General features: G+C 33.7%; 8 protein-coding genes and 2 long non-coding RNA genes across 15 annotated transcripts; 3 read left to right on the forward strand and 7 right to left on the reverse strand.

The window, feature by feature from the left end:
- Nucleotides 1-9,871: 9,871 nt before the first annotated feature.
- LOC108197526 (dof zinc finger protein DOF1.4) lies at nucleotides 9,872-10,672 on the reverse strand. Its single transcript, XM_017365173.2, has one exon. The coding sequence runs from the start codon at nucleotides 10,670-10,672 to the stop codon at nucleotides 9,872-9,874; it is 801 nt and encodes a 266-aa protein (XP_017220662.2).
- Nucleotides 10,673-15,724: 5,052 nt separating this feature from the next.
- On the forward strand, nucleotides 15,725-17,640 carry LOC135148280 (uncharacterized). Its single transcript, XR_010286265.1, has 2 exons — nucleotides 15,725-15,966; nucleotides 17,417-17,640. It is a non-coding gene; the product is annotated as an uncharacterized LOC135148280 (long non-coding RNA).
- Nucleotides 17,641-18,922: 1,282 nt separating this feature from the next.
- Nucleotides 18,923-36,038, reverse strand: LOC108197157 (mitochondrial arginine transporter BAC1). 3 transcript variants are annotated; one of them, XM_017364680.2, is made up of 8 exons: nucleotides 35,866-36,037; nucleotides 30,520-30,609; nucleotides 20,774-20,875; nucleotides 20,521-20,625; nucleotides 20,351-20,449; nucleotides 20,099-20,287; nucleotides 19,853-19,951; nucleotides 18,923-19,746 (listed from the first exon to the last, which is right to left on the reverse strand). In XM_017364680.2, the coding sequence occupies exons 1-8, from the start codon at nucleotides 35,956-35,958 to the stop codon at nucleotides 19,612-19,614; spliced, it is 912 nt and encodes a 303-aa protein (XP_017220169.1). In that variant the 5' UTR covers nucleotides 35,959-36,037; the 3' UTR covers nucleotides 18,923-19,611. The 3 variants fall into 3 exon arrangements, with proteins under 3 accessions (XP_017220169.1, XP_063939561.1, XP_063939560.1); XM_064083490.1 differs by having other exon boundaries at nucleotides 19,635-19,771; nucleotides 35,866-36,038; XM_064083491.1 differs by lacking the exons at nucleotides 30,520-30,609; nucleotides 35,866-36,037 and adding an exon at nucleotides 29,495-30,511.
- An 8,080-nt stretch (nucleotides 36,039-44,118) lies between these two features.
- On the forward strand, nucleotides 44,119-50,186 carry LOC108199792 (MACPF domain-containing protein NSL1). Its single transcript, XM_017367770.2, has 7 exons — nucleotides 44,119-44,589; nucleotides 45,293-45,531; nucleotides 46,188-46,392; nucleotides 47,154-47,237; nucleotides 47,332-47,515; nucleotides 48,728-48,894; nucleotides 49,331-50,186. The coding sequence occupies exons 1-7, from the start codon at nucleotides 44,329-44,331 to the stop codon at nucleotides 50,018-50,020; spliced, it is 1,830 nt and encodes a 609-aa protein (XP_017223259.1). The 5' UTR covers nucleotides 44,119-44,328; the 3' UTR covers nucleotides 50,021-50,186.
- A 1,172-nt stretch (nucleotides 50,187-51,358) lies between these two features.
- Nucleotides 51,359-55,296, reverse strand: LOC108197806 (protein DEHYDRATION-INDUCED 19 homolog 4). Its single transcript, XM_064082841.1, has 4 exons — nucleotides 54,943-55,296; nucleotides 54,648-54,796; nucleotides 52,836-53,295; nucleotides 51,359-51,773 (listed from the first exon to the last, which is right to left on the reverse strand). Exons 1-3 carry the CDS (start codon nucleotides 55,028-55,030, stop codon nucleotides 53,209-53,211), a joined length of 324 nt encoding a protein of 107 aa, XP_063938911.1. The 5' UTR covers nucleotides 55,031-55,296; the 3' UTR covers nucleotides 51,359-51,773; nucleotides 52,836-53,208.
- Nucleotides 55,297-55,955: 659 nt separating this feature from the next.
- Nucleotides 55,956-75,375, forward strand: LOC108199532 (uncharacterized). The gene is made up of 3 exons (XR_010286292.1): nucleotides 55,956-56,509; nucleotides 73,495-74,635; nucleotides 74,773-75,375. It is a non-coding gene; the product is annotated as an uncharacterized LOC108199532 (long non-coding RNA).
- Nucleotides 75,376-75,482: 107 nt separating this feature from the next.
- Nucleotides 75,483-78,638, reverse strand: LOC108198804 (protein NUCLEAR FUSION DEFECTIVE 6, mitochondrial). Of its 3 annotated transcripts, XM_017366582.2 has the most exons (4): nucleotides 78,346-78,635; nucleotides 78,053-78,174; nucleotides 76,667-76,713; nucleotides 75,483-75,691 (listed from the first exon to the last, which is right to left on the reverse strand). In XM_017366582.2, the coding sequence occupies exons 1-3, from the start codon at nucleotides 78,477-78,479 to the stop codon at nucleotides 76,694-76,696; spliced, it is 276 nt and encodes a 91-aa protein (XP_017222071.1). In that variant the 5' UTR covers nucleotides 78,480-78,635; the 3' UTR covers nucleotides 75,483-75,691; nucleotides 76,667-76,693. The 3 variants fall into 3 exon arrangements, with proteins under 3 accessions (XP_017222071.1, XP_017222072.1, XP_017222070.1); XM_017366583.2 differs by lacking the exon at nucleotides 76,667-76,713 and having other exon boundaries at nucleotides 78,346-78,638; XM_017366581.2 differs by lacking the exon at nucleotides 75,483-75,691 and having other exon boundaries at nucleotides 76,434-76,713; nucleotides 78,346-78,630.
- Nucleotides 78,639-81,591: 2,953 nt separating this feature from the next.
- On the reverse strand, nucleotides 81,592-82,462 carry LOC108198683 (uncharacterized). Its single transcript, XM_017366460.2, has one exon. It carries the CDS (start codon nucleotides 82,374-82,376, stop codon nucleotides 81,924-81,926), a length of 453 nt encoding a protein of 150 aa, XP_017221949.1. The 5' UTR covers nucleotides 82,377-82,462; the 3' UTR covers nucleotides 81,592-81,923.
- A 3,877-nt stretch (nucleotides 82,463-86,339) lies between these two features.
- LOC108199309 (homeobox-DDT domain protein RLT1) lies at nucleotides 86,340-104,073 on the reverse strand. 2 transcript variants are annotated; one of them, XM_017367076.2, is made up of 18 exons: nucleotides 103,762-104,073; nucleotides 102,554-102,994; nucleotides 98,767-98,846; nucleotides 97,987-98,274; nucleotides 97,822-97,905; nucleotides 97,547-97,711; nucleotides 97,197-97,419; nucleotides 95,239-95,339; nucleotides 94,343-94,429; nucleotides 92,791-92,943; nucleotides 92,524-92,679; nucleotides 91,400-92,021; nucleotides 91,083-91,303; nucleotides 90,434-90,967; nucleotides 88,991-89,593; nucleotides 88,741-88,842; nucleotides 87,723-87,977; nucleotides 86,340-87,389 (listed from the first exon to the last, which is right to left on the reverse strand). In XM_017367076.2, the coding sequence occupies exons 1-18, from the start codon at nucleotides 103,868-103,870 to the stop codon at nucleotides 86,643-86,645; spliced, it is 4,971 nt and encodes a 1,656-aa protein (XP_017222565.1). In that variant the 5' UTR covers nucleotides 103,871-104,073; the 3' UTR covers nucleotides 86,340-86,642. The 2 variants fall into 2 exon arrangements, with proteins under 2 accessions (XP_017222565.1, XP_017222566.1); XM_017367077.2 differs by having other exon boundaries at nucleotides 91,083-91,267; nucleotides 103,762-104,012.
- Nucleotides 104,074-108,272: 4,199 nt separating this feature from the next.
- Nucleotides 108,273-112,925, reverse strand: LOC108199757 (triose phosphate/phosphate translocator, chloroplastic). The gene is made up of 12 exons (XM_017367719.2): nucleotides 112,437-112,925; nucleotides 112,245-112,316; nucleotides 111,843-111,908; nucleotides 111,479-111,557; nucleotides 110,662-110,782; nucleotides 110,450-110,545; nucleotides 109,661-109,773; nucleotides 109,498-109,575; nucleotides 109,291-109,407; nucleotides 109,062-109,161; nucleotides 108,863-108,963; nucleotides 108,273-108,548 (listed from the first exon to the last, which is right to left on the reverse strand). Exons 1-12 carry the CDS (start codon nucleotides 112,676-112,678, stop codon nucleotides 108,531-108,533), a joined length of 1,203 nt encoding a protein of 400 aa, XP_017223208.1. The 5' UTR covers nucleotides 112,679-112,925; the 3' UTR covers nucleotides 108,273-108,530.
- Nucleotides 112,926-142,969: the final 30,044 nt, after the last annotated feature.

The following is a 142,969-nucleotide window of genomic DNA, read 5'->3' on the forward strand; positions in this document are numbered from 1 at the left end:
AGGAACAGTCATATTGTTGAACAAGCTAATGATCGCATATGGCCAGTTCAAGTAAATGCACCAGGAGACTTTGGAAACTTCTATAGTCATGATGCTTCCAGGTTTGATTTTTTCGACAGGTGGGGCAATCCTTTGCCTTCTAGTCCGATGGTCTATTTGGATAACCCGCAATTTAACACAAATTTGCCTCTTAACGGAATAGAGGAACAGAGAAGGGAGAAGTTGTTTCATGGTTACCAAAGACCGATCTCTTATGGATGTGTTACCGGGACAGACTTGGGAGCATAGAAGCCACCACTTCTATAGTATCTACAAGAAAGAGAATGGCAACTACAACGAGAGAATAAACTGCGAGGTCCTCCCTGCATGGGGAACTAAGTTAAGGTACATGAACACTTTAACACGACTTCAATTCTAAGTCTAAATGTTTGATTGTACTTGGGTAAGTGACATTGTGGTTGAATTTATATTGTATCAGGATTTTCGCAACTTAACGAGGTTGAAGAAGTGTGTATTTCTTGTTTTTGTCCAAAAGCTACAATGTTCTTGTGCCGATCAGATGGTTATCAAATAGACGAGAAAAAAATGTAATATTTCTTTCAGAACTTAGTGATGTAGATTGAGGGATAGTAGTAAAGGTTTAACGATGTTCATGCAGATTGTGACTTGCCTGAATTTGTAAATATTTTATTTTTTTATGATCAAATTTAACCGTTTGTGAGTGTCAAAACATTTACCATATAAAGACTAATAGGCTGGAATATTTTGTTGTTTTTATGGCTATAACTTGGATTTTTCTGAAGTCGTGTGAACACTTTCAGATTGAAGTTATTTGTGGTTCACCAAATAATTCAATCGGATAAAGTCGGAAATTCTGCAAGAAGAGAGAATGTATATCGTTGTGTATTTCAAATGAACCATCACTTTGAAATGATCAATGCAACATCTATATATATGATGTCAACAGATGTGTCTTTTGATAATAGACACGTCTTAATCCAAATAGATTTGTCTAATGGCAATAGACACATCTTATCCCAATAGATGTGTTTAATGTAAATGGACAAATCTAATGCCAATAGACACTTCACGATCATATGAGAAAAAATAACATGCATGAGGCTGCTAAGATATTTGCTGAAGAGGCAAATCTTGAGCTTAACCCAGGTCAGTAATTTATTTTTTCAATAATTCAACATTTCATGTAATTTCTTAACTGTTTTTTAGTCCTCCTAAGGCATGCAGTACTGAAATTCATTAACTTATGATTTTTTGAAATATTTATATGATTTTTTCAAAGTGATCGATGCTCCTCAAGGCTTTCTAGCTGAATGGTGGGAAGTGTTTTGGAACAAATACTTCTCCATCTATTCCAGCATCCCAGGATGCAAGGTAAAATCCTCAACTTATCCGGATAAATTGATCAAGTTACTTGTATTATTCCTAGTTTTCTGATTAATGTATCTACTGTATTAACTCAAGAAAAATCCTAGGAAATTTCGAAGGATGCCTCGACAATGGATATGTCCTTTGTACTGCCAACTCCTGGATTCTCTGAAGGAATGACTGCAGGGACCATGCTACAAAACATCTCCCCCAGGTTTACATCTGTCAGCACCATGAGCCAGCAGCTAGTTGGCAACACTTCTCATTCCAAGGGAAAGGATTCCGTAATGGAACCTAGTCCTTCAGTATTAGTGCCAACTCCTGGAATAGACAGACCATGGTTCGAAAACTCAATGCCTAATGTATCCGGTACCAGGTATATAATTAACTTACCAATAAATAATCGGAAATATGAATTTTTCAGTTTTTTTCTTAACTATTCTTTGAATGGCTTTTGTAATAATCCTGCTTATTGTGCCACAGCCACCAACAGCATCAAGCTTTTGCGCAGTCCTCATTGCTGGTTTCAGGGGTATGAATACAGTCTTACAAAATGTGAAAAATGCTACATATGGATGAAGGCTAATTAATATTATTGTGTTGCAGGTTGCTAGCAATCAAAATTCTCAGGGAAGATCTAGCAGCCAGATGGAGCCAACTCTGCAAGTTCCAGGTCTAAATTCTCCGTCAACAGGGTCAAGAAATCCCAGTGCTGGTGCATTTGATTTTTTCAAATACTATTTTCGCGATTAAGTTGGATAAATGTTACCTAGCTGGTAATAGTTTACCTTAATATGTCAATCTTCCGGATGATGATTTTTTTATTATTTAAGTTTGTAATTCAATTTATTGGATTTAATTTTTAGACTATAGGCTTTGCTAAACTTTTTTGCCGGCTTCTAATTTATAAGTAAAAACTAACTTATTTGTATCCAATGGGCTCCTCCAACAAGCTCTTAGAGCAAGCCCAAGATAAGGCTTATATCATGTCCGAAGTTAAAATTTAGGGCATTTGATAAAAAAGTTGCTCCAACAATGTTCTACTGATGCCTTATATCATTAGGACATACCCTTCAAGTCCTATTTTTGAGGCTCTCTCTCCTTGCCCTATCTCATATTTTATAATAAATTCCTACCAACACTCTCTTTCTCTCTCTACTTTATATTATGTTCCAATGATGAAAGTGAACCTTTAATAATAAAATATTAAACATATAGTGAAAATAAGGCACATTGTTGGAGTTGAAGTTAGTAGAATATGTCCTAAACTAGTAGGACATAATTTTTTATATTATATTTAGGGTTTCACCTAGGACAATGTTGGACTTGCTCTTAACTCTAACATTTAGGAGGATATGAAAAATTAGAGCTCCAATGGGCTCCTAATAGCTCATTAAAAATTTAAGAGCTTCCTATCTCTCCTTTCTGTTTAAAGAGCATTGAGGTACTTCTAACTTATTTTTATTGAATAAAATAATCACTTCCTTCTATTTCCATGCACTTCTCTCTAATTCTGTCTCAAACTTTTCTCTCAAATAATAATAATGAAATATGAGTAAAGAGCAAGTATTAAGAGTATGGTTGGAGTAGAGGTGGCAATATGGTTGCAAAACCATTAAAACAATCCAAACCAAACCAATATTGTAAATTTGGATCCATTTAAAATCATATTTAGAAAAGTGGATTTGGTTTGGTTTCTAGTCTCACATTTCTCACAAAATATGGATCTAACCACATTTGGTCTCACTTTACACTATTATGTTTTTTTTTCCATTTCTTTCTTTCTTTTTGTTAGTTACCACACATTCACATCCCATGATTCGAACTCATGACCTTACTTGGAGAAGCCAATTAAGAACTTGAACCACTACATCAACCCACACACTCACACACACTTTTGTTATATTTAGTATTCATTATTATTGTCACTTGAGTGTATTAATTTTTGTTCATTATATAATACTTATTTTTACTTACTAAACTAGTTACCCATAATTCAAACTAAAACCATAACCACATTTATTAATATATGGTTTGGAAATAGTTTTGGTTCATTTCTCCAAACTAAATCCATTTTATAAGAACCAAAACCACATTTTGCCACCTCTAGGTTGGAGTTATCACGATATTCAATGTATTAACTTACTAGGAATCACATATTATATTATTTTTAAGGAAGGATTTAAGTGCACCGTTAAAGATGCTCTAAAGAAGTTATATATAAGTGATCAGAATTCAAGAATTTGAAAAATAATCTTTTTTTAGTGATTTCTTTTTTGAATTTTGATTCATAAAAATATATTGAAACACTTTAAACGGTAGCTTATAATATTTAACTATTATTTTAATAATTCTTATATCTAATAAGTTGTAGATATCAACAAAACTTACCTAAACACGTAAATTAAAATTATTTTTCACTTGAAGTCTTATAAACTTAATAAACCAATCATTGACAACAAAACATTTTATTATGGCCTAATTTGGCTAGGCCCTATCGAGCTAGTTACATGCATGGGTGGGCCGGATAGATAGTTCTGGGCTAACTCTTTCAATGATCGTGACGAGGAGGCACGTCTTTCCTTGTTATCAAAGAAGGGACGTGACCCTTATAATATTGAACCAGCTGGCCAATAAGGTGTTTGTGTGGTGGTAAAACTCTTGTACCCCTTGCGGGAGGTGTAATCAATTAGCAAAAAAAAATATTGAACCCGCTGTTGGCAGGATAGAGCTGGACACGAGACTTCGTTTTTAAGTGCATCTCCAACTGATTTTATAAACGAATTCTTAATTTCAAATTTAAAGAGCAGGACAAAATTAGAGCTTCTATGGACTCCTACAAATTCTTTAAAAATTTAAGAATTTATCATTTCTCCTCTCTTTTAAAAAGCATCTAGTAACTCTTAATTTTATGAATATAATATTACTTTCCCACCAACTTTACCTCCAACATTTCTCTCCTTTCACTTTTCTTTCTCATTTAAATGAATAAAATATGAATAAGGAGTAAGTATAAAGAGGAGTAAGGAGTATTGGAGTTGTCATCTTTTTCAATATCTTAACTCACCAGGAGCCACAGATTATATTATATTTTGAAAAATTATTTAAGAGCCCCATTAGAGATGCTTAAGATACAAGGCGCACCAATCCCTCCGGGGATACGAGGATAACCTTTTCGGATATAAAGATCATCCATCTCCGAATATATTTACCTAGGCATCTGGTGTCTATCCGTGATCTAAAGTCTTCGATCCGATATTATGTCCGTTGTCCTTGTACATTGATTTGAGGTCATTACGATTATTATTGAAGGCCCTCCAAGATGGTATGAAGAATTGTCACGTGTCTGGATCCTGGATTCGGGTGAGTTACCCTCATCAGGGATTGAGACGATCGTATGTGTGGATTCTTTAGAGAAAAATTTTACCCTTGATAAAATATATTTATATATATATATATATATATATATATATATATATATTCTATATGATTTTATTCCCATATTTAATCATATTTTGCATTGACTTGGATTTTTATTTAATATATCTTCACTTTTTATTGTAAGAAATAAAGAATTGCAAGTTGAGAAAGATTTGAATATAAATAGTTGTTTCTGAGTTAAATTATATGGAAATTCGGATTTATTGGGCTATACCCGATTTTTACACTATTTGAGCCGTATCTTGAGTTCTAAATTAATGTCAGATTTGGACGTTCTTATAACCCATACGAAACTTATTAAATTTTCTTTAATTCGGAAGTGGTCCAAGATGAAAAAATCCAACTGAAAAAACTCGTAAACCAAGGTCCAAATTCAGCCACTAATTTTTCACACAGAATCATACTTTGTTTTGGAGTTTTTTTGTATGTTAGTAAAAACATTAAAATACTATTATTATGAGATATAGGTAGAGATATTATTGCGGTATAGTATTCGATTAGAATTAGAGTTAGAGAGAAACCTATAGAGATAGACCAAAGCTTTTCTTGGAAGACAAAAATAAGGTTAAAAAATTTGTTCTCTACTTTCTTGATAGTTTAATTATGTCTCTTTATTATCTTAGTTGTTTTAGTTAATATTTAATTCGTATTGAGTAGTGTGTTCCAGGGTTTAAGGGGAAGTCATGTTTGTAGTATGATATTGACATAATTTCACAGTAATTTGATTGTATGGTTAATTCTTATACCATTGATTTGTGTAATCCGATAGCATGAATTGATTCTATGGGAATATGATCGAGAGATATACTACTAGAGACACACATACAATTAGCATAATTGAATTTGAGTGTGAGAGCATCATTAGATTTCTGATTAATGCTCGAGAGAGATTAGCATTGGTTTAATTATTTGATTAATCGAATTACCTGAAAGTGATTATACGTGTAGTCATGTTCCGAGAGTGTTGATGAGATTAAAATATTCTTGTTACTTGTCATTGTAATTGCTTTAGCTTAGAGACAATCATTGCGTAAGCATGGTGGACTTGATTACCCTTAGACTTTTATTATATTATTTTAGTGTCTTTTCAATTAGTGTTAATTTAGTTGTATCAGTTAGTTCAAATATCTTTATAATTGGTTTGATCCAGAAACAATCGACTATAATTGATCAGTAGAAATTGATAGCATCAGTCTTGTTGAGGATACGACCCGCATTTGTCAGTCTACACTATAATAGACACCGTGCGCTCACAGTATGTATAATTCAAACACATCAAGTTTTTGGCTCCACTGCTGGGGAGACGGCTAATTCTATTGATTTTTTTTTAGTTATTTAAATTGTTACCATTGCCTTTTTGGGACTCTTGTTCCAAATGAGGCATATTTTACTGTGTTTTCTTGGTTTTGTTGTGTTGTTACAGGTTTATAATGGAGAGATCGAGTTGAAAATTTTGCACTTCTATCTTCCCTAGTTGAAGTGTATGCTCGTGAAAATTTCTCATTGAATGCTACAAATCCTACTATATGTCCACTGAGTATCAACGAGATGTCACAAGTTGCCCCTAAGACTAATTACAACTTTTGTCAAGTTTGTGGTGTTCAGGGTCATTATGCTTATGAATGCTCGTACAATATCTTTAATTCTCAGAATGTTTAATTGGGACGAATGAATTATTATCAAGAAGAATATGAGTATAATCATTATTCCAATTCTTATAATCAAGGATGGATGGGTCACTCAGATTTCTCTGACATGGACAATGACTTTCAAAATCTCTTATATACTTTCCTTGAGAACACTTATGGTGTGGTGAAAGTTTATAATTTTGTAATTTTTTTAAAAAAATATTTGACCTCATTCGTATAGACATGTGTGTGTAATACATTTAATCAATTATATATTATTTATTTCGTCAATACTTAGAATAATTCAATTTTACCAAATTTGAAAAATTAGTATTTGGTCAAATCAAGTAGCCCTTTAACTAATTTTAATATCAAAACAATTAGGATAACGTCATTCATAATAAATCATGATTTGTATAGTTTTGAACTACATTTCAAGTATATTTTTTTTCTAAAAAAATGAGGAATTTGAGAGACCGAGACAAAACTATATTAAGAGATGATAAAAGTAGCCACTATTATTTGTTAAGCCATATATTTGTATATTAATATAATAAATATTCCCTTTGATGGAAAATAATTTTTGAAATGAAAGATTTATTTTTGATAAAAGAGTGATAAGTCAAGTTCACATATCACTTATAATCTCTTTCTTTACGTTAAATTATAAGTCATTTATTTTAAGCTAAGTTAAATGTTCCCTAAATTTGTTCCACGTTTTAAAAGGTTGTTTTTATATTAATTTAACTTTTTTCAAATAAAATGGTCCATTTTTAATATATATATTTTTGTCTCTTTCCAAATTTTTAATGATATGTTAAATATTATATATTTTATATATTATGCACAGATTATAATATTATAATCCTACAACATTTTATATTTTATGATACAATCAAATACAAACGAGTAGCTATACACCGAAAATCATATATTGCATGCAGATAACCAGCAACCAGCACCATTACCATAAACTACAAAACTGAACAGTGAACAACGTAGTGTTACTCATTAAGTATATTATTTTAAGTTTGATGCATGAAAGTCATGTGTCAGAATTCAGAATGATTCCTGACATCTCTCTCTCAAAATATATTTTATAATCGACCATATCTACGTAATCGGGTCGGGTAGACAAGGGAATGAACCGAGTAGAATGCATCCACAACACTAAAAAACAAAGTGTAATAAAAACTTCTGGACCATATAAATGTCTATTTTTGCGTAGACGTGATTTACTGCACTGCTGTTAGGTGTCTGAGACTCAGAGGTAAAGAGAATAGTAGCTCTGAACCTTAGCCGCCATTTGTGGAAAATATGGCACAATCATGTACTGCTTGCTTTAAAGCTTCAATTTTGCTTCAGAAATATTTATATCTGAAAGCTACATTACATATATCACGCTTATGAACAAGCAGTAAAATTTAATAAAAACTCAGAAATGATATTATCTCGTTTAGTTACACCAAAAAGATCACATAATGTAATAAATAAAAAGATTGGCCAAGTAAATATGACAGAGCGAGTGCATATCTGGAGTAATTATTAGACCCATCACATGTTAACATATAAGCATAAGATTCATCCTCTAACATCTTAAGGTTTTAGGTGGAATGATTCTCTACATGGTATGGTATCAGAGCTCTGGTATGCGGGACTCTCGGGATCGAGCCCCTGCCACCCCCGATATTCTCACAATTTAAAATGGACACAAAAAGCAATTTATACCCCAAAAATGAGCGCACGTGATAGGTTTTATATGAAATGGCTACATTACGATCATTTAGGACCCAGTCTATTGTATGAAATGTAGTCAAAATTTGGTCATTTTTAACTTGTAGAAATTTTAAAATGGTGTGTTGTAGATACTGATAATATCAATCTTCAGAGAGCAATGGGAGACTGACATTGATCGGTTCATTGTCGGCCTCTACTACTTCAGTTTCGGCCGATTTGATGGCCCGTCCTTGTTAACCGGCCCCACCTGTTCTTAACCAAAATTAAAATGAATCAGATTTTTTATTTTAAATTTTCAATTCTTTTGCCCAAGTAGCAATCTTTGATTTTGTGATTTTCGTATTGTGTAGTGTTTTGGGGCAGTTATGATTTTATGCTAACCGTCTTTATGCATTATGAACTAATTTGTTTATACTAGTTCATCCTGACTGTTTTACCGGTTCTTCTAAAATCACGAGAGAATAAATTGAAATCGAAAAATTTCACCGTAAGCGGAGAGAGAGTTTTATCGAGCTCAGTGAGATGCCGAAGCTCTCTTGCTTCCGCCAAGCTGAAGAGCAAGAAGCTCTTCCACTTGACAGATCCAGCTCATCAAAGTAACTGACAGTTTGGATACAGCTCACCAAATGTTAGTTAAGTTTGTTAGTTAGAACAATAGATACACTCCGTCTGTGTGATTCAGTGAGGATAAGTAGAGCAATCCAGCAATGCATTTCATTCATTCACTTGTAATACAGTCGGTACACACAAGAAAATCGAAATTAACTGGTGTTAAGTGGATTAAGATGATGAATACGGTCAGGATATGCAAGAAATCGAAATTAATTAGTATTTATTAAAATGAATAATATGAAGTTATTATCGAAAAATTATTGAGCCTGTCGAAAATATGGTACACTAGACTAGAAAGACTAGGCGAGAAATTTTCGGGACCGCTTTGGCGGTGTGGAGAACAGGAGTCGAAAATATGGCATACCAATTTGTACCTGTATTGTTTCTTCTTCAAATTTGTTTCCGAATCTCTGCTTCACCACAAACTTAATACATCCAAAACAAGAAACTAAAGTATCTCTGTCATTTGAGTTCCAAGCAGACTAATTATAATTTTACCAGAACCAAAATAAGAATCAAAACAAGAATTTCGCATTCTGCATTTGTAAGTACTCTCTCGTCTTGAATTATGATCAGTTGTCCCAGTTAATATCCCCGAATTAATAATACAAATATGCTTGATAAGGTTACAACTGAAAGACTAAATAAAACTCAGTCTCATGCAAATGTATATACATAAATCATAATATAAAGATTATAGAACTCAATAGACCTAGAAGTTGACAATGAGATGGAGTGGATCCAAGGTTCCTCTCAGAGCAATTGAAATCGCGTACACAAACCTGGAATGATCAATAAAAACATCCAGGCTCAACATCTATCCTTGGACTTTTGCAGCTGACATGATCACTCAGATCTCGACGACTCCTCTCATTTTCTCCAAATTCATAATAATAAACTGTAACTTGATCTCTCGACCTCTGGTAGTTAAGTAGAGACCGACGAGTGGAGTGGTACTAGTGGAACTAAAAGTCACCACTAACCATGACTTAGATGACTTAATTACTAACTAAAAGATAACAAACCGACACAAATTATCATTTTGGGATTGTACAAACAAGCCGGGGCTAGATCAGGGACGGGACCGAAGAGCCAAAATTTGCAGGATCGAACCAGCTGGCGCCAACTGAAAAGAGGGAATTCGGATCAGTTGAGCCTTCTATTCCGTACTTGTTATTATTCGCTTGCATTTGCATGTCTGGGTAGTTAGGGATGATGCCGAAAAAGTTGTTCTGAGCGCCGATAGACTTTTCGGGCTCAGGGTTAAAACAAGAGGTTGTGATAAGAGAAGGAGAAACAGTACTTGAAGTAGAAGACGCATATAGAGGAGACGGAACGTAGTTCGAGAGAAATGATTTCGAACTAGAAATATGATTAGCCATCAGACCGGCTGACGAAAACCCTAGTAGATTCTGCTGAAGATTGTAGTCATAAACCGGAGCTGAATCCGTCACTGAATTAAACCTCTGAAACGACAGGTTCAGATCCGAAGACGAGGCATTATTCGAGTGCACGCCGTAAACGAGAGGACTGACGCGATCAATTCGCGCAAGACTAGGGTTAGTATTAGTACCCGCAGTCGTCACTGGAGCCGATAACGAAGGCGAATTGGACGACTCAGTTGCTGGTGTCATCATCGTCTTCTTAACTCTTTTGTTCTTCCTACACCCTCCACCAACCGGAACCTTCCTTAGGGTTCCTCCGCGAGTCCAGTACCTCTTGCACGCCTTGCAGAAGTGCCTCGGCTGCGACAGACTATAATTGTTGTAATAACAAAACTTCGTGTTCGAAGAATCGCAACGAGGGCACTTGAGAGGAGGCTGTTGTTGTTGTTGCTGAATGATTTGTTCTTGTGTGAGCCTCTCCATGAAAGATGATGAGGTGAAAAGCAAGACAAAAGAAAGTGGAAAAGAAGGAAAGAGAGGAGAATTTAGGGTAAGAAGGATAGAAATAAAGAAACAAGATATTCTAATACAAAAGCTAGAGAACAAGAAGAGAGGGGTCATGTTTGTGTTGTCATAAATAATTGAGTGAAAATATAACAAACAGTTGTGGCCATTCGTTTGTATATGGTTGATGATGAGATGAGTATCAGTTTCTTCATTTTCATCTTCAAAGGAATCGAAGCAAAACAAACAGTAAAAGGACAAAGAGCAGGTGCTGTCTTTCACTCCTTGTGATGCTTCAATAAATAACTCCACAATTTTAGTTTTCTGTAATCTAAATTCGATCTTCAGTGCATTTCATTTCGGGAATGATTAATTATATATGCATTATCTATTTAAAATACATACAGTATCATCTTTTATTGACACACGAATCTCGAATCTCGACGAACTCCTGTTAATCTGGTGTTGCGTAATTATTTAATTATTATTTAGTTATTTAGTCAATATCGCATTGCTTCTCGAAACTGTGTTAATTTGTTGCATATTATGAGAATTAATTAAGGGAAATATTTAATATATGCTTTTGATTTTTAAATCAAATCTATTGAATTTTTAGTTTTTTCTCACATTACTAGTACCACTGTCCGTGATACATGTTTTTCATTATCGTACTTTCTATGGCCAAACGATTTCATTATTGTACTTTCCATGAACAAAAAACAAAAATAATAGTAGTACCTTTTTGACATTTAACTTATATTTGTGAGATTCAATATTATAAATAAAAATATAAATCTGTATATATAATTACATGCACTTAGAGAAAAGGAACAGGAAAAGAAAATTTATACTAGGGTTTTAGCCGAATCACAATTTCCTGTTTATCAATCCTGTTGTAATGTTATCATAAAACGGTATTTATCACTCATTGTCATAAAGACGGATTTTGGTATGAAAAATGCATATTTTTTTCATATTCCGCTAGACACAATTTTATATTACTGCACAGCAAAACCTATGTAGATCAGTGGAAGGCATTCTTTTTCAAAAATTTGCATCTACAAATATAATTAGTACTATTCACATAAGTTAATATTAATACTATTAATGTATTAAAACTCTATTACGACATTTTGACAAAACTCAATTTTGGTGGTCGGTTTTGATCCGTTTTTCTGTAGTGATTAATTTTTCGTTTGTAAAATTACATTTTCGGTTTCTCAACGCTTCAACCGAGTTCAAATCTCTGTCATACGAACGACATTATCAATAGCTTCCCTGGATATGACATAGCATGGAAAAATCACATTTTTTTCATTACACCGAAGATATACATTCTTTTACAAATAATTTCACAGTAATTAATTTGCACGTCAAGCTCTAATTATGATCGAGATGAAACCGGGAGCATGTTTTTGTTTGTTAAATTTGGCTGTAAATACAATGCTGACCATTTTCCATAAAAAAATAAAAAGTAAAAGAATCTAAGAATAATAGTTAAATAGTGGTCCAAGAACAAGACAGAGTAGTAAAGGCGTGAAGCAATGGAACTAAAGACGAATTGGGAGGGGTTCAAGAAAGAAGCAAAAGTTTGCAGAAACCCCAACAAAAAACAATGTTATCGATGGTGAGCTACATTCTTTTGGTACATGTACAAATTACTACTACGATTCATGAACAAAATCATTTTAGATAAAGGAAATCCACATAGCACACTAGCCGAGGTCCAGCCCTACAGCATAATATCCCACTCCCCTTGCTTTTTTCCTCACATTATCATCATTATTCAGTTCGAAGCAATAATGATTTCTTTATTTATATGCTTCGTACCCAGATTTATTTACATACCCGTACACACTCAAACACGTAGCATCATTATTTTACACCCCACCTCTTATATTGCATGCAAATCCTCCCCAGTCCCTTGCTGTATCTGCAGTGTTCCATCGTGACTTTTAACACAATGTTAGATTACAACACTATTCTATAAATATTTTTTCGTGACAACTCCAGATTTTAGAAAAACAGATCGTTTGATATATTATAATGAGGATTAGCAAATCAAATGTGAAACAATTTGTCAAAATTTAGACTATTTTTGTATTCGATACAAGCAAACTTAAGTGTTCACTATATTTTGTTTTTATTAAAAAGTAAGTAGAAACATCGATATGTGTCGAAAATCCATATTTCGTAAATGAGATGAGCAATTGTCAAACCCAATATATGATTTTACTTAACTTATATAATTATCACGGCTAACATATGATTTTACCTCCTAACAATTCGAGATTTTAGATATCAGGTCATTTAACACATTAAAATGAGAATTGACGAATCAAGTATGAAACACGTTACATCAAAAGACAAATTTAAATATTCACTATATTTCAATTTTTATCAGAAAAGTAAGCAGGAACATCGATTTTTGTCGAAAATTCGATATTTCACAAATGAGATGAGCAATTGTCCCGGTCCAATTATAAGTTTACCTAATATTTATATAACATTGACGTGTTGGAATGTGTAATATAATGGACGATAATGCGCATGAATGATCTACGGAATACTTGAGGATTAAGACTTGTGTTGTTTTACATGAAAGTTGGATTCCCAGTAAGCATCGCTTTTCTATATTAGGTCTCATAATGTGTTGTTTAGTTTTGAGGTCGGTGAGAAAGTTTTACACAAATTGGTGTTGGAAGCAATAACTCAATTACTTGTGACACCCACGAAACTCAGACATCATAGCTTCGACTTTTTGCAATTACATATGCACCATCTAACCTTACCATATAGGGGTAATCACGGTCTGGTTTAAACCGCAAAATCCGCATAAACCAATCCGATATTAATCCGATCCAAACCGAAACCGAAATGAGGTTTACGGTTTCGGTTCGACTATTTAAAAAACCGTGGTTTGTGGGTGGGTTTCGGTTTTATATTAAACCAACCCGTTATAAAACCGAACCGCATATTTATATATATACAATATAAATATTTAATATTATAGATATTCAAAATATTAATTTTTTAGCTTATATTTGCTGGGTGGTTGTTTTTTTTACAAGTGCTGGGTTGTTGTTTAGTTACATACCGTATCAATACCGATTACAAGTGATATTAATACAGTATTCCACGACTTTGAATCAAGTTTATGCATTTTATTAGACTAAAGTTTGTATTTTAATTTAACTATATGAAATTGTGTAAATGGAGACAAAATGATACTTTATTTTCTAGTATTATTCATGAATTCTCATCTCTAATTATAAGCCTTAGTTATAAACCGATCAATCCGCTTAACCGAACCATCAAAAACCGCACCGCTTGGTCCGGGTTAATTGGTTTGCGGGTCACGGGTTGGTTTGAGATTTTAAAAAACCGCTAATGTATGGTTTGGTTCCGGTTTTAGCTCCAACCCGAACCAAACCGGACCGCGATCACCCCTATTACCATATATAGCAATGTTTTTTTATTTGTTTGTGCACATTTTTTCTTGTTTCTCATTATGACTATTGGTTTTTTGCGTTTGCGTTTGCACTATCCCATCGAGATCGAGTGAGCAGACAAGCTTTGTCTATTCTTCTTGTTTGTGTGCTGTTATTTGCTTGTGTTTCGCTTCTGCGCAATCAAGTGCATTCTAGAAAATTTTCTCATAAAAACTGAGGTCTAGAAGTAGATGTCGAATCTTGTACCTGCGGTTCTGATTCTGATATGTTATTTTATAACTAACCGCAAGCGCACGATGTCTGTTGTAGTGCAGACTGACAAATGCGGGTTGTATCCTCAAGGAGACAAATGCTATCAATTTTATTCAGTTACAGTAGATTGTTTCAAGAGCAAACGATTATAAAAGATATTTCACTAATACAACTAAATTATCACTAAACTAAAAAGTTACTAAATTAGTATATAAAAAGTCCAGGGCAATCAGGTCCACCAAGCTTACACAATGATTGGCTCTAAGCTAAAGCAATTAAAGTGGTCATGCAACTAGAGTTTGTTAATCTCTCTCAAGTATCAACACTCTCGAAACATGCTTACACAAATAACCACTTTTAGTAATTCGATTAATTGGGCAATTAAAGCAAGGCTAATCTCTCTCGAGTATTAACGCTCTCAGAAATCCAATGATGCTCTCGCACTCAAATTCAATTCTGCTAATTGTATGTGTGCCTCTAGTAATATATCTCTCGATCATACTCCTATTTGCATAGAATCAATTCATGATATCGGCCGATTACACAAATCAATATTAAAACATATCAATTAGAATAACCAATCAATCAAATCACTGTAAAATCATGCCAACATCATAGTGCAAACATGGTTTCCCCTTAAGCCCTAGAACACACTACTCTATACTAGTTAAACAAGAAAAACAACTAAGGCAATCAAAAGACATAATAAAACTAAAAAGAAAATAGAAGAAAACTATAGAAGAAAACTTTTATTAACCCAATTGTTGTCATCCAAGAAAGTCATAACCTCTCCTGTAAGTATTCTCTAACCCTAATTCTAATCTAATATTGTACAATGATAAAACTAATCCTCCCTCTCCAATAATAAAAAGTCTTTTCAATATTTAAAACTAATATACAAATAGAAATCCAAAACAAGATAGGATTTTCTCTCAAAATTCGTAACTGACTTTGCTGCTCTGTTTTCGGGCCTTTTCAGTTGGACTTTGCTTCTTGGACCACTTCTGAATTAAAGGAAATTTCAAGAGCTTCGTGTGGGCTGTAAGATCGTCCAATTCTGACATCCGGAACTCAAGATATGGCCCGAACAGTGCAGAATTCGGGTAGAACCCAATAAATCCGAATTTTAATAGAATTTAGCTACAAAATAGCTATTTTAGCTTCAAATCCTTCTCAACTTGGAATTCTTTATTCCCTACAATAAAACATGAAAATATATTAAATAAATATTCAAATCAGTGCAAAATATAATTAAATATAAGAATAAAATCATATAAAATATATATAAAAATATATTCTATCAGGTTCTGTTCCGGCAAACCTTTGAGTGGTCGACTTAACTTTGGTGCCTCGAGATTAATGTTATTATGTTTAAATAAATGGAGGGAATGAATTTGAAAGCCGGAATAAAAATTTTAAATACAGTAACAATTCAAAAGTTTCATTAATCATTTAGAATAACAATAATTCTGGGCAAGAGTCGCTTATCTCCGAGCCTCCAATCGAGTAAACCATTTTCCGATCTCTTCACCGGCGATTTTATCTTTCCGACGCAACTTTCAGATATCGGTAAGCCTCTCGCCGAATCATTCTCTAATTATCTCGCATCCGCTCATTCACAATTCATCCATTACACAAATCTCTCGTTGTTATTTTGTTGAAACATAAAGTATTATAATTTTCAATTGAATCTAACCAAAATGATCATCGGGAAGTTATATTAAACAGACGTCTCTGTATATGTAGTTGGCCTTGTAGCAAAGACTTGTGTTATTTGTTAAGTGATTGTATGAGGATAGTTTGTTGAATTAGAAGATGCTAAAGTTCGTGTCTTATCGTTTTTGGATCTCTCTTTCTCGTGGGTTATTGGCAGTGTGTTTTATGTATGTAAATCGTGCTTTAGGTTATTTCTTTGGAGTTGGTACTTGATTGCTTTTTTGTGGTTTTTCTTAAATTTGTGATGTTTTATACTTTATATGAAACTAGCTTGTTCTTTTTTTGTCTAAGACATTCACAACTTGTATCTTTTTCTTCTTCATCATCTATTAAGTTTTAGTTTAAGTGTAGGTATTCTTGAATTAATCTAATCCATCGAATTGAGTATGATTGTATGTGTGATAGCATTTTTTTACTTCTATTTTTCTACTTTCTGCTTTGGACTGATAAAATGTATCTGTTAGACTATTTTGTGCAACCAGTCCACCTCTATTAGATTCCATGATTATAATAGTAATGCCCCGTTACTACTAATCTACATATGCTAAGCAGTACTTGAAAATAAGAACGGTAATGTTAAGTAGTTTTAGCTTCCTGATTAATTTTCCTTTTCATTAAACAAATAAGAATGGACGATCTTCAAACATGATTTTAATTGATTCCAATAATTAAGCTTGATTAGTTTGTATTAATATGTGAAAATTGTAACCGAACATGGGCTGTTAATTTTACGTTCAAATTTGGTAATTTCATTTTCAAATTTTGTAACTCTCTTTTTATGACAATAATGTGAGTCTTAATGACCTTTTATTGTGAACGTTATTTATGTTAATCATTAATGTAATTAAATTGACAATTCGTTTTTTTAGTCTATATTAGATTATATAATATTCGGTACCATTTATGGGGGGTCATTATTGATGACTTTATTGTGCCGTTAATGGCTTTCAGTGCCATTTTTATGGCTTGTATTACCATTTTGATGGTCATAGTATATAATATACTTAATTGTTTTTTAAACTCTATTTTATACCTCAGTTAAATTATTAAATTTTTATGTGTCTAACCAAAGGATTTTCCTTTGGTTAGAGATTAATTAATATTTCTACTTTATTTTATTTCTCTCTATTTTGATATATATATATATATATATATATATTCTTTCGTTTTTTTCTTTTTTTCTTTTTATTAGATTTACTATCTTTTTTTCATTAATTAAATATATATATATATATATATATATATATATATAATTTTTCTTGTATATTGATATATGTTTTGTTTGGTTTGTTTCCTTTTTCAGTATACTTTGGAGCTAGGTGTTTGTGACTTCTTTCATCCTTCATGGGTATTCTTTTCTAATTCATTTAAGCTTTATTGTCTAAGCGTCCGGAGTTGTGCTTGCATGACTTTCGGTTAGATGATAAACTTTTTTGAAAGAAAGATATCCCAGATGCGGTTTATTGTATTTCGATACAATTCATCTACTTGTATGTAGACCTTAAAAAAAAAAAGTTTCATTAATCATTTCCTCAATCCATTACTTTTACGCCTGTCTGGAAAAATCTTTTTCTTGCCTAATTGTTTAAACATATCTTAATCATATTAAGTTGCACTCACTAATTTATTCAAATCTTCTCTTCTGTTTTCAATATATTATTTTCATATAGATTCAATTTATATACACCAGTATTCTAAAATTCGGATTACTCGGCCGGGTACTCGGGGGAGTACTCGGACTCCGCACTAGTTCCTATCCGATTTTGGTATACTCGGTCATAAATCGGTTTTTTACTTGACTCGGGTCAAACTCGATCAAAACTCGGATTACTCAGAAAAAACTCGGTTTTAGAACAAAAAAATTGAAAAAATGAGTAATGATTCCAAAAATAAAATCCTTCTAACAAATAAAAACAACTTTTAAATATTTTTAGTGTTAAAATATTGATAATAGGCTAGCCAAAATTAAAATAAATAATAATTAGTTGTGTTCCTTGTTATTTTTTAAAATTTTACAAGTAAAATACATATTAAAATTAAAAGTCAATAACTTAAAATTTTCGAATTTTATTTTGAGTACTCTTTTGAGATGTTTGGAAACATAATTATTTATGTTGTATATTATATATAAAATATTTTAAGTTAAGTAATTATCAAAATTAAAAATTAATATTTTATCTTATCCGAGTTTGGAACCGAGTACTATTTCCGAGTACTCTCCGGGTACTCCCCGAGTACTCCGAGTACTCATTACTCCATGTCTTCATCAAGTCAACTGAGTACCGATTTTTAGAACATTGATATACACACACAAAAAACAACACACACAAAAAACAACACGTTCACTGTATTAATCTTTATCCTATAATTTATTGCGCGGATAATTATTTAATTTATTAGAATACTATCTCCTATATTTTTTGCACATATACTATATAAATACAAGTACTATTCAATAGCTCTCTTAATATTATATCACTATATAAATTATTGAATTAAAATTTTTATATCTCATCATCATATGTAATCAATCTTTATGTAAAGATCTTTTATATGGTCATCGCCGACATCTTAATTAATGTGAAAAATAAAAAAAATGTAATATTAATAATTAATAAATGAAAAGATTACCTAAAGGTCAATTTGCAAAAATCCCTCTTAAACATAACTTGCAATCAATTTTACGATCCGATATTATGAATATGCAAATTTTGCCGATATATCAATAGATCATGGTATAATATTATTATAAATAATTAAAACCTTGATTGAAATTGCAACAATAACAAAAAAGTTTTGCTGAAAAATATGTAAAAAAACTGTTTGATAAATATAAACACAGTTATTGGTTTAAATGATACTTTTAGAAAAAACAGGCACAGGCTTAATTTTCACTATTATCCACGGCAGTATCGCCTGTTTTGATCACCCTACTATGTTGTGATATGATACATGTTGTGTTGAAGCTTCAAAGAATTAGAGAATGAATTTCCAGGCCTTGGAGAAAACATAAATCTCAAAACCACTTATTCCAATAAAGAGCAACAGCATATCTAAGACAATGATGCTATCACAGGAGAATCAGCCAATCAAGGGCATACGAAAACGCAACTTATAAAGGCCCGCCAATGTTTCATCTTGCTAAGGGCTGATACCACCGCTGAAAGGGATAGCGAAATACTATACAACAGAAATACTCCTACTTTTAAGATCTACTTCGTTCACAGTATAGCAAGATACTTCATCAATCGCCTTGCCAAATTAGCAATTCTTCATTCCTTCTGAAACAAACCGTCTAATGAGAGAAAAAGTCATGCTCACTTGAAAAAAGTCATTTTCACTTCGGTAATTGGCACAGTGCTCTCCCGAAATTAGTGAAGAATTTTGGTAGGAATAGTAATCTGAAATTTTTGGATGAGTGTACAGCAGCAACAAAAGCATGTTGCCATAGCAATGATAATATATGATTAGTGGCTGAGATGAAACTCTGAAACATTCCTAATCTCGCTTGATCCCTAAAAGTTTCACGGCCAACTCCCATGAGACAATTGCAGCAGCATTAGCAGGAAAGGCCCTAACAACTGTAGGACCAAAACCTGCATAGCAACCTTTTAATCCAGCTCTCGCGTGTATCTATGAAAAAGGAGAACAATTAAGTCTAGGTTAGGTAATTTAAATTGCATTCCGTTTAAAATTAGTTCACAAATTCAGAAATTATCGTTTTAACAGATTCTCTTACTGATTTCAAAACGCTGAAAGGATTTCTTGTTGAGCTTTTGCACTGGGTAGTTTGTATAACAGTTTTGGCAACATCCAGCGGTAGAACAACAGACCAGAACTGAGGAAGGTAAATTAGAGAAATAGGTGAATTAAAGTCTACATAATGATAAAACAAAGGAGCTTTCCACAACATATCAATAACTGAGGTCATAAAACTAAAAGAATACAGAAACTCGAGACAATGCTGAGTAATCAATGTCCTTACAGCTATACCACTCAGACCACCAGTCACTACTCCAACTCCTATATCAATTAAATTGCTTGGATCATGTGAAGAATCTTTTAATTTTGCATGAATGTAATAACGTAAGTGCTCATAAGTGCAGAAAAATACTGCATTTCCAATAGATTCCCTTAATAATGTTGTGAATCCTCCCCGGAAAATGCCTGTAACCTGAAAGGTAATACATCAGTTTGGAACTACATCAGATACTTAATAGACGTGAGCAGATCATACCCCATCACTTTTAAAGGTTTTAGCAACACAATCAAGAGGGCCATTGTATTTACTGCTATTTGGAACCAACGAGTCAGTGCCTTGAACTTGCATCCTACACTGAAAAAATCTTAGTGTCAAAATCATGGCAGTGCTAGGACTATGCCAGTGCTTAAGAATTTATTACTTACTTTTACAAGCTCAGATGGGCATAATACAAAGCTGATAATTGTTCCACCAAAGGCTGCTGCAGGGATTATCACACTGGGCTGTGGCTTATCACTCTGGTTTCCTCCCTACAAGTATTATATTGAAATAAACAGATTTTAGGCAAGCAGATTGCTTCTATATTGAGCAACATTTGTAATTTGTCAAACTAATAGTGACTTGATATCAAAAAGCAGTTTGTGCAAGTAAAAGTATATAAGTTTTAGTGCACCATACCTGAAGTGCCTTTTTGCTTTGCGAATATATACCAAAAATAAGTGAACTTTCGAAGGCCATTCCAAAGAATGAAGACGTTGCCCCTCGATATAGTCCTTTAACCTGGTAGACAAAAATTATTGCTCAGTATTAAACTAAATATATAGAACTGACAGTGTAAACATACCAATAGTCCCATGTTAAATTGCTTAATTCTTGACCTTCCTTTCCAAATGTGTGACAGAAAGACAAGGTATCAATATTTGAACATGTGAAGCCTTAAACGAATAATGAAATAATCAACAAAGCCAGCGAAAATACATGGCCCATGGCCATGGTATCCTTGTGTGCATTAATCTACTTTCATGTAGTCAATCAAATCAAGACATATATAGCTAGGAAAATAACAACTGAAACTCAAGTTACAGTAACTTCTTTCTGTCTGGAAATCTATAACGTTTGTAGTAAGTATTGTTGTGAGCTTACCAAAATGTTACATAAACAGGCGTTGCATCTTAATCTACACTAGACCTATTTAACTAAAAGAGTGTGCACTACTATAATGTCACTAGCATTTTAACCATGCTGCGCACGAGCAGTTACTTTCTAATAAAAAAAATGTTTTTATTAATATATAAATTCAAGTATAAATTATTTAGACATCATTTATTCAATTTTTTTACATAAATCTAAATACAAATTTAGATATAAATATTTTTAAGACAATAATAATATTCCGTGAGTCTTCTAAACAGGGCCGGTGATCAACTTGTGCAGTCAGCCCAACTGCACCGGGCCCAAATTTTTGGGACCCCAAATTAATCCAGCAGGCCTAATTATATGTATCAGATAAGACATAAATTAGTTTAGGAGAAAAGAAAACACACGCACACAAAATAGAAAAACAGAATAGACACACAGACTTCGTCTCCCTCGTGAGTCGTGAACATGGTTGGAGTTTTAATCATTTTCCTCCTGCTTCAATTCACAAGGAACGGTAAAAAATTCTCTCCTGTATATACAATTTATAACCCATATTATTTCCATTATTTACATCTCATCATAATTTCTTTTTTTTATTTCTCTTCTTCTGATAGAGCATATATTTATATATGTTTTTATATGATTTTATTCCCATAATTTTAGTATTTTGTAAATAATCGGGATGTTACTAATTGATTTTAAGTGTTTAATTTCAGGAAAATAAATATTCCTAAAGTTGGATTAAATCAAGCTTATTTGGGCTTAATTAGATGGAAATTCGGACTTTATGGATAGCCAGCGAAGCAAGTCTTGTTTGGGCCGCAACTTGAGTTCTGGATGTCAGAATTGGGCGATTTAACAGCCCACGCGAAGATATTGAAATTCTCTACAAGTTTAAGGTGGTCCAGATATCAAAAGGCAACTGGATCAGTCCAGAATCAGGCCTGAACAGCAGCCTACGAATTTCAGCATCAGAATCCAACCCGTTTTAGGATATTATTTTATTTTCTTGTAAATTAAGAAAACTCTTATATATATTAGGGTTTGATAGAGATTAGAGACAACTAACTTGTATCATATAGAATAATATAGAGATAGCCTTGGTAGAGAGGAAAGGGAGAGAAACACTTGTGAGAGATTTTGGAAGGAGTGAAGGGATTCATCCGGACTTCAAGCACTTTCATCAAGTTGTATTCTTTGTACTTAAATTCTTACTCTCATGGTTTGTGGTATAAATATATATTTGTTTCACCTATTCATGAGTAGCTAATCCTTTGATCCAAGAGTTAGGTAGTATTCTTTGGCTTAATATGTTTGTTTAGTTGGATTGTGTTTTCTCTTGATTTGTTAATCTGTCATTGAGCTCTTTATACAATTACAGGAGTAGCTAACTTGTGATTGAATCTCTAGGAGTTATAACGAATCGGGAGAGGAGTTATAATTCTAGTACATGATATGATGGACACAATTTAAGTATTAGATCGGGAGATTGATATGAGAATTGTGAGACATAAAATCCTTGGTTCTTAATAGTTTACAAGTGTTCTTTGATTGACCATGGGAGTGGCTTTTAATGGATAATTGTAGGCATTATAATCTACCTTGGGAGAGGATTTTATAAATATTAGAAGGATTGTTTTTAGCAAACAAGAGACACAAATTAGATATTCATGATAGCCATTGAAGAAATCTAATTCTTGGGTTGTTTTCTCTCATATTTATTATATTTATTTAATATTATATTAATTAGTGATATATAAAAACCCACCAAATTCTTCTCCACACTTCTAAATCATAAAAGATAAAAGACTTGAAATTATTGTTGATATCAGTCCTTCCCTGCGAACGATACTCTTGAAAATACTCGACAACAAATTGGCGCCGCTGCCGGGGAAGGCAGCAATACTGATTTTAGGTTAATTGTTTCTTGTGGTTTAGATTTTATTGTTGTATATTATTATTTTTTTTCCGTCTTTTGTTGTTTTTGGTGTGTCTACAGGTTCTTAGAGGTTGACACCAAAAAAGTTGTGAGCTAAAGAGACGACATGGATTACAATTTTGGTTGGAATAATGCTCAGAATTTCTACAATGATCAAGAACGATATCTAGATTATAATTCTTTTCAGGATTTTAATGCGTATCAGGTGAACTCGTTTGATTGTTGCAACTCATATTACCCTCCATACCCACCTAACATTGATTGTTTTTATGCATCTGAAAATCAATGTTATGATCCTTACCCATGTTATGATGTTGATAAAAACTTAGTTCAGTATAATTCTTCTTTAATGTCTATGGGACTTTTTGCACATATTGATCAACCAAAATTTGAGGTTGTTAATAAGACTGATATAATATGTCAAGATTCGATAAGTTGGTACGAGGAGAATGCTAAAAGAAATACGTTTATTATGGATGTTCAACTTGTGATGCATGATGGTTGTTTTAGGATTCCTCCTTGTGTCGATTTCCCACTTTGTCATGATACTTATTTAGCAACTGATGAAAATTTAGTGTCTGATAAATCTACTTGTCTAGATGACAATTGTCCCTTGCTTGAAAGTGATATATTGGATGTAGCTGAAGTTCTACCAAATTTAGAAGATAATGTTGTGCTCAACGAATTGGTAGATGAGATAAAAATTGATGAGTTTCCAATTATACTTGAGAAGAATGTGATACTTGATAATTTTGCTTTGGAGTATAAGGATCCAGTTTGGGAAGAGTTTATGAGTCGTACTTATGATGATTATTCTGACGACTTTTCTAGCTACTTTGATTTTACGAGGTCTCTTGAGCAAGTGTGGTCCATTTTAATTTTCTTATATGTTTTTGGACCATATATATATTTGCACATCATTATTATATTATTGATTCGTAGATATGTGCACTTATTTGCTTTTTCACCACATTAGTTTTGCTACTTGTTTGTGAATAAGTCGAGCTAATGACAATAAACAAGCGCTTCTTGGGAGGCAACCCATGATTATAATATTAGGTAGATTTTGATTTGTTTTTACTCCCACAAGTTACCTTGATGTGTTTGTTTGAAGTGGTTGTTACAGGTGCAAAAATAAAAAAATTCGCAGCAATTTTTCTGGTTGCATCAGCTGCATTGTTTTTGCGTTTCCCGGAGTTCCAACGGTCGGATTGTCCTGAATTTTGGACAGCATCTTCCTTACACTAATATCTAAATTCTGAACGGTGGAGATCGGATTTTAAGGTCCAGAAGGTCAGTTTATGAAGTCCGGGCAGAATGATTTGCACCATGGGCATGGTTAAGGTGCCTGCGGTGCATCGACTTAGAGGCAACACACTTCGCTTATTTTTCAAACGGCACTTCATGTGTTTGCATAGGGGAGTATTCTTACTTTCCTTTTATTTATAGGAGGAGTATTAGTGTGTCATTGAGGACATAGACTCATTTAAGTGTGGGGATGTGCTCTCAATAGTATGTTATAATATAAAAAAAATTTATAAAATTTAAAAATCAAAAATAATTCTAGCCTTGTAAAATAGTTAGATGATCATATCATGCTATGATAAACACTCATACATTGCATACATTAGTTCATATAATTGCATTACATGTTAGTTTCATTGCATGACATAACATAGCATGATCCCATGTAATAGTCCAAGTTAGTAACCTATGATGATACTATGTGCAGCTTGTTTTTGATTAATTCTTGCTATGATCACATATTAGCGATGTTACATGCGTAGTGTCAATAGTGCAGAGCTTATTTATTGACACAAGCTTATTATGCCCTTGAATATTGAATTGCGACTTAGATATACTTGCTTCTTGAGGGGTAGCCACTTGTTGATGATTAGAATTTTGACTATTCCCTTTTGAGCTTAGTACGTAAATGCTTGAGTTTGGGGTGATTGTGGGGTATAAATGTTTTCTTAAAAAAAAAGAAAAAGAAAAAAAAATGCAAATAAAGTATCAAGTACTCCTTTGAGATCAATGGGTGTCGAAAATGAAAGGGACGACCCATGTACTTGTGCTGGTATTAAGTGCAATTGTACTAGAAATATAAATTTCTTGGTGACTTTTCATTATCCATGATTACTGGAGAATTGCTTGACTTTAAAAAAAAAAAAGGGAGAAAGTTGAGCTTGTGAAGTCTTTTGGTGGTCGTAACTCACTTACCCTGAGGAGCGTCCCAATCTTAGACCGATCATGTGGAAAAAAAAAAGAATTATATATAGTAGTATTATAGAAATAAAAAGAAGACGTGGAAATCCCTTGTAAACTTGAATGATAGCTAGTTCTAAGTAACAAAGTGTTTAAGATTTATTCTAGTACTCAACTTGGGAGCTATTAACTCGCATGACTAGTCATGTTGAAACTTGTGTGTCTCTGTTCTTGATTCAAAGAAGAGCATGTTGTTAAGCTAAGCACACACGCACAATCTGTACTTGTGTTCACTAAGTGGTTTTATTGCGGTGTGAGCCTGATGTGTCTAAACTTGTTGCATATTCTGATGGTTATCACTGACTTGGAATATACTATTATTATTGGGATCCATACATATTCATTTATTAGTTGCATTCATGTAGTTGCACTCCATGCTTGTGTTCTTGTGGTCATCTATATTATTATTACATAAGCTAGATGAATTTTGTGGGTACATTCGCTATAAACCCTCACGAGACCTTACTCGTCCACTAGGGTTGCCTAGGGGTTTAAAGGGCTTGTTGCATATGCCAAATGCAACCGTGATCACCTACGGAAGTGGTATATCTATTAGGTGTTAGTGTTATTTATTTTATTTGCCCGACGACGTGCAAAAGACTAAGTGAGGGGATATTTGATAGAGCATATATTTATATATGTTTTTATATGATTTTATTCCCATAATTTTAGTATTTTGTAAATAATCGGGATGTTACTAATTGATTTTAAGTGTTTAATTTCAGGAAAATAAATATTCCTAAAGTTGGATTAAATCAAGCTTATTTGGGCTTAATTAGATGGAAATTCGGACTTTATGGATAGCCAGCGAAGCAAATCTTGTTTGGGCCGCAACTTGAGTTCTGGATGTCAGAATTGGGCGATTTAACAGCCCACGCGAAGATATTGAAATTCTCTACAAGTTTAAGGTGGTCCAGATATCAAAAGGCAACTGGATCAGACCTGAACAGCAGCCTACGAATTTCAGCATCAGAATCCAACCCGTTTTAGGATATTATTTTATTTTCTTGTAAATTAAGAAAACTCTTATATATATTAGGGTTTGATAGAGATTAGAGACAACTAACTTGTATCATATAGAATAATATAGAGATAGCCTTGGTAGAGAGGAAAGGGAGAGAAACACTTGTGAGAGATTTTGGAAGGAGTGAAGGGATTCATCCGGACTTCAAGCACTTTCATCAAGTTGTATTCTTTGTACTTAAATTCTTACTCTCATGGTTTGTGGTATAAATATATATTTGTTTCACCTATTCATGAGTAGCTAATCCTTTGATCCAAGAGTTAGGTAGTATTCTTTGGCTTAATATGTTTGTTTAGTTGGATTGTGTTTTCTCTTGATTTGTTAATCTGTCATTGAGCTCTTTATACAATTACAGGAGTAGCTAACTTGTGATTGAATCTCTAGGAGTTATAACGAATCGGGAGAGGAGTTATAATTCTAGTACATGATATGATGGACACAATTTGAGTATTAGATCGGGAGATTGATATAAGAATTGTGAGACATAAAATCCTTGGTTTCTTTGATTGACCATGGGAGTGGCTTTTAATGGATAATTGTAGGCATTATAATCTACCTTGGGAGAGGATTTTATAAATATTAGAAGGATTGTTTTTAGCAAACAAGAGACACAAATTAGATATTCATGATAGCCATTGAAGAAATCTAATTCTTGGGTTGTTTTCTCTCATATTTATTATATTTATTTATTATTATATTAATTAGTGATATATAAAAACCCACCAAATTCTTCTCCACACTTCTAAATCATAAGAGATAAAAGACTTGAAATTATTGTTGATATCAGTCCTTCCCTGCGAACGATACTCTTGAAAATACTCGACAACATCTTCTCAATTGCTTACAGTGAAAATCTCTACAAGAATAAACTACTGGTTTTGGGGATTCACTCACAGTACATATATTCGGGCTCCAATCAATCAATTTTGTCAACAAAAGGGCCCCAAATTTAAATTTAGCACAGGGCTCTTCTTCGATTGAGCTGGGCCTGCTTCTAAATCACCTATAAGTCTACCTACTAGTATATCAGAAAAATACATAGTAAATCATATTTTCTTTTCGATCGAGTATTATATACAAGGAAGCACCGACTCGGATACGGCGACACGGAACACAGGGATTCGCCGATTCTCAAAGAATACTAGATACACAACAAATAAAATTGTAATAAAAAAATATAATATTCATATATGTCAAATATTGAATAACTTCATTCATAATAATGATACAGTTTCTTTCATAATGAGACACAGATTAGTTCTGCATTTTCATTCGAATGAGCATCTTGTGTAAAAAGAATCACATAGCAATCTAGTGATATAAAGATGTACATATATATATATAATGAAAGTATGAGATATAGTGATATATATATATATATATAGATGTATGTATATATGGGCGGATGGATATCAAATGAAGATGAAAAGAGAGAGATGTTATAAAAAAGATGATGACTGTGATATTAGAGTAAATAACATTTGGTATGGGTTTGGGCCTGACATAAAAACATATGGGTTTGGGCTTTTTTTGATGGACCCAGTTGGTCACGTGTTGCTCCTGTGTTGGTGACGAGTCGACCCCCGTGTCGCATGTCGACATGCCACATGGCGAGTCAGACACGTACTCGGCTGAGTCACCGTGTCGGACACGGATTCGGCAGCCTTTTTAGAGTGTCGGTGCTTCCAATATTATATATCATAAGGGGATCGCAATCGGGTCACTTCAGGATCAGGGAGTACTATCCCTGCTTCGTCCTTCCAATTTTGGAATCCAAAATCCGGCCTGAATTCGCCCCGATCCCCGATCTGAGTTTAGTTTTCCCCCAATTCTTAAATATGCCCTGATCCCCATTTGGGATTAGTTTGTCTTCGATACTAGTTTGAACAGGGAATAAGGATTCCCGCGAGAATTTATGTAAAATCCTAAATATTTTAGAATTAATTAATATATATTATAATTATATTCTAAAAGTAATTAATTAACTACTCGAATTTGAATTAACATTCAATTATAGTATAACTAAAAATTAAATATAAAATTATTATTATAACAAAACATATTTAAATGTAACATAATAAATAAAAAAGAATAAAAAAGCACATATAAATGTATATTTATTTTTTAATAATTAGTATGATATTTTTGCATAAAATATATTATTTACATATATTTACATATATATATATATATATATAGGTCATGTTACTATTAAAACCCCTAACGTAAGAACACTTAGAACCCTTGGCCTTATTTCTAGTATTAATTAGGGTTCTGCAGCAGAATTGTACATGTAAAAAATGTCGTGCTTATGTATTATATGTTAAAATTATTTTTGAACACACACAACAATACAAAAAACATGTACTTAGATTTAGATCCTAAAAATCTATTTAAAATTTAGAGTTCTGCAGTGGTTCTAAGGTTCTATTTTAAGGATTGGTTCTCTCTTGAGCGCAACCACACACACACACACACACACACACACACACACACACACAGATATATATATATATGTATATATGTATGTATATATATATATGAGGACCGGGGAGCAGGATGGGGTGTTTCAGGGAGCGAGGCGGGGAATTTCAGGATGGGGAGAGACCAATTCTCGTCTCCGCTTGCCCCCCCTAAATTTCGAAAAAACAAGTCTTTTACTTTTCTTCCCCATCTTAAAAAAATTCCCCAATTTTTTGTCCTGAATGGAGTGGGGATCATTTTAAGGTCGTATCGGATCAGGTGATGCATCTCGTATTAGTAAATATTGCTCTATTACAATTATATAATTTAGTTAATTTGTACTTGTAACTTTATATGTATCTATATGATCAGTCTTTTTGTAGTCATCTTTTAAAATATGTGTACGTTGTAGACTTATTTGTAATATTTTCATAAAAATAATTGATTTTATCAATTATTTTTTGGCAAAACTAGCTATTTTTTGTCCTTTTCTTGGACATAACTATTTTAGGCTTTTTATGTTTCTTGCGAGTCTCGGTTCTTAGATTCAACAACTAAGAACTTATACCTGATAGCATGGTCTTCATTCCCATTGTCCATTCTATGTTTTACTTCAGATTTAGTTCTTGATTCTTGGTTTTTGGACTAAAACTAAAAACTTGGTCCCACGAGCTTCATTTTTGCTCCTGTTGTTCGTTCTTGTCTTCTGACACTTGTTCCTCCAACCTAAGATCATTTTTGAAGTCTAGTTCTTGGTTCTTGGACTCGAGAACTAGGAACTTGGTATGTGGAAGCTCTTGCTCTGTTTCTGGCACCCGTTTTAGGATCTCAGTGCCTGTTTTAGGCTTCTAGCACCCACTCTAGACTCCCGAGAGCCCGTAATGGGCTCTCGAGCCCGTTCTAGATTTTACTTTGAGCTTATCACTTGGTTTTAGATTCGTGGACCGAAGAACTAAGACATTCTTCTGGAGCCATGCATGGAAATGAGGAAACAACATAAAAGAATCGGATGAATTATGTACAACTGATTGTAAGAGTTTTCTAATTTAAACTATCAAATTACAAATATAAGTTATAAATGTAGAAAGGTATTACCTTCACATGATGCATTCATACTTATCTACCCATATTAAAAATTGTCAGATTTTTATAGGGTATACGGTATAGGAAATTCATGGGTGAAGAGCCTCTATGCTGCTTTTAAAACAATTCATTCAATCATTTCCCAGTGGCCAGTACTACAATAATTGAAAATAATAATCGATATAGTTAGTACTACAGCAATTATTATCGATGTAGGCAGTACTACGTTGATTTACAGTTATGATCGAGAAAGGTAAATGGGGCATAGAGCCCAAACTACGCAAGCATGGTAATTATTGCATCTATATGGATTGACAGAAAATGTATAAAAAGGGCTTGATAAAATAAAGCCTTGCGGCAGCTAAAAAATATAAGTTTTTTTTATCTAGGAGCAGTCTTCATATAGCCTTAGTTCATCATTTGATAAGTTATAATTACTTTGAAGTTTGAATTTCATACAAAGTAAAAGACCACTTAGCAAAAAGAAAAAAAAAAAGTAAAAAACCATACACCTTCTGTCTTCAGTATCCTTGTAGCACAATGCAAGCCACTCTTGTACTTGATTCCATTAGCTTCAGTATTGTGTTTTTGAAGCTTCACCTGATGAGTAAGTATTGTTATTGTTAGAAGTAAGAACCACAGATATAGCTTTTGTATAGTCTGCTGAGCTTATGAACAGCAATTTTATTTAAGAGAATAGAAATATTTATCAATATATTAATCGACTTTATTTTCAAATGACAAAAAGGACATCTAACCAACTGATGTAAGATAAAAGAGATCAACTAGACCACTTTGTCTCAACTTGAAAATGATCAAGATACCTTTTATCTGGCACTTGAACAGAAAAAAAAACAAAACTCTAGTATACTAGACTTCATCGGCTACATAGCATATGTTAATATATTACAACATAATCAGTATAGTTGGTCATCTATATAGTTTATATACTAATTCGTGTAAACCTGTCACTTTATCGTCTCTGTAAGAAAAGTATTGAAATCCATTCACTGGAATGAAATGTTATGAATAAGTTATAATATTCATCACTCAATTTACAATATGCCAAGCACTCATACATTAAATTTCCACTACACATTTGATTTAAAATATCAATAGTCTTAAATACATAAGGGAAGAGATAGGTTCCATAAGTACCAGAGGAAGTAAAGCTACTGTAAATCACAGGCCTTGCACATCATATATAGAACAATAATATTAAATAGTACTAAAATAATAGTTTCAGAAAATTAGGCCAGTGGTCAACCATGGCAATCGAATAGCCATTTAAGATGTTACTTCTACAAGTTGTCTATGATAATTACAAGCACACATAGAGCTTGTGCCTTCCTGTGCAAGGGACTGGATTGTGTTTATATAAACTTAAAACTGTTTTAAATAAAAGATATATATCGTGTTAATAATAAAGTACATATTTCTGTTTCTGTTGTCTAACAAAACGAAAGAAGGCTGGAAAATCAAGTCCAGATCACATTTTAATTGATTAAAAGTTCGATAAAAATATATATATAAGTTTGTTATGCTGATAGGAGTTCTATCATTTTTTGAGCTTTAATTCCATAAGAGAAGTTGATATGTATAGCATATATCTGGTATATCATATATCTAACTCTTTAATAACTCAACTATATGTATAAAATTTTATAATAGAAGTCAAAATGATTTTATTTTTGTATATACAACTCTTTTATAACGCAACTATAAATTAAAAAATATATATACTATCAAAAGCCTATATTTTTTATTCTGTAAATTGACTTTTAATAGTGTTCTATCGTAATCTGTACTATTTAAGGCATTACTATTTTATGCCCGTCAGGAACAAAGTACAGAGAGACGCATGATCCCTACTTCAGTTTTTCCAAAACAATTGTATAAATCTGCACCAAAATCACTGGATGTATGTGTGTTGATATTGTGTTGTTCATTGCACAAAAAGCATATTTCACTAGCAATAATATAATATAACACTAAATTCTTAAATTTGTAAAGTTGACCGCTGTCCCAGTTTACCATTATATACGTATACACATAATAACAGACTTTAACTTCTGCATGAATCTTGATTGCGTATATAAATCCAGATGTCTGATATTCAGTAGTTCTACAATATATTACGATGTTACTAACAAATGCCACCCACAGAGTGTACAAAATTTGGATTCCAAAACCACATAACTAACAGATCTCCATATCCTCTTGGGCCAGATACTGTAACTCTAGACCAAAGTAATTTTCTATTGTGAAAACAAGATACACAGGCTTGGTTGGTTCAAATGAATAATTTCTTGAAGCAAATATTGCTAAACTCAGTCCGAAATTGATCGGAAGTCAAGGGAGCAACATACCTTAAGTTAAATGCATATGTAATTGAGGTATTATAGATGTTAACTTTTTACATGGAATACACCATTTGCCTCTCAAACGATGTCATGTGCCAAGTTATGGACTTCCCAATTATATCGTAGACCCCTGATTTAAACAAGTTTGACAAGAGCTTAAGTTAAAATATTTAGTCCCTCCAACCAAAGCCCCCGTCCTTGTAAAAGATACCAAGTACAACTGCATGTTTTACCAGTGCTTCTTATTCGTAAAAAAGCTTAGGTTACATAGAATGCCCATCGGATATATCCAATCTCATCCCTAGCTCCTCTACTGAGGCTTACTTAACTCAGTTATCTTCTTCTCTGCAATTTTACCCTTTTTTATTATTTTACTCTGTTTTTTATTAGCTCAATCTTATGTATTTAAGGTTAGAGGTAATACCAGTAAAGTGAAATCTACATACTCTTAAGTAAAAAATCAATACTCTTTCAAATATTATCAAAAATCTATGTTCGAACTTTCAATATAACATTATATCAGCTTATCATAATTTCTAATTGCTGCATATATGTTCCTACTCTAATACTTTAAATATTATATGTTTGTAGTGCAATTCACTTTGATGAGGTGCACTTTGTCTAGCAATTTGTGTAAGTTCCAAAACACAGAGTGAAAGAGGACCATTGAAATTTAGAAAAAATAATAATAATAACATAAATAAACAATTTTATTACTAAAATTAAGTTAAAAATTAATTTCTTGGTCTGATGTGTAGAAAAAATAAAAGTCTTGCAAGTTGATTTCCGAAAAGTAGGGAATTAATTCTGATTTCAATTACTTAAATAATATGGACTGGACAGAAATCAGTATAACCCTTTCGTGATATACTTTTAGTATTGTTAGTATTATTTTTGTCATATTTTACACCTAATAGTTTCTGTATTTGAAATAATTATCCGAACTGATAAGTCAGGAAAACTACTTTGAAGTTGTAAGTAGGAAAAATCTTCTGCTTATAAGTTATAATATTTAACTTTAAGTAACAAGTATATTTTTTAGGTTAAGCCAATCTGATAGTTTGACCAGGTTACAACCCAGAACACCCTCTTGGTCTAACAGAAAACACACTTCTTAATTTCATGCATTAATCCTAAGTTCTGAAAGAGTGTTAATCCTTGACACTTATACTTTACAAGCTTCATGCTTTAATCCGGTACATTCATCCTAAGTTCTGATATTGTGTTACTCTTTGACACTTGCACGAGCTTCATCAGCACACCAACTCTAACAAAACACCGAGAATGTGTAGTAGAGCAAGTCCGACATACTCTTAAAGCAACCCTGATGAGCTAGTTATCTTTCATTTTGACTAGAATTGCGAGCATAATAGCTAGGATCCACCTCCAATTGTTCCTCAACAATTCAAGAAGTTGCAAGAATTCAAAAGATAATGTAACCATATAGATTGTATAAATCAAATTGGATAATTGAACAAGACAAGGTAATTATATAAGTTTCTGTTTTTTGGCATGTCTACTAACTTTTATTTATTTTATTTATCAAAATGAACAAGACAGGTCAAGCGTCGGACATTAACTGAAGTCTCCAGCCTATGCATATCTCCATTACTGACCTGAGTTGCAGAATGTTCCCAAATTTGCATGAAGCTTATTAGAAAAAAACTATCTCAAAATGATAGTCCATCATCTTCACCATCACTACAGCTTTTGTGAGTTTAAATGATGTGTTGGAAAGTGAACACTGAGTGGACTGACCAAGCGAAATAAAAGTAGCAAAAGAGTTTATGCATGCCAAAAGAAAGTATTTGGGAAGAAAAAAAGTAAAATATCGCAAATGATAGTCCATCATCTTCTCCATCACTCTAACTTCTGTGAGTTTAATGATGTGTTAGAAAGTGAACATCGGGTGGACTGACCAAGGTGAATAAAAGTGGCAAAAGAGTTGTAATGCATGCCACAAGAAAGGAACAGGAAGGAATAGATAGGAGGATGAAAAAATTAAAAAAATATCGCAACATGATAGTCCATCATCTTCACCTCCACTACAACTTGTGTGAGTTTGAATGATGTGTCAAAAAAAAAAGAACATTGGGTGGACTGACCAAGCAGAATAAAAGTGGCAAAGAGTTGTTAGTGCATGCCAAACGAAAGAAACGGGAAGGAAAAAAAAGAGTAAAACTCTCTCAAAATGATAGTCCATCAGTCCAACATCTGTGAGTTTAAATGATGTGTTAGAAAGTGACCATTCGGTAGACTGACAAAGCGGAATAAAAGTGGCTAAAAAGTTGTTATATCATGCCAAACGGAAGGAACAGGAAGGAAATAATAGCAGAAAGAAAAAACACATTTACTTGAACACTTGAACAAGGGGAGGTGGCAAGTAGAAAGGAAAGAACCGAACAAATTGATAAACTCTTAGAATTATATATGAAAAGAAAAGAAAGGAGAAAATAAAAGAAAAGCGAGAAGAAATTTCGTATGAGGATCATTGGGCATTGATACTAGTAAGATAGATGAAATTCAAGCGGAAAATATAAAAGCTACCATCATGAACAAAAAGCACAATGTAGGACATGATTTAGAGGTGATAATGGTATGCATGAGAGTTTTTCTTCAAAACTTGTTTTTGCTCGCATCAGTCGCATAAAAAGTCATGTTAATCTTTTATAAAAAAATTGTTGTGTTTAAGTGGCGCAAGACGCAGCTACATCACTTGTATATGCAATGAGTACAATGTGATTGTTGAATAAAGTTATAAAGTAGTCAAGTTAATTTTTAAATTTATCAAAAAAAAAAATCAAATAAAAAGTTCTTGGCTAAGCAATATTTGACTATTTAAACGTTAGCTAGTCTATATGTTGTGATTATCTAAGCTAGCCACTTGGATAGTAACATTGGAGATGCTCTTAGTCCCCTCCTTAAATACAATATTAACAACCGAGTCTTCGTAAATTAGGGCATTGATAGGTATTTTTATCTCCAACGATACTCCTTACACTCACTCCTTGTTTATATTTTATCATTAAAAGTACTTTCTATCGCTAGACTACACTATTAACTAGAGAACATGCTTTTAATGGTATATTATATATTACAAGCTAGGAGCTTCTAGCAATATTTGACTATTTTTAATGCTGCTTAAAAATGAGCAAATAGAGGCTCCTAAGGGAGTCGCTAAGAAAAGCCTTCAGCAGCATTATTTAGAATTTCACTCACATTATAATTTATGAGTAGCGAAACTAATGACATTCTAAATTTTGCTAACTTGTATCCACACCAAAACCTCTACAAAAATCGGAGAACTGGATTAAATAATAGCTAATACATTGCAATCGAAACCGTAATCAAGGCAATTAAGCACTCGAGTATTAGTTTATCAGTATATGTTATACAACACGATCTAATTGCCATACTTGAAAATATTTGAATGAACAAGCAGAAAATATTATTTATAATCATGTAGTTGAAATACAAGAGAGATAAAAGTGACCTTGACGGTGTCAAATGGATGGCCGACGACGACGGTGGAGACGCCGGCGAGTAAACCGGCGACATAGTCTTTGTAGCCGGAGCTGTTTTCCATATATATTGTATAAATGATGCTCGTCTTGACAGGGTTTAAGATTCAGAGGTCGGTAGCGGGTAGCCCCATTATCACCGTATAAACCCAGTTTAATTGTCTTATTTGACTTTTTATTGTAAAATTCACCGAAATTTGACCAGGAATTAGTAGGAATTAGTCTCTGTTTTGAAATATAGGCCCCTTGATTTTTTTGCACGTATTTCTAAATTTTTTGACCGCATGTTAAAAATTATTATTTTTGAAATATTTTTTTCTGAATAAAAATATATATCACATATTTTTATCAAAAAAAGAAAATTTCAAATATAATGATTTTTAGTATACGGTCAAAACACTTAGAATTACGTGCAAAAAAGTCAAACGACCTATATTTCAAAACGGAGAGAGTATTATTACATGATCTTGAAAATTGAAAATATACATTTTAAAATAGAATAGATATAAATTTTAGTAATATTTTTTTCATAATTTTTTCTAATTATATTATATATGTAATTTCAGTTAAAATTTGGTCAATTTGACCATAGAAAATCAAGACAAATAAATTGGGAGGAAGTGAGTATTATTAACAGAAAGAATATTGTGTTTCCAAACAATACTTTGAATATCATTTGTTAACTCTGTATCATGTAGTAGTAGCATCTTAGATACTCTCTTCGTCTCCTTTTACATGTCCATTTTCAAAATAATTTTTGTTCTTATTTACATGTCCATTTATACGTTCAAAACAAATTTAATGATAGTTTTACAAATCTATCCCCATAATCATAATTTCTATTTTCAAGGCTTGACTTATTTAAAACTTGGTTGAATTCACGTTTTCAAGACATTAATTAGGGGTAGTCCACATTAATTAGAGGTATTCATGAAAAAAGTTTATAGAATCAGTTATTCCTTGGTACGTGTGTTTTTTCCAAAATGAACATGTAAAAGTGGACGGAGGGAGTATTGATTAATAATACTATATTTAAAAAAAAATAAAATGCTATACAATTTAGCATTTTGTTGGGGTTAAAAAATCATCTAGCGTGTCTAAATTGAAAATACCAATGTTGATAAATGATATTTAGGATATTTTTTTCAACTTAGTTATTGGACATTACATATACGTTTTATGACATATGGGCCCTTTTCTCATATTTTGAAGGGCGTAAATTCATAATACCAATATTAAATATGGAACTTTTTTTTTATTTTGGGATAGATTTTTAAAAATGTGTAATGGAACTAAATATAATTTGAATGTCTCAAATATTACGTACATGAAATCCAGTCCCACTGCACATCATCTAGTATTTTGGAAATTTATCCAAAACATCACATCATTTTTCGTTATTAGAACAATACAACATTCTTTTTCTTGACTAATCTGTTCTTAGACAATCTTGAGGTGAGCCAGAGTCGAACTCAGGACCTGGGCCAACAGAGTGTAAACCCTTAACCACTTCTTTAAACTTAAAACGCAACATAGTGTTTCGTTTAAGTCTAAAACGCTACATCATGTTTTGTTTTAACTTAAACCGCAACATGATGTATCATTGGAAATGGTAAATGTAAAATCCATGTAAATGTTCTTAACGAAGAATGATTTAACGTTTTGTACGGAGAATGTTACAGAAAATTACGTTCTGCACTGAAAACATCATATAAAATTGCATTTTTCATGTTAAACGCGATTTAAAGATTTGTTTTGTGCTAAACGTAACACGAAGTCGCGTTTTGTATGATTTCACACATCCAGGCAGTAGCTACGAGTAGCCATCCACAAGCAAAAAAAAATAAAAGTGCCCGATACCAACAACAAAAATTGAATTATCAACGACTAAACAATCAAAAAATTATAGAAACCTAGTTAACAAACAAATAACAAAATAAAAATTGTCTCATATTACAATCGTCAAAATATCTTAAATTCATACGACAACTATAACAATACAATAATCTCCAAATAATAAAAATCATAACATTTATCCTAAATAATAATACAGCAATAATGACCAAAACATTATGTACTAATGACCACTTCATCAAAGACTTATCCTCAAACCATTCAGCTGTCATAGGATCTAGTGCCAACAACCCCTCATTTTATATACTCCCCCTGTCCTAGTCAATTCTTAATGTTTGGTTTGGGCACGGAGGTTAAGAAATATGTACTCCCTCCGTCCCAATTTATGTGAGCTGGTTTGACTTTAACGGAGATTAAGAAAAAGGTAGTAAATGTAGTTGAAAAGTGGATAAAGTGGTGGGACCCATCAATATTTAATAATAGATTTGAGATAGTGGAGGAAAGTAGTGGGTGTGATAGTGTTTATTTAATAAACAGAGAGTATAAAATATAGAGGTAGTGGGTGTAATAGTGAAAAGTAGTGTTCAAAAATAGTAAGTATTGTAGGTTCATTTTTTTTGGTACGGCCCAAAAAGGAAATGAGGTCACATAAAATGGGACGGAGGGAGTATAAAGTAGTGGAAAAGAGAATGAAAAGTGGGTGAAGTGGTGGGACCCATTAATTTTTAATGTATAAAAGAGAGATAGTGTAGTAAAATAATGTGAAAAGGGGGAAGTGGTGGGACAATTGACTAGTTTTGTTAAGTTTTGAAATGTGAAGAATTGGATGGGACATCCCAAAAAGAAAACTGTAAAGAAATGGTTGGGACAGAGGGAGTATCGAACTTCTTAGGCTGCACCTGAGAAGACAACTCAACAAATTTGTCCCTCAATCCAGTATTTTTGTGTTTTTTTAAAAGAAAAATTTGTAGTAAGATGTCTCACACCGAAACAGTGATGGTAATGTGGTTCACTCCGTCCCAGCTTCTGCATAACTGTCATAATCTCAGTATGTTTTTCAAAAATGACACATATACCATGTCTCATACCAACCATAAGCCTCCTCAATCTTTCCATGAACGAATCCCAACTCGATATGTTCTCTGTTAGAAATATTGTAAAAGCCAATGGTAAACTATGACTAAGGTCATCTACTGATGTATCATTGAGAAGAATACCCGGATAAGATTCATACAAATGTGGGGCATCTATCTGTATGACAGGTCTAAAATGCTGAAATCCATCAATACATGGCTTAAAAGTCCACAATATCTTGAATGTCACATCATATTACAAACAAATAACACACAATACATAAGAAAATTAATTTTAAAATCCAAAATGGAATCCCTTGAATTAACTTTCAAATTAGAAAATACCTCCGATTCTTAAATTCCTCGTTAAATAACCAATTGACCTTTGTACCAAATTAAATGATTATAGAGTTTCCATCGAATTAGGGAAACTCATACAAGTGTGTTGTCCCGAAGTCTCCATTATCTAAAATTTCTCATATGCACTCCTATTCCTAACCATCAATTTCTAAAGGCAACCATCACATTTACACTTTCAAGCCACATACCAATTTAATGAATCTGATTGAGTGATTATAATCTCTTGATGATTGTTGATATGAAAGTGTTTTACCACATGTGTCAAATCCTCTTTCATTTTAAAAAGCCTCTCCTTCATCAACCCCAAAGGTAACTCATTAGTTGCCAACTCTACACTATCAAAATGAAGACATACATTTGGATATATCAACCACCATCGAACTCTCAAAAACTTCATAATCATTCCTAAACTGACTACTACCCAGATCTTGCCTACTATTCGTTTGCCCATAACTACTCCTTTCCGCAACACTAGAACTAGTTATGATGTTTTCACAATTTGAAACTTTTTGAAATAAATTTCAACAAATAACGACAATCCCTTTGAGACTACTAACTCCAAACATCAATTCAACATCATCATATATTCCATCAGCATAATGCCAAATTTCATGTCATCGTGATTTTTACATCTATACAATGGCTTTAAACTATACTTACTTTTATCAATCTTTAATTTTAAGAATAACACATTACACAAATTATCATAATTCATGCTAGAGCTAAGCCCAACATGCTCCGAAACTGATTTATTATAAATAAAGCCATCTAATTGGTATTGTAGATTATTACCACCAACATATATCCATCCCAGTATGTAGTATCCAATTTTGGACCCGAGCCTGAACCCATGAGCAGTAGGGCAGTGGGTATTGCAAGGTTAGGCAGTAGTGGGTATTGCAATGTTAGGGCAGTAACTTGTATTGTATCAGCTAAATTTCGTATAACCCTCGTCTAGATGATAGAGCTTTTTCAGTCAAAACGCTACTTCGTGTGAAAAACGATAACAAAGTTGTTTTCCCTCTTTTTTTCTTGAGTTGCCATTTTATTACCCAAAAAAAAGATTGAAAGAGATTAAATAAGATTGAAAATTATAAAATCTAAATAGAAGATAAATTCTAAATTAAGAAGAAGATTAATTGATTTGTTAGTTGTTATCTCTAGCCCCCAAACTAATGATTAACCGAGTAGTTATGCTTTTGTTATGCTTGTTTGTGATGAGTCTTTTTATTTTTATTTTTCTGAAATATGTTGCGTCTATGTAATCCGTATAGTATGCTAAAGGTTTTTTAATGGAAAAAATTAGGCTCAATATAAATTTCACCTCGGCTAGCTACAAAATTTTTGGGCTAGGCTAAAGAAATTTTTTGATATTTTTTTCCATTCCCCTGAGCTACGACCCACCTCTGTTAAGGCACATCGTTATAACGATTCTCGATTTCGACACGCCTTTCTTGAGTTGGCTCGGTGGTAAATTTTTCATGATTTACGGCTTCATCCTCATTAACATAGTGATAATGAAAATGAATATAGTGATGAACCTGTTGTATTTCTTGAGTATCAATAATTATATTTTCTTGGTTGGGCAACTGATTGCATCGACCCATGATAGGTGATTGTCTCCGTGGCTCACATCATTCCGGTGAATTATGAAATGAAAGGGGGGACAGTTGTTGTTAAAGCAAGGAGTGAGACTGATTTTGGGGCAGTTACAATTTTGAATGTTAATTATGGTTTCGATATTTGCTTTCTATTAATTGATAATGAGTTGGAGGAGGGCAAAATATTTATCTTTGGTCATGTCAACCTAAATGATATCTCTGTTAGGAGGATAAAGATGTGTTCAGATGGATACACCACAATATTGTTTTTCTTTGGTTACTAAAAAAGTCGCCTACTAGTATGAATATGTCATGTTTCCACTGTGGAACTACAACAAGACAATTGGTGCTAATCTTAGGGAGTTAGATCAGAAAAGGAGTGCTGCATTTACGAGGACTCTTCCCTTCCGAACCACCGGAGAGATCACTAGGGAAACGGACGTAACCTTTTAAAGTTGTCAAATGGTAAAAAAATGTTGTGAAATGGTAAAAAAAATATTGTAAAACTGTAAAAAAAATGTTATGATACAGTAAAGAATGACATAGTTTGAATATTAATTTTTTTTTTTCTGTGTTATCATTTTGGTATTGAACATTCTAATCAAGGTGGACAAAAGTGATAAACTGGACATAAAATTTTATGAAATCAGTCATACTATCGTATATAAAAAAATCTTATAAATGAATATTAAACTTTGAAAAATGGACTAATTTAAGTGAAAAAATATGAAAAAAGTTTATATATAAAAAACGATTTTATAGTTGATTTTAATATAATCAATTCAACGAGTTAACATAAACCGAATGATCACCATTACAAAATTATGTACGATTTAGGTTCATGTTTTTTTTGGCCCACTTGAATCGTCCGGAGCCTGATATTCAAGTCTGTATATGGTACCTTTATTGCATTGATAATGTTGAATCACAACGTAATGAATTATTTACTTCCAACTGATTTCTTCATTAGTTACGTTCGTAACACTAAAATTGATGTTGATGGCTTAGCAACTAGTCATAAGAGAAAGGATGTCGAGAGTTCTAGAAGTTCATTTAAGGAAAATCTGCAAATGAAGATATGGCTTCTCAATTTCCAAAACAAGTAAAACATCAAAGAAAATATGAGATGGTTAAGCATTTGCGAGTTTAACATCATTAAATCGCCAAAAAAAAAATGACGTATGTCATGGCATAGCAATGAGTATTGCTCGTGACATTTTTCCTATTTTGAAAAGTTGTTTTACCTAATCCAACTCAGTTGAAAATACTATTCACGCCAAAAAATAATATTCATCAGATTCCATATCTTATATAGTTTTGGATCCGGAATGATTCCGATGAGTCTTATAACTCTGTATCTCTTATCATATACATATAGATCTTCAAAACAACACAACAAACCATATATAATCGTCATAACAGTTTATACATAGATATCTCAAAACCCAGATAATTCGTAAAATTATAAACATCAAATACAGTAAACATGTAACCAAATCATCTCTTTATACATGTAGCTCTAATACCATTGTTAGGTTTCAAGGTATCATACACAGCGGAAATGTAATAAAAATAATAAAATTGAAACCCAAACTTTAGATCCATGTATAAATAAGAAAGATTATTATGGACAATTGAATCTCTAACTCAGTGAAGATTTTCGAATGGTTAAAAAGAGGTCCTTGAAACCACCATGTAGTCTATTCACGTCCTACTTTCTATTGGTAATCCACCCGAAAGCTTGAGCAAGGATAGATGATGTACTAGCACCGAGACAAGATTTATTTCTCTCTCTCCCGCCTTCTCCAGATTAATCCAACACATACTTGAATTTGAAAGACACTGATAAGTTTTAGTGAAACACACGACTTTCTTTATGTAAAAGTTTATAGTGAGGGAATGTGATTATCTTAGGCATGGAAAAACCAAATATCTATGAATCACATTATCATTGTTCTCTAATAATATACTCTCTCATCCTAAATTACATGTCCTTTTTGAAAAATTACGCATTTTAAGTTTTTATATATAATCAAATAAAAACTTGTTAAGTTACAAACTCACACACTTTTTTTTTTGATTTTTTTTATTTCTCCCAACATGTTAATCTTTAGTTATAAAAAATATTTATGATGAAAATTATTTAAAAAATATCACAATTTTTAAAATAACACATAAATAAAATCATGCATTCAACATCGGGTGTAGAATACTATCATTGTGTTGAATATATTTATAAAGATACTTAAACTATACTTCTCGGATTTGGTTAGGGTCTAGAAACATAAATATTAATTATATAATACGTTTAACTTAGTTCTTACATTGTAAAAGTAGTTTTTGTACTAATCTAACACAATTTTAACCGATGTTCAACAAAGTATGTTAAAAAATGTTGAACTCAAATTATATATGTGTTGAACGTATAATTTATTTATATATTTTCTAATAAATAGTGATGTATTATCAATTATTTTCAACATTGATAACTTTTATAACTAATAATTAACACATACGAAAAATAAAAAGAATAAAAAAATTTATAAGTTTGTACCAGAACCCTCTTATATAATTTCAACCATCTATGCTTACCAATAATTTTGATTATTAATTTTTTAATTATTATTGATAACAAATGTTAAAAAAAAACCTCAGCACAAAACAATACTCCCTCTTGTTCTTTAAACTTTTCTCGTTTGGTATGTCGGAACTATTCATTACATGAGATAAATTATTAATTTACGCGTAATTTATAAGATCAAATATAATCCCTCCGTTTCATAACACATGTCCACTTTTAAACAAATTACACATATTAACAAATACTAACTTTTGGAGAAAATTTTCATTTAATATCATACTTATTACATTGACCAAGTATAATATGTGGCATATTTTTTATCTAGAAAATATAATTTAGTAAGATGTGGTATAAACCTCATTTTGGAAATATATATATTGACTACACTCTTTTGAAAGTTGAAATGCACAAATAATTTGAAATACTTTTTGGTAAAGAGTAAAAGTTTTTTTTTTTTTTTTGACAAATATGGCTTATAACTCTCGGGGTGAGCCAGGATGGAACCCAGGACCTGGGACGACAGACTGAGTTATCCAACCGGGCTGAGAGAGTAAAAGTTTTTAAATACGGGGGAGTATGAATTTTCTACATTTTGAGATCCACCATATTTTTAAGACAAAAAATAAGGATGGTCTCCGGAAATACTCCCATGACAGCATATGATGACTATCCTGTCCTATCCGAGTGAGTTGAAAAATGATGAGAAAAGTAAACCAAGTCAAAGCCAACGTGGCACTAGTAGCCGACAGCCGCCAACCCCATTCACACAGACCAAACACACAAACACAGTCAATCCTCAAACCATAACTCACTCGTTTTCTCTCTCACAAATTACTCTCTCAATCCCATAATTTACTCATTCATATCCCTTCCTCTTCTTACCACAACTACTTACTACAAAACTCATTATTACCACAACTACAAACTCGTCAAAACTCCCCAACACACTTTTCTAAGATTATTTTCATGGCAAATAAGTTGGATCCTCAAACAGCAGCTGAGAAAGCCGTGTTAGCCATAGGATCAGGCTATGATATCACGGATGATATTCGCTTGTCTGCTTGTAAACCCGGGCCTTCAGGCTCTGGTTTGATCGTGTTGGATCATAGTACGAGGAAGGAGATGGTGTTGCCTTGTGGCAGAATTGTGTCGAATGTTTCGGCTTCGATTAGTTGTGGTAGAGGGGAGCGGACGAGGTTTAGTTCCGATGTTCTTTCGTTTGCTCAGGTCAATTATTGATTGGTGTGGTTGGAATATGTGGTTGTTGCGTGTTTCTTGTTTAATGATTGTGGTTGACTAGGATTGACTTTTGTTTTTTGTGCATTCTTGATGGTTTTTCTGATAATGGAGAATTATTATGTTTGTGCTGATATATATTAGTACTAATTATTATACGGATTTTCTAGTGTGCCCTAAGAAACGTTTTTTAGATAGGTGATTGAAATTTTATTGGCTACAATTTTTATTAATAATGATGGGCTCTGCGTATACAAAATTCTTCACCAATGAAAATCTTCCATTTATATAAAAAGTAGTAGTTAGTGTGGGCACATACTAGAAAAACCCATTACCATGAGACCTTTTGGAATTGCTCGTGAAAATTTGGCTAATGCTGCAGTTGTTATATTACTGTTGGTAACATTGTGTAGTCATGTTTGAAAGGATTTTTATGAATTGTTTTGTTTGCCCAAATGTTTTTCGCAAATTGGTTTATGTTAGTAACAATGAAGCTAACTGGTGCATTTTTCAGCTGGTTTGGTGATATATCATATGTTCATTGATTTGCTCAATCCGGGGTTTAGTAGACTAGTTGTGTACTAGTGTTTAATTATCACTGTGGATGCATTTTTTGTGTTATTTGTGAATATTGCAAGTCATGGAATTCATTTTTTAAGATGTTGCTTTGGCTAACAAATTGCTAATTGTATAGATGGCGGAGCATTTTAATCAGGGCATCTCTTTATCTGGCAAAATACCTTCTGGTCTGTTCAACACAATGTTTGATTTTAAAAGTTGCTGGCAAAAGGATGCTTCGACCACAAAAACTCTAGCTTTTGATGGCTGGTTCATTACAATGTACAATATAGCGCTGTCAAAATCCCAGATAACACTGTCGGAACATGTGAAGAGAGAAGTGCCTTCTTCTTGGGATCCAGCTGCGCTTGCTGAGTAAGATCCTGCTCCTGTATATTTCTTATTTTGTGATATCATATTCGGTAAATACTCAGGTGTGACTTGTACAAAATTTTTAATTTCAGTTGCACAATATTAAGAAATCGATGATAGCTTGGAATTTCGTTAATGCGTGAATAGTAGTTGAAAGTAGGAAGTGCAAATTTATTTTCTGACATTAAGACACAGATATATATGTTCGATATGTAACATGGCTCAATACAAAAGAATTTATATTGAATTAAGGAAGTCAATTTAAATGTCCAGTAACTCTTGCTATATATCTAGGACTTGAAATGCCATTCAAAACATTAGGTTGTTGAAGTAATGACCTGCTACGGGATGTAAAAAAAAAAATACAGTATGCGTTGAAATGGACCTTGGATTAAACAGAATAAGTTGCATTGAGTTTTCAACTAGACAAAACAATCCAGAATTTTAGGCATAGTATCTTTCGTGCTTGTATGCAATCTAAATATTATGTAAAATGATTATTTGCCAGCTATTTTTGATTGCTTTACCATTTATCTGCTGAGAAATTATGTTTCCCTTTGGATGCATGAGCACTATTTGAGGCTTTTGTAAGTATTTATGTTCAACCTTTATTACACTTTTGGGTATTATAGAGATTAATTTCATCAACTGATTTGCAGGTTCATTGAAAAATTTGGTACTCATATTGTTGTTGGGGTAACAATGGGAGGTAAAGATGTAATCCACCTTAAGCAGCTAAAAAATTCAAATCTTCAGCCAACAGAGGTGCAGAAAGTGTTGAAGCAAGTAGCCGATCAAAAATTTTCTGAACATGTAGATGAAAATCTTGCACAAAATCCGGAGAAATCATCAGGAACACAGAAGGTACATAACACTGTAGAATTGCAATTAGTAAAATGCAGTTAAAATAAGTCTGCCAGGGCATGTGTAATATATTAAACCAATGAAGCTATGTGAATAGTTCTGAAATTTGCCAGGCTTCTGCGATGCTAACTCAATATATTAGATTTTGTTTGCATATGATTCATCGGCCTCTTTTCTGTATTTAGTAGGTTGCGGAATAGTAAAATTCATTTACTATTAATCAAACATGTATTGACTGTGAAGTTAAGTATTATGCAGGGTTTAGTTCTCAGTAGCTGTGTTAAAAAAATTGGTACCCTGCAGCAGTGCTGTGTATCCTACCTTTCTTAAAGTAAATAAAAATACCACTGCATATTATAGCATATAGCTATTAGTTCTTAACAGAAGTATTTAATTTTGCATTATTATAAACTTAATGCCTATCATACCAAAAAAACTGAGGAAAGTGTTTTTAAATAATTTCCTGCATTTGTTAGTTGATTTTGTGAGCGAAGTCTAAATTCCTACATTTTAGCTGGAACTCTCATCTCTAAGCTAGGGTTCCATCCTAATAAAACATGATGTTAAATGCAAATTTACAAAATTTTGACGCTTCACTACTTATATTTCACGATCTGCAAATTTGTTATAGGCATGGTATATTCTGGTAAAGTTTATGGCTTAAAATGCAGAAGGTTCTCTCTCACAAGCCACATCCCTACTTTCAGAACTTCCTACAGAACAACCTTGCCCACTAGCTGATTGTTCTATTCTTATTACAGGATGGAAAATCTTTAAACTGGGATATCAATACACCGTTTGCAAGCACGCTAAGATCACCTGTTGTTTCTCTTTCGAAAAATGATGTAAGCTGGATATTCAGTATAGTATGTATTTATGTATGGTATGGCATGCATCAAAGATTGAGTCTGAACAGTTTTTTTTGCTAATTTGCTTTAGGATTTGTTAAGCATCCGTATTCGTCGTGGGGGTTTTGACATTGGGCAAAGTCATCAAAAGTGGCTTTCAACTGTATCACAGTATCCTAATGCTATATCAATGTCCTTTGTGCCAATCTCTTCACTTTTAAGTGGTGTTCGCGGCAGTGGATTTCTAAGCCATGCAATCAATCTTTACCTTAGATGTAAGTATAATTCTCTTTGTGCTCCTTGATTCTTGTAGGCACCTTGTCGGTACTTTAAACTTCTCGTATAAATATCAATTATCATGTATCAATGGATTGTCAATCTGCTATAATTGTCTGCAAAACTGTTGTGGACAAAATGCAGAGGGCGTAATTTTTTTTTTATCATTGGTCTGAAAAATTATTACTAGATTATCCTTAAGGTGTATGTTCGTGCAGAATTGAAAATAAGATTTCAAGTATCTGGTCCGTTGCTGGCTGCTGCACAACTAATTTGCATATTCTGATCTGCATAGAACAGCGTATACATTCATGAGAATAGTATAACTTGAATTAGAGATTGGTGTTTGGAATTTGAATACTTGCAGAAAACTGTAGGTTATTATTCAACAGCTTGAGTTTCCCCCGAGAGATTTGTTATACGGCTTTTTCTTCAAGCTTATGTGTATTAGCAAAAACCATGGTTTGCAGACTATTTACAGAATGTACTCAGATATCATGTTTAACCCTTCTAATAAATCCCATCAACTTTTCTTGAAGATTTTCCGGTTTATTTTTTGGAGAACTATATATTACCTTCATCTCAGTTAATATTATTGATCAGATAGAAATGAACTTGTGAGAGTTCTAAACATACCCAAGTGTCTGAACCATTAGAGAATTAAGTGGTTAAGGCTAGGTAATTATACATTTCACAAGAAGACATGCACAGTGCCCCAGGTGCCTCAAAATTCGACAATAGAAAACCTTTAGCACATGGATATGTTCACTCGGATTTGAGTGAGAATTTGTAATGCCATCCTCTGCAGTAATGTCAGGATTTTGCATTGTCTGCTAATTTTAAGCTTAACGTAAGAGTTTACTTAACAAGTCCATTGTATTAAGTTTGGCTTATCTTGTTGAAGCTAAGCCATTGCTGTACTTTATGACTCATACCGACTTTTATTATAGTTTTTTCCTACCTTGGGACGTATTATATTTTGATGCAAACCAGTGGACCTGTTTTACTGTTATTATTATTATTAAAAAAGAGTTTTGTTGTTATTTTCCTAAAAATATTATCATATACTCGTGTTATGGCTCATTTTTTAAGCGGGGAATGTCCCAGGAGTGTGTGTTCTGTATCTGATTGAAATTCACACATTTAATTATATTCCCCTTTTTGTCTATTTCATCTGTTTTTGAAGACTGATGAGTGACTGATTTGTGCAGATAAACCACCTATGGAGGAACTCCAACAATTTTTAGAGTTTCAAGTACCTCGACAATGGGCTCCAGCATATGGTGATCTTCCACTTGCTCCGAGACGCCAAAAACAAGCTTCTCCATCACTCAAGTTCACTTTTATGGGCCCTAAACTTTATGTCAACACTGTAAAGGTAATTTATTGATGCTGCATTACATGTATCAAAAAAGGAATGTAATCCACTACAAATGCTTTAGTCTAGAACACTAGTGAAAGTTCTTTCGATTATCTAACCCTTCATGTGATATATAACCCAAAAATATCACATTGTGTTTATAGACACTGCTTGATACTTACGAGAACATCACAAAAAGCAACGCAATAAGAAAAATGCCGTCCTGATGTAACAACATGGTTGATTACGAATGCTATAAGATCTGACATGTTGAAGCTGCTTTTGTCCTTTTTACGATAAATCTGCTCCTTTCAGGAATTACGATGAGAAACTTCACTTTTAAGTCTATACATTGTTTATGTTTTATTCTAAGGGTATATAATTAATGGAAGCAAAATTTTCAGTTTTTAAATTCAATATTTTCCTTCTAAATTTAGAAAATATTTTTTTTCAGGTTGATTCTGAAAATCGGCCTGTGACTGGACTCAGATTATACTTAGAAGGTAAGAAGAGTGACCACCTGGCCATCCATATTCAGCACCTAACAACTCTTCCAAAGACCCTGCAACTGTCTGAAGATCTAAGTTATGAACCATATGATGAGCCAGCAGAAAAAGGCTACTTAGAGGCTGTCAAGTGGAGCATATTTTCACATGTATGCACTCAACCGGTACAGTATAATGGAGCCCGGATTGATGATGACTCTGCCTCTATTGTGACAAAGGCATGGTTTGAGGTCAAGGGTATCGGTATGAAAAAAGTCCTCTTCTTGAGGCTTGGATTTTCTGTGGTAGCATCTACTATTATCAGAAGGTCTGAGTGGGATGGACATACAATGACATCACGAAAATCAGGATTGATGTCGATGCTGATCACAACACCTTTTAGTTCTCCGTTGACTGAACCAGCAGTGCCAGCCAAGGTGGATTTGAATTCAGCAGTTTATCCTGGGGGACCGCCTTCGCCAGCAAAAGTGCCAAAAATGTTCTCTTTTGTAGATACGAAGGAAATGGTAAGAGGCCCAGAGGAAGCACCAGGATATTGGGTGGTCACCGGTGCAAAGCTATGTGTGGACGGAGGGAAGATTAGAATCAAAGTGAAATACTCCCTTTTGACAGTCGTGTCAGAGGACTCTTTGATATGAGAAATCCAATCTAGGAATTATATTTGCTTTTGTTTTTACCATTGTATATGTTGAAAAGTAGATTGTCAATATACGAAGGCACGTAGGTCTTGAATGTCCACATTCAAGACAGAATTCAACTATACTGAAGAAATATTCTTTTGTATCAAGCTCAAGGTTTCTGGTATTCGCTTTATGAGTTGTGTTTTTTGATGTTAGATGGTAGCAAGTCATTTACGAGATTGTATAAAATATTATTGTCTGTTCATTTCTCCACAGCAACATATGTATCTTGGGACATATAATGAATCTTTAACTGTTTGTAGTTTTCTTCTAAATGCTTGTGCTAAGCTCTCTTCATATTAACTAGGTGGATATCAACGTTTAGTGGTGCAACAAGCCACATGATCTGGAGACTGGAGGTGTCGCGCGAAGCAACACACCACTAGAATAACTTAGGGGACGTTTAGATGGTAGATGAAAAAATGAAGCAGGAATGAGAATGAGTATTTCAAGAGTTGTGGAAGTGATGATTTATCCATAAAGTGGGAATGAGTTCTCATTCCATACCACAAAATGACTAATTCAAACACCAACAACTGGGTTTCGGATTCCGATTCCCGTTAATCAAGGTCATTAACCATAAACCAAACGCCCTCTTATTCCCTAAAACCAATTGCGAAACTAAGCAATGGCCACAAACATCAGTAAAAGCTGCGAACTGTGGAGAGTGTGAGAATAATCAGGTTCATATAATTCATCAAACTAGCGCATTGATAACTCTACAAGTCAATATGGATGAAGCTGTTTAGTTGTGCCCTATGTGTGATCAAGCTGATAGAGTGATGGGTAGGTGACATATGATCTATTGGTCAGACAACAAGTATGCCAGATCTAACTACGGACCCATATGAAATTTAGGCAAGTTCAAACTTGAGAATAAGACTACAAAGGCTAGGTTGGTTTCGGATGCTACCTGGGTGACATACAATCTATTGGTGTCGGTATATCACTATAGCTTGTTTCTCATAATTCAGGATTGACAGACTAACCTTAGAAGCTCCCAATAAAAACAGGTTTGAGGTTTGTATGGCAAGTATTTTCCTTCCCTAAATAATGACTACGACAAGAATTTCTTCCTTCCCGATTCAAAGCAGGTTATATCAGCTAGTTTAATCTATATGAAAAGAGGTTCCTTTGTACCTATAGCACCACTGGGATCAAATATAGAAAGAAGAATGTACCAAACAAAATTGTATCACACTGATATGACTCACGAGAAAGGAAAAAGTGACAAACTAATACCTGTTCCATCTGTTACAGTAGTGCTACTTCTGCACCAAACTAGACGCTTCCTAGTTTGAGAACAAGCGCATCAGCAATTTAGTTTCTATATGGCATCCATAGCGAGCAGAAAATTCTATTTGTAGTTAAAAAAAGTCATCTAAAAATTTAGGGGTAGCTAAAAGATCATTTTATGTCTTACAAGTAGCACAAGACAAGTAAAGTCAGCGACACATGAAAAAGTAAGACTCTGACAGTGCCGCCCTTATCTGGCTGCTCCATAAAAAAGAAAACAAACAAGGTACCAAATGGCTTGTTAAATAGTAAGGACCATTACTATTCAAGCCTTATGATAACTAGGGATTAAAACAAGTAATTTACTTAGTCCTCAAACATGGTTGAGAACACCAGACTTCGCACAAAAGCAGCTTTTCCAGCAGCCTGCCTTTTTCTCCTTTCACGCTCTTCGCTGCTTAAAGATGGATCCAAACTGCATGATGGAGAAAGCAAGACAAAAGTTGCACAACATTTTAGGAAAATAGGCCTTGGGTAACAGAGAGAATAAAAATTGACAGTATAATTCATTGAAATATGTACATAACTTCTTAAGACAATAACTACTAAATTGTATGAACTACATATAATTACAGTTAATGTAATTGATCCTGAACTAGAATGAGTGACTGCCTATGTTTGTTTACAACAATTTTAGTCAATTGTTATAAACACTTTGGTCGCTGAAAGACTAATTTAAGTTGTGTTTACTTAGTGAGATGTAATGGGGAAGGAATGGAATATAAACTTATACACAAATTTAGGGAGATATTGGTGTATATAGAATAGTGAATGAACGCGAGGGAGTTTAAATATTCTATGATTATGGGTACATTGATGAAGAAATGGAATGGAGCATTCCTTCCAAAACAAGTGGGTTAGAATTATAGTTCAAATAGTTGAAATGGAATGAAAGATGGACTAAAATTATAAACATTTGCTTCTATCTCCCCCAAATAAGAGTACATGTTTTAATTGGTATAAAATGGACATGGGTTTATCTATTGACTGGACTAATACAATTTAACTAATGTCAAAACATGAGTATGCAATGGATCAGTGTCATATGCTACTCACACATATAATAGAATAGACGGTAGTTTTGCCTGAAGGAGGCATGGGTGTTTAAACCCTTTGGACACTGGGTTAAGGGAGATGTTGAATAATTCCCTTTTCTAGCTTTGCTTATACATACATAGTCAGACTATCAATCCCATGCCTCTTCATAAAATGAACATAGAATTCTTTTTTTCGAAAGGTTGATATGTTCCACTCCATGCTTCATTTCGCTAAACAAACATGTCCTTAATCAATTGCTATTATGTGTTACTAATACTACGAGGCTTCTAATCTACAAGCTGATTTAAAATGTGGCATACTTTCACCCAAATAAGTAGCTGACTTAATGCGAGTCATAATAAAGGAGGTTCAACTTTTAATAAACAAAAACAAAAATGGGTTTTAAAATAAGTAGGGAAAAGGAATCGTTTTTTCCTACCTAGACTGCCAGATAGGTTGTGGAGGTTCAACTGCTTTGGACGATTCCTCTGCACAGGAGATCACTAGTTTCGAAATTTCATCCACTGCAGGAGCGGGGTACAGAACTGATGACAGAAGGGAACCCGAAGCGCCACTGCTTGACTGTTGTTTCCCCTTGCCTGCTAAAAGCGTCTTTAAGCGGGCCTCACGCATATCCCTCCCCAAGAGAGATAGCTCCTGACTGGTAGGGTACGGAATTTTTCGTAACCTGTTTTGCTGTATGGCTATGTGATTTTCAGTTAAAGAAAAAAATGAAATTGGACTAATATAACAGTATAATTATGTGCACAGAGAAAGCATTAGAAAAAAAATACAATAATTAATATTCATTTTCAGGATATCTTGAAGAGTGGTTCATGATCGGTTGTAATATGACGGAGCATGTCTCCAGAGACATTTTCAGCACAGATAGTACAAATCTGCAAGAAAAATTGGTTGTTAAGACTTGCACAAATATATATAGAGCAAAAGATCAGTCAGTCTCAGGTTACAACTCTCAACATTGTGTCATCGCACAACATCTTATTTTGTGTTTAGCATGGTGAAAGTAGTGTAGCCATGTTGTCTTACAACGGGGGATGCTCACAATCACAATGCAAGTGCTACATAAAGTTTACATATAACTTCACGATTGCCGGTTATTTCATATAATATCTGTTCACTTCTGAACAAAACAGCATGGAAAGTATATGGCAGACATTCAGAAGGAAAACGGTCAGTAAAGCTCACATAAAACGAATTAATAACATTATTGCCGCGTTTGTAGCCTAATTAGTTATAATATTGTCCTAAAACGAAGCAACAATAACACAAATACATCTATAAAGAATTTGTTAGTTGACAAGTTTGAGTTAAAATCTCAAGATAACTAAAGCGATTGAAGACACAACAGTGTGAATTTTTAAATATAGCTTGCAGGAGGATATATTATGCCAGTTTACAAAAGATTTTTCTGACAGATGTTCGTGTACATGGTTATACGTAAGAAATACTAAGATCTTACATGTAATAATAGAAGTTCACCACGATTTAGAATATGCAACTCACAAGAGAATATAGAAGTTGGGGTGAAGTTATAATAATGTTCAGAAAACTAATCAACAACTGCAGTCCCGGATAGGTGGTTACATTAACTGATTAACATAAAGCAACCTTTTATTTTAACTCCTAAACAAAATAATAAAGACACTGCTGCTAAGTTATCACACACTAACAAACGTTCTAATAGCCACTCCCCCAGCAACAATCAATCTGATGTCTCCATATTTACAAACTACTACAAATATCTCCTAAATTCGGCATGCAAGTACGCAACTGAACTATATTTGAGCAAGTAGTCAGATACCAAAAATAAATGCTTAGCTCCCCTGCAAAATCATCTAATAAGTGAAACATTCTCCTACCTATTAAAGGTTAACGAACTTTAGTCTTGCTTGGAAGTTTCAAACATTTGACCTTACCTCATTTGACGAAAAAACTTGTTTACACAAATCAAACGCAGAATGCCAACATCAACTATACCAAGCACTCAACTAAAGCAAACATTGTTCAACTATGCCGAAAACACTATAATCAACCAACATCCTAAAGTCTCAGTCTATCAAAAACTACATAAACCGCATATATAATAGCCCGTCAGTACTTCAACAAAAAAGATAGCTAAAACCAACAAAGATCAGAACTTTCCACCACAAAATCACAAAAAAAACATATTCAAGAAAGGAAACTCACAAATTAAAAATATAAAGACTTATCACTGAGACAAACTTACTGTTTCAGCAGTCTGAGTGTAATGCTCATGCTCAAGATGATGGCAGAGTGGAATGAAATCAAATTCCTCATAGCAGTAGGGGCATGGATATCCTGTTCCATCATCATCATCCTCATCCTCCTCCTCATCTTCTTCAGCAATCAGCATTTCTGAAACAACCAAAAAACACCAATAAATTCCATTTCTCCCAAAATCACATAAATGTCATAATGAAGCACATGTGCATTTGCTACAAACATGTACCACAATCAAAAGAATAAAATAAAATACAACAGATAGAATGAATCAAACAAACCAAGATGGGCATTGAGATGATTATTGTGGTGATTAAAGAATTGCCTTTTAGCTGCAGCAAGTCTAGACACCCACAAATCAGAATCCATAAACAATTTATAATCTATTTTTTCTTGACACCCCTTTGAACAAATGAATCAAAAAGAATTGGGCAAGATATAAAAATAATAGAAGTCAAGAATGAATGAATAAAATCTTGTAACAAAGATGACAAGTTAAATGAGCAGAGAGTTTAAGAGCAGTTTTGACTTGAGATTAAGGGTACTTGTTGACATATCCAGCAGCAGCTTCAGACATGATTATATATATACTCTGTGTGTATGTGTACTAGTGGGTAAGTGCACTGATTACGAGGTGAAGTGTACCTTTCTTATGTTCATTTTGGATATAAAGAAGCTGCTTTTATTTTGACTTTACATCATTACTTTGCAAAATAAATCTCAAAATATGCATATTTATTTTTATCGAAAATTTAATATTTAATCTTTAAAAAAACTATTAATACATTAATGATTTTAATTATAAAATCTCTCATTTATCACAAATTTCCAAAACTAATAATTAATCGATCAATGAATCAATAAATTATGAATTTTAGATTTGGATGCATCAATATACATATATATGTACACTAAAAATAGGTGATAATGTTACCTTGAAGAGATGTAACAGAGGCATTTTCGTCTTCCGACAAATCTGAAAAGACAACCCTCGATTTTTAAAATCATAAAAAATGTTTTCAATCAATCAAAAAGTTAATGTTCACTAAATACACTGAAAATTATTTCTTAAAAGTGACAATAAAAATTGGGACAATAAAAGTGACAATACTAGAATGGTTAAATTTATGATTTTTTCTTCCGTCTTCCTCAATTATTAATATTCATCTAACTAATTATAATATAATAATTTTTTTTTTTCAAAAAATTAGAACACAACAAAATATTTAAATAAAAGCTGTGTACCAGAATCATCATCTTCGATGCACTCAGAACATTCAGCAATTGTACGCAGCCTTTTCTTGTTCTTGAACCTCTCAACTGATTCACGCCTCTTCTCATCACTAAACTTAAATCCTTCCGAGACTGCAACCAAAATCCCAAAATATATCAAAAAATATTTAACATACAAAACAAACGTGACATTGCTATTAAGCATAAAGAAATAATTAATTTAGAGTAATTAAGAAAATTTCTGAAATTATTATTTTATCAAATTAAGCATAAAAAATGACAAAACAAGTAAAGGGGGGACAAAATATTTTAAGTCTGGAACATTTTTGCCTTGTTCAGAGTGTAAGCATATGGTAAACCATCATATTTTTCCCCTAAATTGAAATTAGGGTTTCGAATTGAAATTGAAAACAGAAAAAACAAGCTACTCACAGATTACAATGGGTAGAACAAAACAATTGTCAAGAGAACACAGAAGAGAATAGATATCATGAGGATATGTAAAGGGGAATTGAAGCCTGGAAACCAGGGCCATGATTCAACATTGAAAGCTGTAACTTCAATTGCTGAGTGTCTTATTGGAGATCACATTGCTGCTATTCTCTTCACTAAAAGGTCCAAATCTCAAAAACTCGTTGTTCCATTTCTTTTAGCTTACAATGTGCTTGTTTGTATGCCTGTATCGTATTAATATAAAGTAATGTGATTTGTATTACTATAGCAAGGACATTTCCGTGTTTTCGGTTGGTCTTATAATAGTAATAAGCCTGTGATAGATTGATAACTATGTATGTATTGTTGGTTTTTGTTTAAAGGGGTGAGGATTGTTTAGTGGTTAAGTACTTAAGTTTAGAGGTTTTGTTTGATTAGGTAGGGGTTGTATGGGCTTCCAGTGTGTATATGATAGGAATTGTACGAGAGGGTGAATGGAAATATGTATGGAAAGGGAGGATAAGTTAGATAGCAGACGAGAGTGGCAGGTGTGAAGGATTGTAAGAACATATGATATGTAATGTATGAGAAACTGTGATTATGTTGAAATGCTGGACATATAGCTTGACAGTTCATTCAGTTCTTAATTGATGTCAATCCGACAAACACAAATGAAATCTACTTTGTTGCTCTTACCCTTCACTTCCGATTGTTTAGCCCGTGTGTTGACACGAGACAACATGGAATCCATACCAGATCTTTTGTTATGAATATAGGCCATAAGTTGAAAATCGAGTAGAATTTAGGTTCTAGATTAATGAGGAGTGTTGAGCATTCAACATGAAATAAAAAGATCTAGAGGTGCAGTATTCGATATTGAAAAGAGTACTAAAAGAGGTCACAATATTCTACAAGCACATCTCATGTATGCACGATATAAGAGATTTGAAAATTTTCCCTAGTCTTTTCTCATCCTGTATTTCCATTTCCTCCTTTAAAATCTCTGCTGCCTTTTCTTAATAATAATAATTATTGTGAACATATTTATACTATTGACTTAGGCATAAAATGTCAAAGATACTGGTTCCTTAATTTTTTTAATAACTATTACATATTATAATTATCAAATTGGATAAAATGAAAATCGAATTAAAAGTTTAGTTTGTTCTTATTTATTTTATGTACTGATACATTTCCAAATTATAAAGAAAATACTATCTTAAGATTATAATATATTAAATTTGTTAGTATAGTTTGAATCATTATCACCTATAAATTTTGTACCAAAATATAACCTTGAAAATATTCATAACAATATGAACCTATTTAAAATTTATATACATAAAACTTTAAAAATTATTTAGAGTTGTAATTGTACATTTAACAAAGAAATGCAAAGTAACTTTCTTAAATAAAATCTAATAGATTGTATATGTAATAAAAGTCTCAGTTTATATTACCGTTACCTTCTTAGACATATGTAAATAAAATATATACTTAATAATAGTAAAACCATGCGTGAAATAGCATTAAAGCAGAGATTTGAAAGAAGGGACATGGTAAGAGTGGATAAGAAAAGAACAGACAATGTTTACTAAATGTGCATGCACAAGAAGATGGTAGTTTTTTTAATGCTTTGCCATGTCATTCGGTACTTCTCCCATACCGAATTTGGTACCTAAAGCACTGCTCTACAATTTTATATCACAAAGAGAAACACAATTAAATATATATCAGAACAAGAGGATTGATAAACTTACGATCTCCAACAGGGACGCGGTTTTTGGGCTGTTGTGGATCCTCCGGCATCTTGACTGCTAACACAGAATTTTTTAAACTAAATTATAGAAACTTAGTTTGAAGAAAGATCATATACATATAGTCCCAAGTGCATATAAAGCTGTATTCTCTATGACTTTTATATGTATATTTCTTATTATATATCTATGTCAGTCTATTTTGTAATATCTTTTAACTATAATCTGGATAAGTTCCCTGTTTATGCTTTCACTTTCCCACTTAAAAGGCACAAGATATTCTACAAACTTAAAATATATAATATAGAAAAAATAAAATCATATGCGACATAATGATGTTAGGGGTAGAGATAATATCCATGTACATATTACCCTCTGTGTACATATTACCTTCCCAAAGCTTTACCATAGGATTTCACTGGTTATGTTTGGTTTGATATTACAAATTTTTACATTCAAAGAAATTAAATAAGATTTACATATGCTGAACATAATTTGAGAAGTAATAATTTATGATAATTGATCACTAATGATTTTCTAAACTAATAACTTATGATTTATAATGAGAAGACATAATCTGTAAATTTATCCTATATATAACTAGCGTAAGAGGGATGGAGTGGAATGGTATGGCGTGTTCGTCATAACCGGGTCCCACAAAGATAAAAAATAATACTTTCCTCGTCCCATTTTTACTGTCCCATTTACTGTGCATACAAAATATACCTCTATATTTTTAAAAATAATTTTGTTTTTTAAATAAAAATACAAAGAAAGATAAGGAGCTATATTTTGTAAGCACCTTAAAATATTTGTATAAAAAGTAAAGGGGACAATAATTATTGTAAAGGAGGGACTGTAAAAGAGCAAAAACCGAGAACGGATAGTGATAAAATACAATATATTTAGATAATTAACGAAAAGTTATTCAATAATAGTACTAACACTAAAAAGCAAACATTTATTATTAAAAACATTTTAAGAATATTCAACATATTAATAAAATCAAAAATATTTACACACACAATTAAAAGTAACAAAAAATTAATGAAATGATGAATTCGAAGAACTCACATATATTCGACACAAATAACATAATTATAATATAACGAAATATTAGAAAACCCACAAGCTAGTTATCTTAAATTGCACATGTGTAAGATGATGTGGTTTATTAATGCTGTCATTCAGTACGTTTCTATACAAAATTAGGTGTCCTTATAGCAATGTATTAATGTTGCATATAATAATGACTTACATCTTAATGATGATTTTATAGAATATCCTCATTTCATAATAGTTACATGACAAAAACATACACTAACACATATTTTATATCACAGAGCAACACAATATATATTTTTGAAATGAGCATCGATAAACTTACAATCGCCGCCAGAGATGCGGAATTTTTTCAGTTGTGGATCCTCAGGCATCTTGAAATCTAACACAAAATTTTACATAAAAAATTAGAAGATCATTGTGAAGAAAAATCACAAACAAAATTTAGCCCCTAGAATGCAAAATAAAGATCCCCAGATTCAAAAACAGTGACTTAAACCAACTAATAAAAATTTAAAATATGATTTAATACAAAAAATTAACGGCGTGCCAAGTATTTTTCACGCTAATCAAGAGTTCAACTAATATTGATGTTTAAATTGTAGATTTGTTAAACATTACAAATAAAAATATCTCGACAAGGGCACCAATTAATTCCTAATAGATTTACGAACGTAAACTTAGGAACAAAGTAATTAATCACTACCTGTTTTCGGAGAGACAAACGATGCAAATTATGTTAGGGATTGTTGAAGTCCTAGAGAATTCCTTTTTAACCATATATTTCTAGGATATATATGAAAGTGGTATGCTTACCAACACCACATAATATAAGAGGAGAATGTGCCACGTGACTTCATGAGAATATGCATGCAACACAATATAAAGAGAATGTGACACGTGACTTCTTAAGAAAATGCATGCGCTACAGCTGTAACCCATGACTTCTAGATCTTGGATTTATTTACTATTTCACGTGAACTATAATTACTACTTCACTTACCATTTTGCTTGCCAGTTGTTTTTAGTTGTTTATTATGAAAATTATATTTTCTTAATTTCTAATCTTACCATCACAAGATTACTTTGAAACGCTTACTTTAACCATGTGACATTGCCACTTTACCTTTTATTTTTCTTTGTAATCAATAGCATATGTCTTTGCAATATTTGATGATCAAATTTAATGTTGGATTCATTTTGTTCTAACAATATAATGTTGCATTGAACGCATTAAGAGTTGCGTCAATTTATTCTATAATATCTTTTATGTATAATTCATGTCAATTATTCTTTATGCTTTCACCTTTCGACCTCATACTGAAAATTGAAAAATATATATTAAACTTTACTCTTTAGGGCCGGTAATAACTTGTGTGTACATATGTACGAGAGAATGCATGCCTTACAGCTGTATCCCGTGGTCACTATATGATCTATACATTTAAAGGTCTACTATTTCATGTCAGTTACAATTACTACTTTCCCATTTTGCTTGCCAGTTGTTAATGATCAAAATTATAATTTTTAATTTTTGATCTTACCATCGCACTTTGAAAATGCATAAAACTTGTTTCCTCCTTTTGCTACGTTACAATATACTCATTCGACATTGTTTAGAAACGGTTACTTTAACCAAGCGTTACATTAGTAACTTACCCTTTTTTTTCTTTCTTTTGTAATCAATAGCATATGTCTATGCCAATATTCGTTGATCAAATTTAGTGTTGGATTAATTTTGTTAAACTATATAATGTTGCTTTGGATGCATTTAAAATTACGTCAATTTATTTTATAATATCTTTTTTGCATTACATAAAACAAATTTTTTTCACCCTTTGCCCGCATAATGAAAATTAAAAAATATATTTTAAACTCTCTTTTTCAAGGGTAGATTACGTGTGTACACATTCATGGGAAAATGTATGCCCTACACTTGTAAACCACGACCCCTTTTTGATTTATATAGTTAAAGGTCCTAGATATATCTATTATTTTACGTGAGCTATAATTAATACTTTCATGGTATAATTTTTGCTTCTTAGTTTATGATAAAAATTAATTTTTCCTAATTTATTAATCTTACATTAAGATAAAACTCTTAACTTAACCTACATTACATTGTAATCAATATTCCTAAAAGCTTAATATAAAGACCGAGCTAGCAAGCAAATTGGATATAGTAGTCATTGGGGCTGTTTGGGTTAACTCAAAGAAGTGCTTATTGCTTATAAGTGAAAAGTTATTTATAAGTGAAAGGTAACTTTTAATTTATGTGTTTGGATAAGTTTTTTGATATTTACAACTTACTGGGTATAATATTTATTAATATAGTAATAAAATAGATTAAACTCATACATGCTGTCGAAAGTCATCTTTTGCTCGAAGGCTTGTCCAGCCTAATTAGCACCAAAAAGTGCCATCTCAATCTCAATGTGACTAGATCGAGTGGGTTAGAGGGACCTCAGAGGAAACAAGCAATCACTGCAAGGAAAGCAAAGAGAGAAGCTAGTCCTGAAAGGGATTAAGACAACTAATCATAGGTGCGAGAGCCTTGAGTACGCTAATGAGCAAGGGGACTCTCACTTCTATAGTGAACCTCATATGGAAGTGGACCCCATAGTATGAGGTACTGCCCGGGTCTCTTCTACCTTATCCACACTGTCAACTATGTTGATTGAGAGCCCAACCTATGGTGTGCCAATTCCTGGAGCTGTAAACTAAAAAAAATGGGAATGAGTACAACCTTCATTGACAAAGGTAGGTCCGTGTAGAGAGGGTAGCTTATCTTGGAAAGGAATTTAAAGGCAAATGGTATCTCCTGGGAGGGAAATGATGGTTGATTGACTAAAGGTTAGAGTTAGAGGACTAAATCAAAGCACATCACATAAGCGCATATTCATTCTCGGTTGCTCTTTTGTTGTGAGAGAACGGGAGGGCACTCAACCTTATGTTGTGAGGTAGGGCAAGTGACGAAGAAAGAAGTGCTATGAGCAAGGCAAAGTGATAAGTATATGATTGAAAGTTGGTTGCCACACATATGAGACATGCATAAGGTATGGGACGACAGTTCACCACGAAAAGCGAATTCGATCCTTTAATCGTCTTCTTTGTTCAATAAATGTGCTGTGGAAAGGGATGCTAGTCGGGCTCGGCGAAGCTGTAGGCCCCAATAACATTTCTCACCTAACCTGTCTGGGTCACAGTTGAACGCTAGAGTATAGATTCCTGAATGGCCGGCCCGTAGATCTAAAAGGTTCCATCCATAGGCCTGACGGATATCGTTTGTTCATAAATTAAACAAAAAGTTGGTTTGTAGCAGTAGTTTATGAGACTTCGAATTCCCACGTTCCAGCGTGCATTATGCCAACTGAACCGGTCCCTAACTCTAACTGAGAAGTTGAGTTACCCTTCTTTTTTTCCAGATAAAAAATAGAATAAAGAAAGAGATCATCTATATCCTGTATTGATCATAAAATCGCTCTATGAATAGGTCAATTCTCTACGACCTCCGACAGTTCACGACATCCTTTGCTTCTCGCTGCGAACAGCTCCGCTATCGAGGAGTAGAACCGCTAGTCCCCTTCGGTCAAGTTGCTTATGTGTGCTGTTACCATAGGACCTCCATCCGCGAAGGGAAGATTGAGGAGCAGGAACACGAGGTTGTCCTCTCCCGGCACAGGAGTTCCACAACTACTAACATGGTTGTTGCCAACGGGGATCCCCCATTCCGAAAGGTTACTGGGCCGGCCAAAGTTGTATGCTACTGCTATGGTGCCGATAGATTCACTACTTCATCGCCGTTATCAGATATTGCAGGTTGAGCATCTATTTTTCTTATATTGCTCCACACCGAGAAGAGGGATGTGTGCCTCCAGGAACAAGAATGGAACCATAGGCTCCTATTCTGGGAGCATTTTGGGGTATAGGCCTAACCATCTCAACTCTCCGTTTTTGGCATACTATAGTTATGAAAATCTCTCGAAGCGGGAATGGGAGATTACCGGTAAGCCAGATGCTTCGCGAACCACATTCAACTTTAAGGCATTTCGTTGCACTTAAATCACCTTCGTGAAGAGGGGCACTCCGATACCATTGATGCCCAATAGCTTTGATAGTCACAGCTGAATCTACTACTACCTCGTCCATCGAGTATAATAGAGCTAATGATGGTATAGTAATGAACATCGGGATGATACTAGGAAATATGGTCCGAAGAATCTCGATGGTAGTTCCACGAACATTCTTTTACGGGATTGGTTCTCTTTTATAGTGCAAATGAGCGCGAACTAAGATCCGTGATACAAAGACCAAAATCAAAATGATTAAGAAAAATATATCATGATGTAAGTTTATTATTCCTTGCATCATAGGCGTTGCTGCGTCTTGAGATCCTAGTTGCCACGGTTCCCTGCATCACAAGGAGAATTTGTAAAAAATGAAAAATACCTGTGAACAACATTTGAAACATTTTCATCTCAATAATTCTGCTTCTTGCTCTTAAAATGCAAAAAGACAAGGAACGAAATCTATGATTGGTCCAACCAAGAATGGCATGGGACTTGTTAGGCATTAGGGGCGACCCATCGGCCCCTTTTGATAGGCTTCTTTGTCCATCTCTTCTCTATATGATATTTATTCAAGACTAAATGGGACCAGATCTATTACTCAGACAAAAGCAACACAACCCTAAATGTGATCTCCCACGCTTGGCAATGATACCATTAATAGTAAGGAGTGAGTATGTGGCAAATACCCAAACTTGTGCTTGACTAAGCCTCACCTACATGGAAGATAACTTGTTCTCGCACTTGGGTTTCGACCAAGTCATCTCTCACAGTAACAGTGATGAGCTGTTGAGCGAAAGTTGTTCATAGCTAAGAATCGCTAAGGCTAGTCACTCCCGGGTCTATCCTATATATCTTTCGATTCTAGCTGGGGGTATTCTCTCTATTCAAGTTGTGCAGTTCCCACTAGACTCAAGGGATGAGGCTAAGCGAGTTGTAAAACCTATCACTAGCGATATACATAATGAGGCGTTTAATCAAAGGCTTTTTCGCCAAATAGCTTATATAATACGATAGTGCGGTATTTTTGTTATGGAAAGTATCTCTATTTCCTTGGATATCTTCATCTAGTATTTTTACCCTTACTGACAGTATGAAAGAAGGTAGCTCACCACCAAGTCTAGGTACCCCATCATGTGTCATAATAGGGGATTAGTGCTCATTTACATAAAAATGAGTTAAACCTGCAGTGAAGTCTACTATAATTCCTATTTTTATCCCTTCATACCAAAATCGAATTTCAAACATAAAAATAACACTAAAAATACTAGTTTTTCAATTTCTCAGCTTCCGGCTTATAAGTTGGAAGTTAAATTGTAAGTTCTTTACACAAGCGGGACAAATAAGCTGCTTCTGACTTATAAGCCTAGAAGCATGGCTTTTAAGCCCAACAAAAGACACCCATTGACTTACGCTTATTAAGGCATTCAGCTTTACTTATCTAAATGACTTGAGATGTTATTAAAACATCACTTTATCAGGTCTTTGTCCTCGTTGAGCTCGCAAACCGGGCAGTGGACTGATACCATTTATAACGATCCAAGCCCACAACCCATGCATTATCGAACCCAGCACAAAGTTGAGAATTTCGTGTACGTTTAGACCTGGCAGAATATGGTTTTGGACCGATTTTAGTTGATTAATATGGATTTGGATTGGTTTATGAACCAAAACCATATATCAACTATATTATATCAAAAATGGTTATAATTTGGTTTGGTTTTATATGGTTATGAGATTAAAATGATTAAGAAAAATATATCGTGATGTAAGTTTATTATTCCTTGCATCATAGGCGTTGCTGCGTCTTGAGATCCTAGTTGCCACGGTTCCCTGCATCACAAGGAGAATTTGTAAAAAAATGAAAAATACATGTGAACAACATTTGAAACATTTTCATCTCAATAATTCTGCTTCTTGCTCTTAACATGCAAAAAGACAAGGAAGGAAAACTATGATTGGTCCAACCAAGAGTGGCATGGGACTTGTTAGGCATTAGGGGCGACCCATCGGCCCCTTTTGACAGGCTTCTTTGTCCATCTATTCTCTATACTAAATGGGACCAGATCTATTACTCAGACAAAAGCAACACAACCCTAAATGTGATCTCCAACGCTTGGCAATGATACCATTAATAGTAAGGAGTGAGTATGTGGCAAATACCCAAACTTGTGCTTGACTAAGCCTCACCCACATGGAAGATAACTTGTTCTCGCACTTGGGTTTCGACCAAGTCATCTCTCACAGTAACAGTGATGAGCTGTTGAGCGAAAGTTGTTCATAGCTAAGAATCGCTAAGGCTAGTCACTCCCGGGTCTATCCTATATATCTTTTGATTCTAGCTGGGGTATTCTCTCTATTCAAGTTGTGCAATTCCCACTAGACTCAAGGGATGAGGCTAAGCGAGTTGTAAAACCTATCACTAGCGATATACATAATGAGGCGTTTAATCAAAGGCTTTTTCGCCAAATAGCTTATATAATACGATAGGGCGGTATTTTTGTTATGGAAAGTATCTCTATTTCCTTGGATATCTTCATCTAGTATTTTTACCCTTACTGACAGTATGAAAGAAGGTAGCTCACCACCAAGTCTAGGTACCCCATCATGTGTCATAATAGGGGATTAATGCTCATTTACATAAAAATGAGTTAAACCTGCAGTGAAGTCTACTATAATTCCTATTTTTATCCCTTCATACCAAAATCGAATTTCAAACATAAAAATAATTCACTAAAAAAACTAGTTTTTCAATTTCTCAGCTTCCGGCTTATAAGTTGGAAGTTAAATTGTAAGTTCTTTACACAAGCGGGACAAATAAGCTGCTTCTGACTTATAAGCCTAGAAGCATGGCTTTTAAGCCCAACAAAAGACACCCATTGACTTACGCTTATTAAGGCATTCAGCTTTACTTATCTAAATGACTTGAGATGTTATTAAAACATCACTTTATCAGGTCTTTGTCCTCGTTGAGCTCGCAAACCGGGCAGTGGACTGATACCATTTATAACGATCCAAGCCCACAACCCATGCATTATCGAACCCAGCACAAAGTTGAGAATTTCGTGTACGTTTAGACCTGGCAGAATATGGTTTTGGACCGATTTTAGTTGATTAATATGGATTTGGATTGGTTTATGAACCAAAACCATATATCAACTATATTATATCAAAAATGGTTATAATTTGGTTTGGTTTTATATGGTTATGAGATTAAAATGATTAAGAAAAATATATCGTGATGTAAGTTTATTATTCCTTGCATCATAGGCGTTGCTGCGTCTTGAGATCCTAGTTGCCACGGTTCCCTGCATCACAAGGAGAATTTGTAAAAAAATGAAAAATACATGTGAACAACATTTGAAACATTTTCATCTCAATAATTCTGCTTCTTGCTCTTAACATGCAAAAAGACAAGGAAGGAAAACTATGATTGGTCCAACCAAGAGTGGCATGGGACTTGTTAGGCATTAGGGGCGACCCATCGGCCCCTTTTGACAGGCTTCTTTGTCCATCTATTCTCTATACTAAATGGGACCAGATCTATTACTCAGACAAAAGCAACACAACCCTAAATGTGATCTCCAACGCTTGGCAATGATACCATTAATAGTAAGGAGTGAGTATGTGGCAAATACCCAAACTTGTGCTTGACTAAGCCTCACCCACATGGAAGATAACTTGTTCTCGCACTTGGGTTTCGACCAAGTCATCTCTCACAGTAACAGTGATGAGCTGTTGAGCGAAAGTTGTTCATAGCTAAGAATCGCTAAGGCTAGTCACTCCCGGGTCTATCCTATATATCTTTTGATTCTAGCTGGGGTATTCTCTCTATTCAAGTTGTGCAATTCCCACTAGACTCAAGGGATGAGGCTAAGCGAGTTGTAAAACCTATCACTAGCGATATACATAATGAGGCGTTTAATCAAAGGCTTTTTCGCCAAATAGCTTATATAATACGATAGGGCGGTATTTTTGTTATGGAAAGTATCTCTATTTCCTTGGATATCTTCATCTAGTATTTTTACCCTTACTGACAGTATGAAAGAAGGTAGTTCACCACCAAGTCTAGGTACCCCATCATGTGTCATAATAGGGGATTAATGCTCATTTACATAAAAATGAGTTAAACCTGCAGTGAAGTCTACTATAATTCCTATTTTTATCCCTTCATACCAAAATCGAATTTCAAACATAAAAATAATTCACTAAAAAAACTAGTTTTTCAATTTCTCAGCTTCCGGCTTATAAGTTGGAAGTTAAATTGTAAGTTCTTTACACAAGCGGGACAAATAAGCTGCTTCTGACTTATAAGCCTAGAAGCATGGCTTTTAAGCCCAACAAAAGACACCCATTGACTTACGCTTATTAAGGCATTCAGCTTTACTTATCTAAATGACTTGAGATGTTATTAAAACATCACTTTATCAGGTCTTTGTCCTCGTTGAGCTCGCAAACCGGGCAGTGGACTGATACCATTTATAACGATCCAAGCCCACAACCCATGCATTATCGAACCCAGCACAAAGTTGAGAATTTCGTGTACGTTTAGACCTGGCAGAATATGGTTTTGGACCGATTTTAGTTGATTAATATGGATTTGGATTGGTTTATGAACCAAAACCATATATTAACTATATTATATCAAAAATGGTTATAATTTGGTTTGGTTTTATATGGTTATGAGATTAAAATGATTAAGAAAAATATATCGTGATGTAAGTTTATTATTCCTTGCATCATAGGCGTTGCTGCGTCTTGAGATCCTAGTTGCCACGGTTCCCTGCATCACAAGGAGAATTTGTAAAAAAATGAAAAATACATGTGAACAACATTTGAAACATTTTCATCTCAATAATTCTGCTTCTTGCTCTTAACATGCAAAAAGACAAGGAACGAAAACTATGATTGGTCCAACCAAGAGTGGCATGGGACTTGTTAGGCATTAGGGGCGACCCATCGGCCCCTTTTGACAGGCTTCTTTGTCCATCTATTCTCTATACTAAATGGGACCAGATCTATTACTCAGACAAAAGCAACACAACCCTAAATGTGATCTCTCACGCTTGGCAATGATACCATTAATAGTAAGGAGTGAGTATGTGGCAAATACCCAAACTTGTGCTTGACTAAGCCTCACCCACATGGAAGATAACTTGTTCTCGCACTTGGGTTTCGACCAAGTCATCTCTCACAGTAACAGTGATGAGCTGTTGAGCGAAAGTTGTTCATAGCTAAGAATCGCTAAGGCTAGTCACTCCCGGGTCTATCCTATATATCTTTCGATTCTAGCCGGGGTATTCTCTCTATTCAAGTTGTGCAATTCCCACTAGACTCAAGGGATGAGGCTAAGCGAGTTGTAAAACCTATCACTAGCGATATACATAATGAGGCATTTAATCAAAGGCTTTTTCGCCAAATAGCTTATATAATACGATAGTGCGGTATTTTTGTTATGGAAAGTATCTCTATTTCCTTGGATATCTTCATCTAGTATTTTTACCCTCACTGACAGTATGAAAGAAGGTAGCTCACCACCAAGTCTAGGTACCCCATCATGTGTCATAATAGGGGATCAATGCTCATTTACATAAAAATGAGTTAAACCTGCAGTGAAGTCTACTATAATTCCTATTTTTACCTTCATACCCTCTTTTATAAATTATCTTTTAAAGTGGTCATTTACATTTTTGTAAAATCGAATTTCAAAAATAAAAATAATTCACTAAAAAAACTAGTTTTTCAATTTCTCAGCTTCTGGCTTATAAGTTGGAAGTTGACTTGTAAGTTCTTTACACAAACGGGACAAATCAATACTGGTCCAGTACTTAAGGCCCAAACATTAAAATTTGATTTTACTACACTACAGACAGTAAGAGTTGTTTAGAAGCAAGAAACACTAACTAATACTGGTAACTTTTTAAAATTGGTTTGGTTTGGACTGGATATATGGTTCTGGACCTATATTGCCAGGTCTATGTACGTTAGTCGTTGGCTTGTAATCATTTGAGTCACGTAGAAGTGGAATGTTACGCTAAAGGTCTAGGTCAAGCTAGTAACTAGATCTTAAACATTTACACTTCAACTCACATGAATACCTGCTAAATGTTAAGGTTTAGATTTCATCATAAAATCTTGTGGGGCTCAAGCTCGAGGCTCATAACTTGTGGGGCTCAAGCTCGAGGCTCATTTGGCAAATTTGAGTAATTAATGTTTGATTCATATATTTAGATTGAATAAGTTATATGAATGATGGATAAATAATCTTATTTAATAGAAACTTTTTTATAATTTCAAGTGACAGTTTATGTATGTGTGTGTGTGTGTACAAGGTCGCGCTCTATGGGGAACAGTATTTAGCTCGAGAACATTAAAAACGCTATTGTTCAGCTACAGAACAATACAACATTCAAAAAATGAAAAATCTCCAAACAATTGTTCTGCACTTTTTAAAAAGTGCAGAACAATTGTTCACACAAAAAAATGTTCTCACTTGAATCAGTGCCATATATATAATGTTTGGTTGGTCAGTTTAATCATGACTGATAACATTTTTAATTAATCATATATAGAACATGTTATTTGTTAGTGTTTAAGAAATGTTTTGTTTTCTGAAAAATTATAATATATTGGAATTAGTTTATGTTGAAAGCTTTTTATAATAATTTTTATTTATTTCTTACATTTCTTTAGCTCTTAATAATGATCATAATTATTTATGTTTTAAATATATTTTTAAAGTAATTACACTCTAGTCTATAATACAAATAGAATATTTGTACAAATAATTAAGATTAGGCGTTCCTTTTCCATATGAATTATTCTTGCGGCTAGAGAGAAAGGGATGATTAACAAGTTTAGAGAATATTTAGCACAGTAAACAAAACACTCAAATAGACTAATGCACACAGATTCTTTCAGTATACAAATGAGCCCTCATTCACTATCGAGCAAATAATATAGTTTTCATACTAGATGTGAGAGTATTGTGGTAGGGGTTTGAACTCGAGACTTCAACTCAAGTAGTGATCTCATATTGGATGACCAACTTTTCCAAAACCTTAAGATGTTATGTGGATGGTTTAAGTTGATTGTATATTTTATATAAAAGTAACAATGTTGCCCTTTCGGTGCATCTGGATGCCATACTCTAATTAGTATTAAAACATGTACCTCTGGTTGCTGCCTTAAGATTGTAACATACAAAAGAAAAAAGCATACTCTTGGCTTGTAATACAACAAAATTTTATTAGTCAGGAGAAAGAATTGAAAAAAAAAAAAGTTGATCGTTTTCTAAAATGTTGCCAATATCAGTCGACCTTCTGGTTGGTTGTAATGTTGCGCAGCATATAATAGAGGTTGTGAGAATATATGACACGAAGCAAGGAAGCAAGGAATCATGTAGTTATTTGTTCCTTATATTATATTAAGGGAAAATTAAATTGCAGGTCCCTGAACTATTGACGTTTTATTGTCTAGGTCCCTGAACTAAAGATTCCGTATTTCAGGTCACTTAACTTTTTTGTTTTCTGATCTAAGTCCTTCCGTCAAAAAGATTCTAACGGTGTTAACTAGGGTTCTTGAGTTTCATACAGATCAAAGCAATTTTGAAGGTGTTAGTGATATCCAAATTCAAAGTTCAAGTAGTCAAATTGAAGCTTGAGTCGCTGGCGACACTCATATGACACCAATTTTCAAAAATTATGTTCAATTTAAAATTTTATAAATTTAGGTCACTAAATTCGATAAAGAACCCTAAATTTATGGTCCAATTTGGGGGTTTTTTAAAATTAAATCTAATTTGTGAAAATTGTTGTCATATAAGTGTCGCTAGTGATTCAAGCTTCAATTTGACTATTTGAACTTTGAGTTTGGATATCACTAACACCTTCAAAATTGCTTTGATCTGTATGAAACTCAAGAACCCTAGTTAACACCGTTAGAATCTTTTTGACGGAAGGACTTAGATCAGAAAATAGAAAAGTTAAGTGACCTAAAATACGGAATCTTTAGTTCAGGGACCTAGACAATAAAACGTCAATAGTTCAAGGACTTATAAATTAATTTGCCCATTATATTAATGATTTAATGTACATGTATGATAGATTGTTATTATTATTTATTAAGTTATATATATATAGAGTTTTATTCTACAAACTAAAAATCCACCTCAAATATTACTAAATTCTAAAGCACATATCACTAATATCTACACCTCCCTCTTCATCTTCCCCGCCATCTCCATCTTCACCTCCATCTCCGCCACTAAGTTTTAAAAGACTTAGTCGATGAAGGCACAGTCTGGGATTAATTGCATAATCGGAATGAGTAATCAGATTATTAATTAGAATTAATTAAATTATTTTTATAATTATATATATATATACATATATATTATATGAGTTAAGTTCTATGAAGACCACTTTTTTTTTGGAGACCGTGGAGACCGTTTATGTCCTGCAAGTAAATTATGCATAAAAACATTGCAAAACTCATAATTTTGCAAATCATGTTGTACAAAGATCATTATATCATTTAAAATCTTGAATATCATGTATGTTTTGCATGTAAAATATTATAAAATATTTTATCCTGCGGAATATGTTTAGTTTGCAGAACATTTGTTCAATTTACAGAACATACACATTCTACTTATTAAACATAGATGTTCTTCAATAATTTTAATGAATTGGTGAAATTTATAGAACTTACTTCACAAAATAATGTATTTGATTTGCAAAATTATGTGTTTTGCAATGTTTTTATGCAATATTTTACTTGCAGAACATAAGTGGTCTCCACGGTCTCCAAAAAAAATGGTCTCCATAGAACTTTACTCAATAATATTATATATATATATAATATCTTTATAGTCTTTTAAAACCAAAATATCATAAATTTATATACCCCAATAGTAGCATCTATAATAGTATCTATTATATGTAGAGCAAATATCTTTAACAAAATATTGTTTAATTATAAACTATCCCGCAAATACAATAGGCTCTTACTAGATATAATCAAATTAAAAATATAGTGGTCATACACGAACACACACACACACACATCGACTAAATCTATTTCCCACTTTATAAATTAATTGATAGAGATCATGATTTGTTGATTCAACGGTTGTCACTCGTCATACTTCATTAGTTCAAACTCTAAACTTTTTAATTATATTGTGATTAGTCCGGGAATTTGATCTGGGTTTCTATGGAACTCTTTAGAAATAGGTCTGATATTTGAGTGCAATATATTCTTATCTGAATTCTTCCCTTCTTAACATGATCTTGGCATAGTACTAGTTGGTGATGATGTATATGTTTTTTTTTTTCAATTGAGATATTTAAGAGTTCTGTGGGGCTAGCTGTTAATAAATGGGGATGCATTGAAGTTACTGAACCTGCCAACTTTGAAGCTAAAGAAGATAATAGTATGTCCCTAATTCCGTATGAGTTGGTTAATGTCGCATAAGAATGATGACCCAAGATGAAGGGGATGTTTCTGGATCATCCTTTCTCTCCTTTTACCACAATATGCTCCTAATGTGCAACAATAACGCTATAAGGTGTAGTATAAAAGGGTAGCGAGAGTTGGTCATGTTAATGCATGTAGTAGCACCAACTTAATGTTGGCCTGAATAGCTGCCATGTAAGAGGAAGTCCAATGCATAGCTATAATTGGTTGTATAAGTATAATATTGAACTAAGTTTGCAAACTCACCACTCCAATGCACAGCTAACTGAGTCTTATTAATCCGTAAATTGATGGTCCTATAATTAGGAATAAAGATAGTAATTTTCATCCTTGCCACATCATACAACCAACAAGAATATGGTGATCCTATTTATTGTCAAAAAATGTAAATATACACTATACATTGGAGTTGAATGTATTTGGTCATCCTTTAGAACTATGCATTGAATTTGAATATTCGGTTCTATTTTAGAAATAGCACTAGTTATATTTTAAGACGAAAGAATACTTTTTGTCTCGGATTGAAGCAATGGCTATAACCATTTTAATTTTAGTATTAGACTTGCTTTGATGAATCATGTTCCAAGTTAAGTTGCTTCCACTATGCACAAAGGAGGTAATATATATGATATTTCAACGTCTCAACTCTTTATTGTGAGTTTGGTGCATTATGTTTGTTGTGCTGATGTTTCGTTCTAGTTTGGGTTTTTGTTAAATTGTATAGGCACAATTTTTTCTGCTAATTTCACACGTGATAAACTTTTTATTTGTTTTCATCTATTAATAACCTATCATGTTTCAGAATTGTTTTTACAGCAATGGAAGGAAACAAATGCTTTGTATGAAAATATGGGTTTAATGTAATTGAAACTCAAACTGATTAACGGTTGCTTCTTTGTGCATTTTGGCATGACGCTGAGATTAATTTACCGAAACTTTGTATATATTTTTTATGCCCATGCCGATCATGAATTTATGATATTTTAATGAATAAATATGAGTAAGTCTAAATATTTTATGATAAAAATAGTAGGAAAACACGATGAAGATGTGAAATGAGCATTTATTCCAAAACAGGTGGGTGAGATTTCTAGTTTAAATAATTTAGAATGTAATGATCGAAGGAATGAAAATTAAGACATTTTCTCTAATTATCACAAATCTATATTATAAATTTTGTTTCATTTTCTTCACATTCCATTAATGTAAATGCAGTGGTGCTTCAGGACTAGACTACAAAGATGGGGTTGAAAATAAGGTAGGAATTGGTGTTAAATGGAATATTACTCTGCCTGGGATGATATACCTGGTCTTGTTAATAGATATAGGAGATGAAGTAACAACTTACGCTGTTGCCTGAATTGGGACGATGCAGAAGTTCAGGCTACTCTTTAAATAGTTGAATTTTTTTAACTCCCAGTGATCGTAAAGAATTTATTAAAAATCTTCTCGTTCCGTGCCAAATTATATAAGCGAGAATTTAGATCTATAAATTATTATTATTATCATTACAAATAAAAAAATCAAGTTCCCAATTATCTGAAATTGAATTACGGCACGTCCCAAGTTGAGGGGGGCCTTGATCTAATTGTGCTGAAAACCACTGCTAACTTTTTCTGGGATAACAACAAGAACGCCGAGTTTGTTAATGGCAATTTTAGTGAATTGACCACATTTGGAATCAGTAATTGTTTTATGTAATCAGTAGAAAAAAAGTTAATTTTGTCATTGTTTCATCCAATTCATAGTATTATTGATCATTTAGATAAAACTAACTAGTAACTTGGTATTTTCTTTGGAGGGTCTGTGTAGGATGTCTTCCTACTGAGAAAGCTCTTGCTCAGAAATGTGTCAGTGTTGATATACAATGCCCATGGTGTCACAGTGGCTTAGAGAGCGATACTCATGTTCTCTTCCTATGCGATTTTGCACAAACAGTATGGGTAAGTACGGGATTACATCATCTGATACAAGCCTCTTCTCATGACACAGCATTTGCCGCATTAAACAATGCCTTCACTTCTAGTACGAGAGATCAGTGTGTATTAATTGGTATGCTATGTTGGAGTATATGGAACAGGCGTAACAAATGGGTCTGGGACAAAGCAAATGGTTCTATATTTGGGGTTCGAGCTGCAGCCACCAATTTACTACACGATTGGCAGGAAGCACAAGTTTGTGGTCTAAATAGCAACTCCCAAGGAACTGTTAGTGCAAGAAGATGGCAGAAACCACCAGATGGATGGGTTATAGTGAATATCGATGCTGCAATCTTTCAGAATGGGAGCATTGGATTTGGGATGTGTGATACGAACTCACAGGGACAATTTCAACGAGCGAGATGCAGGAGAATTGACGGAGCATGGCAACCACGGGAGGCGGAAGCTTTAAGCTTGAAGGAGGCTCTATCTTGGGTAAAAGATCTCCAACTTAGCCACTGTATGTTTCAGTCAGACTCGAAAGTGCTGGTAAATGCATGCAATGGTAAGGCAGGAGAAGCGTATTTTGGTACTATTGTGCTGGACTGTGTTCAGCTATTGAAGCACATAAATCACGTGCTAGTTGAGTTTATCTATAGGTCTGCGAATAGTGTAGCGCATTTGTTAGCACAAGCTGCATATTCTATGTCAGACTTAGGGAGTGGCATGTTAATCCACCTGATTTTATTACTCATGTACTTGATTCTGATATTATTTAGTTAATGCAAATACGTTTTATTCAAAAAAAAAAAAAAAAAAACTAGTAACTAGGTTGACGTTGAAACCTTGAGGCCTGCCAAGCTCCACAGTATTAAAGACTGAAATTAGCCATTGATAATCACCTCTAGTTACAGAACATACTGTAAAAGTCTTTGCCACGGGTAAAAAATTCTCAGTACTCTGTTCTATATAGTTCAACTTTGCTCAAGAATACCAAAAGCAAGTAGCCAGCGCCTGCAGTTCTCCAGTGTCCCCTAACATCTGTGTCCATGAATTCGCAACACCTCAACCATTATCTATCTGCAATGCAATTGCAGGGAAATGTATTTTATCTAAAAGCAATAGAATATTAGAATTCATGTAAGAAAGGATTTTGATCAGGAAATACAAAGAAAAATGCACTATGCGACAGAGATGTTTCCCATGGGGATATGACTATTCTTTCGATTTCCCAGAAATTAACTAGTGAAATATATTTGAACCCAAACTCCAGTTGCATCATATCTTCAGCATCAAACAATGTGTCAAGGAACCAGTTACTCTAAAACCTCAAGGTATTAGAGAATGGCCTTTTCAAGATCTTATATTCTAACATTCCCCCTCACTCGAGAGCCCATTTATGGGTCGAAGAGTGGATCACGGGCGCTCATCTTTGGAGCATTAATTTGCCATTCGTGCCACTATAAATTGTGAGACTATTGGGGGTGGCAGGGATCGAACCTGAGTCCTCTGCCAACCTGAGCTCTGATACCATGTCAAGGAACCAGTTACTCTAAAACCTCAAGGTATTAGAGAATGGCCTTTTCAAGATCTTATATTCTAACACAATGTATGATTTTGGATGATTATCTGCATAAGTGATATTATCGCAGACAGTTTTGTTTTGTTGTAAACTCCCCAGGAATAGGGAAGTAGTCTCTGTTAGAGTTGGAAGCAACAATATGTTTGTGTAGTCTACAAAATCAAGCTTGTTAAGGTTCTTATTAGACGTCTTAGCTTGTCAGAAGCTATAATCAGTATGTGGTAGCAGTAACTAGTCATACAAATCAAACAGTCAAATTCACCCTGATTATCTTTATTAAGATCATAGGAGCTACCAGGAAAAAACTTTACCAACAGACTTCTACATGATTTGATACTTCGATCTCTTAGTTTGTCCACGTACTAATTCCGTAATAAGAAAACAGTAAGTGGTTAAAGAAAAATACAAGCTTAAGTTCATGGAGCACAATCAGTACTAGAGAAAAATTCATCCTATTGAGAGGGTGCATTTACATAGAACTTGGCCATCCCCGTTGTCCATTATACATCATCATTGCAATCTGAATACAATACAATGTATCAGCATGATTTTTACACCATAAAATCAAATTCAAAGTGCTAGAAACAGAAGATGGTAATGATGATGGTCCTCTCGACCAATTAAGACCATGCCTGGTGCTTAATTTAGCTATAAGATGACTAGAAATAGTCTTGACCCAACAATAGCTTAAAAATCTACAAACGATATAAAGGGGGCCTAAATTCTGTGCCGTGACAGCAAAAAAGATTCCTATTTATACAATATCAAATGATTGTGAAACAGTCTCATACGAAAGTAATGTCTTGTCGAAATCATCTAGTTACTGGTATTTGCGAAGCAAGGTAGCATAAAAGATGATGATTACAAGGCTCAGAGTATATCAGAGATGCAGGAAACCTTAAATATATTTAACTTAAACTAATATTGATCATGTTTGTACAATGATAAATATAGAGCAATTCATAACAATCGTACTTTTTTTTATTTGTTGAGGACAATTGTAAAGTGGATATTAACCCATAAAAGTTTATGCATAGCTACATATATTCAAAAGGCTGGGATTAACCTTAATTGTGATTAACCTGAGGTGATATCCTGCCAAAGCTATAAATCTGATGATGTCAGAGAAGAAAAGGATTTGTAAGTTACTGTATGCTCATTGAACAAGTTTCTAATTTTACACAGTCAACATCTTTCAGTTTAGTCAATAAACTTGAGATAACTAAACATCTTTCAGTTAAGTCAATAAACTTGAGACAAATGGAATGGGGGATAATTTTGTAGAATGCGTACTGACTCTACATACGCCCGATATAAGGCACAAGAAAAATCTGTGAGATGAAAAGCTCTTAAATTGGTTCATTACATTTCTTCCTCTAAACAACAGAATTAAATCCCCAACCCCCCACTTCGCAAAAGGAGAACTCTATTTAAATCACATCATAACAATAAAGAAGTTATCACGTCAGGACTCGGGTCATTAACACAATGCACAAACTCCCGGCCACATAAACACAAAAGCGCATAAAGAAACAAAACTAAGTACTCTGTAGACAATCTACACTATCCATACAAATAAACACTCAAGTAGCTTGATTCAATTAAACTAGAATTATTGTGATTACAGTTGAACTAGTACTTAAACAAGAATAAACATTCAAGTAGCTAGATTTAATTGAACTAGAATTATTGTGATTACAATTGAATGAGAACTCGTGGCAACCACTTGTTTGGTTTTACACTTTATGTTGTGTTCTGTAAATTTTTGAATAATAAAGGTTTTGATGCTAAATTGGTTGTCCTAAAAACCGAAACAAGTAACATATACATTGATAACATTGATAAATTAAAGAATGTACCTTCGAGAGTCCAAGCATAGGTACGAGGAGAAACCGAAAGCATGGAAGTAAGCAAAGCAGAAGCAGTAGCAGTGTGGTAAGGAAGCATTGATTCCAAACCAAAGCTCATCTCAACTGGTGTCCTAATTCCATCAACACAAATCAAATTTTCTTTCAAATATTACTACACAATAATAAACTCTATCCCTTCTATTTTATATGTTACATTAATTTATTAAGCATTTTTATGTAACTAAAAAAGATAAAAACAAAACACATACGCAAATGTAAATTGTAAAGATGTATTGAGTTACCTTAACATGCGAGGAGAAGGGGGTTTTAGGGTGGGTAAGCGGAAGGCAGTAGAGGGTGAATTGGGTTTTAATCTGGACGCGAATGTCGAGGCACGGGCCGAACGGAGGAGGGACCTAGCTGCAATGGCGGCCATGACTGCGTTTTGTGGGGGTGTTGAAGAGGTTTTGGAGATATTGTACAGACGGGCAAAATGCAATACAAACGATGCTCCGTCATAAAGTAGAATATAAGATGTAGGACAACTCCAACTCCAGTACGAAGCTTGATAGGACGAGTCCAAAAATAAATTCGTGAGGGCTTGGACACGACCCAGAATAGATAATATTATATTAATACGGAGTTAACTGGTGTTAAGCGTTTCAACAAGTGGCATCAAGCTGATGCTTAAGAGTTAAGAATTGATCCTGAGGTTGAGGTTGCGGGCTGTAGTTGTGTGATGTGGGGAGGCTCTCTAGAACTATGATCGGAGGTCTTGGACGGTTTGTGTCAAAAGTTTTCCCAACTAAGGTGGTCGGATGACGTGTCCCGCAAGATGAGGAACTGATGAGTAGTGGCGTCACAAAATTAGTGGTTCCTGGATTGAGAGGAGATTGTTCATTGGGTTCAACTCAAACCCCATATCAAAAAGATAAAGCACATTTGACTTGAAATAAGCAGTTAACCAAGTCCATTAGTATAAGCCCTTTTGGGAGGTGTCCCAAAATAAAGTCAATCTAAATTTCAACTTGATTTTATTCAAAATCCCAATATCATTTCCACCCAATCGTAGGTCATTTACACACAATGACAATATCGCAAATGAGCTTCCACTTCTTAAAGTGTAAACACATTTATCTAATTTGTTATATATGAAACTAGAACCTAGTGTCAAATTTGAGACTCCATTCTGTAGATGATTGTCTAAGTTCATACAATATTTTCTTCAAATTATAGACTCTGAAATTTTTTTATTGATCCATGTAAATCTCTTCTATTAAGTCTCCATTAAAGAAAGTGTTCTTACATCCATTTGGAAAAGTTTCAAATCAAGCAAGCAACTATAGCCAATATCATACGTACTAATCATTCGTAAATATTCTAACTCGGCCGATTCAACCCTCCGACTATTCATTATGTACTGAATAACCATCATACTAGGATAAAGTGGAAAAAACAGACCGACAAGCAAAATTGACAATCCACAACAATATTTCTCGGTGTGAGGGGTTACTCGGTACATAACGAATGGTTGGAGAGTTGAATCGGCCGAATTAAAACGTTGAGGGTCGATTGGTATGTATCCTCAAACTTTAAAGGTTTAAAGGTCATTGAAAGACAAAAAAAATTATGCACGTTATGAAAGAGACCTTTTTTTGGGTTTTCAGTAGAAATATTATAAATAGCATCATAAATATAATGAGTCCTCATGTATTCACATCAATTTTACCAATATTTCCGCGATATAAGTCTCTATCTTTTATTAAAAATGACGAATAATGCTATAAATCCCAAAAAGGTGTTCCAAAAATATCCTAAAAAAATAGTGTGTGAAATTGTTATTGATTACTTCCTTATAAATATGATGGGTCTCCTTGAATGCACATCATATTCACTAATTAATGATGTCATGTGTTTCTTGAGAGTTTTTGTAGAGATATTTTGATACCCATAGCATTAATAAAAAATGACCATCCAAGTATACTTTTTATAATACTTTGCATTCTAAATCAATAATCTATATCTTCATTTGAGGAAAAATAACTCGTGAAATTTTCAAATTCCCCTTTCGTAATCCCCATTTCTATCTTTTTTTCCTAAAACAAATAAGTATCCATCTTCAAATTTGAAAGAGAACTATTTATAAGTCGCAAACTTCAAATTTGTAAAAACACCGTTTATATGTTGTGAAGTGTGTCACAAGAGAAAAGAAAAATTACTTTGAATATGAACAAATTGATAGCTATATTAATATACGAGACTATCCAAGAATTTAAGAATAAATTAATTTAGGCTTGGCTAAAAATAAATTTATGTCTGTTTAGTTAAACTTCATGACGACAATGTCATAATAATGTGAATTTAGGGTTGACTATTTATTGTTTGGAATTGAGACTAAATTTTAATATTTAAATATAAAAAGGGTTTGAGAAAATAAAAATAATAATATGGGCTTAATTACCTTTTAATTTTTGAAATTCGCAGATGTGTACCGATCCGCGCTCTATGTTTTACTCCACCAATTTAATCGCCAACTATTCATTATATGTCGAGTAATCCCCCTTATTGGGTAAAATGGTTATAAATTATTAAGTTTGCCCCTTCTTTATGTGTCATTTTATCTTTTTTTTCCCCTGTATGAGAATTATTTGCTACATAATGAATAGTTGAAGGGCTGAATCGGCCGAATTAAAATGTTAGGCTAATCCGTACATACCCCAAATTTTAAGAGTTCAATAGACTATTAAGCCTTCATAATAACATAATCAATACTTCCTCCATCCCAGTAATTTGTATACAAATGGGTGAGACACGGAGACCAAGAAATTGTGTAAGAAATGAGTAAAATTAGATGAAAAGTGGGTATAATGGTGGGAGCCATTTATATTTAATAATAGATTTGAGATAGTGGAGGAAAGTAGTGGGTGTAATAGTGTTTATATTATTATAAAATGGAGATAGGGGAAGAAAGTAGTTAGTGTAATGATGTTTTATATTATAAAAGTTTACTACTTTTGGATTGTATACAATATTACAATTGGTGGGACATCCCAAAAAAGAAACTGTATACAATTCATTGGGACAGAGGGAGTATTGTTATCATTTTCGTAGTCATGAACGTCATCAATCTCTACATCATCATCGCTGGTTTCAACCATGTCCCTGGCACTTCTATCAGAAGGGGCACCAAAGTTCGGCTCCACGTGCAGGTGTCAATACCTTGTTGCATTTGCAGCTTCATCATATTCACTTGGTACTATCGCAATTACCAGCATCTTGTATTTTCCCACTTTCTTCAACCCATTTCATATTAGCATTGTTTGGTCATTGGTGGACGTGAGATGTGCTGAGATGCCAATGCCATCAAGAGATCTGTGTTCCTGGAATTCTACAAAATGAGCATGTTGCATCTCCTCAACATCCATAGTCTCCAATATGAAGAATGTGGGTTATATTTGCTTATTTCTTTTATTGGGCGGATTGAAAATGGACGGAGCCGTCATTGCTCATCCAGCTAAATCTGATAACTTTAGGATTGAGTAACAGTGTAATATGAACATATTTTATTGTACTTATACTGCTTTCTAAAATATGAAAAATTGAGCACAAAACTCAAACTCTTGCTCCCTGACTATACATTTGTGATCAAAACATCACAAACTCCTGTACAGGATGCAAGATTTTCTATACCCTGAAAACCTGATTCTGGCTCATACCAAAACCTAAAACAACTAATTTTAACATATACATTACTTTCTCAGCGTGATGACATATTGTTGCTACTTATACACATTACAATAGCAAAATTTAACCAAGTCTTATCTTTTTAGCATAGCAAAAACATATGACAATTACAAAAAATTTAAACTACTTCATGACTCTAGAAACGGTTATCAGGAGATGGAATCCAAAACAAAAGAGACAGTACCAACATATTAGGTATCATAATAGGAATCAAAGGATTAATAGTATTCCCCAGCCTTCTCTTCCTCATTCTCTTGATCACATACTCTTTTTTTCCTTCATCATCATCCCACTTAGCTTCTTCAACGCCCTTTGCAAGTATCAAAGGCGGTGGGATTTGGTAAGGGCATTTTGATCTCCAAGAAGTCTGAGGGACTCCAAATCTCAAAAGCTTGTGGAGGAAAAGAGAGAAAGCCCATTTGAGTTGAGTGGATTTAGAGGCCAAGATTGGTGGGTAGTAGTCTAAGTTGTAGTTGGAGGGGAGCTGAGTGTAGATGAAGAACTGGGAGTGGAGTGATGGGGTTGTGGTGGGGTGGGTTAGTATGTGTGTTAGAGCTTGGAGTCTTTCTTCCCACTTTGTGTTGTTCATGAGTACTTGAGTTTCAGTTTGGTTGGTTGTCAATTGTCATGTTGTCTCGAGGAGATGTGATGAAGACTAAAGAGATGAAAAGTCAAATTACTACAGAGGGCATGCTTATGATAATGAGATCGAAACACTGAGTTTATCACCGGTGACTTATGTGATAAATTGAAAATTTAAAATTTTTATTCGGATAATTTTGATTTATTAATAATTTATAAGTTATTAAAAATATAAAAATAAAATTGATTTATGGATAACTTATGACTTGAGAGTAATTTTTATTAAAAAAACCAAATTCTAAAAAATTAAGTCAAGTTAGTGAAAAAAGTACTTCAAAGTAACTTCTCAAAGTAACTTCTGATTTTAAATCAACTTCGGGCTGACTTCAAACCGACTTCTAACTTATTGCACAGATGTCTTCTATTTTAAAGTTGGATGCAGTTTAAGTGCCGGCTTAAAGCTGGGACAAAGAGACTCTAACATTTGATAAAAATTTTGTATATTTATTTTAATAAAGTATATTATGGATACCCAAAAATTTCGATTTTTGAGAGAAACTATTAGTTCAATCATGTAATTCAAAGCAAGACTATTTGTGTTAAAAATTAAAACAACTATAAAAAAATTAGTTAAAGTCACATAAAAAAAAGTTAGCTTTTACTTTTACATTGTAAATAAATACTTTTCTTATTTGATGACACAATATTAACTTAATTTAAAGAGATGGTGTGATTGTTATAAATTTTTAATAATAAATTACAAAATTAAGTGACTCAAAGCTTTTACCAAATTTGAGATTCACTGTTAGCATACAATTTGTTCTTAAATGTCTTAAATATTCTTTCTTTTGATATACATTTCTTCAAAAAAAAAAATTCTGGTCTCGTGCAATACTTTTACATAATTAGTATACGATTGTGCTTATTTGTCAAGATCAGCTCCACGAAATCGAAGCATAGCCTGTATTTTAAGAAAACATTTCAACATTATAAAATCTAGTCAAATTCATAAGTTTAACTTTTATATTATTATTAACAAATTAAGGACTTCTAATATTATATTTATTGTTATATTATGTTTTATTTTCAACACACGAAGTTTATTCAACACAATATAATTATTGTATTATATAAATTTACAAAAACCAATGTTCAATATGAATATATGAGAAAATGATAAACAAAAAATAATAATCTAATATTTATTCAAGAAAAGTCTCGAAAGTTCCCGAAAATCCTTTGTCCCGATCTACTCACCAACCTCGTTCCTATATAATAGCAAAACTAGGAACACAAGAGTGTGCCTTATTACAAAATATTAAAATTAGATAACCAAAAAAATGGCAGCTGTAATCGAAAAACACGAAAACCTAGCAAAGAAATAGCAGGCAGACAAACCAAAAAAAATTCTGAAACAATATTAAGATCTCCGAGGTTTACAAGGTATCAAACATCATCTTTATCTGTTCTTTTATGCCAATTAAATACATTTTTTATATTTATGATATATAACTTTGTGATTTTGTGAATAATTTTGATTATTGTCAATTTCATCTATGTTATTACTTTCAACCATTACTTGAGTTTTGTGGTCATGTTTGGTGTTTATAGATATCCATTTTGATTATACATCTGTAGAATTTTGAACGAACTAAACATCTTTTTCAATTGTTTGTTTTAAAATTGTTTCAATTTTGGAATATACAGAGTTTGGTACTCCTAAGACCTTTGCTAAATTCATATCTATTGTGGACTCTTTGATTTTGTCTTTTTCGAAATACATGGATGGAGTAATAGGATATTACTTATATTTGATTAGATTAGATATTTTTGGGTAAATTGTTAAAATTATTCGTGCAATAATTGATAAAACAAAACATCGAGGGTGTGTGGTGCAATGAGCTAATATTTTGTCGCACAAAATCATTTTGGTCAAACACAAGCGTTTCGAAATAGTAATTTATTTTGATTTTTTTCCAGGGAAAGTGATCATGACCGAAATTCATATACTATATGACTGAAAACTATGACAAAAAAATTATATCAATAGAAGTTGTCTAATTTTCTTTAAAATATATAATTTGAAAATTATAAGAGAACAATTTTTAGTAGAATTATAACCCATGTTGATTTGGTATTGTTATCGTAGGTACTAAGCTTTTGGCTAAAAATCTAGGTGGCTTACCAAATTAAAGAATTATAGTCAATATTCACAAAAAACACCACTACAACAATAAAAAGCCCTTATCTATAATTATAGTCATCCCTTATGGATCCCTTATGGATGACTATATTTGTCGAAGCATTATAGATCTGCAGAGAATTCCACGTCATCTCCTGCAATTTATTTTCCTTCATCCCGTTGATTACATATCATTTATTACCATATTAAATTAATATATTCTATATATAACAATCTAAATATTAATAACATACTATTTTTAAATTATAGCCAACCAATATAGCCAATACCATTGAAGCACAATATCTTACAGGTTCAGCAAATTTTACATAATGTCTTACAGGTCCAATTTAATCAACGATTATAGCCAACGCCATTGGAGATACTCTAATACTAGTCCTAAAACATATCATAACTAATTGTTTGATAATTCTAAAAATATCTTTTCTGAAAATTTGTTTGACTTGACTCAGGTGCTTAGATCAGTATATTCGGAGAAAACTAAATTGATTATCAACTTTCGCGAGAAGTTGTTACATACGAAACTATCAAATCTCATAAAAATCATTATCTTTTTTTTTGAAGAAACATCATTAGAGCATCTCCAACGGTGTTGGCTATATTCGTTGGTTAAATTGGACCTGTAAGACATTATGTAAAATTTGCTGAACCTGTAAGACATTTTGCTTCAATGGTATTGGCTATACTGGTTGGTATATAATTTAAAAATAGTATGTTATTAATATTTTAAATTGTTAAAATAGAATATATCAGTTTAATATGGTAATAAATGATGTGTAATCTTCCTACAGATTTCTTACAGACCTGTAGAGGTTCGACAAATATAGTCATCCATAGGAGGTTGGCTAAAATTATAGACAACAGATTAGTGTGGTTGAAGTGCTATTTTTTCAGGACGTTGGCTATATTTTTTAATTTTGGAATACCAACTCATTTTTTAGCCAAGAGCTTTGTATGGTTGGAGATGCTCTTATCTTTTTATATTATATCTTAAAAACATGAAATATTTAAAATATATTACCAAACAATTATCCGATCTATGTAAATGTTTTTATACCTCTACTTTTTCTAACATTAAAAAAAATCTTGTATTGTTCAAAACTGTTCTGCTTTTAAAAACATTTTCTTAAAAAAATACTCCTGCAAATATTAAATAATTGTTTGATAATAATTTTAATATTTACATCATTTGGATATAATATAAAAAAATTGTTGAGATTTCTTGATAATTAAGTGTAAAACTAAAAAACATCTTTGAGCACAATACGATTGGATAGTCCAAATTATTGGTTTATCTTCTTTTTCGAGAAGTATTAGAACAAATACTCATTTGGTAGACTCTAAGCATAAGTTGTCAAGATTTACTTTCTCCAAAACTGTTGTTGAAAAACTAATTTAGAGTTATCAAAAAAGTTTTTACCTGTTTCTCAAAAGAGAGCTGATGTTGCTAGTTGCTCCAACATTAATGACAAACAGGACCCTTGGAAGTTGGATCACTCAGATTTGAATTGCACTCCATCCTAAATTCCTTGAACAACAGCTTTGATGCAAAACAAGAAACTAAATCTTTTCACCTCTAGTGCAAACCGTGAGGCAGTGAATAGCATTTTCATGCACATGAGTAGCTTAGCCATTTCCCAGAAAACACAACATAGAGCTTTTTATATATTTACCTCAGATATGCGTTGAAAGGGCATAATGCACCTTCATAATTCAGAGACGACTAATTTAATTTTCTTTGGACGAGTTAAAAAGTACTCAAAATCCCAGATAGAAAGGTAGATAAACTGGTACACAAAAATATACATTGTAATACACTACTGTAATTATATTCTCACTTTCTGTAATTGTACTATTTCCGATGTATGCTGATCCTCTCTAAAAGAAGACACCAAATTATAATTAACTTGTGACTAAACAAGATCAACCATCAAGGGGCTGAACGAATAGGAAGCTGACTAAACAATACCAACCATTTAAGGGGCTGAACAAATAGTAAGTTGGCAAAAAAGTACATGGCCAACTCTGTGCCGGAGGAGGAGCAATGGACTCCAACTTGAGTCACTGTACTCAGTCCATTCCACTTGAGTCACTGTAATCACCTGAAGTTTCCAAGCTTTCAACGTTGTTACCATGAGGGCCATCATTCATAATTACATCATCAATATTGTTATCATCCTCATAGTCATGAACGTCATCAATCTCTGCATCATCATCGCTAGTTTCAACCATGTCCCTGGCACTTCTATCAGAAGGGGCACCAAAACTCGGCTCCACGTGCAGGTGTCTATACCTTGTTGCATCGGCACCTTCATCAGATTCACTTGCTTCCGTACTGTCACAGTTACCAGTACCAGCATCTTGTAATTTCCCACTTTCTTCAACCCATTTCATATTAGCATTGTTTGGTGAATGTGAGATGCCGATGCCATCAAGAGATCTGTGTTCCTGGAGTTCTACAAAGTGACCCAGTTGCATCTCCTCAACATCCATAGTCTCTCTTCTCTTTCTTACAGTTCTGGGTCCATGATTATATCCATGGCCCTGCTTCTGATAGTACGCTTTCTTCTCCTGCTGCATGAATCCCGGTGCCATTGTCTTTTTGACTTTATTACTACGCCTGACAGGTTTAGATCTAGACTTGTGAATTTTTTTCTGCACTCTACCGCGAGGCTGAGCACCACCACGACTGGAAATTGCTTGCCTGCAAGCAGAAATACCACGCATTGCACCTGAGCTAGCCTTGTTTTCCCTTTGGTGTACACCCGTCAGTTCGACATGCTGGACATCCTTCATATTGGCAAATTTGGTCGGAAGCTTCAGTGTCAAAAATAACCAAGTTAGCATATCCCTTCCAAGGTCAAAAAACCAATATCGAACACAATGAGCGAAGATGAAACAAGATAAAATTAGCAGATGTCAAAGTATAATCAAGTAAATATCTGTATTGCTACATCTACTGCACTCTTAAGTAAAAACTCCATTTACCAACGTTGAATAATAAAAGGGGTATTCCTGGTTCAACAATTTCCATTTCCTTTCCTGCCTATCTCATGTGACCAGAAAGAATTTAAATTTATAATTGTCTCTCTCTCTCTATATTTATATATTTGTCACTTTACTTGATGGAAAAGATATAAAGAGCTCAACCTCAAACTTTGCAATTTCTGTCATACTATAAGCCTCGGCTTTCTGATGTTCACTGTAGAAAATGGAGGAGTCGAGCTCAAAAAGACGCAGAGCAACAGCTGCAGAGGTTCTAGGTAGCCAGGGAAGCTGAGCAACTGATTTATCAGATTGTGTCACAATCTTTCCCGGAAAAGCACAAGAATTCAATTCTGTAGTCGTCTCAAAGTCAGATGCTAACCAATCTCGCTTTATACCACCCTCAAATTGTATCAGGATCTGGAAAAGAATTCAATTATTGTTAACAATATTATACCATTACCAACAGTTTACATCTGATATGTATGCATGTATTTAAATTTCTTTACTTAACCACAACCTAAAAAACCGGAAAAGATTAAATAACTTAATAAGAAGCCCTTGTATAAACATGCCTGTATTTTACAGCAGTCAAATTCTACTTGCTCCTAATACCTATTCTGCCAACATTTCTTTTCTTTGAAGTCTTAGTTTCGGCCAAATTACTAAATCAATATATGTGATTAATGGAACAATGAAACAAATTATGTAGATTGTTAATTTGAAAGATGATATTAACTTTTATCATACAAAATCACAAAATATATATAGTTGTTCAAACAAATACCTCCTGCCAGCTTTCGGCTTTAAGCTATTTTCATGGCAATAAGTCAGACTAATTACACAAACAGATATTTTTTAACTTGATGACTTTAAGCACTAGGCTTAAAAACCCATCCAAACATACTCTAATGCAACTAAACCAGAAGCCATGCAACACAATTAACCGTATATCTAATAATTAAATTTGGTATTTTTCTTACTTGATGTCTTTGCATATAACTAAACAGGACTTGTAGGAAAGATTGAATCTATAAGCATTCAAACTTGTATCGGATAGGCAGAATATGCAAACTCTCACGAACTCTAGATACAAGAGTTAGCTACAACTAAAGAAGTAAAATGAAGTACAAAAATCCAAAAATCAAGCCTTCTATTTCCCAATTATATTGCATAAGTTAACCTGAAGAATATCTTCGACAGAAGATGCATTCTGCAAGTTCAAGCCCCAGTTCCTCCTGCCTCTCGACCAAAAAGATTGAAAAGCCTCAGATGAAACAGACACCTGTTACTTGAAATGTTATGAACCAGCCACGCATGATGAAATTAACAAACAACAGATTCCAAGTAAACAGCCAATTTAAAAGATAATATGCAAGTATATAGTTCGTTCAGATAAAAAAAGCAATCCACGCAAATCCTCAACTCCTCACCTCAACAAAAGCCAACAGGGACTTCATCATTCTGATTTTGAAGGTGAAAAACGGATCTGAAACCACTGGATTCCTGAAGTTGATTTCCTTCTGGTCTTCAGATTGGATAGCCGGTTCCAGATATGTAAACCTGTTACCAAATGTACTAATTTCCCTTTGGCAAGAAGGACAATTGTGCTCTTTAAGTATAAAGGTGTTGAGACAAAAATCACAAATCCATAACACGGGTGTGATGGCTTTTTGCCCATTTCTCATGGCACATAGGTTCGATGAATTGAAGCACTCCTTCCACATCCATGACTCCAAATCTTGATACCTTCTAAAAGCATTGATTTTCTCAGTTTCATTAATCCCAAGCTCAACTCTAAGAGATGATGACTCCATGTCTGAATTTGAATCCCTTTTGCCGCTATATATGCAAAGTGCATTAGAACTCAATTCAGTGGGTTCAACTTTAGGAACAGTACCAGTTTCATCACAAGAAGACTGCAAATTCTTTCGTAGATTATCCTTGAATGAAGTCTCAGAGTGTCGCAGCATTATGTGCAAGTGAGACTCCCTAAGTCCGCGAGTATCCAAGGACATCAAAAGAGCATCAAATGCCTACAAGTTCATGACAATAGATGAGTATAGGTAGCTTATGGTTGCAAGTGAAATAGATAAACGATGCATGTAATTTGATACATGGTTAATTGACATGTCTGGAATGAATAGAGTACAATTATAATTAATCATGGTAACATTTTTAAAACATTGCATTTATCACTATCAATGGAATATTCAACAAGTTAATTGCTTCCTGCTCTTGAATGTTTAATGGCTGTGTGGTCCTCTAAAGTATTAGAAACCAAGGCCAATTCACATAATGAGATATGTTCTGAAGTAGGACTTAAAGTATAAATTAAACTTCAAGTATAATAACCAGTAACCACAAGGCTTATACAGTGTAAAAGATGCTCTAACACAGGAAGTCCTTTAGTTGGAAAGACCAAAGAGACATGCACACACAGTCAAACTGTCAAATATTACCAGTCCATAGCTCATGAAAGATGTAAACCTGTAAATAGCTTGCTGCAGAGGGAGACGTGGACAATCCAGATTTGGAGGACAAAATGGAAATTATGGTTTGTGATTTATGTAAAATATCTAGGGGCTGACGAGCTTAGTTAATTTGTGCATGCAAGAATGGTAAAGTCAAAGCTAACTCTCGAGACAGGGAAACAGTAAACATATAAAGGTATAGAAAGTTTCCCAACGCTAGTTCACATTTCACACAAAGCAATATATTATAAGATTTCCCCAGTTGTATTCAAATTCTGAACATGCAAAATATTAACTTCTATCCGCAAGTCACTATGAGTGATAGTTGTAAACTGAAATAAATCCATTAACGAGTTCAAGGAGCCATGAGGCACAAGGAGAGAGTAGTTACTATAGCAGTACCTCTTCAGAATCAATAAGCCTCCAGTAGCCTTCACATAATTCAACAAATATCCTACCAGAACCAGGATCATGTCTAGAACCAGATGCAACAAATTTCCAGTAACGATTATGTCTACGATCCTGGCCCAGAGGCAGGGATCTGTACACGTGCATTTCTTCTGCTCTGTGACCAATATAGGATTTCAGCTGCATCCTTGACCTTTCTGATTTTAATGCATCATGCTGAATTGAAGGAATAATCTGACTAATACAGCTATCATGTACAATCAATGATCTTTCATTAACAACCCCATTAGGATAATTATCATCCTTGTGGACATTTTCTAGGTCAACAGGATGCGCCTCACTAACCACAAGAGCCAACTCATCAACTCTGTTTTGGACAACTCTTAACTGGCTCTGGCTGCTGTCCGCTGCAGCAGTTACAGAAAAATCATTGAATTTAGCTAAATTGTCTTCTTTCATGCGCCTTTTGCCTAATTGTGTTTCTGACCACATTTGCTTTTTTAGAGCATTTGCAGCATCTAGTCGATCCTGCAATTTTCTAAAATTAGACAAATAGCACGAACATATTTTCAATTTCACTGTTCTGTAACTGTTCTACTCAAAAACTATGCATTTATTAAATTTTAATAAACCAAAATTTCACCTCAAGAACTGCACGAACAATGTTTCCTTCATTCACCACAGAAATCAAGACAACAAGGGCACAAAGACGCTCCTCAACACAGAGATCGCAATATTCTCCTTCAGTAAGTCCCTGAACCCATGGCTCCCCAGAGTTGCTTTCATCAACCCCCATTAATCCTTGAAAATGATCGCTTTCAGCATCATCTTTTCCAGTGACATAACACTGATTAATGTGATGACCTACAACTAAACATCTTAAATAACACAGAATGGATGAACACACACACACACACACACAGTATTTGTTACACCTCCAAGGGAGAAATGAAATCTTACCAGCGGTATCAGGATTGCTTTTAAGGGTTGATTGCATATCATGGTGAGAACTATTGTTTGAAGTTGCCAACAAAGTTCCAGATTCTTTAAAATCATCACTAATCTTGTTCACACCGACTGGAGTAGCTATCTCATCACCTTCTAGGCCATCAGCAATATCAGAGTCAGAGTCATCATCCTTTTCAGCATCGCCATTAGTTTCCTCTGTCAAAGAGCCATTCAAAAATTTCTGTATTTCATCCCTGGCAGCTGCAATTACTGCTTCACCATCTGCCGGATCCTTTCTAAAAGCAGGCCTCACACAGTAGGTTAACGGAGCTATTCTTACAAAAAGAGTCGGATCTCTAGATAACGCAACAGATACAGTGGCATCTGGTGTCTTGCTGGTTGATAAGTCACGGAGTCCTGATTTCTGAATCTTGTCTGCCAGTTCTATAAGTGTTAGACCCTTGCTACCTTCAAGGCAAAGGATATGATACGCAGCAAATTTGATTGTGCCAGGAGTTAACCGATTTCTACTTTTACGCTGCTGGGGTAATCCTTTTTCTTTCATCACATTCACTGCATTTTCTACTGCAGAACCATCACGGAGCATGGAAACCACATCTTCACAACCTTTAGCCTGCAAAAAACAAAATGAAAAATGGGAAATCTTAAATCGCCAATCTAATGGTTACATTTTTATGGACTCTTGAAGCAATACTCTAGCGAGAAGTATAGCGGATGCATTCACTCAAAAGATAGCAGATAGCAAATTTATCGTGTCATTAGAGAGCATGTAAGCTTTCTCCTGCTACAAAAAATATTAGTGTACTGTACGAATAAAGGCATATTTTTACTCTTCTAACAAAATATTGTTTCAGTGCATCCTGTGATGCACTTAAAGATACTTCTGTACACAATAAAATTCTATACTCGGCAGATTGCCCTTTCAATGTATCTGACTATCTAATACAATATTTTTCTGACGAGATGATTTGATCATGAAATACCTGTTCAGAATTTAGCACAAAAGAAAGAACAAAGAAAGAAATACAGATTAACAAGCCAAATCATATATAGTTACTTACTCACAAGCTGACATTAACTGGGAGTAATAAATATTATAAAGCTAAAAAAAGTACCTCATCTTTATCATGCAAATTTGCATTTTCTTCAGACCCTTTAGTCAACTGTGGCCCACATCCTGCCGATAGTCCAAACTGTCGCAAGATTTCAGGCCATGTTAGTGGGTTCAAGTGCTTCTTCCAGTAGCGGATATCAAAACCCCATTTAAAAGCCTGAAACAGAAATGAACTTTAGGCTGCTGTAGAGAAAAAAATAATAAGCATCATGATGCTTATTACAACCATGGGAGAAAATGTTCAAAAAATGAGTAACAATGACCCTACCCCCTCCACAATCTGAGGATGTCCACCTTCAGGATTAGCAGCAGTATATTGATTTGTCCCTGTCCCGCCGCATTGCGTTCTTGCTCCCTCTTCAATATCTCTTACTACTAATTTAAGGAGAGCAATGTGGATCTCAGCCAACAGCCTTGAATCCTAATGGAGGGAAGAAAATATTAAAGACCAGCGTAAACAGGATCAGGAAAAGCATCAAACCAGATACAGAACATTACAAGCAGTCGTTTGGTTAATACTTAATAGGAAAGTACGGTAAACAAGGAGTCTGATTAGTTTGGTTTTAAATGTTGGAACTAAATTCCCGGTGTCATGTGTTTGGTTCAGTACTTGAATGAATATGTATTACTTATTATTTGATTAAGAATATTATAAAATAATCCCACTAAATTATTAGTTCAAATTTATTTTCAAAAAAAAAAACATGCATGTTTCTGTTATCAATAATGTTACAAAATTATATGGGTATATATAATATAACCCATTTCGAAAAAAACATTGTATAATATACAATCTGTATGAAAATTAACAAATAAAATATAAATATTGATGAGAAACAATATATGTATAATATTAAAGGTAAGCAGCAAAAAGGAAATGACAAAATGCAACTTAGGTTCATTCCTGATGCCCATCAGTCATAACTCATACCTATGATATATGTTTGGTTCAGTTCTGGAATAGATATATATATATATTCTCTTAAAATTTGATTAAAGATAATTTCAAATAATTATTTAAATCAGTTGATCAAAATTTTTAAACAAACTTTATGTATTGTAGTATGTTTAATATTTGAACTATAAATAATGTTTAGAGAAAAGTGTATTTTGTGTACCTACATTTTGGGGTTTATTGCATTTGAAAAACTGAATTTCAAGAACCTACATTTACAATACTGGTCTTCAAGATTTCACTCAGTTTGTAAACTTACTGTTGCTAACGGCATTGAGTTAAATGTAAATAGACGATATCAGTATTGAAATTATAGTATTTCTAGTGTTGTAAAGTCCAAAGTGCAGATAGACAAAATGCAATTTAAACTCTCTCTCTAATTGTATTTTAACCCAAGTAAACAACACTTGATGGAAGTACACAAACTAAGAAAAATCTTGAAGAGCAATATTGCTAGTGTAACTTTCTGAAGCACAGTATTACAATGTTGCAAAGACCTAAATACAGATACACAAAGTGCACTTTTCTCTAATGTTTATAGCTTTTTGAATAAATAAATACAACTCATTTGAAATAAAGCTACACCATGGTAAAGTATGTGTATAATAAAATAAAAAAATAAAGTATATTTATTGATCAGATTGAATTTCCATAAAAGTTTATTAGTACAAAATAATATGTGGGTTTGAATTATGGGTTTAAGAACAAGTACAGCTCCAACCAAACATCAGGCAGGTATATGTTACCTGATATCAAATGTGACCAAACCAGAAGACCCTCAAATAGTTCCTCAGAAGAACAGAAATTAACTATCCCCATATATTTTTCAAGATAATAGAAATTCAAAACCTGATAGATGACTTACATATTCATGCAAAGCTTGAATAAACTCATCCAGCGTGAATGGCCAAAGCCCAAGAACATCTAAGAAGGTATTACAAAATCTCCATACCTAAAACAGTTGTATTCTTTATTAGAGCAGAATGTATGTGTTACTCATCCAAGTGATAATAATTAGCACCAAATAATATGCAACTCAGATTACAAAAAAATTGTGAAGCCAATGATTAAGAGAAGATTGACAAGTAAAAAAGATAAAAAAATTACAGACAAGCACACAAAAAGAGCTATTGCAGTAACCTCTTACCAATATATACATGAGCAGATAAAATTTGATACAACTACTTGATTTTCTTAATTTCACCCAAGGATAATAATAGATTTGATATATGTACAACATAACTAGCATTATCAACTTTGAAAAGTTGACACTGACTTTTGGATATATGCTATGTTTTATCACCAGCCTTTGAAGAACCCCAGGAATTATCAGAGCAAGAAGTTGTAGCAGTTTCAACAAGGATGTGTATGCCAAAGTACCAGACACAAAAGTAAAACAGGCCAGCCAGCAAAGTTACTACTATAAGGTAGACCCAATTTAATTCTACAGACCACTTAACAGCATGCGACAACAAGCAGAATAGTGAACACAACTATAACGGAAAAACAAAAAAGTTGTTGACAAAATGACAACTTATTTCTACTCAAGTACTCATTATAAAGAAACATCACAATTGCCTATATGATGACGAGTTGTTTCTGCTCATTGTGAGGAACAATAAAACATTACAACTGCAAACAGGGAACATCATTAATATACCATTTTACGATATTTATATAAATTTTGTTAATGTTCACACATACAGTCTAAAATGTTGTGAATATCTATAAAGAATAACGACAATGATCATGCGCACGTACCATGAAAAGGTTCCCAATGTTGTCCTCTGAATCATTCCAAGGTTTAATCGAGAAGGGTTTTTTCAGATGCACAGACTTTGGAGGAAATGTGCATAATTGATCTGCATCACGAAAGATTTGCTCAAATATTATAAAAGCTACAAAATACAAGCATGACATGCAAATAATTTGACGTGATATGATATAATCCGGAGTGATAGAGCAGCAACTTGACAGGAGTGAGTCAAAGTTTAATCAGACACTTTATTCAACGAGACTCTGTAAAGAAAGTCTACATTTAACATCTTTTGTATGATTAAAGCTGACAAAAAGAAGATAAAAAGATACTTTTGACGTACATTTTAGTAATTCGGTGCTTCTACATCTCATTGACATAAAATTAGCACATTCAGTATCCAATCCAAATGATATTTTAGCACATACAGACGATGTTTTGATATCACAAAATTAACAAGAGATTCTCACAGCACCACAAACATGGAGGAACACAACAGTAGCAGACACTCTAGCATTGCATCATAACAAGTTCAAATTGATGGTTCAATTGCATCATAACAAGTTCGATCAAGATTTAATAAATAGCTCTTAAAGAGTGATCCAGTCAACTTTTGATTATTATAGATTGTATTTATGGCTCTCCATCTGAAAAGCCAATCAAGAGATATATACTACTTATTTAAGTATACATGCGAAAAAAAATTATATAGGGAATTTGGATTTTAAAAATAATACAGGTGATTAGAGTTGAGGGTATCAACTGCTTACAAAGGTAGGGCGATAAAGGAAGAATCCATTCAATATTCAAGCTGACACACTGAACAGTGAATCCCCGAGTTGGATACCAGAAAGTAATATATAATATACTCCCTCCGTCCCCTCCAATTTTTATCATTTAGAATGGAGTGTCCAGCACGTATTTTAGGGCTCATACAAAGTTTAGTTCCATAACTTATTTTTAAAATTTTCTTTTTCTGAATAAAAATCTAATGTTTATATTTTTATTCAGAAAAAAAGATTTATAAAAATAAGTGATAGAACTATATTTTATATGAGCCTTAAAATGCGTGCCGAGCACTCCATTCCAAACGATAAGTATTGGAGGGGACGGAGGGAGTATAATTCAATTAAGCTCTCCTAAAACCTTGAATTTTTGGCAGAGCTGATCGGTCTAATATTCTCAATCATTTAATATGGGCACTATGGCAAATAAATGCCCATAGATGGGCTCCTAGTGATCTACTCTGCAAGCAATAATGGCATTTCACGTGAGGGTGAGTGTTAAGATAATATATGATCCAATTAAGCCCTCGTTCTAATACCCCAAGGTTTTTGGTGAGTTGTTCCCTTAATAGATACATGAAGAAGAGAGCAAAAGTTTCATAAGAGCTGATTACTTGACAGATACATAAAGATTAAAGAGAACTGGTGATATTTCATAGTTGTGTTTAAAAAAAGAATTGAAATTCAAAAAAAAAAGGTGCTTTCAAATTATGTTTACTTAATAGACTTGTTTAGTATTTTAGAATCCATATTCATATTTGTGAACTTAACAAGGAGTTGTATGACTAACAAAAATGCTTCACACCAGGATCATTGTGCAATTTGGGCAAAAGAGAAGGGGCTGTCTTAACAACGGTCAAGAACAAGGCTAAAATAAAAGAATAGAGATCTTACTGCCTACTGGTAACCACTGTTTGCAAAACAGACACGTGAATACCTAAAGGTTTGTTTAATTGAGAACCGATAGCCAAACATGTTTCATAGTTTGATGAGTAAAAGCAATAATTTTCCTTATTATCATGCCAGGAATATCTTGATTAATTAAAATAATGTTATCGAGAGAGAAATGAATACAACTGTCAGCAAACCGAGTGGCTGGCTCCAATTGAAGCAGTTAGTAAAGTAGCATAAGAAATGACAAACTACATAGTCCTACAAGTATTTCAAGCAAGACCAACCTCTAAATGACTCAAGATTCTGCAAAGTTTCATAGTCAAGGGCAACAATTGAAGGCAACCCTCTGCTTGAGGCAGCCAATTCCATTAACTCAAGGCGTTCGTCCTCGATCAGCTCCAGAGATTCCTTGGCAATTCTGCGTAGTGCAGCCCTCTCCATTGTAATTTTCTGTTTAGCTGCCTCCCTTTCTCTACGAACTTCTTCCATTTGTTTCTTTCTTTCAACCTTGACAAGAAACAGAAAAAGGCAACTAAGAATAAAATGGAGGGAGGTTAAAATGATGGTATACATCGCAGTTTATACTGTATAGGTACACAATTGAGTAGGAAAAATTATTAGGGTATTAACCAACTTTCAAAAGCTCCTTCTGCAGAAATCTCTCCCTCCGTTCATGCTCACGTCTTTCCTCCCGCTGATATTTTTCCTCCCTCCGCTGCTTTTCTCGAAGCAATCTCTCTTCCTCCTTTCTCCTTTCACGGTCTTGCTTTTCCATTTCCTTCTTCATCTGCTCGTCTCTCTAAATAAAATGATGTGTGATGTACGATTTATTATGACACAATTTCCCTGTTAAATGACTCAATTGTAGAAACTACAAACATGACACAAGTAGAAACTACAAACCCACACCTTTCTTCTTAGAAGATCTTCTTTCTCAAGATCTCTGCGAGACTTTTTTTCATGGGAAACTTCCATATCTATTCTATCTTCATTCTGCAACAGAACAAAACCATGAAAACCAAATATTCGTAGGTAAAATCCTTAAACATATTACTCAAATAAAAATTTAAATACCTTCCGTTTCTTCCCCAATGGCAAGGGTTCTTCAGCATTTTGAAAATAATCATTACCCACAGAAGATGACAAAAACTGTGCCTGCTTCCCTTCTTGAGAAAACTGGCCAACACCCGATACCTGCACTTGAGCAACATATTGCCTAGACCATTGTTTGTTTCCTTGCATGAATGATCTTTTTGAACTGGGGTTATCCGGAGATAAATCATAAAAGTTAGATGGACTTCTTCTATATCCATCAGCTTTGTTATTAAGTTCAGCAGGTTCACAAACACCGCCCAATGCAGCCTGAAAAAAGAAGAAGTAAACCGTTTCATCTTCAAGCTTTTACCACATGTATTACATCAAACACGGATATGAATATATAATTGTAAATTAGATTATAAGTTTCAAATATCAGGTAAGAGAATGCGAGAGAGATGAAGAAGAAAAGGACTGAAGAACAATGACTACTTTTTCTGATCATTGTTATATAAATTCGATGAAATATAATTTTTGGGGAAAAAATCAAGGTTTAAATAATAAAGTTAGAGATAAAGAAAAGTCATTGTAATTGTAGCCTTGTCCATGGGATGCAAGGAAGGTTTATACAAGAACAGAGGAATGACATGCAATGTTTGATTGAAAAAGCTTGCACACATTATCTTAGTGTAATTGCACATGTTTTTTTAACCATATAATACTTTTAAGTGTGCAACCAAGGGTAATTATAGGCACATTGTGCTATCGCCAGAAGTACTTTTCAGGCATAATATTATCAGGAAAAAGAAATAAACCAACTTTGCTTTTACTGGGTTTAGCTCTCTCATATAACTGGCCATCATGAGAGTTTTTGGATCTTTCCCGATGCTCCATCCTCCCTGCTCCAAAAGCAAATACAAATAATGTTGGGAAAAAATATGTGCAAGACATAATATTTATGCAACAGAATAAACTTGACAAATAAAAATTGATGAAACGCAACTGCAAAAGAAATAAAGCATGCCCGAGTAAAAAGTGACAACGATATTATTTCCAATAATGTCACATGCCCCTTCATATTATCTTTCTATACCAAATTTTGGTTGTCCAGATAAGCAGCGACACTCAAAGAAAGGCATATGTGCAGTCTAACACAACCCAAGTCCAAATCATAGATCCACACAACCAATGGCATTAAAAATAGCATTGAAAGTTGATGTCACATATAATGGAAGCATATTACTCTTGTTTTAGCATATCTAAAGATGTTCTAAAAAATCAATTATCAATTACTACTTTGCTATCATTTATGCCCACCTTTCACAGATAAAATTCTTCAGTCTGCAAATAAACTGGCACTGTAAGGGTCACCATTGAATAATATACATTTGAAGTGATAGACAGGAGTGAGCATCTCCATTCATTACAAAAAATCAAGCTTAGTTATGAGTTCTAATTATTTTTATTTATTTGCAATGATAGTTTCTTATTAATCTACAAAGTGTTATCTTATAATTTAACTTAATATGTAATTTTTGTATAATTTTTGGCACTGATAATGGTAATCCATGTCAACTGGGTGTGCAAAGGAACTTATACTCGTCAAGCCTTAAGCTGGTACTATCCTGATATTAAAAAGGAAATGGTGATTAGTATAGTAGGACCACCTGACAATGTGTGGTGTTAGTAAATCGGTACATTACCAGTATTTGTCATTATGTTTCGAAATTCTTGTTAGTACTTTGCTGGAAGAGGAGATGAGAAAAGGCACAACACGAAGAATGTAGGAGGCTATGATTGAAGCTTAAATCTCAGGGAGGACATGACCTCAATTAGGATTTTGTCGCATTGTCAGATTATTTGGGAGGGGGGCACTAAAGTTTTAGAGGGTTTGGGGTGTAACATGCCCTGGACATTATTTACTTGCCTGATTTTATGTTATTGGTAAGCCTCTATTTTTTTAATATTTAATTTTATGCCATGATTTTGTGGGATGGATATTCATTGTGTAGCCATTGCTATATAATGCTCTTTGTATGCCTCTTATCTCTTCATCCTTTTTATATTGCGCTTATAGGTGTTTACTGCTTCAACTCTTTTGTTTTATTCTAGCTAGAGGTCTCTACGGGAACAGCATTTTTACTCCATGTACTGTATTTTTTTACTCTTATGTAATCTTTTAGGATAAAGATAAGGCTGCTTCAACCATTTTGTTTCTTCCAGCTGAAGGTCCCTAAGAAAGCAGTTAATTACCTTATGAACTCTTCTTATACTCAACGTGCTCTTTAAAGTAAGTAGCGTAAATCTTACACTACCATTTTTATGAGCGGGAGCTGGGTGTGTTTGGTTATTATGTTTGCAATCATTTTGGGCATAATTTTTGTAAGCTATTATGTGGCATGATACAATTTGAGCAGTGTTATCAGAGGCAGGGCCTAGGTGTGAAGCAAGGCACAACAATCAAAAACTAATTTCTCCGAATTATTCTTCCCTCCTTAAAATAACCAACCTCAAGTTTTGAAGTGAGGAATATTCTAAAAGGCTCGAACACGAGTCAATACAAAAAGATATAAGAAGACACGTATGAAAGCTCAATCTCTAAACATTGATGAATTCAGCCATTCATATATTTACCTATATTGATGTCTAGAATAACAAAAAAGATAATGTGGACCTCCAGAGAAGCCCTTTAAAATCTTTAAGAAAAGACTTTAAAATCATTTATATCTTGTACAATCTCCACGTTATCACCTTGTACCATGTCACGTACTAATGAATCCCGTACATCAACTTAAGCAGAAACAATCTCTTTGTCATTAAATTGTACATCTGAATTCTTATTTTGATGATACTGTCTTAATTTTATTTCTGACTGCAACATATGGCTTCATAAGAAATACAAGTTCTGCTAATTTGGAGTGAAAATTGTTGAAAAAACTGCACTTAATGCATCTTGCCCTATTCATAATTGTCATATAGCTGTCACTCGTATAATTGTTCAAGTTTTTTCTCCAATTCCTTCTTGCCAAAGGATATCACACCAAGTTATCTGTCAAGTTACAAAATTTTAATCGAGTAATGCAAGATCTATATATCTTGCTATTTGCTTTTCCTAGGAGCGGACACAAAATCAAATCAAGAAAGCAAGGTATAGGACTGATCACATGAAACAGATACTTTCAGGCTTCAGCGGTTTCAAGGGGTTGGTGCGAATTTCTCATTTTCAACGAGATGTCTTTTCAATTTCAGCAGGGGCGGCTAATATACAATTTCTTTAAACTTTTGTGTGGTTAATAAGAAACTAATCATAACATGAATCAATATTCCTAACAGATATACATTACCGGTATTGCTATGCTTCTATATTTTTAAATTCTAGAGTAGTCCTAGTAGATGATCCAGATACTTGGATTAAAGATACACTTAAGTCTCAAAATTAATACAAAAAATACTGCTGCATCAAGCTAGTAACTTAATCATGCTTGTAGATTCTTTTTTCCTATTTGTACCCTGGTGGAGTACAGGAATTGAACCCAGAGGAGGCACACAAGCACATTGGGAAAATTTTACATTTAAACAAAAAATAGTAAATCATAATTACATAGCATAGAACAAATATGCAAGTGTGGATGTAGTTCATTTCATAATTCTTTTTCTCCCTTCTTTTCATTATATTGCTTTTATAAGGTCAGGAACACATAACAATATTTTATCTACTTTAAAAAAAAATTAGTGTATATAGTCGTATATTCATAACAGTCCCCCTATTAAAGTCTATGTTCAATTTATATCCAAATGATCATAGATACTTAACAGGGATATTGTTGAATTTGAGCATAAATTGAAGTATATAAGCATGAGAAAAACTAATATTCTGAAACAACATTGATTCTTCAAAAAAGCCACTACAATGAAACAGAGGAATTACTCTTAATAGAAAAATGATGAGTAGGAAAAAAATGTCACAAGAATAAAACAGGTCTTTGGTACTTTGTTACAATTTTAGGTCTAGAAAGAATGCTTTCTGGAGTACAAATTCAAGTCTAAGAGGATAAAGTAATGATAAGTCTAGGAGAATAGAGAAAATTATGCTGGTGCAAGGAACCAGCGACCAGCTTGAATATTTTAAACAATCATTAAGGGGTGTAATAGTATTTAATACATAGTTGGTGACTTGTTTCTGAATATATAATTAAAGTCAAAGGATTAAGTGATGACAATATTAGGTCTAGGAGAACACAGAAAGTTATGCTGGTAAGAGGATACAAATACATGACCTTTAGAACAAGATTTACACCACTGACTGGCTACTAAAAACATTCTTTAATGGGGAATAATATCATCGAATACATATTTGATATCCTGGTTCTGATGTGGCTTACACTGCATGTATCATCAGATTACTTAGAAGGTTAAAAGGACTAATAGCTGCACAAGTAATGGAATCCTAAGCTGAAGGGTCAAAGCTGACCAGATGGTAAAGTTGCCCGTGTTATAACATATATAAAGACATCAAATATTAAAAGTTGAGTAAATTATGAACAGTGAACGCCCCAAACAAGCATATGAAGATGCAACATTAACAAAAAAGAAATATATATCTTACCTATAGATGTTCTATCTGCACCTGGAGGAATCTCATCAAAGTCTACTCCAATTATCGGTCCATCTTCCCTCAGCGGGCCTCCCAACTGTGCCTCAATGCAACTTATCACCCTCTGCACCTTAGCAGACTGTGGTGACAACTCATATTGCCACCTCAATGGCATATCTTCAGGATCACTGAACTGACTGGAATCCGAACCTGAACCTGACCTCGACCGTGACCCTGAACCATTATCCCTACCCAGCTCAACGACCTTTAATTCATCTGTATGAGAATCAAAAGAACCCTTCCTTGCCACAGGAGTTGCTAGCTGATTCTTAGCAGCCCCTTCCTTCTTATCTTTCAGCCTTCGGTGACAAAACCACATCTGCAGTTGCCGGTCTGTTAACCCTAATAGCACTGAAAGATCTGCTCTTGTAGCCTCTGAAGGGTATGTCTCAGCTGTCCAGTCCAATTCACAAAATGCCAAAGCCCATTAATTACAGCTCACATTTACACTCGCACCCATACTAGTCAAACCTCCCATTTACACGAACACACAAGTCAAAATCACATTACACACATCTTACCTTACACATACAAATTAACCAAACATCACACAAACACAAACAACCAAATCTCTAACCCCCATGCTTTTTCTCTTCAGATACATAAACTCATCTGTTAAACCTCACATTCATGCATGTCTTTTAGTTTCATAATTACACACAAAAAATAATACATATATACATATATTGAACTTCAGTAATACACACCTACATCAACCAAACCTCACACACACTAATTAAACCACACACATTACCAAAGCTCATAATGAGACGCACACACACAGGAAAAAAAAAATCTGACAATTACACACACATTAATCGAACTTCACACTTTTAAGCACTAGACACACACATGCACACACAGAAACACGCACTAATTAAACCTCTAATCCACACACATTATCAAGGCTCACAATCAGACCCACAACAAACACACATAATCAAAGTTCGCCAATTACACACACACACACACAACTAATCAAGCCTCAAATACACACACATTACCAAACCACACAACCCCATCAATCCAACCTCACTTCCACACACAAAACACACCAACCCATCAAAAACTCCACAAGAATCAACAACCCCAAATCACTAAAACACACAAAAACACACTAAAAATCCAAAAAAATTGACAAACCCAAGTTGAAGAACAACCTGCATAAGTCCTCTCCAGAGCCTCCAATTGGAAGGGTGTTTTCATCTGTCTCTTAGGCTTCACTGACCCATCACCCGTACGATCCCCTTCAGAACCACCAGCCTCCATCAATTCACCAAACCCTAGAGATCCTAATTTGGGGAAAAGGGCTTCTCATAAACACGAAAAAGATGCAAACTTTATATCACATATGCGTATATATAATATAACCAACACGTTTAAATGAATAAGAGACACGAAATATGATCAAATTAAGATAATGGGTCGGAATAAAAACAAGAAAAATAAATTAAAGTTGAAGAGATTGAGATTGAGATTGTTGAAAGTAAACAACTAGCACTAGTTGTTGTGCTAGTAAAATTATAACAACAATTTTTTACCCTCACTATAATTTCTTCTTTCATTGCGTTTTTTAATTTCAACAAGTATTTTTAATGTTCTTTGATTTTCGAAGTTGTATATTCACTATGAAATCGGAGACGGGGATTCATTCGAGATGGAATAAATCAACCATGCGTGTGCGTGTGAAAGAACATAATCCTACTGCAAAAGGTATTATTATGTCACCCTTCAGTTTTTGCCGTGAATTTACCCCAAAATATTCCAAATCTCGCAACAACAAAAAAGGTGTGGTTCGTAATTTCTTTTGGGATTGTGAGTTATGTATCTCGTTAATGAATAGGTTTTTTATTTCTTTTAATATAATTTGTGTGAAAATATAGAGAAAATGTGTGGAAATTAAAAAAAATTGCTTCTATACATGGATTATTATTAATATCACATATAATGAAGATATGATTAAATTTATATAATTTATTTTTTCTTTATTATGCTTAGTATAATTTGATGTGAAAATATTAAAAGTATAATTTCATGACATGTGAAAATATTATATATTCAAAGTGAAAGGTGGGACATAATTTTTCTCATTTTTGACAGATAAAATGAAGAAGTGATTGTAGCGAAAATAATAAAATTTCTCTTTTATTTTATATTCGACACAAAGATGATAATTCAACACGTGATCACGTAGTTATATATAATATAGTTTTAGTTCAAATAAAATTAATAGTTATATCGTACCATTATGTTACACCGGAAATTTTAGACGATATTTCTATAATATATAAAAATTATTTATAATAATATATATTATGAAATATATATATACATACATACATATATATATATATATATATATATCAATACTATTCGTACAATAATGATTACAGTATAATATAATTATATATATATGGTCGGGGTCAAGAGAAAATCAATTTTTAAAACTGAACTTTAGAACTACTGAGGTTCCGCTGCAAAACCCTAAATTTTAAATAGATTTTCAGGATTTAGATCTAGATCTAAATCTAAATACATGTGTTTTGCATCGTTGTGTGTGTTCAAAAATAATTTCAAAATATAGTACATATACACGATTTTTTTTGCGTTCTACTGCAGAACCCTAATGAATACTAAAAATAAGCTAAAAGTTCTAAGGGTTCGAAGAGGAACATGACCCATTTTTATATTATATTACACGATGTATAATGTTGTGAAGGAATTTGACACTCTTCCATAAAATATGTCACAAAACATGATAATTATCAGCTATCCGAAAAGACTCATAACTGAGATTCCTTAATATAGGGGTTGTTCTGTTGAACACGTTTTGACCGAGTTTGTCAAATTTTCAAAGGACTGGGTTGTCGTAGATGAGTCCACAGTCCTCCTGGATAGTAAAAAATGTGTTTTTCTCAAGTATTTTAGTACTTTCGCCTTCTCTTGAGTAATCAATCAAAATGAATGAGCTACATATCCCTATATTTCGCCTTCTCTCGAACCTGAACATTTCAATGTATCTGAATTTGCTCAGTTACATATATCAAATGTCAGTCCCGAAGTGTTGTTGCGGGGGCGGGGAGGGGGGTTACGACACTACCAGATTTTCAATTTATTTTACAAAATATTAAATTATCTCCGTCTTCGAAATCTGAGTCCACAAGTTCAAGAAATTTATCGTTTTATATATAAAACTTGAGTATACTATAAATCCAACTTATAAATTAGCTACAATGACAATGTCACTACAAAAAATTACTCTCTCTTGCTTCAAATAATTTATCTCACTCTGTTAAGAGTGTGTGAGTGAATGTAGTAGGGATGGCAAACATGTCGATCGAAATGGGTTTGGATAAATCCAAACCCGAATTTGATTTTATTTACCAAAGTCAGACCTTAAAAAATCTGAAATATTAAATCTGAACCAAAACCTATCCATTTTTAATTAGGTTGGGGTTCACAAAATCCCAAAAATTTTCATGAAAAAAATAAGAAATATTTAGTAAAAATAAAACAAAGTACATTATAAATATTTACAAATCAAGGAAATAACTTATAAATTTTGAACTTACAGATTGAGTTATAAGTTGAATCAATCAACCATGTTTTAGTTCGTTCTCAATCCTATTACTCGTATATATATACATGTCTATCGATTAAAATTAAATATTTTTATGAAATTGAATATGATAGTATGAAATAACGAAATGATAAAACTACAGGTTTCTTTGTGTGACAATAATTATAAAATTTATAATTACATTATTTAGATTATAACTCGTCATATTCACTGAATAAACTTTATTGTTACCAACTAGTAATTGATAATATAATATGTATAATTTAGTTTAGTACATAACATGAAGTAGTTAATTAATATGCATAGTGAATAATTATATATAAATATATAATATAACATACTAAGAAGCTCGGGTTTCGAATTGGGTTTAAAATGGGTTTCGGATTTTTGGGTCGGGCTCGAAATAATATGGCCTGCATCCAAACCCTGTCCGAATATGTTTGGGTTTAAAGAAGATACTAAACCCAAACCCGAATCTAAAATCGAGTTCGATAAGATACAATCAGGTCGATACGGATTGGGTATCTGTCGCATCCATAAAATTTGACATCCTTAGTAGGTAGTGTGCACAAATGATACAGAACTACTGAGCAAGAAAATACCTGTGTGTTGTTATTTTTAAATGAAAATAATTAACTCTATAAATAGGCTTCTCTACTAACCATGATTAGGCACCTTACTCCAAGCCGTTGTATGTGTGTATATGTATGGTAACCTGGCGTCATTTTTCTTAGATTTAGAATTAAATCAGAGATTTTCACTTGGCACTAATGTTATGTATAGTAACACACCTTGCGCCTTTATGTGAAGGGATGGGGTACTTTGCGCCTCTATGAAGAACAACAGCCGCAACATTTTTTTTACTTGGTCAATTTCCTGGGGCCACATGTTGTAGCATTGGTTCCTTGTATGCCGCAATATCTAATAACTTACATTTTTTCCATGTATCCTTACACCTGACGCTTATAGAGTGATAGGTTATCACTATTTAAGCACAAAGAATAACCTTTGCCAATTTATTAAATTCCTGCTCACTTGGCGCCACACCATATATGCCCATCCTTGTATATGAGCAAGGTGAGAACAACTTGGTTAAACTCCAACACTTTGCTCCGGTACATATACACGTGAGTACTTAACATTTAGAATGTTTTCTTTGTTAATCACCTTGCACCAAATATCACTTGTATATGTGCAATTCAATTCATTTGGTGCCATAATTCGTCTTGACTTTATTTGTATCCTTTGACTCTAAAAAATTGAATATTTATATGACTCCAATATTTCTTAGAACAAATGTTGACGTTGATTGAATTGATCAATTTGTTTGATTGACAAATACGACGAACAACTTCGTACGTGTTGACCTTTAGTGCACTGGTCTAATTAACAAACTACAAACACTGAAATCGAACTTCATACCTTCTTCGTCAACTAGCATTGATCAGTCTAACCAATGTAAGAAATGTTGTTGATTATCCTCACATGGGGGTAGGGGCTCGTCCTTACACATTAAATATGGTCACTGCTATATCAAACGACTCCTTTCATGATATGAAAAGTAGCGGTTAGTATCACCTCCGACAGTAATGTCAAATCCATGATGCACTTGGATTAGGAGTTAGGTATCATGACTAGTTCTTAGCGGAGTAGGACTCTCCTTCTGAGAATTTGAAACCGTCTTGACGAAAGACTCTCGAAGACCTTAGAAGACTAGTAAATAAGCCATTGGTTGTGGACTTATCTCAAGGAGGCCTATTTCTATTTGAGTTAGGTTTCCCAAATTTTTAGAACTACGTCTGACTTGATCCTTATAAATATATTATATGTAGGCAAATTAAAAGGATACCCAGAGTTGAGAGCGAGAGACCAACCAAATATCCTTTTAATTTCGGTCATTTTAAACACATTTAATCATCATAACCCGACAAATTTCTGTCAAACCACCACCGCGATACACTTTTGTTCTCGCAGTAATTGTTGATTACCAAATTCCTATATTAACAAAGGATAACACTTCTTTTCTAAAAATATATATATATATACTAGAGCAAACATAGGAGTATGACTGCATATGGGGACGCCCGGACGGGTGTAGGATTATTCTTACCTATTTAAAAGCATGAAATCTTTTTGTTATATTACAGCAGACAGAATGATACATTATTTTGGTCAAAGTGAAGTGATTGCATGTTGATCAGCAATCCTTTGTACGTACTCTGACACGCAATGAAACAAATATAAAGAAAATTTCACAACAATAGCAATTTATCATCTCTTTCTCTGGAAGGAAAACACATGTAAATCTACAACGTCACTTTGATGAATGTCAAGAATTCTTCACGCTTCTTAAGCTGCTTTCGCTTGCTGCAAAAAATGAAAAAAGTTGAATTATATGATATTCACTTTAACAGTCCAACATTTGACTCTAAGCGCGAACACCTTGTTCAGGACTTGAAACATGCAAAGTTCTTGTAATATTGTACGAAGTTGACACTTGGACATGTATCACGTTGGACAGTTCCGACCAATTAGATAAGTGACAACCAAAAAGCACCAAAGGGTGTTAAAACTGAACACTTGAATTTGTTTGATTTATTTAGGTGATCAAATCCTAATAAACTGATGTTAGAGTAACTAATTTGATTTAGAATTTTAAAACTAAGCTGAGTCTAACTTACTCGTTTCTTTTCTTCGATCCCGGCCTTAATGAATGAGTACATTGCCACTCCAGCAATTGCTATGGCTGTTCCAATTGCTGTTTGTGTCGAAATCTTGTTACCTGTGGAGATTGATGCATTGTTAGTTGTGAATGTGATATAGTTTTGGGAAAAATGAAACGAAAAACACGAAGTTGCAAGAAAAAGAAATAGACATTACCGAACACCACAATTGAGAAGCCAATAACAAACACACGTTTCAACACATTGCCAACTGCATGTGTAAGGGGTGCCACCCTTTCGAGGGTGTTGGTTGCCAACTGTGAAACAGATAAAGAGAAATTTGTGAGCATGGCATAATAATCTATGTTGCTATTGTGTCCGAGAACAGTTAACTGTCAGGAACAGAGGGAGCATAAATCAGTATGAAGGGAGGCAAATCATAATACCTGATTGTAGAGATGGTAAAACATTCCCACCCAAAATAGATCTGTGACGAATTTTGTAAGGCCTACTTTAGCAATAGCATCTGAAAAACCAGTCTTAAGAAGTACAGGGCCTTCGATCTAGACAACCAAATATCTAGAATCAGAAATTTGTAGAATAGGAATGACTATTGACTATCATTCTCAATTCTCCAAGAAAACTTTGCTTACAATAAGGGCCGGTGGTATACAGACAATGAGCGCGATGATGGAAATGTAGGCGTACAAGTTAGTACTGTCCATGTCAGTCTGCAATAGAAACAGCAGCCATGAGAAAAAATGGCTTCAAATCATCTACACATAAAGAATCTATAAGCTTTATTTTGAAAATAACCATGGCTTTCTTTGAGTATATGCTCCTGTAAGTGAAGGAAATGTTCGAAATCATAGCACTGATGAAGCCCAACCAATTAAAGGACAGTTCCGTCAGTGATGCCATCGACACACCTGCATTCAGTGCAGAGTAAAATCATGTAGCAATATTGTAGCTCTCTGATAGCTCATATTTATTCAGGCCCAAAATAACACTACTTCTTTGGTTGTGTAGCTTCTAACATGACACTTGTTTTTGGATAATTATATTGGGTGGCCTTGTTTACTTTTATATATCCTTTTGTGCTGTTGATTATAATGGTCATTGTATGTTATTTGCACCTTTTCTTTTTTATTTTTTAAACTAGTTTTCGACGAAACAAAGAGCAAAAAGAGAAAATTATATGGATTTGATTCTTCTTGTGTTTTCTCAGTGACGAACTTGATTAAAGATTTAGCACGAGCAATTTTAAATTTTAGAAAAATACACAACTTTTTCATTTAGCTCTCCACTACATGAAATGGCATTCAGCCAAAAACAAGAATATATATTAATGACCTTTTGCCTAATCCCGGGCTGGACTGTCTAGTTTCAGGCTTGACTTTCTAGTTTGTAATTACCATATGTGATGCTTAATTAGTGGACCAGTTGTAAGTTGGGCTTTTCCATTACTTAAACGATACAGTTAATAGGTAGAAGAAATAAAATAAATTAAAAGTAACGACTAGATCAACACAGAGCATAGTTGAAGTTCATTCTTTCCTAAGAAGTTTTTCGAGCCAAAAAAAGCAAAAGGGGCGGGGGGCATACCAAGTACCACAGGAGCCAGTGATAACCAAAGAGTTATGGGAATTGACTGTCCAAGTATGAACTGAGAAGCAGCAGCATTAAAGAAAGGCTCCAGAGCTGATTCAGAAAATATAATGATCATATTAAATTTGAACAGATGTTGTGTAGGAATGCATAGCTATTCCTTATTGGGAAAAGCATATCAGCTCCATGTGTTACATAAATTCACTTACCTTTGATTGTATGAGTAAACGACACAGCAACTGCTGCAAATGAAATGTTGCTGGTCACATGACCTAAAGCATGGCATACGGCAACTGGGATAAGCAACTTCAGGAGGTCTGCATCAATAGGCTAAAAGAATTCACCAGCAACAAAAAACTTACATGTCAGTACATTACAAGTCTGCAAATATCATCATATCATACATTTGCATACTTCAAACTTTATAAATGGCAGAATCATGTAGTCAACATTCCATATAGGAAACGACCCATATCTTTGGATAACTAATATGGGTTATGAATATCTTACAACTTGGGTTTCTGATTATTCAAGATATAATCCTGTTAAATAATGATCCAATTAAGGTCCCCGCTTAAAACCTCAAGGTTTTTGGGGAGTTGGTTACCTAACCCAACCCGCTCTCTAAATTTTCCATCAACTCCAATTTCTTGGTACACATCATTGTGATTCTTCGAAAGTGAAAATAACTTAAAATTTGCCTTAGCATCATATCATATTATGCTAAATGACATTGAAAACACCTTGGGATAATACTACATTCTTTATGGCATCAAGTCCTTTTTAACAGCCTTTAAAAGATAATGTGCATTATGTAGATATTAAGAAGTGGGCTAAATACATTCAGTTTCTATCAGGATCACAATTTTTATTAAATTTCAGCAAGAAATATGACACGATAAATTTAACAATGCAAGTTAGTTTGCCAAGGAATTTTTACTGCAGCGATATATATTTCCACAAGTTAACAATTTCTGACAGCCCACGTAGAAGTTGAAGACCATAAAGTTGAAATAATGCACTTACAGCCCTCTTAGGTAGACCCACAGTCCAGCTCCCCAAACAGTACACCACACCAACAGCCAGATGAATAACAGACACAAAGCTGCCCAGAAAACAAGAATTTCCATTACCACATTTCCTCATCTACGCCTCATACAAACACCAAAATTTCTATCCAGCACTTTCGGACGTTTAAATCATGATATTTGAAGCTGATTATTAAAAGCGAATAAAATTTTGATATTGATTTATAATTAGTTTCATTGTTATCTTCGTTATTGAACGGAAATCTCATGATCCAAAGTTCCAAACAGCTCCCGTGGTATAGTGTAGTGTATACTTAAACGCAGAAAACGTGTTAGCTAGACAAGTGCATTGAAATACGTACTAAGGATAAGGAAAGTAATTGTAGATCTTCTTGTTCAGTATGTTGAAGATCACATTGAGAAAATACCTGCACAAATTAAAATAACCACCACCAGTTAAACATTTATATTCAAAATTTAACGAATCACACAAATCTCGATAAACATTGTGCTGTAAAACTTAAGAACTACTATTAGTTTTGCTTCAATGTTACCCTATCATACTTAATCTTATTCACAAAACATGGCTAATGCAATACTTTAATAACGAATATCATTTAGTTTTTATTGAGAGAAAAACTCTTAAATAAGTTACTGAACTATATTTTACGGTTAAAGCGCTCTCTCGTCCCCGATATATACTACTTAGAGGAACCAAGGGAGTAATATTAGGACAAAATTATCGAATTCCGACAGAAACTCACCACATGAAGAAAAAGAAGCCAGTGACAAGTGCAGGATACTTCTGGAAGAACCCAACCGGAGCCATAGCCTCCCTGCACACGTCACCAAAATCCTGGTCAGCCAAAACAAAAACAAATACATTCCGAGCCCCGGGCCCGGACTCGAGCCAGTCCGGGCCCGGGGCTCATTCAAACCAAGCAAACCAACCTCACCCGCTGGAATCACTAGACGAAGCAGCGCTAGCAAGCACTGACTTGAGATTTCTTGCGGGAGAAGTTTCAAGCAGCACAGCCGGACGAAGCTGCCTCCCCCATAACAGGTTCCCGCCGGCACTCACCGCCGTGTTCGGCGTCGCGGCGGCGAAGGTGACGGTGGCGTTGAGTCTACTTGCTTGAGGCCTGAGCCGTGGGAGCCCAGAGATTGTGGCTGAACCAGAGAGAACTCGTGACTCCATTGTGTGTAGGTTTAGAGAGAGAGTGGTGTGAGAGAGTATATTATTTTATTGTGTGTAGAGGGAGAGTGTGTAGTTGAATTAACGTGCGCTGGGAAGGCTATCATGAGCCGGAGAAGGGTATATTATTGTAGGGAAATCTAGTTGTGTGTGTGGTGGAAATGGAACAGAAGCTAAAAGAGTACACATTGATATATTTTTCAACATATATTGCCAGTTTAGTTTAGATCAGGTGTGAGTTGTAAGTATAGATCATGTAGATTGTGATTTAGATTAATTTATACTAAGATGTCGTCTTCATCGCGGTTAAGGTGTTCGATTTATGATCATGAAAACTCTTAAAATCGGAATGTCGAATTCAAATATTACCGCGGTTAAGGTGAGTGCATTATAAGAATAAAAAATCTGTATTCCTTAATTGACTTATAATTAAAAAAAAAACTATATTTCTTATTAACAAGAGAAATATGTGAGAATGAAATGCGTGATACCTCAAATATCAATATCAAATTCCGGTATTTAGCAAAAATAAAATAAAAAATATCAAATTCCGGTTATCACAATTTATTTATTTATTTTTCATATCAATTAACATATTACGTTTTCTATTGTTTTAAAAACACAATCCTTTTTAATATATGCTAGGGAAATTCATCAATTTAATTGTCGAATTTGTAAGAAAATCTCCAAAAAACTCCTATAAATAGGTTCTTAAATCCAAAAATAAAGAATAAGAAAAAAAGTTAAACTTTCGGTAGCTCTTAAAACTATAGAAAACATATTCGTCCTCCTCTATTTTAAGAGCCGGCTCTTAACTTATTTTTATAATAAAATATTTATTTAAATTAAAAAAAATTATATTATATTTATTTTGAAAATGCTAGTGTAACGAGTATGTCTGGCACAGAATGTCATGAAATACAGGGGAGAGAGTGGGTTGGACAAGGGGATAATAATCTTATCCAGAGAAATGAGAGGCTATCGGGCAAGGACTGGTCTTGTCCAATCCACCATATATCACATATCCCTCCATAATCCATCCTTGTAATGCCAATTGTAAAAGTATGCTGTATCAAGTATTACTGCATCTATCTCTTTTTCTTCATCTTATTACACACACACTCACTGTCATTTGGGGCGGTAGTCAATAGTCATGGCATGAACATGTATAATACAACTTCATTCCTTGACGAAAAAAGGACGTAAATCAAATGAAAACGATTATCATTAAGTTGACAACGTATATACGCACTTTATAATGCTTTTAACTGATTGGCCGGATATCTATCCGGATATTTTGTTTATCCTCTTCGGCACTATTACAATCAATAGGGTGTTCTCTATGCCCAGTTTAGCTTTATATTGTGATCCTACGTTAAATAATTTTGATCATACCGGATAAAAAGAGAGCGGGTACAGAATGTACTAATGATCATAGTACAGGTTGAGTGGAAAAATGTCGGGTATGAAAAATTTTAGTACGAGATAATTTTTTGCTAGGTGGTACTGTAACATACAGAGCTGGATCTAGAAAATTTAGTAAGTGGAAGCAAAAAATTACAAACAAAAAAAATGCTCTTTAAAAACAAAATTTTCAATTAATGAAGAATTATTTTAAATAAAATAATGAGCTAAATATATAAGTTTATGATAAAAAAAATTACACAAACTATTAAAACAGCCTTCCATGGCTGCTGAGACACCAGCACAAGATTTGGAGTCAAAAAAATAAAATTTAGCACGGGGAGTCGATCTCGAACTCTTACCACTTCTAAAAAAGATCCCGACTAAATCATGGGAGCAAAAGCTACATTTGTTAAAATTTATATAATAAAAATTATAAAATCATTAAACCAATCACAAGTTTCTGGGAGCAAGTACTCCGTGTCCCTCCACACCTGGTAGCAAAATGAATATCAAAAATTTATGGTTAAATTGTACTATATTATTTTTTTCGCTGAATATATAATATTACTATAAGCATGTCCCAGACTGGATTTCAGATCAAATTGTTTAATTTGATGGAATATAATTTTTGAAAAGAACATAATCAGTTTAAATTTCAGTTAAAATTTCATCAAAGTCTATGAATACCTGTGGATCTAATCCTGTTTCCATTCCGAAAGGTAAAGGTAAATTCGAGAACGTTTTCCCCAAAACATAATATGCGTGGTCTATTAAGCTTTACACATGTAAATTTACCAAAATACTGCTGATTTGCACCTTTTTTTTTTTTTTTTTTTTACATTTATTAGTTTCATTTTGATTAAATTCTGGATTCTAGGAATTAAACCTAGAATAATAATGACTCATTTTATTTTGACCATAAACAAAGAGTAATACTAGGGACCTCAAAATTTGTCCCCAAATTCTTTTCGCAAATGACGTGGCAGACATGTGGCGGATTTTAGTTGGATAATTTAGTGCATAAAGGGAGTCCCGTTATTTATTAGTATGCGTGTAGCCAATCACACATTGCCACATAGAATTGAGGAAAAATATTGAGAACAAATTTTAGGATAATTAACATTTTCCATAAGCAAATGAATTTAGACACCGACTAATAATTTCTAATTTCTAAACTTAGTAATGCATGATATCATCTCTTCGTACAAGTTCGTAATATATTTTCACCATTGCGTCGGCACGGGTTTGTTTGAGAAAAATAAGAATAAGATTGTGAGAGGTCTTTTTTCAACTGAAAATTTGCTCAACAAGAAGGAATGTCATCATAATTTTGCAACTAAAGGCCCAGCAAAACCCACAAACACAAAGGTAACCGCTTCTCGTGAGGCATGTGTAGGCTGCTACCACTAAAGGAGAAATGGGATTTGTATGCTGGTTTTAATAGCCTTGTAAATTTATTTCTGTTATAGCCAAATTTGGCTAGGTCCTTGTTGGGCCGGGTATGTACTTAGTTTAACTAAGAAAGACATGAATTAGGCTAAGAGTCCTATATGAGGTATCGGGACGCGCTCTCCTGCTTATAAAAGGAGGACGCGACCGACTCTTGAAGACACCAATCTGAACGGAAGGACGCAGCCCTCCGTGGCGTGACTAATCCGCCGATGTTTTGTGAAGAAGACGCGCCCTCCGAGTCACAAGAAGGGACGCCTTACTTGAGAATGTTGATGGAAGGACGCGACCGACCCTCCGTCCACCCTGTTATGGCCAAAATTGGTCATGGTGTTGGAGGAGGGCGCGCCCTCTTCGGTGGTGACCGAGGGGCGCAACCCTTGTAAAAAATTGACCATGAGATGAAGACCAAGGGCGCGCCCTTAGCGGGACGATCCCGTAGGCGCGGCCTTCGGATATTAGAGGACGAGTCTGACCTGTTGTTGAGACAACTAATAGGACAAGACAGCGAAGACAAAGGGCGCGCCCTCAGGGGTCGCGCCCACATGTGAACGCATTGTGTGTGAGGATGAGTGAGTCTCAGTGACGACCCTTCCGAGGGATACGAAGACCACCCTTCCGGGGGATATGAAGACTAGTGCCAGGCTCATCTGGAAGTTATCAGGCTCATCTAGTAGTTCCCGGGTTACGACCGGGTGTGATCTATAATCCCCAATCTTGCTATCTGCCGGGTTGTCCTCGTGCGGGGGCTTGTGGTGATCACGGTTGTAGAAGGCCCTCAGGGGTGACATGAAGGCCGATCATATGTCTGGGTCCTATATTCTGGTGAGTTAACCCTCATTGGGGGACTGAGACGATCGTGTAACTTGGCTCCTTATTTGCCTTACCTCTTAGTGAGATCCTTCACTAAGGGGGAAGGGCGCGCCCTACACCTCAAGGAACTGGTCACAGCTTTACCAGACGTCTCCTCCATGCTACGAAAAGTAGCGGTTAGTGTCATCTCTCGTAGTGGAGATGATGCCGTATCCGTGATGTACTTGGACTAAGAGTCTGAGGTAGTTGGCCTCAAGGCTTAATTCTAACTGGAGTAGGACTCTGAAGGCGTTGGACGTCTAAGAGATAAGTCACCACCTTAGGGTTGGTCTTATCCCCAAGAGGCCTAGTCCTGATCAAACTAGGAGTCTTGGTTAAATAGAACTACGTACGGCTTGATCCCCTATAAATATAGGGGTACGTAGGCACATTAGGGGATCATGAGTTGAGAGCACGTGAGACCAACTCAAAACCCTAATCTCAGCCACCCCCTTAAACACACAACCACCGCACTCCGGCAGCCAAAACCACCGTCGTGGATCTTGATTCCGGCCATGAACCTCATCTTTGTTGATTACCAAATTCCTCTATCAACAAATTGGCGCTAGAAGGAGGGGCTATTCAAGATCTTCATCTTAGGAGGAAGAGATGTCACACGACGGAGATTCGCACATAGAGGAGGAGCGTTTTCCGGCAGGGCGATGGCTAGAGCACAAGAGAAGAGGAGGCCTTCATCTAATTCTCCAGAAAAGGATGATATCTCCATCAGGAGTTTGAAGGAGGACGATCATCAACGAAATTCTAGGAGGTAACCTAATTTGCGAGCAGGGTTTTCTGGACCGGGGAGTCGTCGAAGGATGCGATTTTCGGAGACCTGACGCGTTCGAAGAGGGTACGCCTCCCCCAGACGAAGTACACCTCCCTCTGACAGGGTACACCTCCAAGAGATTTGGTGTCCGACTACCACCGTGAGGAATGCATTCCCTGACATCGCCGAAGAAGGTGCGCCTCCCCCTGATAGGGCATACCTTCAGGTAAGATTCTCACAACGCTTTCGCATGTTATTACTAACAAGTCTTTTGTGGTTTGAGCCTTTACGGGAAGGAGATCGCCTCCTTGGAAGCCTCAAAGGTTTTCTGAAGGGGCGTACCCTCCCCAAAGCAAATGATTCGAGGTTCGCGAGAGGCACGTGTTGAAGGTCTGACCGCAGATGATGATATGAAAGGAAAAGTTACGAGCGGGGAGTTATTCAAATGGAGCGAAGCTTGAAAAGTTGCAAAGGGCGCGCCTCCCCCTAACAGGGCGAGCCTCCAGGTAAGCTCTACTCTAAACCTCCTTGTTACTGCATTCTCTAGAAGTATGGCACATAAAAGACTACAAGTAACGTGGTGTTCGACCACCACCATGAGGGATGCACCCTTTAACATTTTCGAAGAAGTCGCGCCTTCCCTTGCCAGGACGCGCCTCTAGGGAAAGTTACTGGGGGCGAGCTATTCAGATGGAACCTAGCTCGAAAAGTCGTAAGGGTGCGCGCCTTCCTCTGACCGGGCGCCTTCAGGTAAATACAAAACCCCCTCGGTATTTGGTTCCCTAAGACTACTGCATGTGTAAATTCATAGGTAATATGGTGTCACCTGTATGAGGAATACACCTCTTCGCCGTGAGGAATACTCGCACCTTCCTCTAACAAGGCGCGCCCTCATAAAGGGGTACGCCATATCCAACCAGTATTCTATCAGAGAGCAAATTGCGCGCCTCCCTCTGACAGGGCGCGCCCTCAGGTATGTCTGACGCATTAATTGCTCCATATGGTTTTTTGTGAAGACAAACATATGCAGGAAGGAGCTCAATAGTCCTGAAGAGGTCACGTCCCTCCCTAGGGCGCGCCCTCCCGGAAGTACTCATCACTTGAGGAGCGCATGAGGGCGCGCCCTCAATTAAAAAATGTTGAGAAGGGAGATGCTTCAAAGACGTGCCTTCTCCTAATTGGACACGCCCCAAGTTTCAAAGTCATGTTTCCAGGGTCTATATTTTTCGGAGGACGCGCCTTCCCCTAACAGGGCACGTCATGAGGAAACACTGACCGTCACTATTAAGTTGTATACGTGATTGAGTGCAGGTCAAGTCCAACATGCTAAAGGAGCTGTCCATCTTGATGAGAGCGCGCCCTCCGTTCTACGGGAACGTAGCATGATACTTGCAAGGTGTCTGATCATGATACACATAAGGCCTTTCAAAGGCTACCTAATTATCCATGACCAGCTCTGGGTACTATGAATTTTAACCATCAATGATACGCTCTGGATGTCATCCAAGATCTACTCTGGATGTTATGATTATTTACATATCCATGATATTTACATATCCATGATACGCTCTGGATACTGTATTAGCGCATCCATGATACGCTCTGGACATTATACTTGCGTATCCATGATACGCACTGGATCTTACATATTCATGATATGCTCTGGATAACACTTTATACTATTGATTCCCCATTGAGCCATAAGCTCTGGGACCCGTGCGATGCACCGGAGTTATATAAACCACGATAAGATTCGTGATGTCCCATATGGGATGATGTATGGACTGGGGAGTGGTCATTTTGAATTTCTTAAGCAAGTGATTCACGCGTGAAAAAGTAAGGCTGCGCCAAAGGCCGCACCCTCTACTTAATCCTTGGAAAAGATCAAAAGAGCCTTACAAGTAAGGCTGCGCCCTCTGCTTATACAGTCCTTGGAAGAAAAGAAATATTGCGAGTAAGGCAGCGCCATCGGCCGCGCCCTCTGCTTAGGCGATTCTTTAAAAAAGATAAAAAGGGGTCATGTTATAACAAGGCGGCGCCATTCTGTAAGTCGCGCCTTATATTACTATTCCTAGGTACCATGGACACACTAAGGCTGAAAACAGCCACAAACCTTCGCACCGCGAAGGCGCGCCCTCCTTTTGTTGAAGTTCATTGGCGCGAATGTTGTGGTTAAAGGTGTCCTTTGGAAGGAATAAGCGAAGCTGCGCCACTGTCAATGACTGATAGGCCGCGCCCCCTGTTTTCTTTTATCTACATAAAGATTGCTCATTATTTATGAACACATCATAAAGATGCGCCAGCCTCATTCTTGGCAACTTCGCTATAATGATCAAAGGCCTCGACATTATATACTTGCAAGGCCTGTGCACAGCCTGCACCTTGAAATGTCGAGGAATAGAAGTGGCTTATGTCGCGCCTCTATGCGCGGACGCGCTCTCGGAAGAGGATGTGTTGTACGGAGTAAAAATTCCCCTGATATCTCCAATATCAAGAAAATTTGGGGAGTACTTGTTATAGCCAAATTTAGCTAGGTCCTTGTTGGGCCGGGTATGTACTTAGGGGCTGGTATTGTATCATGACTTTTAATGACAAATTTTGGGAGGATGACTTTGATGGATTTTATAGACTTTTAATGACTCTCGTTGACTTCTTAAAGATTCCAAAAACAATTCATGACTCCCGAGACAATGACTTTTAAAAACTTTAACAGACTTTTTTTTACAAATTCATGACTTTGAAATACTTTAATAGACTTTTTTTAAAAATCATAAATAGCCTATCTGAAACCCTCTCGATCTTCTGCTATACCCTCTCGATCTTCTGCTATACCCAAGTTGGGTGTATGTTCACAAATCTGGCGACTACAAAATCGAGTACAAGGTATTATTGCTGTATTATATATACAATGATATTGTAATACTGTTTACTAAATCATATTTATAAACATAAATGTTAATTGTGACCTTGTATCAGATTTTTGTATTCACTTTTGATACCATAAATTTACGGATTTTAGGGTTCGAGAATTATGTGTTTTTCACTCTTCATATTTAATAATGATGCAGAGCTATAAGAGCTATATCAGTAACCACTATTGTTATCATGCTATGTTTACATAATCTCTCTCTGTTTTGCAGCCCTTCCATTACTATAATATCTTATGTGTTTTTTATTTCACTTTGTGTTTTTTGATCTAGCTTTATTAATTTGTAGAAGATCAGCTACCCTCACCAAAGTTACTTATTAAAATGAACATAAATATGGATATGGAAAACCAAGAAGAGGAAGAAAAAGAGATGGCTGAAGAGGAAGAAAGGAAAGAACAACGACAGGAAATTTTAAAAACTTCGTTGACAGTACATGGAGAAGTGCTTCGTGTGCTCAATAAGCACACGGTAACCTTGTCTAATCAAAGCATCCCACATTCACTAACTAGGCGACCTGTCAATTCAAGAGGATATGAATATATTCATGGTGTTTTAAATGAGGATCCTGAACACTTTCGAAAACTCAATTTTTAATAAATTAATAAATAAATAAATAACCTTAAAATACTCCTCCCAAACTTCATCTGGAGCAGTAAATTTTTTTGTTATAGGATCTCATCCAAATCCAGAATTAAACAGCATCAATTTTGAATAGTTGGTGTATCTAGCTTTAAACCACTTCAAACGACTAACATATTGGAGATGAGTTCTTTGACAACCAAGCTTTTCATTCAGAACAGGAAGAATCTTTTTCTCCACGGTAACCTTCGTGAATAAACCATTACTATCTCGCCAACCACGTTTTGCGGCATCAACCATGAGATTCAATAACTCATTACTTTCCTCAATTGTCCAAGTCTTATACCCAGCAGTTTTTCCTTTCGGATTGTCGTTCTCTTGACATGCATCGCCCATTTTTCTGTGCATATTGATACATATATGTGTATATGTAGAAAAAATAAAAAACAAGTAACATATACATATTATTATTAGCTGAAGCAAGTAGATCTATATATATCTAAAAACACATAATGATAATAGAGAATCATAATAGAGAAGAAAAGGAACCTTTTTCACAGAGGATGAATTGGGGAGACTTTTCGCAGAGGTTGAACCCTAGGTTGGAGCGACCGGTTAATTGAGGGAAGAAAAAGTCATGTCAAATCTTTTCAAGAATGGCCTGACAATTTTCTGAAAAAATATATGCAATTTTCTATAGAAAGTCATTAAAAGTCTATCAATTATATTTTTCCATCGAAGTCATTGATATATTGAATAACAACTGACTTTTAATAACTCTTTAAAAGTTGTAATTCAATACCTCAAACTTTGAAAGACTTTTTAAAAATCCTGATACAATACCTCTTTACTTTTAAGGAGTATTTAAAAGTCTTAATTGAATACACCAAGATTTTAAAAGTCAATAAAAGTCATTAAAAATCCTGATACAATACCAGCCCCTTAGTTTAACTAAGAAAGACATGAATTAGGCTAAGAGTCCTATATGAGGTATCGGGACGCGCTCTCCTGCTTATAAAAGGAGGACGCGACCGACTCTTGAAGACACCAATCTGAACAGAAGGACGCAGCCCTCCGTGGTGTGACTAATCCGCCGATGTTTTGTGAAGAAGACGCGCCCTCCGAGTCACAAGAAGGGACGCCTTACTTGAGAATGTTGATGGAAGGACGCGACCGACCCTCCGTCCACCCTGTTATGGCCAAAATTGGTCATGGTGTTGGAGGAGGGCGCGCCCTCTTCGGAGGTGACCGAGGGGCGCAACCCTTGTAAAAAATTGACCATGAGATGAAGACCAAGGGCGCGCCCTTAGAGGGACGATCCCGTAGGCGCGGCCTTCGGATATTAGAGGACGAGTCTGACCTGTTGTTGAGACAACTAATAGGACAAGACAGCGAAGACAAAGGGCGCGCCCTCAGGGGTCGCGCCCACATGTGAACGCATTGTGTGTGAGGATGAGTGAGTCTCAGTGACGACCCTTCCGAAGGATACGAAGACCACCCTTCCGGGGGATATGAAGACTAGTGCCAGGCTCATCTGGAAGTTATCAGGCTCATCTAGTAGTTCCCGGGTTACGACCGGGTGTGATCTATAATCCCCAATCTTGCTATCTGCCGGGTTGTCCTCGTGCGGGGGCTTGGGGTGATCACGGTTGTAGAAGGCCCTCAGGGGTGACATGAAGGCCGATCATATGTCTGGGTCCTGTATTCTGGTGAGTTAGCCCTCATTGGGGGACTGAGACGATCGTGTAACTTGGCTCCTTATTTGCCTTACCTCTTAGTGAGAACCTTCACTAAGGGGGAAGGGCGCGCCCTACACCTCAAGGAACTGGTCACAGCTTTACCAGACGTCTCCTCCATGCTACGAAAAGTAGCGGTTAGTGTCATCTCTCGTAGTGGAGATGATGCCGCATCCGTGATGTACTTGGACTAAGAGTCTGAGGTAGTTGGCCTCAAGGCTTTATTCTAACTGGAGTAGGACTCTGAAGGCGTTGGACGTCTAAGAGATAAGTCACCACCTCAGGGTTGGTCTTATCCCCAAGAGGCCTAGTCCTGATCAAACTAGGAGTCTTGGTTCAATAGAACTACGTACGGCTTGATCCCCTATAAATATAGGGGTACGTAGGCACATTAGGGGATCATGAGTTGAGAGCACGTGAGACCAACTCAAAATCCTAATCTCAGCCACCCCCTTAAACACACAACCACCGCACTCCGGCAGCCAAAACCACCGTCGTGGATCTTGATTCCGGCCATGAACCTCATCTTTGTTGATTACCAAATTCCTCTATCAACAATTTCTTTTTCTTGGCAAAAGTTAGAACTAGAAACAAAATTCACAATTTATATACACAACAAGAAACCAAATTCATTCATCGTTAGTTCGTTAATATCCAACATTACAATAAAGTAAAATTATATTATATATATGTCTGATTTGTCCTCGTGGGACGGGAGTGTCTTAATTAACCGTTCTTATTTGTTTTTTTAATTTAAAAGTGTTAATGAAATATATTTTTCTGAGATTGTTTGATTTGGCTTCTAACCGACAAGGGTGTTTGAATTTACCGGTTCTTCTAAAACTACAAAATATTAGTGAAATATATTTTTTAGAAGGACTCCGTTCTTAATCAAGATATAATCACAAACACCAATTTTTAGGTAGAATTTTGTCTTTTATATTTATAATAAACTACGAAAGTATTGGAGATTGTAGGAAGTTGAGATCAAGACTCCCACGAGCTGAGATCTAATATTATGTGAATAATTTCAACAGCATTTTAGCTCATTTCTCAAATTTAATACAAAATTTTGGATCTTAATAAATTAAGACATGAACAGCTATTTTCTATCTCCAACAACATGTCCTACGTAACGTTTTATCATTGAAAAGTATAATTATTACAAAAAGTGAAGAGAGCAAAAGTGTTTATTTCTAATATATATTATAAAATAAGAGTCAAAGAGGGGAGAGATATGAGCTAATTAAATATAAGGAATGAGAATAGCATCTCAGTGATTTAGAAATCCATTGGGATATTGTCGGAGAGATTATTTGTCACTGTGTTTTGTTTGTTCGACGCGACTGTTTATGTAGATGCCATATGATTTTTTATTAATGAATCAACTCATTTATATATAAAAAAAACACTAGTATATTGTGAACATTAAATTTTCCGTTTTCTTTACGGAACTATCACTACACTAAAACAAATAGGTATAATTGGGCTCCTTTATATTTTTTGGTAAAGTGGCCCGTATATTTATGGTGGACTTCTGAGTTCATGGATTTGTAGATTTGCAGATATGTTTTTCTGACATCGGCCCTTAAAGCCTGCACTTTCTCCCTCGGGCTGTATCCATAGTATTACAGTTCGTATGCTTCCTGGACTTGGTTGAGCCTTGCACAATATCTTTGAGACACACAAGGCTCATCAGAATTCCATTTCACAAAATTATGCCCAACAAAAAACCAAAACTGTCAAGGCGCATATAAATCCAATATACTACAATTACATGTTTGTGTGATTTATGATTATATTAAAATTTATTACCACGTGTATGTATATTATTTAAAAAACTACCAATTGCATAAATAATGATGATGGTTGTAAAAAATCGAAAATCGGAATTAATCGATTGACTCATGATTTTAGAATTTGTTGTAGATTTTTATCGATAAATTGGACTTTTATAGTTAAATCGAATTTTAATCAATAAACCGATAAAATATTTATTTTTTTTAGAATTAATGAGGGATTACTTAAAGCATCGACACTCTACACAACCGACACAATAAATAGTTTTAAGCGTCGGCATTTTAAATCGACGCAACAAGCGAATTCCATAGCGTCGGTATTCTCCTGACCGACACAAAATATAACATCGGCATTCTACCCGACCGACGCAAAATACTTTTAGACATCAGCATTATCTTGACCTTGACCGACGCATTAAACTCTCTATAACATCGATTAAAGTGTTTAACCGACGAAAAGTGCTACACAAATAACATATTGCATCGGTCTAGCTGTGAACCGACACTATTGATAAGTATATGCGTCGCATCTGTCTTTAACCAACGCTAAAAGGACAATTCAAAAAGATATTTTTGTACGAGTGAAACATTAATATTAATGAAAAAATTTGGTAAAATTTTTGGATGTTGCCATGTACTTTGCTAGTTTGGCATTATTTGGTGAGCTACTTGTTTTGAAGAATTGAAGATTCTGTTTAATGGGTAATTCTAAGTACTCCCTCCGTCCCAATGAATTGTATACAGTTTTCTTTTTGAGACGTCCTACCAATTGTATACATACCAAAAATAGTAAACTTTTATAATATAAAACATCATTACACCAACTACTTTCTTCCACTATCTCCATTCTATAATAATATAAACACTATTACACCCACTACTTTCCTCCACTATCTCAAATCTATTACTCCCTCCGTCCCCCTGAGTAGTATACATTGGGGGACGGTGACGCGGCACGGACTTTAATGCTCTTGCAAAGTGTAGTTGTGCAATCTATTTTTAAAATTTTTCTTTTTTGAATTAAAGTTTGGATGTTATATTTTTATACAGAAAAAGAAAATCTCAAAAATAAGTTACGGAACTATATCTTATAAGAGCATTGAAATGCGTGTCGAGCAGTTAAAAAGAAACGTATAGAATTAAATGGGACAGAGGGAGTATTAAATATAAATGAGTCCCACCACTATACCCACTTTTCACCTAACTTTACTCATTTCTTACATTATTTTTTAGTCTCCATGTCCCAACCATTTGTATACAAATGGCCGGGAGGGAGGGAGTATGTGTGGGTAAAAATATTTGGTAGTACAATTTTTTTCTTGATCTTTCTTTACCCGGAACAAATGTAAATACCAGAAGTTTTACTACTGCCTGCCCTGCACTCAGTTTGAAGTTTGAACCATTTGATTGATGGTATCTTGTCTTTTGCATGAGTTGATGCCTGCTATAAGAAATGTCACATTATGTACTTGTATTTTGGATTTAATAGGCAAAGCCCATGCTGGTAACATGTTATACTCATTTATTTTTTCTGATTATAAATATTTACAACATGTTTAATGTTTTTCAATAAAAATTAATGCTTATTATTTAAGGCACGAACATATTTAAGAGATATCAATGAAAAGAATAAAATAATTGCTATGGAAATAAACTCCCAGAGTAGGGTTCTTGTTTGCCCGGTCCAGCTCAATCGGTTAATAGCCCAAAGGCCCCAAACTTTCTTAACTTTCATCACAGGTCATTTGAGAAACAAATTGCACATTTGTACTAAATAATTTACTCGTGTTCAGTGACAGCTTAGCATGCACTAAAAATTCATTTACAGACCATCAACTTTTCTCTTTAATTTTATAATATTTTTTTAAGAAAGTACTAAATAGGCTCTGAGCGTAGTTAAATATTTAAGTTACTTTTGTAAAGATTTCAGCGATTTTTTAAAATTAATGAATTAATTATGTTGTCATATGCCACATCCCATATATCCCATCACAGTGTCAAGGACAGCTAACCAGAAAGAATAAAATATAATCACACAACCACAAGCAATAGAATCCTATCCATGTGAGACCATATCTATCTATCACATTCACATTCTATCTTCTCAGCTGCCAAATGTAATTAAACTACAAGAAATAGAGTACAAATTAAATAATTTAAATGTCCTTGCTTGTGGGCTTCCAGTATACTTGACGACACCAATCAACTCCACTTTAATTTTTCTTATTGGAGAGGAAAAAAGGTACTCGTATTTCTTCCGGTTAATTTGTCAATATTTGCAATGATGTTGAAATGTGAAGTGTGCTTTGATCTGGATGCAGATGGACATAAAGCCTTTTTTAGTGATCTTGTGGAACTTTAATCGATTTTACCTCTCGGCAACAAAATTTGATTTATCAAATTTCATGAAAATTTAATAGAAAGATCGGTTGATTTATATATAGTCGGTAGACATTGGTAACCCGTAATCAAATAGATTCTTAGGTGAACTATATTAATACGTCACATTTAAAATATTCTCGAAATTTTATTTTGTATCATCAGAATATTCTTTAAGCAGATGTAGGGGTACTGGTTAGTATTTACTATTTAGGTAAGCGACCACAGATCAAGACTTAGATTAATCCCCGTGAGCCTTAATATATTAGTTTGGTCACTTTGAAAAAGTTAGGAAGAAACACGGCAAAGTATTAAAAAATTAGAAAACAGAAATAATTAATAAACCTTCCATTTGTGATTTATCGAAGTCTTTTTATTAAAGTGAGGATTTTTTAATGAATCAAAATGTAACAATGATTTATAGGGCTTCTTTTATACATAACCAAGTTTTAAAAAAAATTACGAAAATATTATCACTTTTTAAAACAAATTGTAAAAATAATATATTTCTGAAAATGTTTTCAAAAACACGGTGGTTGCATATGTAACAATATCTGCAACAACTAGCAACCTTATGCAACTGGTAATGTAATTTGAAAAAATCAGTTGGAAATTACATTCAGTTGCATGATAAGTTGCAACTGATTGTAAAAGTCGAAAAATGTATACCCCTACCGGGCCAAACATTTCAACCTAAATTAGATACAGAATATTTAATAAAATAAAATGTGTTAAATTTTGACTGAAATGAGTCTATGCTCCATTTGGGACCTGTTTCGGAACGCTGTTAAAAATTGTTATGGTGTGAGAAAAAGTGCTGGTTGTTTGGTAATTAAAAAAATAATGTTTTTGATGAGTTTTGATATTGAAATCTGTAACGGCTTCTAACAAAAGCTAAAAAATAGTTTTTTTCAAAATCATGGGAGGAGCTGTTTTTTCTAAAAGCAGTTTTTCACCTAAAATCTACCGTAACTGATATTGTTGTGTGTAACCGCATCCTCAAACGCTACCTTAATAGCACCCGTTAAAATATCTCATTCTAATTGAAATGATATTTTGTACAGAATTTATACCCATGACACTAATCTTGAAACAAATAGGTGTGGGGCGGGCTGGGGACAGCCGGACAGGTATGAAGGTGGTGAGAAACAAGCTGAAATGTGTTGGTACCTGGTACCATTACCAAACCATCATTTTCTTTTTTGTTTTCGTATTCTACATGGGGTGTCATTCTATTAATAAATTGGACAAGATGTGCACTAAACTATACATGCATTATTCATACATGTGCTTGGAGAATGTAAGAAGATCTTCCCAAGTTGCTCCCACTCTCAAAGGTTTTATTATCACAAGTCCCAGTAGACTAAATTACTGGGAATACAAAAGGCTTAAAGATAATTAGCTAGAGGCTTAAAGATGGTTGCTAAGCTATCATAGTCGAGTTAGGAAGGTGTGTGATTGGCCCTTTTCGGACCACTACTAACAAAATTAAAAAATCCGAAAGATGTACAAATGTCCTCAAATTTCTTTTCTGCTTTGCTGAATATTCTTTGGACTCGTAAAGTTCTTCTAGATGCCCATCAACATGTCACGTTGGCTTCCACTAGTAACAGCTTCTCGTACCTGTTAACTTGATCCATATTATTTTTACATGTGTAACATATTTACATTTTAATTTAAGATTTCTCAGTATCATTTTATACAACATAAAGTATTACTTGAAAACTTGCATGGCCGATTGAGTTTCGATCATGATATTTTACCCAATTCATTTTCAATAACACTTACAATAGGCATTTATTTTCAATAGCATTTCTTAGTGTCAATGCAAGATGAAACATCTGACATTCTTACCCACATGGTTGTACCAAATTGAATGTTCGTCTCAATAATTTGAATTATTTAGGTCACCGAATTGAATGCATGCTTCATTCAATATTCTCGTGACTTTGGAGTAGTACAGTACAATTCTAGGAGGAAGACGAAGAAGCACTTGAATGCAAAATTGGTCCTCATTTTTCCTAAAGGATGGGCGACACACGGCTACACCTTCATAATATCATCTCGACGTGCATGCAGAATTTTGTGGTGCATTCGTGAATTGTTACACTGACAACGCCTAGGTCTTTGTCGTCGACCAGAATAATAACTTTGTCTTGTTCATAAGTTTTGTTTTGGACAAGAGTAAGTAACAAGTTATTCGTAAGAATAACCGCATAGACAAGACGGATAGAAAATTGCACGACAATTTTAATAAATGATTAATTATGATTAGTCAAACCAAATAACATAAGTATAATTTTATAATACAAAAAGTTATCTCAATTGATTCTTACCTTCGAGCATTGAGCTTTAATTCGAGTCGGGTAAGTTGAGTTTCGAGCTGAGTCTAATTCAGAAGTTTAATCGAGCCGGCTCGTTTAGTTAATCGAGCCTAAATCTCTACCCGAACTCGACTCGTAAAATTACACAGATTGAGTCGAGCCGACTTGTTTAGCTAAATTAGCCGGTTTTAACAAGTCGAGCGAGTCACTTAATCGAGTCTAAAACTCTATCCGAACTCGACTCGTCTAATTTCACGAGTCGAGTCGAGCCGGCTCGTAACCTTTGTTAGGATTCGGCTCGTTTAACAAGCCGAGTTGAGCCGAACCCAGTTAAACGAGTTCGAGCCCGACGAGCTCGCAAGCCACCCAACTCGAATTACAGCTCTAGCTCTGGTCGAGCAAGACTGCAAACTCAGAAAAGAGCACCACAATTTCTTCACCAATAATTTACCGGTGGACAAATAGTATATTGTGAGCAGGAAAAAATTTGAAGTTGAAGTAAACTTTACGCGGACAAACAAGATGTTGGGGAAATGGTTAAATGGTTAATTTTGACTCAGAAAAAGTGAGCCGAGCGTGATAAAGCACTTGTTTACAAAGCCTACATCATAATAGCAATGACCCGAAACTTAGCTGAGTGCTGACCCTATTGCTGTGCTCTGACTTCTGAGATTGAATTGTCCTAACTAGTGAACCAGCAATACAAATGAGTTTGGTTAAAACCAGAACCAAATTTCTGTCAAAAAAATATAGCCAGGAATAACAATAATGTTGAACTATATGTGTGACCATGCATATCAATCTATCACATTCCATCTACTAGCTAGGAGTACAGGATAAAAATGAATAATTTTTTCTGTAGGTTTCCATTGTACTTGAATACACCAATCAAGTCTAATTATGACCCTTGTGAAGGAAAAGAAAAGGAATCATCATATACTGTTGTCTATGGTATAGTATCTCCTTAATTCATTTGTCAATATATGCAATGATTTCAACAATTTTTTTTTATAAAGAGTTTACTCCTATATTGATCTGGATGCAAATGGCAGATGGACCCAGGGCATATTGTAGTGATCTTGTCCTTGTGAAGCTTTAGGAGATTAGTTTCACTTTCACCTTTCAAAACATGCATAATAGTCATATAATGAGCACCAATGCTCCAAGCTGTGTACACACATCTCTAGCAGATTATTTTCTTAATAATAAAAGCAGATGAAATTTAGGTTAATTATTTGTATCTATTTTAATAACACACACGAAAATTCTTTATACGTCAATTAATCTATGATGATTAGATGTTATAAAATTATGCTGAGTACTTGCATGACTCAAGTCCTCACTAATCTTCTAAAATAAAGTTCATACAATTTTATGGTCCGGTCTTTAAAATTAAGTATAAAGTTACAGTAATAGTTAAGCATTTTAGCCTCGTATCATTCAAAATTATGATAATGTGAACATATTTGTCATAGGTAAATTATTGAAATGTTTTATAAAAAAACCTTAAAATGAAGAATGAAGTGTGACATGAAGTGGGGAACGCAGATAAGATAAGAGCAACATGGGAATGAGACATAATAAGTAGGACGGATCTAAGATAGTTTTTTTAATAGGGCATCAAGTAAATTTTTGGAAAATATTTTTATATTTTTAAATTTTTTGGAACGCTTCTATAATCTATAAAGATTTAAAATAATTAAAAATTATCCAAAATATTTAGAAAGAACATGTATCCTCCGTGCCTCTTATCAGATCTTTCCACGCTTACCAGATCGGTCCCCGGACATAAGATGATAATAATGAAAGTGTTGAGGAACAAGCTCAAATGGGTTGGTGCCACCATATGTCTTCCTTGTAATAAAATTTACAAGATGCGCACTAAAATGTATATACACATACATTCGTTTTGTATTCAGATCTCTTGAGTTGCTCTAAACTTCAGTGGGTTGCTGATCATCCATACTATAGTCATTACAAGAAACATACTTTCTAGTTTCTATATTTCAGTGTTTCACATCACAATACAAAATGCTAAAGGGATTTGCCAAGTAATCATCATTGAGTTAGGAAGGTGTGTGATTGTTTTTTTGGACCACAACTAAAGCACCAACATCATGTCGATTGCATGAAACTAAGAATCAAACAAATAACAACAAACGAAGTGCCAATGATCTGCAAAAGTCCTCAAATTCCTTTTGTCCAAATGCTTAATGCTCTTCTAGCTAGAGCTCTATGGGGATCATAAACATATATAACACGATGACATCTGCAAAAATGAAAAAGACTTGCAGCATAACATTTTTAAAAATAATTGTCAGTTGGTCACAATTGTATACCCTTTTTACAGGGAGAGAAGGTATGGCCATCTTCGTGTTCTAATCCAAAAATCCAAATTTGAATGTTTAACTGATTCAACTTTGATTCAAAGTGATCCAAATTATTTTTTACTATGTCATATGACATAATTTTTGTGTTAAATTATATAATCTTAAATTTAATATTTGTGCATGATGAAGGTCTTTGGCCTACTAATCGAGTACATGTTTATGTAACAACAGAGATTGATCACAATATTAAAATTTTAACTTTTAATTAACCAAATAAACATATAAACTTAAATTGTTGCTGTATTTTTGGGAAAATAATATTAAATATTATTTAACCTATATACATTCCTACTCATACACAATTGGCTCATATATTTTCAGTTTTTTGCTGTTAGTAGTAACCTTGAATATGACTATTGAAAAGAGTAAAAGACTAATGTTGATGCCAAGTCCGATGTACCAAATTGTATTTTTATATGTTTGATGGGCTCAGGGAGATGACAGCTGCAAGGGACAAAAGTTTAAAGATATTCGGTCACTTTAAGTTTAATTGGTTAGATGCCTTTCTTTCAGCATGGTCGATGTTTGGCTTTTTTTCAGAAAATTACAAAAGGTTTTATTAAATATAAACTTTAAGTTAATCAAACTTTTATAAATAAATTTTTTTATTGGAAATAAATGTAAGTATATTTAGTTTTCTTTTTAAAATAAGTACTAACTCTTTCAAAAAACGAATATGAAATCTCCTTTTTTTAAAAATATTTCTTAACAATCCTATATAAAGGTGTTCATTTTTTTTGAATAATAAAGTTCATATTTTTAAATAAGAATTTATTTTAATAAAATAAATAATACCAATCAACATTTGTATATCTTAGATTAATAAATATTATCTACAAAACTTTACATAAAATTTAGAAATAAGAGAGAATAAAATCGACGCAATAATGCATAAATTTTTATTTTTAATATATTAAACAAATAATTATTAATATTAGCACAAATTTACGTATTTTGATTTAATATAATTTTAATGGTAAAAATTTATCAAACTAAATACACAATTACACTTAATAAGATATTAAACATAAAATAAAGAAAGATACAGTGAGTTATATATATGGTGTTAACAGTTAATGGAGCATGTATACGGCAACAATATCAAATACGACGGGAACCCGACCTGAATTCGTAATCCGGTTTACTGAGAGAAAATTCGAAAGTGTGAAAATAACCCGTTTAACACGAAATGGATCCGAAATTAGAATTTCATTTATTAAAACTTTAACAATTTTATTCAATTTTAAGTGATTTTAACTTGACCCGATATCGACCCGATTGCTGATACGAACACGATCTGCTACCCGAAATTGTCACAATTTATTTATAAATATGTTTAGTTATGGAAAAAAATTATAAGAACTTTCACAAATGATAAACATTTAAGCTATAAATATATCCTAAAACTTCCCATACATATTATTTCTCATTGGACTTTTAATTAATACTTACCATGCAAGCAAGGCAAAGGGCACAATGTTGGAATGATAAAAAATAACATAATTATGAAGTGAAAATTACCATTTGCATTATTACGTTCGTGATTTCTGAATTACTCTTCACTTGTTTCCTCAGCAGCAAGAATGCTGTTACTTTCCCCTTCAAGTTCAATGGCAGAGACTAGAGAGAAGATTAGAAATGACAATCACTCATGTATACTAATAGGCTGTTATCCATGATTATAAACACAAATGAGTAACCATGTCTGTATTATATAATTTATAACATAAAAATGTGAAATGTGCATGCAGTTTTAATCATATAAATTGACCGTGCATATATGCATACGCATGGAGGATAATAATACAATTTGATAACCCTGTTTTCACGCGGGGTGACATATTCATCCTGATTATGAAACACATGTTTGAAGTCCTGTTCTTTCACCCCCAGCTCTCAGTAAACTCTCAAGTACTCCTGATTCATTCAGCATCTTAGACTCAATTGCTCAGATGTTTATCATGTATATATTAGATTTTTAGATATATAAAATGAAAAAAAAATATAGAGTCCGTCCTTATTTTTGCTTCATCTTAATTCAAAATTAGATATATATCACGCAATATCTATACATATTATTCGAACAGACCAAAGACTATTTATAAATTATCTTCCTTTATATGTAAATTATTCAAACACACCAAAGACATATTTGTAAATTATCTTCCTTTAAATATTATCATGTGTCTACACGTAGGCCCTTAATCAGAATCATCTCATCTCAAATATCACATCTCTTAATTTCCGTGTATAAAAATATAATATTATTATCAATAACACAATTTTAGATCATAATCTTTTGAATGATTATAAGATACATGTACATGTTGCAACTAAAATCATCTTAAATATCGTAATAACTAATTTATCTACCGGTTTCAGTATGTATAGTATAATATCATTAAATGTTACGGTCAAACAATGTTGAAATATATATCAAAACTTACAAAATAATGAAGTATCAAAATAAATGAAACTACTTATACTAGTAAAATATATCACATTTTATCCAACAACCGGTAAATAATATCTGAGGCAGTGAGAGTAATTTACAATCAAATTTATTTGACAATCTGAGTCTTTACTAATCTACAGCCGAAAGCAATTTGGTGAGAGAGGTAGGAGGCGGCAGCTGATATTTCTTTCATAACAGATGCTTACAAAAGATGAGCTCTCCATATCAATGCACCTGCAAATTCATCAAAAATTGATTGTCCGTTTCAATAATTTGAATTATTTAGATTATCAAATTCAATGCTAACTTCATTTAATAATCTCGTGACTGTGGATGGACTACAGTACAATTCTGAATCCAAGACGAACTACTTAAATGCAAATTCAGCAGCCTTAATTTGGATCTGAAACATGGTCCAAGAACGGAACAACATGCATTTAATTCACTCATCCTCATTTTTCCTGATCGATGTGCTAGCCATGTACATTTTCAAAGAGAAATGCTACGTCCACAGAAAGCGCTACAGAAAATAGTTACAGAATGATGTGGCAGGTTGAGTTGGACGGAGCATTTAACATATTGTCTGCCACTAATTTAGTTCACAGTCCTTTATCACCTGTGTTGCTTTTTATTTTCTTAACTTATGTTATCCTTTGTTTGTATTTTATATTATCTTTTAATATTTTTATATTTTAAATAATTATTAATTCTAAAATATACGTATTTGTATACTATAATTAATGAAAATGAGGTGTTTAATTCAAATATTTCACTTGTGATTTTTCCAAAAAACTAAAATAATTTCAGAAAAAAATACTTTATATGAATTATATTTTCATTTTTTATTTTATCTTCTTCTTTATATGATTCACCTTTTAATTTTTATTTTATTTTCTTTTTAATTATTTGTCAATTATTTTAACTGTATAATATTTTGAGCTAAATTGATAACTTTACTGAATTAGACATGTGAAATATATAATATGTGAGGGTTTTTTTAATTATTCTTATACTTTTTTATATGTAATCAAACTTTCTAGTTTTTATTACTTTATTTTTCAATATATTTATGTCGGTTATTTGTATAATATAATCAATGAAAATGAAAAGCCTGATTTAAATATTTCCCATGCGATTTTTTAAATAACTAAAATAATTTGAAAAATATATATTTTATATGAATTATATATATATATATATATATATTTGTATTTCACCTTTTAATTTTCATTATATTTTCCTTTTAAATTATTTATGTCACTAATTTTATTTTCGTAATATTTTGATGTAAATTGATAAATTTACTATATTAGACTCGTAGTATATATAATATGTGAGGGTTTTTTTAGTTATTCTCTTGCTTTTTATATGTAATCATCTTTTTAGGTTTTTAGTCCTCTATTTTCCAATGTATTTAAAGTATTTTGTTTTGAAATTATTTTAATTTTTGGAAAAATCAGAATTTAAATTAAACACTTAATTTTCATTAATTATAGTATACAAATACATATGTTTACGTAAATATGGGTTATTCAAATAAGAAATTTAAAATAATATATATTAATTTGAAATATTTTAAAATTAATAATTATTTAAAATATAAAAATATTAATTAGAAGATAGTACAAACAAAGGATAACATAAGGATAGATGTGAGAAAAGGCCGGTAATTAGGTTAGTGGCAGACAACATATTAAATGTTCTGTCCACTTCAGACTGCCACATCATTCTGTAATTCTTTTCTGTAGCGTTTTCTGTGTCCGTAGCATTTCTCATTTTCAAATGAACATACATGAAGAATTGTGTGGTGTCTTGGTGAATTGTTAAACTGACAACACCTGTGTATTGTCGTGCAAAATATAGTACATTTTGTTATTTGATTTTCGACTTCTCGTTATGGTGAGGAACTGAAGAAATTTATGGAGATAAGTGAGTACTGTTGATACAGTGCAGAACTAAATACCTAAAGTGTTGATATTATTTTGGGATATTTGGGTAAATTTAAAAAAAATTACTCCTACTTATAGATGAAAAAATGGACTACAAATGAGAAATAAGTTAAGACTTATAAATGATTAAAATGTTTGAAAAGAATTGGAAGTTCTAAAGTTGTTGGACCATATCCATTCGTATGAATTTGCCGTTTCTGTTTTCAAGAACACTTGGCTCGCAGACACCAACTTCTACATTCTTCAGCTCTAGAATCTTCCACTTAGAAGCGAACAGCTTCATACCCTTTTCACTCGTATGTTCAAGCTCATAAGGTTGGAGAACCAATTTCATCTACAACTGAATTTATTACTCTCTATGTCCCAAAATGTGTGTCACTTTGAATTTCTGTACGTAATTTAAGATGTAGAAAAACATACTTTTACATATTATTTTTCAATTTCTTTTCGTGAATAAAAGTATAGATGTTAAAATTTTATTCAAGAAAGGAAAATTTGAAAAATAATAAAATGAAAGTGACACTTATTCTGAGACGGAGAGAGTAATAATTAATCAGAAAATTTCTAATATTAGAAATTTTTAAAATTAAAGAGAAGAGCCCGAAAGCAAACAAGAAAACGAAGAGTGGTCGTGTAGCTTTTGTGAACAAAATTTCTAATGGGAACCGTAAATAAATTAACTTTAGGGTCCAACTTTACCCCAGCAATGAATTATTTATTCCAACATCTGCGTTTGAGAGTTTCGAGATGAGGAAAGTTGTGAAACCACAACTCCAACCTCACTTGTGTTGTTTGACTTGTATATGACCACCAAGGACAAACCCTACAGTATTACTTTACTGTATGGCAGTTCCTATTGTCTTTAAAAAGTTGGCTCATTCATGTATTGTCATCCAAATTTTGCACTGGTTTTCATGCAATGTGTAAAAAGGACAAAAGCTGGTGTACACTATATTTTCTGGTTTACATAGCAAAAAATATGTATACTCTTATTGAAATAAATCTACGTCAAAGAGAAGATAACGGTGATGTGCACTTTCTGGATTTATAATAGCAATTTTAACAGAGGGTGTTAGTTACAAATACATTATTATTGAAAAATTATAGTTAAACTTATCTATTTTTTGATTTCATATTGCAATATATATTTTACTAAATATTAAATCATGCATATGTAGAGGACCATATTGACAATTTTATAATTATTAATTATTAGAGTGTATTTTACAAAAATATTGTCAAAAACAATATAAAATAAAAAACTAATATATGTATGATTATTTGGCAACACTTGTTGGAGGTGTTCCAAGTCAGAAGCAGCTTATGTAAATAACTTATAAGTCGACTATTGATTTATAAACCCGAATCTGAGAAGTTGAAATACTAATTTTTCCAGTGATTTAATTTATTTATTTTTGAAATTTGAAAAATGTAAATGACCAATTTAAAAAATAAGTTATAATAATATATTATATTAATAATAATTTTATACTCAATAAGTTGTAATTACAAAAGAAAGTGTCACTTATACATACATGGATGTATATCAGAATTTTTCATTCACCAAATCGTATTCGTTGATTACACGAGATATACGGTGGAAGAAAAAAGCACCAGTGACTTAAATATTATATTATATATTTGTTCTCCTATATGTTACTATTTATATTATATATTTATTATAATGTATTATTTTTATTTTATTTTCCTATCTATTGTCTTATGTTATAATTTTTAATATATAAATTTAATAATTTCTATGAACGAACTCATAAACTAACGATGAAATGTACATGAGAGCGAACTCATGAACAAACTGCAGCATTTAATCATGATTGAAATTGAAGTCTATAAATAAAAATAAGTGATTTTATTTGAAATTGACAACACACATTGTCATTGTGCACAATATCATCTAAGCACTCTCCAATCAATAGTCGAGATAGATAAACATATCTGTTGAGCATATTAGTGAACTGAATAGTGATTGTTGTCTTGTTGATGATGTAATAGTTATATTTGTAGCAACTTTTAAGGACTAAATCAATATATTTATTTCCGAATTTGTTATGTCATTTAATTATGTTAAGAACGAATCTAAAACGAATCCGTAAAATCGAATTAAAACCGACAATTTAACAGTGATGTATTCAACCCCTTTATACGACATCTTGGAACTAATAATAATTGTGCGAAACTTTAATATATTTTTTAACGACTACATTTTATTTTATTTAATATCTACGTTCAATTCTTAACAAATATATCAAGGTAATAGATTAATTCTCGTAGAAAAGCTTTCGAATTTTATTTTCTTGATTAAAAGTGTGTATATATATTATACTTTTATTTTGAAAATATTAATTATAAACTAAAAAAATTAAAATGAAAAAGTTATAAAGAGTGTTTGGCTGGTATTAAAAACCCAGTTCCTGACTTATAAGTCAAAGTAACTTATTCATATCATTCGTTTAAAGGTATCTCCAGCAGTGTCCTATGGAACTTCCCTAAATATATAATAAACAATTTAATTTCTAAAAAATAAAGACTCTATATTGATTGACAATTCCAACAATAATCCCTATTTGTGTTATATGTTATTTTTATAATTTAAATTCTTTTAACAAAAAAATAACAAAAGAAATATGAGAAAAGTGGGCAGAAGGTGAGAGTTGGATATTTAATCATTAAAAATCAAATGAGTAAATCATTAGGGATAACTTATTTACGAATAATGGAAAATGGATCCATGTTTAGGGAACGAGCAGAGATTCTGTTGGAATGATATTTTGTACATATTCCTTAAAATTATAGTTTAAGACCCTGTATGCCTAATCTGTCGGAGATGTTTTAAATAATTTATAAGTCAACTTCAGCCTTATAAGCTAGTATTAAATCGTAGTTTTGTCTAGAGATTTACTATTATTGAAATTTGATTTTACAAAAATGTAAAGACTCACTTTAAAAAGAAAATTTATATTATATTATTATTATATTAATAATTATTATATCCGATGAGTTATAAATATCAAAAACTTTATTAAACATATAAATTAAAATTATATTTTACTTATGAATACCTTCTTGCCTATAAATAATAAAATTTTTACTTAAATTAAATCAAACCGTCCCGGGGTACAGGTTTTTTTAGTTATCATATCTATCTGTATTCAGCACTCAGCAGGTAACTTCAAACCCCAAGTGACCCTTGCTGTGACTTGGATGTATCGTTAGACAGTAAATAACGGGGTGGCCACAGTACGGCAGTAAACGAACCGAGTCGAGTTGAGTTTTTGTGAGTCGAGTTCAAGTTCGAGTGTTTGCTAAACGAGTCGAGCTTGATCGACAAGGTGAACAATCATTTTTGTTGTTTAAACTTGAGTTCGTTAAGAACCGAGTCGAGCTCGAGCTGGTCGCGAATAATTCGAGTCGAATCGAGTTCGAGTCGAGCCGTTCGCGAAAATTTGATTTTTCTTGGAAAAAAATAATTTATATTAAAGAAGTTTTCAAAATATTTCTTCAAGATTCAACCACACAGATGTTGGGATATTCTTATTTTAATGATTTTACAAAAATATCACAAAACAAAAAATATATTTGATGTGAAATTTTAATAATCGACTAGTGAAATAACTAGTACTATAACTAGTACTTTAAATATGTATGGTCCTGAATTGATTTTATATTTTTTTCTAAAATATTATTGACAATTTAACCGTAAGGATGTTAAGATCTAGTTATTTTAATGATATTAGGAAAATATCAAAAATGAAAAAACTACATTTCATTATCCATATTTTTTTACACATTAAAAATTAAAAAATCATATATATTTTATTTAACGAGTCGAGTCGAGTTCGAGTTTAACGAGCCGAGTCGAGCTCGAGTCGAACACTAGTAAAACTCGACTCGAGTTTCTTAACGATCAATTTTTTTTGTTCAAACTCGATCTTGATAACGAACCGAACCGAGTCGAGTTTTAAACGAGTCGAGTCGAGCTTGTTCGCGAACAGCTCGACTCGTTTACAGCTCTACTTATAAGCCCGACTTCCGGATTTATAAGTTAGATACAACTAGTTGAGAAGCCGCGCGTTGCGGCGGTCCATAAAAATTATATTAATGATTCAATATTAATATTTGTAGAATAAAATAATTTTATGACTGTCTATAAAAAGTATATTAATGTTTCAAAGTTAATATTTGTAGGATAAAATAAATTTATATCATAAAAATCTTGATGTAGTACCAATACTAATATATAAAATTGCAAAATTAGACTATAATTTATGGTGAAAAAAAGAAAATAAATTTATACACGTAATTAACAATTTAAAGCATGAGGAATCTTAATTTTATTTGTTTTTTTAAAGTAATCATGTTCTTATATTGTCACCTTCCTCCAATTTTTTTGGATTGATTGTGCACAAAAACATCTAACTTAAATATATCTACCTTCTTAAAAGTCGCTTGAACGGAGCAAACAGATAATGCATGAATAATTTTTTCATGTATACAAAGTAAATAATATAAAAATTAAGAACAACAAACATGTCCGATGAACAAAACAAATATTATAAAAGAATAACCAACAAACATACATCACTAATAGTTAATTTATTGACATCAACCATCAATATCATGTCAAGACTATATTCTTTTCCCATGATTTGCTTGCAATAACCTTTACTGTATAAACAACCTTCACTTATCGTTGCAGAAGAACGACAAAAAAGGTAGTTCTAATAACAAAATCAGATTAAAACTTTCAAGCTAATATATTCCATAAATAATCTGAAACAAAATCAGATTCTGAAACTTACTTCTAATATACCTGAAACTAAAAAAGGTAGTTCTAATTTTTAATATTTTTCATCCAAAAATTTCAGAAAATTAGAAAAATAGAACGAAGAGATATGAGAGGCGCCACCTACACGCCCCTCGCTTCTCCTTTATATAAGTATATTGATTATTCGTCCGTTATGTGTAAAAAATAAGAAATACTTAAAAGAAGTTGAGAATGCTAACTTTTGTTTCGTGAATTTTCCTCCTTTCCTAAACACTTTAATTAATTACTTCTAATTTTTAGATAGCTTCCTTACTTTAAACAAGAAACGCTTATTTGAAACTCATCACGGCCCAAATATTTGACATGATTTTATTTAAGCATGATTTACATCAAATTGCTATTACCCATGCTAGGAGTATTAAATTTACATCGGGACTCTACCTTATCAAAAAGATTAACATTGGGGTACCGAAAATCAGAGGAAAGTTCTAGGATGGGGAGAACGACAGGACAAGATATTTTGCTTTCAAGAGTCTTGTCATACCTTTACATTTGTCGATTTCGGCAGCTAATCTCTAGAAAATAATTTTCTTATTTTATACTTCCCTTTCTCTACGGTGTTAACAAACAAAACTGTTCGTGAGCTACTCGATTTCGACTCGTAAAATATTCGAATTTGGTTCGGTAATAATCAAGCCGAGATCGAGCTCGAGCTATGCAGAAGTTTTACCGAACCGAGCTTGAGCTTTAAATTACTCGGCTCGTAAGGTTCGCAAGCCTTATCGAGCCTTTATTATTTTTTAATTTTTATATTATAAATATATTTTTACGAATATTTTAATATTTTATTTATAATTTATACATTTAATCGAGTCGACTCGAGTCAAACTGATCATATTTCGAGCTTTTGTCAATATTTGGTGACTCGATTCGAGTTTTCAAGCCGAACTCGAGCCTATCAAACTATTTACAAGCCGAGATTCGAATTTGAAATTAAAGTTTCAGTCGAACTCGAGTTCGAGCACCAAATTTTTTGATCGAGCTCGAGCCGAGCCCGGCAGTGTTCGACTCGGCTCGATTACACTCCTAACTCTCTCAACCATTTGTTGTGTCTTTCTTCGTGTTTACATCTTAAAATTTATCAATATTAATTAAAAATTACTCCCTCTGTTTTGAAATATAGGTCGTTTGACTTTTTTGCACGTATTTCTAAGTCCTTTGACCGCATGTTAAAAATTATTATTTTTGAAATTTTCTTATTCTGAATAAAAATATGTGATCAAAGCACTTAGAATCGCGTGAAAAAAAATCAAACGACGTATATTTCAAAACGGAGGGAGTAATGAGTTTCATCCCTTCGCCCCCCTTTCTTTATCTTTTATTGTACTATTTTATACTCTCTCTCCGTTTCAAAATATATGTCCACTTTTAAATAAGAAATATGTGTGTAATATGTAGAATGAGGTTGTCTCCAAAGTATAGATCAGTGAATAATAAATATAGGAGATACTTTAGTTGTCAACCTCCGTTTCAAATTATATGTCCACTTAAAAAAAAATATGTGTATACGTAATATGTAGAATGAGGTTGACTCTAAAGCATAAATAAGTGAATAATAAATATAGGAGATACTTTAGTTGTCAAGTGACTCGACTTTACAAAGTATACTCACATATAATTTGATACTTCACTCTGTTTTTTTTATATGTCAGTTTTGATTTGGGCACGTATTTTTAGGTTGGTTGACCGGATAGTAAAATTTAATATTTTTAATTGATTTTTCTTGTGAATTAAAATTTTGATTACATATTTTTGTTCAGAAAAAGAAAATTTCAAAAATAATATTTTTTACTGCCCGGTCAAAGCACTTAAAAGTGTGTGCCAAAAAGTCAAACGTCATATATTAAAAAACGGAGAGAGTTGTAAAAGAAAGGGTAAATCTGTACACTTGGGAAGTATGTGCATTGAGGAGCCTGACTGTAGTCTTCTTCATGCATAGATAATGCAACGAATGCTCATTCCAACTGTATGATGCAACTGAAATGGAAATGAGAAAGAATACAACTTGAATATGGACATATTTTCAAGACCAACCAGAAATTTAGTTATGATCTTGTTTATATATTTCAGTTGGTGCAAATATTGCATGATCCTATCAGACCCACGCTTCCTGTATTAAACAGTTCTCATTAATACTATTGTTTAGTACAATGTTAATTTAGCCAAAAGTTAATTTTTTCCCTGGAATATATTTAATAATTTAGACATGCTTGTACATATTAATATAAGTACTATACATGTATTTTACCATTAATATGCTGATTAATGTGTGTTTATACATATATATCATGTATCTTCAAAATGATTGGCTTTGTTTAATTATTGGCAGCATGATCATAAAAATTGGAATTAAAACTAATCGTTTACTCTATCGATTTACGATTTATCAAATTTTTTTTTTTTATAAATCTAGGATTTTCAGTTAATTGA

The sequence above is a fragment of the Daucus carota genome, chromosome 8 (genome assembly GCF_001625215.2).
Source record: "Daucus carota subsp. sativus chromosome 8, DH1 v3.0, whole genome shotgun sequence".
NCBI classification, from domain to species: domain Eukaryota; kingdom Viridiplantae; phylum Streptophyta; class Magnoliopsida; order Apiales; family Apiaceae; genus Daucus; species Daucus carota.

Coding starts and splice junctions, on each gene's coding strand:
- LOC108199792 (XM_017367770.2), top strand. CDS start 44,329: ATGGCAAATAAGTTGGATCCTCAAACAGCAGCTGAGAAAGCCGTGTTA. Junction 46,393..47,153: donor AATCATCAGGAACACAGAAG/GTACATAACACT, acceptor TTCTTATTACAG/GATGGAAAATCTTTAAACTG. Junction 48,895..49,330: donor TTTATGTCAACACTGTAAAG/GTAATTTATTGA, acceptor ATTTTTTTTCAG/GTTGATTCTGAAAATCGGCC.
- LOC108199309 (XM_017367076.2), bottom strand. CDS start 103,870: ATGGAGGCTGGTGGTTCTGAAGGGGATCGTACGGGTGATGGGTCAGTG. Junction 97,712..97,821: donor AAGATCTTCTAAGAAGAAAG/GTGTGGGTTTGT, acceptor CATTTTATTTAG/AGAGACGAGCAGATGAAGAA. Junction 95,340..97,196: donor GAATCTTGAGTCATTTAGAG/GTTGGTCTTGCT, acceptor TTCGTGATGCAG/ATCAATTATGCACATTTCCT.
- LOC108199757 (XM_017367719.2), bottom strand. CDS start 112,678: ATGGAGTCACGAGTTCTCTCTGGTTCAGCCACAATCTCTGGGCTCCCA. Junction 111,909..112,244: donor GGCTTCTTTTTCTTCATGTG/GTGAGTTTCTGT, acceptor TAATTTGTGCAG/GTATTTTCTCAATGTGATCT. Junction 109,774..110,449: donor ACTGGCTCCTGTGGTACTTG/GTATGCCCCCCG, acceptor CACTGAATGCAG/GTGTGTCGATGGCATCACTG.
- LOC108197526 (XM_017365173.2), bottom strand. CDS start 10,672: ATGGAGAGGCTCACACAAGAACAAATCATTCAGCAACAACAACAACAG.
- LOC108197806 (XM_064082841.1), bottom strand. CDS start 55,030: ATGGATTCTGATTTGTGGGTGTCTAGACTTGCTGCAGCTAAAAGGCAA. Junction 54,797..54,942: donor TCATCTCAATGCCCATCTTG/GTTTGTTTGATT, acceptor TGGTTGTTTCAG/AAATGCTGATTGCTGAAGAA. Junction 53,296..54,647: donor ACACTCAGACTGCTGAAACA/GTAAGTTTGTCT, acceptor TTTTTCTTGCAG/ATTTGTACTATCTGTGCTGA.
- LOC108198683 (XM_017366460.2), bottom strand. CDS start 82,376: ATGAACAACACAAAGTGGGAAGAAAGACTCCAAGCTCTAACACACATA.
- LOC108198804 (XM_017366582.2), bottom strand. CDS start 78,479: ATGGCCGCCATTGCAGCTAGGTCCCTCCTCCGTTCGGCCCGTGCCTCG. Junction 78,175..78,345: donor CCTTCTCCTCGCATGTTAAG/GTAACTCAATAC, acceptor TGATGGAATTAG/GACACCAGTTGAGATGAGCT. Junction 76,714..78,052: donor CTATGCTTGGACTCTCGAAG/GTACATTCTTTA, acceptor TATTGTATTCAG/ATTGCAATGATGATGTATAA.
- LOC108197157 (XM_017364680.2), bottom strand. CDS start 35,958: ATGGAAAACAGCTCCGGCTACAAAGACTATGTCGCCGGTTTACTCGCC. Junction 30,610..35,865: donor ATCCATTTGACACCGTCAAG/GTCACTTTTATC, acceptor CTTACTCATCAG/GTGAAGCTTCAAAAACACAA. Junction 20,288..20,350: donor AAACCTTTAAAAGTGATGGG/GTATGATCTGCT, acceptor ATTACCTTTCAG/GTTACAGGCATTTTCCGGGG.